At 40.5% G+C, this 144,179-nt stretch overlaps 3 protein-coding genes across 4 annotated transcripts; 2 read left to right on the plus strand and 1 right to left on the minus strand.

The window, feature by feature from the left end:
• Nucleotides 1-15,914: 15,914 nt before the first annotated feature.
• Nucleotides 15,915-75,151, minus strand: IDE (insulin degrading enzyme). 2 transcript variants are annotated; one of them, XM_088528724.1, is made up of 25 exons: nucleotides 75,063-75,151; nucleotides 66,150-66,334; nucleotides 64,656-64,863; nucleotides 63,633-63,802; nucleotides 60,649-60,771; nucleotides 59,339-59,451; nucleotides 58,744-58,906; nucleotides 58,292-58,384; nucleotides 57,685-57,776; nucleotides 56,357-56,437; nucleotides 54,378-54,481; nucleotides 44,580-44,682; nucleotides 43,467-43,589; nucleotides 42,058-42,140; nucleotides 39,416-39,560; nucleotides 37,288-37,398; nucleotides 35,145-35,265; nucleotides 33,818-33,909; nucleotides 27,900-28,011; nucleotides 26,990-27,157; nucleotides 23,818-24,090; nucleotides 21,455-21,516; nucleotides 19,830-19,902; nucleotides 17,932-17,999; nucleotides 15,915-16,937 (listed from the first exon to the last, which is right to left on the minus strand). In XM_088528724.1, the coding sequence occupies exons 1-25, from the start codon at nucleotides 75,149-75,151 to the stop codon at nucleotides 16,842-16,844; spliced, it is 3,051 nt and encodes a 1,016-aa protein (XP_088384850.1). In that variant the 3' UTR covers nucleotides 15,915-16,841. The 2 variants fall into 2 exon arrangements, with proteins under 2 accessions (XP_088384850.1, XP_088384851.1); XM_088528725.1 differs by lacking the exons at nucleotides 39,416-39,560; nucleotides 75,063-75,151 and adding an exon at nucleotides 38,725-38,869.
• A 5,747-nt stretch (nucleotides 75,152-80,898) lies between these two features.
• On the plus strand, nucleotides 80,899-95,998 carry KIF11 (kinesin family member 11). Its single transcript, XM_088528800.1, has 22 exons — nucleotides 80,899-80,984; nucleotides 83,570-83,702; nucleotides 83,835-83,932; nucleotides 84,014-84,092; nucleotides 84,432-84,617; nucleotides 84,703-84,827; nucleotides 85,532-85,622; nucleotides 85,928-86,170; nucleotides 86,297-86,392; nucleotides 87,060-87,148; nucleotides 87,651-87,738; nucleotides 88,599-88,787; nucleotides 89,779-89,986; nucleotides 90,317-90,489; nucleotides 90,788-90,910; nucleotides 91,938-92,096; nucleotides 92,467-92,606; nucleotides 93,172-93,451; nucleotides 94,069-94,291; nucleotides 94,539-94,693; nucleotides 95,011-95,121; nucleotides 95,736-95,998. The coding sequence occupies exons 1-22, from the start codon at nucleotides 80,908-80,910 to the stop codon at nucleotides 95,859-95,861; spliced, it is 3,192 nt and encodes a 1,063-aa protein (XP_088384926.1). The 5' UTR covers nucleotides 80,899-80,907; the 3' UTR covers nucleotides 95,862-95,998.
• Nucleotides 95,999-113,167: 17,169 nt separating this feature from the next.
• Nucleotides 113,168-117,149, plus strand: HHEX (hematopoietically expressed homeobox). Its single transcript, XM_088528726.1, has 4 exons — nucleotides 113,168-113,812; nucleotides 115,170-115,348; nucleotides 115,501-115,551; nucleotides 116,815-117,149. The coding sequence occupies exons 1-4, from the start codon at nucleotides 113,428-113,430 to the stop codon at nucleotides 117,049-117,051; spliced, it is 852 nt and encodes a 283-aa protein (XP_088384852.1). The 5' UTR covers nucleotides 113,168-113,427; the 3' UTR covers nucleotides 117,052-117,149.
• Nucleotides 117,150-144,179: the final 27,030 nt, after the last annotated feature.

A 144,179-nucleotide genomic window follows, 5' to 3' on the forward strand; every position in this document is an offset into this window, starting at 1 on the left:
CTCTATTCTGCATGCTGTGAAAACAAATGTAGTGGCCAATGCACCAGAAGTAGCTGATTATCAGTTTGTTCTTATACAGTTTGAGGGGAAATGTCCCTGTGTTTGAATAGCAATTGAAGGGGAAGTGATTCTGTTTTAGCACATTCTTTTGAGAAGACAGGGGAAAATGATGATGAAAGGGATGTTTACAGCTATTTACTTCACAGGGATGGCAGCTCCTAGATTGAAAGATGCCTCAAGGAGGGCGATGGCCAACTGCTCATTTTCCTGTGAAAACGAAGGATAAAAAGTGCTTTTTTGAAAACTAGGCTTTGTCCTAAATCTTCAGAAGTCTTGATTTAATTCCACGTTAGAAAAAATCTTGCTAAAAGTCTTCCTGGCTATAGATACATTTGTGAGAATAGCAGTAGGTTGGAAACGGGTTGTGGCTGGGACTGAAGCAATGCTGTAATTCATTCAGCTGCCTTAGGGCAGGATCAACTAAATTGATGTGCTGTCAACTGAATAAAATTTAACACAGGCTGTATTTAAGATGACCTAAAACCATTACGGCAGTGTAGTGTTAATTATTTGTTTACTCCTTATTCATCTAAATAGTGCTGATTTTTTTTCTCTCTCTCCATTTTAACACGTGAGGGATTCGCCTGTTGTCACCTTGCTTATGTGTAGCTCTGTTTCCCTAAACTGAGATCTTTGACTCTTCAGTTATTGTGACTTACTGGCAACCTCCACTTACTGTTTCTGCCCTGGTCTTCTGCAAAAACTGAGCAGGTTTTTCAAAGGCTGCTCTGGTTTGTCCCTTTGTGAGACCGGGACCTGTGCTCTTCCCGGGCACTCGGACACCAGCACCGGCTCTGCCAGTGCTTCAGCTCCCACTGACCCGCAGCCGCTCCCTAAGGACCAGCCTGGTTCTGCCCCGCTCACGGAAAAGATCCATCCTCTCCCACTGATGTCGCATTCAAGATGATTTTCTTTTTATATTATTTATTTTTTGAAAGTCTTCACATTTGTTTCTACACTTTCCATCATAATTTGGGGGAAATCAGAAGCCAATGCTCCTTAATGCATTGTTTTTCAATTCCTGCAGGCATCGATGCAGCATTTTGACTACTTCGAGGAACTGAGACTTTTTCTGCAGCACTCTCTTGTAGCTTGTTCTATTGGAAGGGTTGCTGATCCCCATTCTGGGCTAGTTTGTCACATTTGAATTCTTTCTGCTTTATAAAGTTGCAGAAGTCCCAAGATTGTTTTTGTTTTTTTAATTCATTCCAGGCCTTTTTTAAGAGTTCAAGTACTGTAGCCCCTTTCCCGGGAAGGGACCAGGTACAGGATGGTCCAAGGAGACTCTTATTGCAAGTAAAAACTTGTTATGTGCTAAGGAATGTCCTGTAAATAGGGATGAGCAATTTCTGCTGGATCTTGGCCCCCATACCTCAAGAAATTTTGAGATTTTTTTGTCCATTCTGGCTAGTTACCTACTTGTACACTCTGGATAGTGAATTGCTTTTGCACCTCTGAGTGTAATGAGCAGAAAGGAGTTATTTCTAGTTGTACAATACTAAGTAGTCCAGTAGAAAAATCTAGTCTAGAATCACTAAAAGCCAATAGGAGACATGACTTGAAACTGCCTCAACTAAACAGCAGCACCTGTCAAAACAGATCTTTCAGGCACCCTATTTAATGCTGGATGACTTAAGCCATGGAAAAGCAATTGCCTTGCAGTGAGCCTCCATAGAAAGTACTATGCTTATTAAAAATACATATATATTATGAGGCTGATTTCTAATTTCAAACCACAACCTGTGATACATGTACATGAGCATGTACAATCTCAGGTGGTTTTACTGTCTGATTTTTCAGTTCCCCTTCCACTCTTGAGTGGCACTTGGCTGTAGCTGCCCGGAGCTGAGTAAGGAACTGGCTCATTCCAGTGTTTGCCCCGTGCCCAGGGGCTGCTCTGCCAGGAGCTGGCAGCTCCTGCAGGCTCCACTGCCAGCAGCCCCCCTCAGAGGTGCTAAAGAAGAGGGGCTCTGGGCCCCCTCCCCGCTCATCTCCGGAATGGCCTCCTGGTGCTAACGTGGCAGTTCCTGTACCCCAGGGTAGCACAGAATCAAAAGCGTTTTCTCCCCAACAAAACTACAGCTGTTTCTGAAGCGCTTGATTAGTTTGGTAAAAGAAGATCTCTGCAGTATGTCGGATATACATCTCGCCTGTATCTTTCCCCTGAAGAGCGCGTGGGTGCTGCTGTGGCCACGTGCTGCTAGGGCCCTTTGCTGCATTATGCAGTTTCGAGCAACAAGACCAGAGGGCAGGAGGAGAGTCCCCCTTCTCCAGTATTTCTCCAGTATTTTAATCCAAGACAGATGTTGGCTGAACGTATATAACACTATGTCTCCCTGTGGACGAGGCGTGTTGGAGCAGCACAGTGAAAGCCATTAGGGTTGTGGGGAGGGGACGTGAAGGAATATATCCTCACTTCAGCATCATGTGAAAGGGAAAAAAAACTGCCTTTCTGGTGCACCAAATGTGAAACCTGGACCAAATTCCCTCGCTACCAAGCTAGGAACAGCTAGTAGTATTTCTTCTGGGTTCTGAAAGGGGCATAGAAATTTTCCCTGTGAGGATAATTCAGTCTCAACTTCATTAAACAAAGGTTTCAGGGATATTTTTTGGTTGCATGGTGTCTTAAATGCAAAGTAATGATTTTTGCATTCTCTCAGTGGTTTCTTTTGAAACAGCAACCAAGTCTTTTAACTGTGGGGCTCCCCCCACAAGAGCAGTGTTAAATTTCAAGGCAGTACAAAAACTGGATTGCTTTCCACTCACACAAATTGAACACCATGCGCTATGGCCCGCACTACCTGGCCTAGGCTTCTCTCACAGGCTCAAAACTGTACTCGGCCACATTAACACTAACCGGGTTTCCTTGCTTGCGGTACTCCCATTTCAAAGGTGAATGAAGGTGCAAGCCAACAGGTCACAGACTGCACACAATTCCAACAATATGTGTGCCTGCCTTTCCTCTTCTTCAAGAACAGAGTTGTTCTCCTTTCTAAAGGGGATCAAAATTGGCAATGTTTATTTGGCAAAACTAATTACGGGTGTATGTTTAATATATTTATTTATAGATAGCTACTTAGGTGTCAAATGACAGGAAACATGTATTCCTTCTGCCTTCAGATCTTAAGGTGTTTTGGCTGGCCAGCATAGGTGATCACAGACAGTCCCTAATGTTCTTTGCAGTAGCTCCTGCCCAAAGCTTTTAAGGGCTCGCTGAGCTACAGCACAGGCGATAGCTTTGCACCTATGTTATCTATGGAGTCCCTTCCCTTACACTTCAGGGTAGAGTCATTAGCAGCTCACAGCCAACCTTTGTCCTGATCTACACAATAGGACCAAGAATAACATAAAATAGTTTTACTAGTGGAATCTGTGGAGAAATTTCAGGGATGGCTTACAGCAACATGGCTTGTAATTTGGCCCAGATGTTCGAGATCATCTCGCCTCTTCAAGCCTCTGAGCACCACGAGGCCTTTCTTGTCCAAGTATGAATCTCGGGAGTGCATCTTACCCAAAGACCAACAGCACGTGGTCCGTAGCACTCAGCTCTCCTGCCTCAGGCTTTTAGGCGAAGCCTTGAGAGACTAAAAAAAATCCCTGCGTGGAAACTGCAACCACAGCGAGCGCAGCTGCGGGAGGAGTCGGAACAGGACACAGCACCGCTGGCCCTCCCGGCGCTGCACGAGCTCTGTCTGTGCTAACTTCAGAGCTGCTTACGTTCAAAATCAGGGCCAAAGTTCTTATTTATCATAGCTGGCATTCAGACTTTACGTAGGCAAGTCATTATTTGCACACCTGTAGCAGACAAGCAAACTGATCTTCCATAGTTAGCCTGTTTGTCCTTGTCACGATTATTAAATTGCCGAAACGTCACTTGCAGTGTTTTCATTCCTGTCTGCTCCTGGATGAATACAGGCATTTGTGGCATCCACACACAAAAGAGTTTAAAGAATTTCAAATTGTTCTGCATAATAAGCACCTTCAAAAGTCTGCAAGATGGTCAGCTTTAGGAGCAGCCTCATTGCAGGATAATTAACTACATCTGGCTATTCCTCAGGAAGAAAAAATGAGCAACATGCTCTCAAAAGCAGTGCCTGAGACTTGAATTCAGCCCTTTTGGCAGTTGCCTGATCATCTCAAAAGGGAAAGAAGCCCCGTAATCCTCCTCTTGCACCAAAACGCATTCCTGTGAGCAGCAGGCCTGCAGTGTGGCGACGTTTGCACACACAGGAGCAGCACCAAGAGGAACTGAGGGCGTTCAGTCGTCATGGGCAGCTTGGCTGGTGGCTTGTTAGGCGGGTTTTTTTTTTTAAGTTACTGTTTTTAAAAGAGGAGCCTTGTGATACTGTGTACTGCAGGCAGGGCACACAGGAATTCAATGTGACACTTCTGCTCCATTCACGAAGTAAATAAAAATGTAAATAATACATACAAATACATAAAAATGTAATCGGGACAAATCAAATATGTGCTACAATATGTGGTATTCCAAATGTGAGTTGTGTATTTTTACATCATAACGCTTCCTGAATCCAAGGAAGGTTCATTCCTAATTACTGCACTTCTGAGGTGTAATTAGATGATCTTGAATGATATTTTTAACAAAGTCACGTCTTTTGCTGTACTAATTGACTATAGAAACCCCTGAGGAGACACTACAGTGTCACCTTCAAAATACATGAACATGATTTTTTTTGTCCCAAACATAGGGAAGCAAAAAGATGGGGAGAGTGTAAAATTGAAATTAAATTCTGGTACTCCCAGCACTTGATGCTATGTTTTATATAGTGTATTTAATCTTTTAAAATACATTGGCATTAAAAAAGAAATAAACCATAGGTTTATAACACATCCTGCCTCCGCACACACACACACACACACACATGAAAGCTCTTCCTTTTTGCTCAATACAGCTATCAAAACTGAAGGGAGAAGATACGAGAGTGGCAGCCAGGTCATGACTGCAGCATGAGGGGTAGCCTAGGCAGGGACTGCAGACTCACCTTCACTGTGCAAAGGAACAGCGAATTCCCAGCAATTTCCTATTCCTGTCTACAGAACCAAAGCAACCACTTGATGGCACACACTCCAGTCTCAACGGGGGAGGAGGGTTTCTGGAGCACATTGCACAGAGTTGGGCACAGCTGAGCGTTCTGGCAGGTCAAATTCAAGGCGGCTCAGGATGCAGCTGCACAGCTCACATACAGCAAACACGCACAGAGCCGCTTGTACCAGCACCAGCCGTGGATGTGCCTCTTGGCACTCCAAATCATCCTGCATCTTGCCCCTTCCTCCAACTGCTGGCTGCCTGTGGCCTCCCCTGCCTCCCTTGCAGGTAACAATACTGCCTGGGCCTCCTTGCTGCGGATCCGCCTCAAGGGCCGCTCTCGAGGCCCTGGGAACCGGGTTGGCTTGCCGGGAGACCCACGCATCTGCACAGGCAGCGCCGCAGCGCTGAGGAGCCCCAGGACACGGGACAGAGCCCTGAGTCAACACTGCGGCCTCAAGGACGTAAAGGGCACAGGGTGCCCTCCACCACCGCGGTATGTGGTGAAAGCACCACCTCAATGCCAAGGGAGCTGTTAACTTCTTCAAAGAATGGGCTTGAACACAGTCAGCTCTGCTAGAAGACCTCTATGCACCTTTTTTTTCCCCCCTCCCAGCAGATACAGTATTTTTATAAAGAAAAGCTCTTTATCTTTACTAGGGCATTACAAGGCTCTGAGAACAAAATGCAGACAGATGATAGTGCCAGGTCAGCCTCTGAGCCTGCAAAAGAACAAAAATGCATGAATGGGAGCACTGTGGCAGGGTCCTGAAAATGGTACCAACCACCTGGAAGAAAACAAGCACAGATTTCATAGGTAAGATCATCTCTCAGCAACAGATGGATGTGGCCTTTCCATAGCGTATGCAACAGCATATTAGACTTCCTATGAATATCCTTAAGTGAAGGGCATGGTTTTAACTGAGCCAACGTAATGGCTGGTACTGCCTTTTTCGGACGCAGTTGTTTCATTTCTTCTCTCGCAGCTCCTGACACTGGTGCTGGGAGCTGATTCATGGAGCTAATTTAGCAGAAAGCCTGTTTTGTATGTCTTGGTTCACTGAAATAAGCCGAGCTCCTTGTGCCACCTCCCTGTGGGGCCAGATGAACTCCTATGCTGGCTCGGCAGCACGAGTGGGTGGCAGAGGAGGTGGATAGAGAGCCATGAGATTGATACTACCAGCTCCAAAACCTCACCTTTAGACTCAGTCCCATCTGCCTACATGAATTTACCTTTTTTTCTGTTGCTTGCTTTATGGTGCACTTTAAGCAAGTCCAGCTCTCCATGAAAGGCTGGAGCAGCCAAGGTCACAAGAACCGAGTGTAGCAAGGGAGCTCTGGCGTTCAGAGCGGTGCTCTTCAGCACACATGTTCCATCGCTTCCGACGTGCCTCGCGGTGCTGAGAGGGCACATGGAGCTCTGAGGCCACTCCAGCTGACAAATCTCTGACTCATCTCTCTGCAGTGGGTGAGACACTCTCTGCTTTAGCTGAGGCTGCCTTTGAAATACAAAACTGACATAAGCAAAGACAAAAGGGAATTTAACAAAATGTCATAATTAATTCAGCAACATTTTAAATCACCAGCTACAATGTTATTCAATTACATTGGATGGGAATTTAAATAATTCAAAATATTTCAGATCACTCAGAGCAATTTTTCAAGGGAAAGCTCAAAAGTTCAGATGAGCCCTCAGAGGGATGTTTCTGATGCACAAGGTTGCTCTCCAGCCAGGAACACGCATTACCCTGTGTGTAGCAACATTTGTGTCGAGCTTATGGGTCTGAGGAGCAGAATTTATTCATCTGTCTGATTTCACACCCTTCTTACCAGAGTATCGTTTCTATCTTATTTCTCCAAACCAGGAAATAAGTGTTTTTATTTTTAGAAAGGCAGAGCCAGCAGAATAAAGCCCTTAAACACAAATCGGCTGATTCAGGGCCCCTTCTCCATTTTCTATCTCTTTCAAGCACATTGCCTTGCATTTCCCCTCAAGTTAAAGCAGAGCTTTCGCTGGCTGTGACAGAATTAGAAAACAGGCTCAGCAGTTTATCCCTTCGGCACACAAACAGGGCACCTCTTCTGCGCAGGGACAGGGAAGGTGCCTCATGGAGCACAGCGCGGCCTGTCTCCTTCTGCGGCGGGTACCAAGGCTCAGGCTGCTCCTCCTCTCCCCTCCGCCTGACAGTTGCCCCGTGTCGCACTCTTTGAAACGTGCTCGAGGCAAAATCACCCGTTTCCCCATGGCACCCATTGCTGAGGGGGGACCCCAGCCCCTTATCCTCGCTCTGGGCCTGGGGGGTGTCTGGGCTACCTGACACGCGCCCCGACCTCACTGAGGTAAAACAGGCGCCTGAAGCGCAGGCTGCGGCCTCATCCCATGGATACACCGAGCTGCCGTTAGGTCATTTACCAAAATGGTGGCCTTAGGTGGCCTTCGCAAATTAGACATGAAAATTCATGAAAGCCTCAGTGACTGCATGTTGAATGAAACTCTTTAGGCAAGACAGATGGGACAAAACATCATTTTTATGAAAAAAGTTTTCTGCTGTAGCATAAACCGATTGCTCATACAGTTGAGCATGAAGACAGGAGAGGCCACACGAAAGGCAGGGCCTGAGGAAGGCTACTGGGCACAGGACAAGAAGGTAAAGTTTGTGAAGATAGGAATTTCATGTGGTGTCCCTACTTATAAAACAGACATCTGGACCATTTTTTGTGATTTAAAAGTGATTTATTATCTCAGGTTAAGCATTTCAAGTTCTTTTTATGTTTTACCCTTAGAATCATACAAACACAATTTTCCTCCTCACACTGAGGAAAACCCTCTTCATGCACAAAGATGAGATGCACAACTCTTCACATTGTTACAGGGAAGAACAGCAAAGTCCTACCAGATAGCACCAAGGAGAATTTTCATTACAGTGTGAAGGAAAGATACCATGAAAGGGTCTTGTTTCATGGTGAATCTTTTATGCTGACATTTTTTATTTTTGTTGTATATACATTGTTTTCCAAGTGAAGAAAATTAATCTTTACATTTAATAGAAATTTAAAATACAGCCTTAAAAAAACTTGACACTCTACAAACTAAGCTATGAAATTTGATTTCTTGCATGGGAAGCTTTCTTTGAAATAGCAAACAAAAAACCTAAAAAATTACTCTTCCTTTCCTGGTCTTCTCTTACCCAACCTGGTCAAACAGTAAGAAAATAATTGTTTAATATGCACAACTACAGCAAGAATCTGAACATTCCTCTGCAAATTAAGCACACAATCCCACTCTTTGGAATTTCTGTCAAATTGGCACAATACAGCTCAATATGTTACTGCCACATAAAATCACTTCTACTTGTCTTCCTAGGTCCAAAAATAGTTTGGAAAGTGCCTGCTCTAAAAACTCAGCATTGGACCAAAAACCAAACTTGCAGCCTTTTGCTTTCTTGCATCACCATAAATATAATTCCCAATTTCTGTTATTTGGTTCAATCTGTTAGGGACTAGACATTCAAACATCTAGGCACTTCATATAGATATACATATACATATCTGTATGCACAGGTAAGTGGTTAGAAGCAGCACTATAAATACCTGCAAAAGATATAATTAAACTTTCTTTCTGAGGGAAAAAGTAGCAACTTAATACTACATTGAACAAAAGGGAAAAACTGGTGGGTAAAGAGATTGATTTTGTAGTTGCTGATCAGAAATTTAGAAATCTGTTATTTAGTCAATGCATTGGAGATCACAAAGGGCCCGTGAAAATGAATAACGCTTCTCTCCTGATGCCTTCAGCCATTCCTTTTCCTTTGAGGGACCAGGAAGAAATACTACAAATCCAGCTCTTTTTGCATGGAAGAGCTGCTCCTGGACCGCGAACGCTGTATTGCTACCTGCTCTCGTGCTGTCTCTCCAGGTCGCACAGTGTCCCTCTTGCAATACCAGTCAGTCTGCGACTTGCCTGCCCAGGGCTGTGCACACTGCTGCTGGGACAGTTCTGGCATCACATGTAAAGGCCCCTCAACATCTCCAGTGAGCCAGAAATTGCCAGCAGAATAAGTAAAACAGTTTCATCTTACTGACTGTACTATCCCTCACTGCCTTATTTAATTGTACACATGAATCTGCACAGCTTTAATTTTACGTTGCAGTTAATTTTCTAAACAATTCTTCCTGAGTTGCTGGGCCATCACACACACTAAATCTTTCCACACGGTTTTGGGAAGGTGTATTATTCACTTTGTCTTAAGGAAAAAAAAAGTGTTAACTGTATTGTAAATTTGCACTTTCCAAATTTAGATACACATTATAGTGGACTTCTGGTATATCTTTGTGCCCTCTTGTTGCAGAGTGACAATAGGAATAGGAAGGCAGCTCCTCTGGCATCTTTGTGATTAAGTTCTCTGTGATACCAATACTAAATTAAATCTCAATCCAGCAAAGTCTGAAGCCAGTAGCATTTTGCCTGGATTTAATGCTCTTTCTGTGCATGAGAGAGGTTAATCTGGATCTCAATTTGAAAAAAAACAACAAAACCAAAGCCTGAATTTGTTACAAGAGTACCACCATTATTAAGCAGTTTCCAAAAACATTTCAAATTATTTTAAATGATTAGTCACAACTTATGCCAGGGCAACCAAGATACTACAGGGCAATGCATTTACTGCAAGCAATGAGGCTAGTTTAAATGTTTAGCTAGGATTTAATCTAATTTAATCAAATGATCCTACTGGTATTTTAACAATGCAGTGTTAATAAAACTAATGACAGATTCTGCTACCTATTATTTTGTTGCTTTCAAAGTTCAAAGCTCAAAGAAACTTAGGCTGGTCAAATAATGAAAGTGTCTTCAAAGCAGGCCTTGTGTCACACTCTCTATTTAATTCAACTTTTAGACAGCCTAATAATATTTATTAGCTATACAGTACCATTTGCGCATTGATAGTTAACAAACATAACACATGACCGCTTTTCACAGGAATTTATACGTAATGAAATGATAGATAGACATGATAGACAAAAAGTGCAAAATAGCATGCAACTAGTTGCTTTCAACTTATATGCATTATCTTCCATTTCAAAATTATTTTCATTAAGTGGCTCATGGTATGGGCAAGAACCTCAGCTCACCTTATGTTTTGTATACACTGAGGTTAATACAATCTTCCATATTTTAACATTCATAATATTTCAATGATTATTGACATTAAAGGTCAAGTGGTTAATCCAAACTACAAGGCATTCTTTATGTATGCATCCTTCAAGCTACACAGAGCTTACAAGATATTCTACTCTTCCAGACTTCCAGGAAAAGGCTACATAATGTACATATTTATTAGATTATTCCCAGCAACGTAAGTCATATTGCACATACAACGGCAGATCAGTTTGGTCTCCTGTTGTGATTGAGCAGCCCTGTTTCCAAATTCCCTCCAAAAATGTTCTACTTGCTTAAACCACCCACTCTGCTGAGCTTCAGTCACAGTCCAGTGTGGCTTAGACCATATTCTAGGTGTCATCTTTGTATAATTTTATGGATAAAACTTACCAGGCTCTATCCAAACAAATTCAAACCATGGAAAAAATATCCTAGAATACACGTAGAGCCCACACCTGGCCCATGCGCTAAAGGGACACCATCAATGTTTAGCTGATGTGACCAAAGCAGTGCCCTGGTCACCCCTCCTCGGTCCCAGAAACCCGCGTGCAGCGCCAGATGAACGGCAGCCCTCTCTGCCTTTCAAGATGACACAAGGAGTATTACAATTCAGTTGGTGGAGATGCCAAGCCAGTTATAAGTACAGATTCTTGTCTGAAATTCAATGCTGAATTCAATGGACATTCAATGCTGAAAAATTGTCACAGTTATTTTCTTTTCCCTGAAATTTTATCCAAAAATGAATATTAATGAAATCTGAAAACCGGGGAAATATTTTTGGCACAAATTTTTTTGATTCCTTAATTTTCAGCCTTAGCACTAGTGAACGATACTGCTATCTCACTGTTGAAACACAGAATTTCATTTAGATTAAGTGCTGAAAAACACTTTTTTTTTTCCAGGACTGCAGAAAGCTTGAAATGTACAATCATTACCAGACTAAAAGTTACTGTAATGACAAAAAGATAAAGTAGGGAAACGCTGAACTGTTTGACAGCTCTCTGACTCATTATACAGTCCTGCAAATATTCAATTGGGCCGACACCTCTATCAAGCTAAACTAATTTCATTCCAAAGCAAGCTGGAAAGCTTGAAAAATACCAAGTGAACCATTTCTGCACAATACTGCTGGGAAACGTTTACAAGTTCCTGATGTTTAAAACATGCTCCAGCACTTCCTTGTCAGGCACATCACTTTAATAGCTATAAAGCACTTTTTTAAGAGTTCTGTCCATCCGCTAAAAGGCATTGCTTCTAAAGTTTAGATCTTCAAAGCCCACACTCAGCTGTCACTCATGTTTGTATGCACCCACATTTGCTATATTAGATTTCCCTGACTACCATTTTTGCACATTCCCTGCAATGACTCGGTCTTAGTGAAGTTGAACATGTCAGTATTTGCTTCCCACCTACATCTCCTTGGGATCCATATACAGGTATTCTCCAACCTCTCTCACCACAGGAGCTCATCCTTTACTTGAGAATTCACAAAAGCAAGCACATTCTTTCATTCCACAGCTCAATCCTTAGTGCAAGTTACAGAAAATAATGACTCAGTTCCCGCTTCTGTTAAGTTTTCTCCAGGGCATTTTCCCCACCTCACCAGGAGGGCAGTAGCGGAGGCTGGAGGCCCCCATTTCCCCTGCTGCTGCTCTGGCCTTGCAGACTAGGTGTTCAGGAACACACGCACCTACAAGCCTGGGTGGACCGCGCTACATCGCGGTGCGCGTGCTGGGGGAGGTTCCTGAGTTCCAGCTGATGCTTCAGTGAAAAACTTTCTTATTTTTGGCAGTCACTAGAAGACTGACTTCTTAAAAGGGAAAACCAGCAGTAGGGAACAATTGCAATGGGAATTTGAAGCAGAAGGCTTCAGCATGTCTTTCTAATGCACAAAAAGGTCTTCAGAAAGAAGCAAGATTTAATCTTGCCCCCTTCTACGTAGCCTACTCAGCCCCCTGCCCAACACATCAATACTGCACAAACACTCGAGGACTTCAGTTCAGGATTTTGCATTGCATTACAAAAGAGAGATTCCTAAAATATAAGAGGAGTAAATGCCAAGTACCAGCGTGTTTATTACATAGAATCACAGAATGCTTAAGGTTGGAAGGGACCTCTAGAGATCATCTAGTCCAAGCCCCCTGCACACACAGAGTCACCTAGAGCACGTGGCACAGGACTGCGTCCAAGTGGGTTCTCAAGATCTCCAGAGAAGGAGACTCCACAACCTCTCTGGGCAGCCTGTTCCAGTGCTCGGTCACCCTCATTGGTAAGAAATTTTTCCTTAAGTTCCTGTGGAACTTTTGATGCTTCAGTTTCTGGCTGTTTCCTCAAGTTCTGTCAGTGGCCACCAGTGAAAAGAGGCCACCATCATCCTCCTCACTGCCTCCCTTGAGGTACTTTAGACACTGATTAGATGCCCTCTCAGCCTTCTCTTCTCCAGCCTGAACAGGTCCAGCTCCCTCAGTCTTTCAATTCCTTAACGTGTTTTGCTTTTAATTAACAGCCTTGGAGAGGCTTAAAATTATTAATCTAAAAAGCTCTGGCCCTGGCTCTCTCCTTTTGATTTGCAATTTAGATTTCACATACTATCAGTATTATATTCTACCAACAGCACATGCTCTAACTCATGAGGATTTCCTTGAATAGTATGTGCACTCTGAAACGCTTCAGAGAAAACACTTCCAGCAGAACCTCCAAAGGCAAGGCTCCTCATAAAATTATGTGAAAGCTAAGAAAGGTGCTCGAGTCCCTGATCTCTTCCTTCCTTCAAAATAGCATAGGAGGTGACATGCAGTAATAACCTAACTCAAAAATGAAGTTGAAAACTAAGTTTCCAAGTTGAATTTTGGATTTGTTGGATAACAAATTTACTACCAACTGGAAAAGACCCAGGCATCACTGCTGACCATATTATCAATTCTATCGTAAGCCTGATGAAAAAAAAACAGGGCAAAAACCTATGAAGAAAGATTTGGAATATTAGGATTTTGTACTTCACAATGGAGCTATAACAAAAGCATATTAAACACTTAAAGGTAGAGAGGGTGGACTAATATTCCACTGATCTTATGTTGTAACAAAAGCTAGAAAATAATGAATGAATTTAAATAGGTAGTGCATTTTCGACACAACATTTAATTACACTGTCGAACACATTATCATCAAAAACTGTTCAAGTCTAAATGCTTAAGCAATATCCTCAGCAATAAGCTCAGCTATCCCTAAGCTATCCCTATGGCTAACAGTGACAATGTGACCAAATAAATCTGGGTAGCTTGATTTTTGGTAAAAGATATTTTTGCAAAAGATAATAAAGCCAATCCGTAACAATCAGAGGGGAGAACGAGAGCCCTAATGTTAGGAACAATTCTCTTTGTGTCTGGCATACTGCACATACCTGTGCTGAGGTTCCCAACTACTCTTCCCAACACCAAGGTCAAAACCATTCTCTTTTTACCTTGCCAAAAGTAAGGAAGTACTTCAAGGAGCCCCATTACAACACAACACCAGAAGTGCAGGCTGATTTATGGCTTTAGGTTGCCAGAATTCACAATATTGACTTTCCTAATAATCATTCTTCAATTCATTGTTTCTAAGCTTTCTGAAAATAATTCTCTGGTGCACATAAAACATAGAAAACTACTGGAGAAAATAATCTCTCAAAAGCCAGCACTGTAAAGCTGCACAGAGTAAGCTTAAGTTAGGCTGCAGGGATGCTCTGAGTTTACAATTTCAGATTTGATCATTAAAAAAAAAAAATCCTGTCTGCTTTTATTTTACAAAAGTCTCACACACCCAGCAACGAAGCTGATCTGTCCACACGATGTGGGATGTCACACGGGGAAACAACTGTCCTCTGAATCCTCCCAAGAAGGGAACAGAAACACTACAGAGCCCGTCCTACCCTGCCCCACTAGTACAGGCAACTGCACCCTCGCAATTCATGATCAGTATATAAAAATAATAGTAAGAAATGCACAGACTGATAGATGTAACATTACCAGTATGCAAAAAGTTAAAATAAAACAAATTAAGAACTCCAAAGGTTAAATTCAGATTGTTTATTGTAAACAGAATAACTCTAGCACTCTGTCATACTGGCTGTGTCACATGCACCCAATTCCACATAAACTGCTCAAAATAGCACTTGCAAAAATTACAGTTATGTAATAATAATTTACGGTTTCTTACATAAACTAATTAACAAGCACTAAAACTGAATTACAGTGTATTCTAGGTAGTTTTTTATTGCTTGTAGACACTGCAGCTTTGGATCCATTAAAATGAACCCATTAGTATGCCTGAGTTTATCAAAATTTACTGCTATACCAAACTCAGAAACTGTAAAATGCTGGAGAACACTTAAAAACAATTAAAACATGGGTTTCCACATCCACTTACAGAATTTTAAAAATCTACATTTTTCTGCTGGTAAACACGATTCGGGAGTTTGTGTTAAATACACTGTTGTTCCAATTCATATAGTTTGTTAAAATTAGCGTTCATCATACTTTCATGAATATTTATATTTATTTTTACATATGACAGAAGCAATCTCATTTATTCACCATAAAAGTGGTATGTTTAAATACTAAGTCCCAAAATATATATTTTATAATATGTTGTCAAAACTTTTATATATATAATACAAACACTTTTACTAAAATAAAATTATAAACAAAAGCAAAATGCAAGAGGGTAAAAAACCCATTTACATATGAAAGATCCATGAAAAATGTGGCAAACTGAGCAGAGACCCCAATACTGTTTTTTGTTTATACTAAACCCCAATTTTTTTCCTTAGGCTACAAAAAAATTCAAGTGGCCTTCTCTGGCAACAGGTTACATCACAAACCAGCATCAATTTCTTTCAAGAGATGTTGAAACAAATGCACTGTTTACCTTTGAAATAAAAAAAACCTTTTAAATGCCCTGTATTTACTCAATTAAAACAGATTCTGGTAGAGACAAGTTAAGCCCTAATCCTGTCAAGTGCCCATTTGAATTCGGCATCAGTGTAGACAGGCATAGTGATTCCAATGGTAAGAACAGCCCTACTGAGGACTCCAGGATCCCGAGGGCCCTTAGTTTCAGGTTCTCTTAGTATAAAGTAAACTTGCAGCAGCAGCCCTGATAGTAAGGGCTCACACGAGCAGCTTGTACATCCTCAGTGCTTTGCATTCTACATCCTGTCTGAATAATTGCAGTTAATTTTGTGCATTAAAAGGTAAAAGAGGTTAGTAATTACTAAGATGCTCCATTACCTTTTTTTTTATTATTATTTGAAGACTATCGTGATTTGTTGTCTCAAGCAGCACAAACATCTGCAGGAGCAACCCAGTGAACACAATATATTGCTTTACCATGTTTACTAAGTTATGAATTGTGCACACACAACATCTCAACATAATTCTTGATTCTTCTCAGTTTTGTGCAGCATTCTTAAAAGAACGGGGCCCCACCACGTCGTGACGGAACCCGAAGCAAGTCCCGCGCCGCAGCGGTGCCGCCAGCCAGGGGCTGCGCCGGCCCCAGGGCTGACCCGAGCAGACACCCAGGAGCGCCACGGACTCACGGAAGGCCCCAGATTTAGCCTCACCTGTTCTTAATTTAAGAACTAATGCACACAAAGGTATTCGCACTAACAAGTGCTTTGCTGGACTGAGACCTAATATAACAAAAAGGCAAAATGTACTGATTGAGAACTTTCATAGTGTATGAGCGATGGAAAACAAGAATGACACCAAATAAAGTATTTTATATTCCAATTGGCAACAATCCAGAGTAACCCTGACAAACTGAACAGTATGTTTACAAAATCCAAAGATTAGGACAACACTTCTGCTAACAGAAAGAAGATGGAGTAACAAAGCGTTTCCAGCATTTTACTAGTTTGAATATAAAACGTCCCAAAGTTTGTATAGAAAGATTAAAATCATGCCATTATCTTCGGTTACTCTTGTTAAGACAACTCCCTCACTTATTACTGTGTTGTCAAATTTCCTTTTTTCCCCGTTGGTCTTCATAAAACTTAAATAGAAAATATGTTGGTTGCATTAAGAATCAATTAAAAAAAATCAACATGTCACTTTTCAAAAACATGAAAGTCTCTTTTTATGAAAAATCGTTTTCCCCAAGCCCCAAAGGACTTGCTTTTCTCCCCTTTCGGCCCCCAGTAAGATTATAATTGGGCTACTAAACAGTGTTTTTCAGGAATGATACGGATTTTACAAGCAAAATTGTTTATTCTGGAGGCTTCTTTTATCAAAATGAAAACTTAAAGGGATATACTATTTTAAAAATATACTGCATCTACAAGTTTTTTATTGTTTCAGTTGATTTTGGTTTTCAACAGGCTTTCTGCAATATAAATGACACATGACCACAACTGATTTTTCTATACTCTCTATCCCTAGCACACAGTTTATGTTGAATGAACCAAGAACATATGCGGGATTTTCATAATGGACAGAACCATTTATCCTAATAATTTTTAATAATTTTGTTCATCATGAAATCCCTTAAAATCATGTCAGCACTGATCATTTGCATTTCTTCATCCATTGGGATTCTTCACAGTTTTGCAGCCATGAAATTGATATGTGGTTTCACCAGTGGAAAGAGCGGCAGACTGCGCTTGAATTCTGTCATATTTTCAATCACACTTGGCTGCAAAGAAGCGTATGCAAGAGAAAGTCTGCTCAGTATCGTGAATCAGGAAAGTGGGAAAAAGCCTCGCTCTAAGTTTTAACTTTTGCTACAACCACACATAAACACATCTTTCTTGTTCTCGTTTCTGTAGCTTAAGGGATTCACATTCATTATCATGGGATCTTCTAAAGCGTAGTTTTATTGCTCATGAAGTACACCGTTTTCTATTTACTCTGGGTAATTTAAAACAGTATCTATACTGCAGTAATAGCATTAGTAATAATGGCAAGTAAACAGAGCTCAACTACTTTGTCTTTTCATTTATGAATTCTATTTCAGAACATACCAGCTATTCTTTAATCACCAGAGTCAAGATCATAAAAACAGTAACAATTAATGAGTTATTATATTTCCGCTATGATTATTTCAGAATAACATTTTTTTTAAAAGGAGGAAGAAAGTAATTACCTAATGGGGCAAATACTAGCATCCTTCTTCAAGTAAATTCATTTAATGTTCAGTAAGCCTCTGTGCTATTACCTCTGCTCACACAAAAAGCATCACAGTGAAATCTCTAACACTTGCATGAATAGAAGTTGGCAAATTGCTTCCTCCACAGGTAACACAATGACAGGAATTTGCATTTCTTTTTTTAGACAAAGATGATAATTTGTTGATGCATCTGCAACCTTCTCTTGGCGTGTATTACATCTTATCATCTACACTCAGTATTTTCATGCAACAATTATCTGCACTTTATTCCACAGTGTAGATACTCGGTAGAGTTACTACTTCCATTAGCTTTTATTTGAGGGGAATAATAGGAACAAAGGCAACGGGAAAAACTATTCACATTAAGAAGGAAAAAAAAAAGTCAGGAGCAAAATTGCCATTCTTGAGGATAACAACACACATGTAAAAGGGCTGAAACATCAACCTACACCAGTATGAACTTCAAAAAGTCTGTACTTTTTTCCCTACAAGCTTTTCTTTAATGCTGCTACAGTTTTACCTGTGGTAGTGGTGGTGCTGGGGCCAGGTTCACATCATTTTGGCATGGAAATTCTCCAACAACAGGGCCTATTTAACATTATCAAAATTAATTTAGGACCATAATTAATACCCTACATATATGATCTCCTGTTCTTATAAGACAGATACATACAAAAAGCATAGATTATTTTATAATATCTATAAATAATATTTCTGAAGATTTTGACTTTGATCTCCACAGAAATTCAAATAAACTAACCCAAGACCTGGGTTGAGACTATGTGTTGAGGAGTAGTGGCTTTTTATTCATTTTACTTCTACACAAAGAACGCAGAAATATAAGACTGCTAATTCACTGAATAATGAAAACTTGAACTGTTTTTTCAGCACGACTTATGTGAACAGTATTAAATGCGCACAGTATATGGAGCAATGGCGATGCAACAAAATCCGTATTTCCAACATTTCCTATAATTATACCAGAATTTTCTTGTAGGATACACTTATAAAGGGTGGGATACTCCATGTATCAAACCCTCTTTAGCAATCCTAAACCTCTCTCGCCTGTCCCCATCTATTTCCTAAATCTAGACCACTCAAAACTGTTCTTTGCTTTCCATCCACCTGTCCCAGAGAATTCCTAGTCTTAAATTCCTCAAGCCTCCCTTTTACCTCCATCCTCCCAATTTCAATGCTGACACTCACACAAGAAGTTCAAGTATTTCTTCCTCCTAAATCCCTGTTCTCTAACTCTCCTGTTTCCACTCTTTTTCCACTCTTAGGGCAAACAGTGCATCGGAAATACATGAAAGTACCATTTCCCTGTGGTGGCTGGAAAGAGGCCACACACCAGATTAAATGCTGTGGGGCTGGGGAACGTGTGGAAAGAGCAGGACAGAATATCTTGCTGTAATGTCTGTAAAGGTACCAGTTCTTAGGCGCTCTCTCGGACTCACCCTCGTCTCGGGAAGCTGTCATTTCAAGAATAGGCCATTCTGGGAATTTAGTTTTTAGATTTTAAAATGTTTCCTCTAGTTTAGCAATGTATGAGAGCTATTTCTGCTCAGCTATGATCAGTCATGAAAACTGGTTAGATATTTTAAAATAAATCTTCCTTACACAGTTGCAGAATCATGACATCCATGGTACCATAAAATCAGCCATTCTGAGACTGGAGGGAGTCTCATGACAGGCAAAAAAAAGTATCTGCTTCTTTCTGTTCCACAGACAAACCTTTACCATCCTTGATTTTACAACCAGTCACACAATGCAATTTAACTCCATTATAAACTGGTGAAAAATCTGCACAAAACAGCATAGAAGTTTTTCCTCTTAGTTTATTTACATGAAATGGTAAACATTTTTAACGTTTTCATTCTTGAACTTTAGAATGGAGTAGCATAGTTTACAATACACAGTTAATCTAGATTACTTGAAAGCAAAGCCTAAATAAAACTTTTTCTCAAATTTAAATATATTTGATATTCTTAAAAGTTTGAGGTTTCCTTTTCTTTTCCTTTTTTAACCCCACAAAGGTGCTTGATTAAAAACTTGCAGACATTCACTGTTTACCAAACCATTATATTGCTAAATGCAAATCTTAACTTTGTTTTTCCCCTCAACAGGAATGTTGTGGAGTTTTACATTTATTTTAAAATCTGCTCCTGAGAAGAGAAGCACTACATTTTCAAATATATAGTTTTGGTATCAGTGTATTTTGGGAAAGCTGAATAACTTGGCCACAAGCATCAATCAAAAATTCTGCAGCATCCATGTGGAGAAAACCTATAAAGTAAGTTTTTTCATCTAAACAATATATATGCAGTGCATTGTCTTTATACCATATAGCATGGCTGTTGTTAACTATGACTGCTTGAACAGGAAATTATTAAATATTATATTCAGTACAATACTTACAGGAATCCATTTCCCTTGCAAGGACATGTACTGATACCTTGTGTCTTCTGGGAGCATCTATTGCTAACAGCACCTACAGTAGACAACATTATCAGCTCTTTCAGGTTTGGGGTAACATTTGTAATTATGTTTTTAAAACAGTAAAAGGATGACAGCAATTGAATTTTAATCTAAGTTTTAAAACTAGAGGTAATTTTGGAATGTCCCTTAAAACATTATTAAAGGTCATCCATATACTTATTTGAGTCATTTTAGAACAAAGTTGCTTAAAAAATTCACGTAGCATTTGGTGCGCACACATACACACACACGGGAAAAAAAAAATCCAGAAATAAAGCCATTAGCTGTCACAGCACCAGGTATGCAACCAAAATCTCTGAAGCTTCCAAATCTTATTAGCCTTCTGGAAGCACATCACCTTGAACACAAATGTTAAATGCAGCTGGACCAGTTCACATACTCATGCTTTGCAACACTGGATAATCATGTATTTTGCATTAGCATATATATTTATATGAAACAAAATAGTAAGAGTAGATTCCTACAAAACCAGAATGTCGATACTTGTTCAAATTATTACTTATTAAACAACAGCTACTGAAATTCCATTTATTAATCTTTTATCTGCTGCACCTCTTCCCCCTGTCTGAAAAACATTCGTGTTCACTGTGCCATTTCAGCAGTAACCAGTTTTAACAGAAGGTTAAATTGCAAACTGAAACAGAAGATTATATGAGAATGACCCTGACTATTGAAAAGGACAAAGTACAAAGAGAAATAGTTTTGAAGACATTCACACATACATGCACACCTATCTAAATACACACCCATATATGTACACATAATTATATGTGCATACACTCACATAGATACTGTATAAGCACATCAACCCACCATGCTTCTACATGAGTAAAAGTTTTTCCAAAGTAAGTTTCAAAGGCAGCCACAGTATTTTCCCCCTACTATTTCCTTGAACTATTAGCTGCTCCCGAGGTAATTAAACAACATATAGACTTTGCAACACTCAGAATTGTCACTGCATTTGAAATTTGGTGCAAAACAGAAAGAATGAGGTCCGACTAATTTTCTTTTTAGGTAACCACTTTCCTCAGCCCACCCCAGTATTTCAACTGCCTTTATTAGACCTCTATCTAATAATTTCATGCTGAGCTGCAGTATATGTTTATTGCATCATTATGTTGTTCCTTTGTTCTGCAAAAGAGGAACAAGAGATGTATTGATTTACAGTGTGGAAAGCATTACAAATATCCTTTTTCATTCACAGTTCACACAAACAAAATACTGCTGGTTCAGAGGAAAAAAAATAAATTTGCAACCTGGGGTAAACTGGGTCAAAAAATCACACAGAAACATGCTTTCTATTCACAAAGGAAGGATAAATGACAGGAGAACAGCAGCTGGTAAGAAGAAAAACATCTATTTCTACCATTCTTGCAGTATGCTAGCTCCCTTTAAGCTAAGGAAGATTCAGTAAATAAAATTATTATTAAGGTATGTGCATCATTCATATTACCTCCCTACAACAAGTACAAGTATAAGCTCTCACAGCTCACAGAGTAATATACACCTCTCTGAATAATACTTTAACTACATGACTAACTTACCTTGTAGAACTGTATGATATCATCCTTGGTCAGAGTTTTTAGATAAGCCACTTCAATGTTATCTGCTCAAGAAGAATGAAAATTAAAACAAGTCTGAAATTCATAACAGAATGTATTAGCACACTTATTTGAAAGCATTTTCCTTCTAAATCCAGATGTTGCAGTTGACTGCAAATGTTACACTCACCATTCTTAACTTACAAGCTACTACCTGTATCACTGGAAGTGTCATTGGAAGTCTGGGAAAAACATACATAAAACAATCCATCTGATTGAATTTACTAAAAATATATATTTAAAGAATACTGATCGGACTACACTATTCAGTAGATAAAAAAATATGTCTACTTCCATATATTATCTTCAATTCCATGTTACATCTTCATCATGCAAACTGATGATAGAGAGCTTTATTTCACAGTTAGGAAAATGGTATGAAGATTTTTAATGATAAATGTAAGGAATTGTAACTGGGTACAGCATACACAATACTGAAGAAAACAAGATGGCATCTGGAACAATGTTTTAAGACATGTGAAGTAAAACAGTAATTAAAAAAATGCAGAAAAACACGAAAATATATTCTCCCTTTCACTTTTTATCTAATAGAATAAAATTACTAGTGGGTAGACAGGAATTAAAGTTACAAAAGTCAGTGGAATTAGTAAGTTGTGTGGAATTTACATAAAAAGATCTGGCTTCAACTAGCAGCTAGAAATGCTGGAGAGATAAGTCAGAGATCCAAGCATGGTAAAAAAAAGAAACACTTAAGGCAGAGAAATAAAACTGTTTCATCAGAAACACAAAAGGATTTCAGAGGTAAGAGTTTTCTCACCACCTCTCATATATGGGCATGAAATCTTTTTGTCAGTAGCTCTCATTCTCTTGAGACTAGGCTAGATGACAATTCAAAATTGTTCAGTACTAAAGCAGCTCACAGTTAGTCACTGCCTACAAAAAAAAGACTGTATTTGCTATTGTGAAAGGCCAATACAGTGCAAGGAAAGCAAAAGAGAAGTTATAGGATACAAAGTGAATTTTATGTAGGAAGCTTATTATGCATGGGAGATTGGAAATTACAGCTGTGAATAAGAGCTGAGACATGAAATGTGACGCAAAGCTGATCCATACCTAAAACAGAAATAGGATTTTTTTTTCTGTTACAAACTAAAAAAAACGTTTATAAAGTACCAGAGTGGGGTTTTTTGGTTTGTTTGGAAAAATCTTAATGGAGCAAATAGTGAACAAATTAGAAATTATATTTCAAAGCCTTAGTCATAGTTTAAGAAACATGTAGCTTTACGGTAAGAAACAGCTTTGTTTTGTTTCAAAATGTATTATTTAGTAATAATACATGCCTCAATAAGCTGCTTTTAAAATCTCCAAACATTAGTGAAAAAGAGAAAAATACAACTTAAATGGTAATGTAAGATCACAGTATTATGCTATCAATTTACAAAATTTTCCATCCATTTTCACAAAGAACTCTACCAGTTGGATCCTAATCCTATAGGCTTTACAAGCCTATAACCTTTAAAGTATCCAGGTTTAAAAAAATTAATGTTTCTTCTAGGCTTTTCTAAGTACATTTGAAAACTCCCATCCAGGTTTTAGGCATCTCTATAATGCAAGTGTCTGAAGACCATGGAAGAAATCTGAGCTTATGTGGATCTATGCTTAAGACCCTCTTACATCCAAACCACTCCCATCCTTGACCTGCTCTGCGCTTCCCTGAGCCTCCATGGAAAGGAGAGAAGGTCGAGGAAGCCTCAACTACCCCACGCTCGGGCAAGCAGCAGGGAGCAGCCGCGTCCGCTGCTGCTAACGGCCCCGTAACAAGGGAGCCCGGGCTCCCCAAGCGAGCTTCTGTCCCCAGGCAGGAGGAAGAGCTGGAGCTAAGGGGATGCCAAGCACAAGCAGCACAAAAAAGGACCCAGTAAAAGCTGAAGCTGTTTCCAGAGGCTGCACTCACATCCACCAGGGTCCCAAACACAGTCAGACTCCAGCACTCAGCGCTCCTCGCTTTGGAGTCGAGCGCAGCTGTGCAACTTTAAAATAACTGCCCAGGAGCTCCATGAAAAGGGGACATTTTCAGGCGTATCAGCCACTGCTCAGCCTTTCTTCTAACAGAGGTGTTCATTACTGCCCTACTGAGAATGGCTAAGAACTGCACACTGTGCCCTAGATATAATCTCGGAAATATTTCTGTTCAATTTTCAGCAATGAGAGATTTAGCTAAATGCACAAAATTTTAGTTATATTTTAAATAAACATTTCTGTCAAAAAGGAGTCAAGAGCATATTTTGGCATTTGATTTTGCAGTTTTGGATTTTTATCTTTAAAATAATTATGATTTTTCTTACCTCTGTCAAAGTTATACTGTTGGGAAATTATTTCTCCCCAGTATTTAGCACATTCTGCAGACAACTTCTTTGGTTTGTCTAGGCGACGAATTGCTAAAGCTTGGATGTGTTTTTGGAAGGCCTCTTCCGTCATATCTTCTATGCATTTTTCCATAGTTTTTAAGAATGCTTCAACTCTGCTTTCTAAATAGTGAGGTGGCTTTTCAGATTGGATAATAAATCGCAGTCCTTGAATGCCATTTGCCCGACGTGGACCACTGAAGACAATGTAACCTTGGCAAAACAAAATAGTCACAAATTATTCAGTAACAACAACCACAACTACCCTTATTTCAGCACTGACTTTTGCAAGGATGCCAGGATTGTTAGAAATCCAATTTTTATACTAGGTATAATTCTGCATTATGAAATAACAGTGTTTCAAAATATACCAGTTTATTTTTTAAAAACCTCTTTCCTCTATTTCTCTGAAGTACATTATCAGCTGAGGGAAAAGGTGAAGAGATGAAGTAGAATAAGAAAGAACAAAAAGAAATGTATCATCAGTATCGAACAATCAAAAATTAGGCTGAATTCTAGTGTCCCATTACCCTCAACATTAGCAACTCACTACTATTTTCCACGATGTTTAATCTGAATACACTTTGCTGAAATATAAGACCACTATTTCCCATTTTATCAACTAGATATAAAGAAAGAATTCTTCCTTTTTGTTGCAACTTGTGCATATATGAATACTTGAGCCTTTCTCCAATCTTCTTCCCCCTTTAAAATCAAAACCATTGCATTTCAATCTTCTCAGTGATGTTTTATAGAGCTCTGATCATTCCTTGCTGCTCTTGTGTTCAAAAGCCTTACCTGAATAGCATAGAAAGATCATTTTGTGCATCTTTGGAAGCTCCCTTTTATAGATCCCAGCACGCCTTTTCCACAGCGGCATGACACTCTTGATTCACGTCCAGCATCTGATTCACTGCACCCTCTAGATTGTTTTCAACACAAGTGCTATCTAGCCACTTGGTTCCTCATCTTGTGTCTTGTGCAGCTGATTATTCCTGCAAAACTGCTCCTACTGAATGGCATCTTTTCTTCATTCAAATCATGTCCCCAAATGTCAAATTAATTTCAAATTCTAGTTCTGCCTTCCCACACAGTTGCATTTGTGTTATTCTAGTTAAGTATTATCTAAAGATTTAGCAAGTATGTTCATGTCTGTCATCCATTTTTTTTATGAAAACACTAATAGGATTGGACTGCAATACAGTTCAGTAGAACACTTTTTCTAATAAACTACTGCTAACGACTCTGCAGTCGTAACTTTCCAACCAGTCTTTTATCCAAACACGTAGCAGTTCCATCTGGACTATCCTCTAGCTTCTTTGAGAACATTATGCGACTGTCATGCTATTAAAAACTAGACATATGACATCATCACTTCCACCCATACAGCTAAACTCTGTATTCAAAAAAGTTATTTTGACCTGTTTTGTTCAGAAAACATTTTTCAGTTATCTCCTATATATTTAGAATAGGTTTCGTAATTTGTTTCACGTTTTTCCAGGAATGGGAATTAAGATGACTAATCTGCAAGTTTCCTGCTCTTTCTCTCTTTTAAAACTTAGTATAAAGTCAAACCTTCTTTAGCCTTTCAGTGTCTCACCTATCTTCTGCAAATTTTCAGTTTTAACAGTACTGGTTCCAGGATTTCGTAATTTAAATGCAGAGTTCATCATGCCCAATTATTTAAAATCTTTTAATTTATCTGCATAATGTTAATCTGTTATTTTTGTCAAAGGTGAGCCCCTGGGCTTTGATCACTGGTATTTATTTTGGAAACTACCTTGTCACCACTGGCATTTCAAGTGGAAACCAACAAAACTGCCCTGAAGCATTTTGACCTTTTCACCATCATTGACAACTTTCCTATTCCTTGGTCTTTTCCTCACTGCTAAAATATTTACTGAATGAACCTTTGTTACTCTCTCTGCTGTTTAATAGACTGCTAACTCTTGAACTCCTTTTTCTTTAGCTTTCTCACATATCTTAATAACAGTTCCATTGACTTTATTGAAAGCTGCTTGTATTATTGCTGCCTTCTCTCCTGAGAGTTGTGAACTCAATAATTTGGCAGTCCTACCATGCTAGCCCATATTCATAAACTCAAACAGTTCTTCCTTGGGGGTCTTTCCCCCTCTCCCATGTTTTAGTTGTTCTATCCAACTTGACAAGAAACCTGCCACTAAAAGCCTGCTGAATAACCTGGGTCCTGCCCTATTTTCTACAGGTATCTACAGAGTTAAAACCCCTGTACTCAACATGGTGAGGCTCACTGCTTGTTGTTCAAAAAAAAAATTATCCGATATTTTCTGGTAGCTCATAACACCAGAACGGCACCTATGTTCTTTTTATCTTTTAATCATCATATTGAGAATTTAAATAGGACTTCTGGATATCTGGGTATACAAAATCTTGATTTACCAGATGAGCTCCTTTCTTATTCTACTCTCATCCTTTAAAAAAAATATTTTAATATCTCAGTAATGCAAATTGTCATAAGAAGCCTCTCTTTCTCTTGTTATTCTATTTGGAATAATCTTACTAGTTTTCAGCTTTACTCGTTCAGGTAATGATTATTTGTATTTCTGAACAACTGTATTCTTAACAAGCCTAAAATATATTTAGGATTTGGTTAACATTGCAGCTTACTATTACCCACACAGGAGTATTCCTAAATTAGGGCTTGTGAACCCTCTACTGCAGCTGTAGGGCTGTGAGTGGTAAAGACTAAAGTAGGGCTGAGTGGTAAAGACTAAACTATTGCTGATTTGTTTGGAAAATTTCTTAAAATTTAGAAAACTAACCTAATCTTCCTTTTTTTAAAACTGAAGTTTTGAAATCTTTTGCACAGTGTTCAAATTTTTTTAGGGTAGGGCTGATTTCAGATACTACACTTACAATCTTAAAAGTTAGGCTTGCTTCTCCTCAGTTCAGCATATGTGAATAGTAACTTTGAGTCATCGGCAATTAAAACTTGTGTTTACCAAGTGTCCTTTAAATGGCATTCACTAAGTGGGAAAAGAATACCTCATCGCATCTAGGCATGTAAGTGCATGAACATGTGTGTGCACTTGTGTGTATTCACACAGTCACCAACAGCTCTGGGAAAACTTACCTAATTGCTCCTTGGTGCGCAGAGTATTGAAACATGGTTCTGAGATAATTTGACAAAAGAGCTCCAAAAACATATTCTCAGAGGTGCTCTGCATGTCTGTCTGGTAATATATTTCAATTCCACAATTGTTATGAACTTCATTTCTCTGTTGATAAACAAACCAGCCTCCTAAAAAACAAAGTTAAACCAACTTAAGTTAAAAAAAAAAAAAACATACATAGTTATTAGCCAGTATTAGGAAGATAATGTCTATCACAGGTGGAATGGAATTATAATAAATGGCTTAGGACCCTTAGAGCACAATTGTCACTGATAGATCAAGCAGGGTTTTCAGGAAATAAAGAAAAGATTATTTAAGCATTTCAAAATGTCAGAGTTTGCACATATGAGCAAGCAAATTACAAACGAAAGGGTCCTCAGCAAAAGAGGACACGCCAGACACTCCCCCTCAGGTATACTGAACTCAAGCATCTGTGCTCACTGGATATGGAGTCTAAATTGGCCAATTCTCTTCAAATAAGTATTTTTGGAACTGGAGTGGAAATCTGCATTGCCTCTATCATGTAAATGGTGTTAATTTGTCAGAAATGCTTATCAGGATTAAAAACAATTCAGCATTTAATATCAATAGCTTCTCTAGCATACAGTAATTTCCACAGGTTAATGATCGTCATAGGGTAATTGATTTTGGCTGTAAACTATGTATTTCATCATTCTTATGCAACTCTCACAAATTGCCATGCCTCATTCCTTAAATATAACATTTTTTGCACAACAGAAGTAAAATTAATTTCAAGTAAATCTGATGTCCAAACAAAACCTAGCAGCAGAGTAACATTCATTTTAAAAAGCCATTAGCAGAGACTATTTAGTGTGCTTTTAAAATTAATTTATAAATGATTTAGCTTACTGTCAGGAAGTTGTACTTCTCTGTATCTCACTAGCTGACTGGGAAGAAGCGGCTTTGTATGAGCGTGCTCAATGAGAGTGTCCTCAACCATCTGCATAATTCCTAATGCAGCCTGGAGGGGAAAAAAAAAAAGAGAGGATTTTTAAATGATCATCAGTTATTCTGTACCTACCAGCAAACTGAAACTCTCCAATTAGTGCTGGTGATGTGAAAGGAGGTTAAAACACAAGAAAGAAGGGATATTGTAATTTAATGAAAATTCAGATGTTAAATGGATAATTTTAAAAAATATATATATTTTCATTAAATGTTAAACTACTTTCCATAAGTAGTACGTTGTGAGTGGTACGTTGTAATCTCCACAATACTTCTAAGTGGGCTTCCTCTTTCCTCCCTTTACCACTTTGATGCACTCTATGTGCCAAGACTGGAAATCTAAACATCTACAATGTATGTTTGCAAAACAAATGACGTCTCAGGTGGAATTTTAAGAAAACAAAGTAACAATTCAAACATGCATTCTATTGATGTGCTGAAGACACAGCATGCATGAATTTTAAAAGTAAACAAGAAACTATGGATAAACAAAGATAGAAAAACAATATCTTGCTTTGTTAAGAACCAAAGCGGAGGTCTCAGTCTGCTCAAGTTCTTTTTGTTACTCCCTATGTGTTTTGTACAAACTGACACGAAGAATAAAGACCCCAAGTATGCAAAGGACTTAAACCAGCATTAAATAAACAAGGAATCTGTCCACATTTTTAAGGCATTTGAGCAAAATTTTTATTCTTATGGAGAAAAAGAAATTGTTGTTCTTATGGAGATATGCAAATTACTAAAGATAGACTGGAAGAGGAAGAACACTTTAACTACTTTCAGACTTTCTTCTTTTTCCCATGCAAAATTTCTGCCCTGACAATAAATATAAATAAATAAATAAATGAAACACGCCCATTTGCACCTTAGCATAGCTTAAAGTGCAGACAAGCAATACCTGCAAGATTTTATTATGTGCAAACACCACAAACCGCAGTGCAGCCCCCCCAGGCCTGCCCGCCACTGCGCGGCTCTGCCACCTCATCCCAGGACACACGTAAGCACCCGGCTGCGTCGCGACCCGCGCACCCCAGGGTAACGTCAGGCACCCTCGGTCCTGCCACAGGTCTCCTGGCGTTACCACACCCAAGCCTGGCAGCTGCACAGACATTAAAACTCTAATTTCTTATTAAAAACAATTTATGCAGTAAAATGAATCTGGCCATTTTTTTTTCCACCAAACTTGTGGTTATCCACCGCACCTGAAGCCTCAGCCAAGAGTATCACAGATCACACAGCTGAACACAAGTCTGAAGCAGCGTTCCCCCTGCCCAGCACCTCCGCAGGCTCCACACGCGCAGTTACTAAGCGGGCGCGTTTGGCTCCAGCTCAGCTTTCCTTGGGCTAAGGGTCACCTTTGCTGACGGTGAGGAACACACTAGTGACATCTCTATCACTGCCAAGGTATATTTGCCTGCAGCTCTTCTCCCGCCCCAACCTCTTTCCAAAAACAGAACTGTTTTTTTTTTTTTTTGCCAACTGAGATCATGCTAGAGACACATCCTCCCTAATCAGAGCTCACTTACTACAGGGGTCACATAGGCAACTTACAGACACCAGTGAGACCTAACCCTGTTCAGACACATTTTAAATCTTAATTTCCCAGGCACACGAATCAGTGGAGGCTCAATCCCTTCCTACGGCAGAGAACTCCTGCTCCCCAAATAGGAGGCCAGGACCTGTTCTCACGAATGTAGTTCTACAGAGGGGACAGGAACTAAGAAAGGTGCTTTATTTGCACGGGGAATGAAATACACTCACTTTCCTACTGAAAGGACACTGAGTACCTGTGGGTGAAGCCAGACCGCATGGCCATATCTTACACCTCAGAGCACAGTAAACAAGCCAGAGCAGGAGCAGGGAGGCTGCTGCAACGAAAGAGTTCAGCAAACACGCAGGACTCCACAGGCACGGAGCAGAGGGAGGCATTACTGGATGCTTTGCTGCAATGCTTTACTAAATGAGGGGCCAAAGCTTCCTGGTGAGGAAGTTAGCTGGAGTTATCAATCTACATCAGCTACAGCTTCCTCGTCTCTCCACCCCTCTCTGACATGTTCAGGCCTTTCCAGCCCATTTTCCACTTTGGGCCCCCTTACTTATCAAAGAAAACTGCTTACATGCTCCAGTGTTGCTCAAGAATGCTCTCTGGCGGGCTAGCAACAGACTGCAGGAAGCAGAAGATCAAGGCAAAGCTCCTGTTTGAATTCTAGTCCTCACAGGACCTGGCTCTGGACTTTCAGCCCATACTTTCATGTACCTGCTGAGTTAAAACAAGCTGCAGTGGCAAGTCGCAGAAAGAGACCAAAATCAAGAAACACAAGTAATGATCACCTATTGTTTTCAAAGACTTTTGTACTTTCATATCTTACAGTCCACAGCTTGCAAATTAAAATTTTGTGTTCCTCACATCTGACACAGGGGCTCTCATGTGCCTTATCAAGCTGCCAAACACAAGTTTCATTGCCATTCAATTGGGCTGCAGCAAAAACCAGGAAAGTTTTCCACATCTTTGTGATGATGGAAACCACTGGTGAGACACAGGATGAGACCATCAGCAAAGTCGTGAAGGAGCAAGAGAACCACGGCAACTCTTTTGATCTTGGCAGGCTCAGGAAGTTAACACATTGGCCTGCTCATGCAACTTTGCCACGCAAAAGTTGCTGGGGAAAAAATAAAACCAAAAAAGCATTACACATTCAGCACATCCTTGACAGAGGACAATAGCACAATGAAGCCCCTTCTACAGATGAGGGATAAAAAGGGATAAAGAGATGTCTCCCATTGGTGGCCCCAACACCACTGGAGAAGGCCATGCACATGAAGCCTGATTTGACCGCTGCATCTCTTATCCTTGAGAATCCCAGGAAAAGAGACTGCTGAGCAGCAACTGGCACTTGCTCATGGTCACCTTTCCAAACTTAAGATCAGTGACAGTCGGAAGCCGCCCATCTTTCAGTGATCATGGGAGGTCACTTTTTTCACTGCTCTATTAGTGATCTTCAAGAGTGAAGCTCAGCATAGATTTGCATGAGCACTACCTTCTTTGTTTCAGAGTTTTCTCTTTATAGCTGATGCTCTCTTGCATATGCAGAACAAGCTTCTGTCATTACTATTCTTAAAGATTGATGCTGCATGGAAAAGAAACCAGCACTTTTCTCCTCCTTATCAGAATGTCTAGCAGTGCAGCCAGCTGCACATAGGATACTGCCGGTTCCACCTACAGCTCCACTGGTGGCCTAATTCTCAATTTTTGGTGGCTACGCTGAACAGAAAACAGGGCTTCAGATTGACAAACCACACATGCACCTGCAGCCCCATGTGAAGGACTCGTGTCAAACTGCAAGCCATGCTGCTGTGGCTTGGGGACACGAGCTAGATAGGCAAACTGGCATGAGAGGATCCTGCGGCGGTCAGACACAACTGGCTGCTTCACAGCCTTGAAGACTGGCTGATCTCTGCAACAGGGAGCTGGTCCACAGCCAGTCCGTCAGTAATTGTTACCAAAATGGAACAAGATCAGATGACCAAGAGGCAAAACATAATGCAAAGAAAAACACCTACATAAAAGTCATAAAGAACATTCTAACTAATCAGAAATGCACTTGTGTGTTTCTACTGTAGACAGTCTAGTGCACACAACTCAGAACTGCTGATTGATTCGTGCATTAATGAGCAGGCATTAGTCCTTAATTTGTCTCATCCATGTTTGAAATTCACACTAAGTACCTAAATATAATCACAAATACAGTGTGATGAAATTCATAAATCCACTCTGGAATCTTATTAAAGTTAAATTGCATGACTATACCCAGAGACAGAGTTCATAATTCGTATTCGGTTTAATATTCTACATCATTCCCTCATATTTTAATTAAACCTTATTCACTATCTTAAGTTTTTTCTTAATGCCTTAAATATACTTAGGGTTTCTTTTTGAACAAATGCACAATAACAGTATTGATTTACTCAGTTCTACAGTCACTAATGTTTTCAGAAAATTTCTTGCTCCAGTCGGAAGTAGTTCACAAGCAACAACTCAAAAAAAAAAAAAAAAAAAAAGGCATTTTTTGTGAGATGTAGAACTTCGAAGAACAATGCAGGTCTTTTTGTAGAGCCCATGAAAACCTTCATTTTGATCTACAAGAACACTAACCCACACCCTCTAAATACAAAATGAACTAAAAAAATGAACATCAAAAAAATCAAACAAACAAACAAACCCCCCAAAAAATATATTGAACAGCAAAATCTTTTAGTCTGTGCTGTCATATAAACTCACAATATAAAAGTGACCTCATATAAACATGTAAACATGCTGGGAAGCTTTAAAAACAACCAAAACAAAACAATTCCAAACCAAAGACTAACAAGTCCTAATAAAACAGTTTGAAAGGTTACAGGAAAACACTATGTGTTCTGCCAATCAATGCACCAAATTACAACGATCACAAGAGTTTGAACATGATTAATTTACTATACACCCACTTATGGCAAATGAACGTGACAAACAGTCAAAGAACATACATCAGAATGAGATTAATTCCAGTGGAAACAAGACAGTTCTAAGCTTTTAATCTTATTCAATACCAAAACCTGTCACGAGAGTATGTCAATTCTGATTGAATTTTAGATGGAAACATTTCTCAGATCTAGGTTACAATTTCTGGGTTGAAAAAAAAAAAAAGGTGGTCAATGCAGCAGAGCCATGATCTTGATGATCACAACTTGGGCAATGAGTCTTCCTACTCAAATCTCTTCAGGGGAGGATCACATATTATTTCTAATTATTACACAGTTACAGGTACAACAATTAATCCTTCCCAATTGTCACTGTGACCTTGACTTACGGAATAGGCACCCATTATGCTAAAGAATATATTTGTTTGTTATGACTGAATCATAATGAAAATATACACTCATCCTGATCAGTGATGTTTCAGAAAGAATAGAATTTCATAACATATAGGAAAGTGCAAGAAATTGGGGGAAAGGGAGATGATATCAAATTTCTTGACAGGACAAACACTCTATATAAAGCTAAAAAATACATATTCTGCAGATGCCCCAAAAAGAACAACATTTCTGCATCCAATGCTTCCAGCTCCATCTTTCACGCACACCCCTCCGCCTACTATGTAATTTCTTCTCCGCACATTCAGTAGACATTGCCAATACTTAAGTATTGCTAATAAAGTATCACAGAACTGGTATAATATCTTGATAGAAAAGAATGCAGACCTTGTTTTTACTATAAGAACAATATACATTTTGTATTTGTACAAATATTCAGATCTTTGTTTAAATTTCCTCTGCTAGTGCAAACCATTACTGTTTTAATGCTGGATAGAACAAATATTTTCTCATTTTTACTTCCCAAAAGACAGAACTGAGAGCTGAACTTTATTGTTTATGGATCACCATTCCTGTCTAGCTTTATATAAAGCATTTGGCAGAATTCTGGCTTCTTAAGTCTTTGTTAGTTGGCCTGAAACTCATACACGGAAAAGCAAGATCTGCAGCACGTTGTTCCTTATGCAGCTTGATCACATTACAGTAATGACACGCAAGATAGACTTTAAAATATTAAGATTCTAAGCTGCTTTCTATTAAATCTCCAAGAGCAATAGAGGGGCAGCACTTAACCTAAAAAAAATTAAAGTGGAAAAAAATGACACTATGATACTCCCATAAAGAAGTACAAGTCCTAGTATACAAGCACATTTGGTGAAACTGTTTTAAAATCTGAGACTACAAAGCTAGCCCTTCATTTCTAAGGCTGCTTTTAAATAAAAAATGTTTTATTAAAGAAGTATCATACCAACCTGTTTTGTTATATTGCCATGGAGAAGAGCTTCAATGTGTAACCGTGACAACAGTTGAGATATAAAGGCCTTGAGGCGGGGGAGAGTGACATCTAGAACAGATATTTCAACAGTTAAATCAATTACTTGTATTTTTACATTAAGAAGTATCTAACTTATCATTATAATATGTGTATTTCTTAGAGAAACAGTAACTCATCATCATAAAAAAGTGGATCTCTCGTTATAAATGCAGCACTGGAAAGCTTCCAGGTGTAAATGCATCACTTATCGTATAGTTTGCTTGGCTTAGAATTCACATATCGTCTGACCCAGATTCCAAAAGGGAATTGAAAAAAAAAAAAAAAAAAAAAAAAAAGCCTTCTCTCCAGTCATGCTGAGCAGACATTCCCTCTCTAGAGACAACAGTTGCAATCATTCAGGTGCTGCTCCAAGATAAAGCTTTAGCTATTAACTAAACGTAGTTTATAATGCTTCAGAAACACAATACATTTACCCCCTAAACTAAAAATCTTTGCACAAACTATACACAGGAAATACTTATTTTAAGACATTTACTAGGGTATACACACACTACTATGCTAGCACCTTTGTAAAGCTGTTTTTGTATGTAAAGCAAATCTAGGCTAGCACACAGAACCAGTGGAATAAGAAGGGGAGGTATGGTGACTGGATGGGTGCTCACACCGAAATTAACAGATCCCTGACTCCACAAGAATCTCTGCACTACTTTACCTAGTCCATTAGTTTCTCATCATTTTCTCAACTACTGTAAAATCTACAGGACTTTTTTATTTCACAGAAGTTATCAAAAGGTTATCAGAAGTTAAGAACTACAATCAATTTTTTATTATCTACAGAAAGGGGAGTTAGGATCCCTAGATAATGAAAAAAACAACAGAACTACAGCCACAGGAAAGCACACTGGTGGGTCTGCAACATGTCACCTGAAGTCCAAACGAATTTAGTAGTGCCTGGTAGACCCTGGATTCACCATACGTAGGCTCATGCCCATAAAACCAGCTCAGTATTCAGCAACATACTTCCCCAGTGCTGGCAGGAAGCTGTATCAGGCTGACTGCAGGCCTAGACCAGGCTACAACAACACATTTGTACAGCCCTTTGCCTCAACTAACACACTTTCTAGAAACTGGAGGACAGGTATAGATGCATCAACTCCCAAGAGCATGAACTAAAGTCTGGCACTGCAGGAGCTCACTTTAAATAACAGGTAGAGTTCAAAATAGGTACCTTCACTAGTTTTGTAGCAAGACATACTCCATTACAAAAATAAAGAGAGGAAAGTTTAAAACTGGCAGAATGTTACCATCTAGAGCTTCTTTTAACTCATCCTTGGTCCAAGCAACTTCCGTCATGAGGAGTCGGAGATAATACATTGCATGTTGATGAGGCTGTTCCGCCCTGAAGTTGTTAAGTGATCTCATATACTAAAACAAAAGTTAAATCAATTAAATTTAAATTGCAGAACTCCTTTTCTAAACATCAAATTGTAGCCCTGTACTCTCTGAACCATCAAAAACATACGTGTCTAATGTCAACAACATTTTCATGCCTGTTAGATTTGATCAACAAGTGTGTTAAATCATCTTAATGGCAATATGGGCCTAAGAGGCAATGGCTTAACCAGTAACCATCAAGACAGTTTAAATGAGAATGAAATCATACTTAAATCAAAACATAAAATTAATAAATGATGTTTGAATTATGGTAGGTAAATCCAAAGTAAATATTTAGTTCAAGCTGCCTTCATCCAGAAATAGGCATTCTACAGTGACTGAAGGGGGTACTAATAAATGTATTTTTCTCTCAGTTCCCAAGGCTGAAATGCATAGAAAAAGTACAGGAGCAATTGGGAAATTCTTTGTGTTCTTGGCCTAGTTAAATGAGGTGTGAGAGAGGAATCAGTGAGCTTCTCCACAACTCCTCTCTAGCCCATATCACACCTTCGCAGGATAAGCAAAAAAACTCTTTCCTCTAACAAATGCAAACTAATCATTTTGGCAAGCTGGGATCTCCTGGGCTTACAGAGACATAAATAAGCACATCATTTATACTAACTGAGGAAAGTAACATTTCAGAAGATGTGGGCAAGAAAGAGCAGGAAGTTGCTGAGGATGCATCCTCCTTCTACCTGTTCAAAATAGCAGAAAGAAGCTGACACTTCCCTAATCTGTAGATACAAACATGAAGTAAGAAACTGCAATCACCCCATCTGATTTAACTTTTGGATAAGCAAAATAAAAGCAAAATACCAAAAAGGTTTATACACTGAAATTCAAGAAAATGACAAAATCATATGTAATACAGAGACAAAACTCAAGTAAGCTGTAAAGACAAATAGGGAAGTATCACAAACTAGAAGAAAAATCACACAAAACCGATCGTTCACAGACCCTTGGGGTTTTGTCAAATTCAGTTAAACTTTTCAGATACATATTTGATATGCATAGAACCCTGAACAAAAGCAGTTGTAATGAATCTGCCTCATGTTTGATGTACATCTACTTAAAATTTGTTATTGCATGGTAACGAACTAAAGATGGTCCTGGTGTTCATCCAGCCCAGTGAATCATCAAAAGCAGAGGATTAAGGTTAAGACTATAAAAAGTACGAAGTAATCTTCCACACAGTCACAGCTCTCTCATCTATTGCAGACTATGTACAAACTTTCCGGGCCAAAAATAAGTCTGCCCCCCAACATCTGTCTAATCGTTTTTCTGAAATCGTTTAATTTCCATAACAACTCACAATTGTTATGAGTTACGTGAGTTCCAACATCTAATTGCTATATTCTTTTTAAAGTTACTTCCTTTATTTTAGCTTTGTCTTCCTCCTGGGAAAACAGCTGAAGACCAAGTATTTACATTTCTTGGCTGACTTAGCAAACATAACCAATGTTTTTAATGTACTTAAAATTTTAAAAGATTACTTAGCTTATTTCATAAATATGCATAGGTCATTATATTTTGGAAGTCAAACTGCCACAAGTCAGTATGTATTTTGCAAACTAGCTATTTTTGTACAAAAGAATACTAGTCGAGGAGCAGAGCTCTTTCACATCTGGGAAGAAGAAGAAATGTATTAACTCTTCTTAATATCTCCTTACTCCTTCTCTTATATTCCCTTTCTTTTATGTGTAGATCCCTTGGGGCTTTTCCAAATGGTAATCTGGGATAGTTTAGATTCTTTTCCCCGTTTCTTACATTTCTATTCTTATCAAAGCAAGTTGTAATCCCTTGGTAAATCATAAGAAAAACAGACTAAGATGACGACTGCAGAGCAAGTTATTTTTGACCGGAAAAATGTAACTGACTCTGGGGAACTTGCAGCTAAAGAAAAAACCTTCCACAGACTCAGCAAGGCAGAACTTCATTTTATATCTCTCTGAATAATTAGACCCTCAAATTTCACTTCAAGTCAATGCATTCAAACCCCTTCAGGTAGCTTACCGCTTCCTTGATAATTTCAAATCTTTTTTCATCAATCTCAAAAGTGGCCATTTTCTCAATGATCTTCTTGAGCAAGATATGTTGCTTGTCATTATAACCTTTTACAGAAAGCTACGGGAAAAAGTGCATAATGTGTTTTTAAATATGAAGGTTAAAAAAAAAAAAAGAAAACAATTACCAAGATTCTTATCATTCAAAGAACAATAAACTCTTCAACACTTACTCTAAATTCAAGACTTTTTCAAACTAACTTGTTCTTGTTTGTTTGTCAAGTTAGTGTAACTTGTAACATAAAATTATTTTACCCATCCAAAGATGACACCTAAATGATGAATAAAATATCACACATTTGCCCAGGAGTGATGAATTCAGAGAATGAATATAAATTCACTCTGATGTAACCAAACTGTAACTCTTAATACAGATTTTTATTGTGAACAAGCTTGGGCGCAGTCAATAAACCATATGTTCAGAATACTGAGAGGGTTTTACTCTGGGTTTGTCATTGTAGCAATAAAAATGAGACTCACAACCCTCTTAAATATTTCCTCCAACTTACTTTAACTGTAAATTGTGGCTAAAAATGGACAAAATGAACTTTTCTTCTGTGTTTTTTTGTTGTTGTTGTGTGTTTGTTTTAATTAATTCTGACCTTGGTAACTTCAGCCAGCTTTGAGACTGAAAATAGATAGCCATGTTTTCAGTAATTGGATGCTATGAGAAGATGCAAGATCAGATTTTTCTTGGAAAAAAAAAATGCAGGGATAAAAAGAAAGTACTCTTCTTCATATAAAGAAACAAAGAAAATATGCAGTACAGTCTCCTACTATCTTGAAAATAATACCCTCATAAGGAATTTCAAAACAAATTTTGCTATAAAATCATGATTAACAAAAGCTTTTAGCAGAATGTCAAGAGATACTACTAAAATCTTCAATCATAAATCTTGTAGAAATAACCATTTATCATAATACCAATATTTATCAGGTAAATATTGTCAGCACTTCAAGACACATATGAAAAACTACTAAGAAAAGCCATAAATATCCAGCCTTGCATTCTAGTGAACACATGCACAAGCCATTTCCACAGCTCACTACTGCAGAATTAGAGCATTAGAACAAAATGTGTTAAGTTTCATTCAACAGAAAAGTTAATCTGTTTAATACAGAAACCAGCGATATTGCTTTCAAGATCACCATGCAAGAAGATAAAAATGTGAATTACAATGCAGCAATCGCACGGCACACGTGGTCACAAGACACTGCAATCTTAAGTTATTCACTACTCATTAAAATTAATCATCTTGTTCTGCCTTCAATTCGTGAGATATATTCAGGAAAAAAAAAGATTTTTAGAAGTGCAGAAGTCAAATGTTCTGTCCAAGCTCAACAACTCCCAAGCTGTCTCATATCCTCCTGTTTTTTTCTTACTTACAAGTATTGCATTCATTCCTGATGCAATGCCATAGACCAAACCTGAGAGGCGTGCTGCATATGTATACTCTTTTAAATCATCCTTCAATAACCTGATAAACAGGTATGTCATGTTGCAATGGAGAGGATCAGCATAAATGTAGCGACTAACGAAAAGAAAAACAAAAGAAATGCTTTGATACCTCAAGCAGTGACAAAGTAATGGATGAAGAAACATGACTGAAGAGTATGTATATGCAGCCTCATGATCAGTACCTCTTGGAAAGGAAAGTTGAAATGTACCATTTAACAGCAATGAAAGGGGGTTTTATTCCCTCCAGGTCAAAAAAGCTTTTAATAGGTATCCGACAAACTGAAATAAAATCTACGCTTGGATTAGATTTTTTTTTTTTTTTTTTAAAGGAGGAACAAATCTTAGAGCTAATTAATTTCATGAATGCATAAAAAGAAAGAAGAAATTTGCTTAATATGAATGGAAAGATTGTCAAAGACTTTGAAGAAAATTCAACTTAAAATTCAAATTAAAGAAAGGATGGTTAATAATCAAGATCAAAAGGAATAACAGTCTTAGACCAACAATGGAAAAAAGGCCATTTTTTAAAATAAAAATGCTTCCATCAAATCAATACAAAAATGTTGATGAGTGGAAGTAGTTTCAAGGCTCGAAGCTTTTCCTTGGTTTGGGTACTTACATACATCCCATAGATGGTATTTTGGAGATCATAGTTCAAGCCAGCTAGTTCTGCTGCATATGCATACTCGTTGAGGGAGTCTTTGAGTAGTTCAAGGTACAAATAGGCCATGTTACAATGCAAGGGATCCACGTAAGCAAATGGGCTGGAAGAAAACGTTGAAAGTAAAATATGCAGTTTAAAAATATTTCTCAGATTCCTTTGGCCTGTTTAAGTTTTATTTACTGTAAGTATGCTGATGGATCCCATTACGAAAGATTCCTCTTTCAAAACCAAATACGAAGATAACCTGAAAATAATTATTTAGCTTGCTTATGGCTGGGTGTTGCCTAAGTGCATTGAAGACTTCAGAGATATTCTTTTATTTATGCTGGAAAATCAAACCATGTTATATTTACTTTGCTGCAAAATCAGAACACAGGAAGTATAAAATGAGTTAAATACACAATCATAAACATTATTTAATTGGCTTAAATTAAGGTCTAGATTCTAAACATTAATTTAATACTTTTATGCTGTTAGAAAACACGGGTACTTGCTGTTACAAATTAAGAAGTTAGTCATTTGTGGTATGAAAAAATATTCAGTATATCCTAAGCTCAGCTCAGAAAAAAAGCTAGGCATACTCAGTTTCATACCTTGGTAATTTTGTGGGTTTTCTAATAGCAACAACTACACTTGCTCTATTGTTATGTTAGTATTATCAGAACACAAATAGTATCACTGCACATCTCTCTAAAAGAGAAATGCAACTCAAAGACTCAAGCCATGTTTCTGGAGTACATGTGCATTTAAAACCAGTTTCACAGAAATCATTAGCAGTTTCACTGCTGTCAAGATACTGCTTACCATTCAAAAGCATGCCATTTCCTTTGTTATTTCTCCTAAGCAACCACTAACAGTCACATTCAGATACAAGCTACCATGTTAGATATATTTAGGTTGACCTACCATGATATTTCATAGTGTATACTAACATCAACTCAGTAAAACAAAGACAACTCAGTATCATCAGCATGGGGGTTATGTTCCACATTTGAGGGAGACTATTTCACAACCCTCATCTGCTTCACCTCAGTTCATCTATGCACGCTGGTGCTGCTAGAGTCTCTGGGTCTCCTTCCAAAGAATCATGACAGTTAGGGCTGCAGGCAGCAGAAATCCTCCTACTTTTTTCCTAGTATATTGAAGCAGCTTACAGTGTGAATGTGATGTGCTACAAAGCAGCACTGGCTCATTCTAGGTCAGAAGATGATGGCTAAAACTTTTCAAGGAAAGTATTTAAGACGGATTATTCACAAATATCTTCAATAGTAAAGACATCCAGAATTCTACTTAAAGGAAACAGCCACCAGAAGCCATGGATATTTCATCATTTCTCATTAGGAAATACTATACACATTTTACCCTTTCTTCTGTTGACAATCAGTAAGACCATTCTCAAAATGGAGAAAGATTAACTAAGAATCCATTCACAGCATCAAAAACTGTCAAAACTCTTGCCACTTCTTTTGGAGATTATGTAGCCAATGATATCAAAGTCTCCTACCATATACAATAAATGTAAGTTATCTGTGTGTGTGTGTAAGGTAAAAAAACACAACCCCCCAAACCAAAGCCAGCTTTCCTGTACTGTCATTCCAAGGAGTAGAGAGGCAAATCATTGCCTCGCACTTGAGCTAGGAGCTCAAGTTCTCCTAGCCCTTCAGGCGGGCTCCTGGAGAAGAAAGGACAAATCCAACTGGGAAAGACTTTCACTCATATAGGGCATATATGCATATATTTATACCAATGTGTGCTCTACATAAAATGTACTATTATATTTTAATCTTTCATAAACTAGGTTAGACATTTTATCCCTCACAGTTCATTCAGATATTCAAAATAACTACACATCATAAAATCAGGCTCAATGAATAAAATCTCTTTGGTGATTTTGGCAAACATAATAGAGTGGAATCCATGACAGGTAATTACACTTTGCTCTTCCATTTCCTGACATACAAAAGTCGAAACAGTTGAAATGTTTGTCCTCTAGTCTCAAACAGGAAATAAAATAAGGAAAAGTTCTAGCCAATCTATTTTGCCCAACAAGTGGCAAACAATAGCACAAAGTTATGCCTTTGAGTTATGGGGATACCTTAAACAGCAGCTATAAGTTCCCTCAAATACGGTGTTCAGCTCCCATATTTAAAATATTTTCAGACAGGCAAGTACATTTTCTTCTTTCTCCTGACTATACTCTCTGCCCAACCTTTAAGTCAGTTATTACAAGGGACTTAACAGTAAGCTCAGAAGAAGTCAGAATTAAAAAAAAAATCACTCATCTTTAAAAAGGTATATTGCAATAAGTAGCATTGCTATTGGCAGGTGTATTTCAGGTGTAGCAAATAAAGTATAAAAAAAGTCTTGATAAACTTTTCATGTAAATACAGATGACCACTACAATTGCTTTCTGTTCAACTACTGCATAATTCATGAGCTTTCCTACAATCTATATCTTTCTGTACATTACCAAGCAAGGACAGCCATTTCAAAGCCTCACTATATGCAATGAAGTTTCTGACGCACAAACACAGATTCCCAGCAAACAAGAAATGTTTGGAGTGCAATTTGTGTGATATACTTAACATATTACATACCTGAAAAACTCAAAGTTGAGACAAGCTTTTGGCAAAAAAAATTTGTCATCTTGCTTGAACCACAGTTTGCTCATAGCAGTGTCCTGTGTCAAGAAAAGTTATTTTTAATTAAATCACCTAACTTTTAATTGTAATTTTTTTTAAAAAAAAGATATAATTACTTCTCATGTCAGTTTATTTTAGCCCCTGAAATTTACATTCTTCCTATATACATTTGTGTATACTTTCACCAATCCTTAACGAGACTGTCTTCTCATTATTCATATTCTTCTCATATATTACTCATACAGTTATATGTCATCTTAATAAGCAGTTAAATGGCTGCAGCTGTGTGATTAAGTAGACAATCAAAATGGGAATAACTTCTCTACTGCAGGAATGGACAAAGACAACTATAAAGTTAACTTCAATAAATTTCCTGTTAGTACTGGCATTAGGGATGTGCCACAATAGGGAGAGCATAAAGGTGATTACAGTACTATCACAGCCATAAAAATTTTAGACTAAGAATTTATTATAATTGTTTTAAAATGACAAATAGATATTATTCCATTTTAAAAAAAATGATAATAAAAACCCACCTATATTGAGAAAAAAGTAATAAAACTAGTTGAAAATTAGTTAAAATATATACTCAGAGTTTTCCCCTGTTAAAAAATATTGCTTCAAACATATGCCTGAAGCGCATTATGTATAACAACAGATATATTCTTCTAAGGGTTGAGCTTGTACACACTAAAATAGACTTAAACTAGTGTGCAACAAGTATTCTGAAACTCATTTATTATTTGAGCAGAAATAGAACACAGAGTAGCAGAAGACTTATCCTAAAACAGAAATAAGCATTAGCAGACATCTACGTTTCAGTAGTGTGTAGTATGATTAGGTACTCAGAAATACTGAATACATATTGGGAATCATTGAAGGAACTTCAAGGATAGTGAAGAGCGATGTGTATCTATGTGTGTGCACATGTGTCCACACACAAATGCAAGCTTTTTCCATGCGCAGCTGCAAAAAAAACCAGTTGTGGCTACCCTGAACTGACTAAACACTGATCAAACAAATGCAGAAGTGGCATTCAGCCTTCTGCTGAACAAACGTGAAGTTCCAGTACAAGCTCTATCAATTTTTCCATACACTTTTTTTTTTAAGGGGCAAGAAGAGCATGAGTTATTCGTAAAATCATTTTCATAGGAACCCAAATAATCCAGTCCAAAGGTCAATAAAAATGGACTTTCTACTGTCTTCTTGGTGATAACTGAAGAGTTTCATTCTTTTGCTTTAACAAAGTTTAACAATTTACACTTCGGAATAAGAAATTACCTCATTTTTAAAAATGTACTAAGGAGTAACAGCTGAATTCCCAAGAGACTAGCTAGCAAACAGAGCAAATATAGGTAACTTACTTTGACAAGGGCTGGGTACTGTGTTGCATCTTTTTCCAATGGCAAAATCTCAAAGTTAGTAGGAATGAACTCATTCTTCATCGGGAGCTTGAATTTCCCATTCAGGTCAGCATTTTGCCATTTCTAGATTTGTCGGGGGAAACAATGAGGATAAGTGGAATTAATATAATTATTCTTTTATGCTGCATCAATACTTACTTCTTTTATGCTCTAAGAGATAATACAAAAATGTGTTGCAAAAGCTTACATGTAAGTGATAGCAAAATAAGAAGAAAAGAAAAAAAAAAGCAACAGTCTGTAATCGTAGTTGGAGTAGGCCATTAGTAGGATGCAGTCTACAGCAGAAGGAAGATGAAAGATAAAAAATAATTTTGGAAAGTTCACCATACAGTGGAAAGTGGTTCTGCATCTCATCAATTTTCCCTGCTGTGAATGCCAAGTGAAGTGAAGGCGTTACACAAAATATACAAGCAGAAATTCTGTTTAAGAACACAGCTGCAGACAAGTTAAATGAAGCAGTGTGTTCTAGGCAAGTCCAATACAGCCCCAGGGCATATTAGGCAGCCACCTCTTCTTGAAAGAACGCAGGTATCACTGGACTCAGCAAGAGGTTGACCACTTCCTCTTCTGGAGTATTGATTTGCAGAAACTCATTAAATTTGCAACATATCTTCATTTTATAAGCCACAAAAATCAATTTCAGAAACACAAACACAAAGCAATCACAGAAATATTCCTTTTTAAAGAACAAAGTACCTCATTAACATTTAATAGAAACTTTTATAAGCCTTAAGTGGAGCCTTATATTTCTAGGTAGTTATTGCATATTACTTACCTTTCACATAAACATTGTGTACTATTAATGTATTTAACCTTGGTTTAAAACATTAACACGGCTTAAAACCATAAAACATTTTACGTACTAAAACCATGAAAATTAAAGACTAACATAGGATCCTTATTTCTCATCAAATTAAAAAGACCCACTGTACAATTTCCATGCATTGTAGAACTGATTTAAATTCTCTTTTCTATTAAAGGGAGAATCAAGTAAGGATTTACCACTGGTTTTTACTAGAAGATACTGGAAATATATTAAGTTCTTTAACATGCCTTAATGACTTCATCAGAAATTGCTTCTTGTTTGTACTGTGTTCCATACCAGTCTTCTGTTCGATCAGTTTTTCCTTCAAAAGACTTAGAAACTATTGCAACTCTGAAACAGAGAGACAAAACACTTGGTATCAATACACTTGAGAAAAACCTATGCAAAAATATCCAGAAAGCTGTTTCTGTTCCATCACTAGAAGACGTTTATTTTTGCAAGTGGTAAATGCTCCCTGGAGGTGTTGGACAACTACAGAGTACGTTTAGATAGCAAATACATGCACATTGAACTATCCACAAAGTTATGCATGAAACTGGTCTATTACTGCATTTTAATTTTACTGGTTTTGTACAGTGTTAAGAGTTTGGGGTTATGCACAGCTGGTGCTGAAAAATCCATTTCTCAGTCTTTATCTTGTTTTATAAAACACAGAAAGCAATTACCTTCTAAGATTAAGATCTTTTAAAAACATATTGAAGTGACTAACATTTTTATACCTCCTATATCAAAATCCAGATAATACTGACTCTACAAAAAAAATTTATTTCAAAGTGATTTAAATTATATTACTGCAATTTCACTTTTCCATTCATAATCTAGTTAATAGTAAGCCAATTTCTTCATTATGGGTCATTCTCATTTTGGATATCCATGTTTTTGGGAGGTGGGGTGGAAAGTTAATAGATTCTACAGTCAGTACAACAGAATTTCACTCAATGAGACACCCACAGAACACAGCTGAAGGGGAGGGAAATCTCTCATAAAGAAAATTACAAAACTATAGATTTTTTTCCCAGTAGTTTTCATAATAGCTATTAAGAAAACTCTCTTAACTATGCTTACCAGCCTACCACACGTAAAAATATTGAACAGAAATAACGTGCTAGCTTTGTAAGTATATAAATGCTTATAAGAATGCAGAAGCAATCAGAAAAAATCATGCAGTTATCTCCCACATACATCTAACAATCCCTAGATACTAAATAACACAATATCGAGCTGTATCAAATCTTGTACAGATGACTAGAACGCATGTTAAAACATCTAAATATATGCAATATGAGTGTTCTTTTATTTCACAATATCTTCAGGCTAGTAACATTCTGCTGGGTATTTCTAATGCTCACAGCAAAATTGTATTGAATCAAAATGTGCCTCATACCACAGTATTTTACTTTACAAATATGTTATTGGAGAATATCCTCAGGATAGAGAAGTTTAAATACACAGACTACTAATAATCTAAATGTTATGTCCTCATCCCTCCTTTTCCTTCAACTATTGACACATAAATGAATAAATGACCCAAGAATGCTGAAAAAGGGGGATCTTACTGTACACAGTACCCTCTATCATCAAGATTTTCAAATCACCATAATTTAACCTGTGCTTTGCAGCTCAAGCAGCAGGAAGACACTGGGGTAAAAGATCACTCGACCATTAGATAAAAAGCTACCATTAGATACCTTAACTTAGACAAGAAACGTATCTCAAAGAATTAAACAGTATCGCACAGCCACATTCTCTAGCATTGATTAAAATACTGAAGCAGGGTTTGTTCTACAGCGTGTCTGATTTTGAGACAGTATTTTAAATTGTGCACACTGAAGAGGAGTAATCAAATCTCCTGTTGCAGAGACACAGATGACAGCCTCGCTGCCTCACAGAAAGCACGACAGCAGCACATGATGGGTGTGGGCGTGCAAGGGCACCCGTGCACACACACCTTTTGCTTTTCTGCAACTGCTATGAGTGTCCAAATCAGAATGAGAACATTCATCTTTGAGACACATGTATTTGACCTCTCATTGCAAATGCCAAGAGATGATCTAACATTTTTATCATGACTTCACATGAAGTTTTCATATCTGCACTTTTATCTATCTGTGTTTTGCGTTTTAACTTGGACAGCTGGTGAGCTGCAGCTCTGTTGTTTACAAATGAAGTTGCTAAGAGACTACAAAACCCATAAAGTCTATTAGAATTTACTAATGCCCACCCTCCTCCCCACCTTCATTTTTCCTTAACTGCTAGCCAGTCTCAGATTGGCCTTTACAATTCCAACCACCCTGTGGCCTGAGCACCAAGACTGAAGGGTTTTAGTCCACTGCACTTAGAGGTCTCCTATTCCCCAGCCCCTCCTCCCGCTGCAGGCATCGATGCCCAAAGCAGCAGTGGCAATCCAAGCATCCACACGTTTGCTATGGGAACACGCTAGAATGAAAGAGCTAAAAATAATTCTGCCTGCTCAATGTACAGAAAATGAAGTTGTGGAAATTAGCTTTCCCATTCTTTCTGTAATCCTACTTTAATGGATCCATCAAGTCATACATTTTGTACTCAGAATAACACTCGGTACCATGCACAACAAACCAAAAGGCATTTAATCAGCCTGAGACTTGCAACAACCAAGAGACAACCACCAAGAGCAACAAAGAGCAGGACAAGAAAAGGGGCGGGGGGGGGGGAGGGGGGCGGGGAGAGCACCACAAGTAGAAATATAATGTTTTGCAGCTATTTAAATGTGTCATGGTGCATCTTTAAAGTTACCAATTATGTAACATTATTTTGCTTTTCACTCCTGCATTGTGCTGTATAAAACAATGAATATCCACACAGCTTGAGTCAGAGCTGAGATGCACTGGAGGAGTTCGATAGGTGACTGCCACCGTGATCTGCACGTTTAATCTGAGGCAATTAGGCTTCTAACCATTTATGGAGAGGCAACACAGTTAGAACTAAAAATATAATTTACTTCTATGTGTACATTCTTGTATGCTAAGACTATGGTAGTCCTTAGTTGCTCAGTCAGATTCAGTTTTCAAAAATAAGCATAAATTCTGTAATGTGATGCTAGATCCTATCTCATTTTTCGTTCTCCTGAAACGCAGCAAGCAGCAGATCTGCAGATTAATGTTTCTTGGAAAAAGAATAAATGTGCTCTAAAATAAACGCACTTCCAGGTAAGAATACCAGCTATTACATTCCAGATTCCAGACCTACATAATAATAATTAAAAAATAAAAAAATAAAAAACCCACACACAAAAAAATCCCACAAGATTCTAAGGGTAAAAAATAATATATTGAGAGCATAATATTTGGGGTATTAGTAACTGCATCAAAGCTCTTTTTAAAAAAAAATATACTTAGCAAAGAACAATTGCTGTTTTATGAAATAACTTAAATTTTCCCTTCCAAATAACGATATTCTGAAATAAATCATGGAAGAGTATTTATGTAGCTTATGTATCTTGTTCAAAATATACATAAATGTCATGATGGAGACAAAACAAACTCAAAAACCTAGATTTGTTTATAACTTCAGCAACAACAACAACAAAAGCCCAGTAAGACTGATGACAGGCAATACAACCTACTGAAAGCCACTTTCACAAAATCTCATTGCAAAATACAATGAAACAAAGAGAAAAAAAAATACACAGAAATGTAGCTGGAGTGCAGCATTCCAGTGATTTTGCAGAAGCAAGAGTTACTTCTTAGGTTTCAGTATAATCACCAAGTGAATCTCTACACATACAATAGTTTGGGACAGAAAACAAATGAACAAATGGTGATTTTCAGAACATTTACTTAAATACAGGGTAATAGAAGAAAAACACATATATTGTTGCAAAGTTTCTTGTCGGGGTAGACACTGAGCAAACAGTGATATCTGTGCAGTTGCTGGTTATCTCTGAAATTCAGGCATCTAGAAGTTTGTGTATCAACATTTTTGTCCCTAATTCTATTTTCCTTCCAACTAGGATGCTAGCAAAGCTGCACTTCAGATATCAAGAAATAGGGAGAAAAAATCCATTAACTATCCAGGGAAAAATGTTCTTTAGTTGCTCAATATGATGAGTCACTAACTTCTCAAATTTTAATAGCATTTATTCTGCAGATGATAAGAAAAAAAAAAAGTGTATTAGAAATGATGGCAAAATTACTTTTTTCAGCTGAAACTACAACACATGCCAAGCCTTTTCCCTTATCTCCACAGATGGCTGGCAAAATCCAATGCAGTTTAAACAAGTGAAAAATGATGCCTGCATCTTAAGGAGGTTTCTCTCTTAGGGAAATTAAGCTACTAATGCAACAAGTAGAATGCGGGGGCAGGAAGGAAGAGGGGAGAAATATAAAAACTTCCTGTTATGGTTCAGTCAAATAGAAGAACATATGGATAGTTGCTACCATCTGTGAGTATGGATATTTTTCCATACTCGTTAAAAACGAAATTTGTTAAGAAAATAGCACAGTAGAACTAAACTTTTAAAAAGGACAATAAACTGCAGTCTTTTAATGGGCAACATAACTATACTAATGTAGGCAAGTTCAGAAAATTCCTTATTGAAGGGTGAATTTCAATAGTGTTAGAAAAAGGAAATTATAAATAAAACCATTGTTTCAAACCAAGACTACATCATTGCATGCCACAATTTATGCAAGACACAAAAGAAAAAAAAAAACAACCCACAAACAGGTAAAGTTAATACATTGTGTATACGTGTTTACACCCACACACTCTCTCTCTCTCTCTCTCCCCCGACTTCAGCTTTCTTTTTTCTTGCCTGTTGCAGGTTCTTCAACATGCACTGGGAAAATGACTTAGGTTCAGGCCTATGTCTCAGCAAGTAGCTTCCACTGAAGCAGGCAGGAATTTCAATGGGAACCAGGCCCCTAAATATAGTTCTTAATACAAAGTGCTTTCTATCCATAAAGTAGAACTTTCCTACTTGACAGTAGATGAAAGAGTAAAGAATGGTCATCTAATTTAAAAAAAAAAAAATGCACAACTAAAATCGTCTTTTTGTTGTATTACAACAGGCAGAATCTGCCCATCATAATGCAGATCTCCCAGTATGACTTCTATGATACCAGTGAACAGGGATATGGGGCATCTATTAATTCTTCCTTAAAGGAGAACGGAAAAGTAAATATTAACATAAATATCAGTGAGATGGCTGATAACCAAAAGCATATAGATTGTTTAAAAACACATGTTCCTGGCTTCGTTTTATTAGTACATACGATTTGCTCAAGTGAAGAAGGAAATAGGTTAGGAAATGGTTTATCACATCCGTGTAAATATAGATGTAATAAAAAAAAAATGAAAAGCATACAGAGATCCTTTTATCAGCATCTATAATCTCCTATTATTCTTTTACAAGAGCAATATAAACCTCCTAAAAATGCAAATTCACAGTGGCTTCCCTGAATCTTTGTAATATATTATGAAATCACTTTCAGTAATATTTAACTAAGGCTTTTTTTTTCTCCAAGAGATATTATCTTGATGGTAATTTAAAATAGAAGTTACTATAAAGTGATATTCCAGTTATATTTTACTACATATTTCAAACATCTTAGGTAAATACAAGATGAAAAAAAAAATCACTATAGTTTTTATTTCTGAAGTTTGAAACATGTCTAAGAGGAGTCTATTCGTATATAGAAGTTGATATTTTATTTCAATTACATGAAAATAGAAAAATCTCAGAACTTTAAGCAGTTGATTCCCTTAATACAAGTATTTAATTCTATTAAAAGTTAAAGGACTTATACTTCTACCTCCGATAAAAAATGAGCTTATGATATTACTAAGCTGCATTCAATAATAATTAACATATAACATATATAAAGATGTTACATAAAAGTACAATTAGTTTTTTTATTCTATACTGAAAAAGATGTATCAGATAAGTAGGACAAAGCAACATGACACTTGAGATTCTTAAAATTGATGTAGGGCTTTGAGACGAGGCGCATCCTACACCCTTCTGAGGTTCTGGTGTCAGCTCACGCAGGATTAGCCCAAGGTTGTGGTTTTCGAAAAACCAAACAGCTTAATACAAATGCCAGACTGAACACAAAAAGAGCTAAGATGGGAATGCAGTTGTCATGGTAATAGAAAATTAACGTGGGCATGTTTTGGTTTACATGTAACAAGCAATACATTTATCATTACTGAGACCATCCATCCACCTTTACAGCTCAAGGACAAAGTTTTCCTGCTGCTCCAGCGCGACCGCCTTCCTGCTGACTTCGTTAGGGCACGTTAAGAGAATCACTGCGGGGTTGCACTCTGCTATGCAAACTAGACTTATGCAGTTTTCGGGTACTCTTTAATTTGTCTGTGTTTATTTTAAAGCCTGAACAGAATAGCTGTACACATTCAAGCTTCTATTTACTATCTTTAAATCCTACTAAAATTTCTGCAACAAAAAGAATATATCCATGTATTTAACTAAAAAGAAATCAGAGAGGCCATAAATGTAGCTTAGGTTCCAATTTTTAAAGTCCCTATTTTCAAGTCTTTTAAGTCTTCCAACAATTACATCACCATTGCTATTAATTCTTAAACCAGTCAAACAAAGAGACAATGGCTTCCCCTCAGGGAAGACTAATAAAACATATTCCTTTCAGCATCCAAAGATGCCGAAGAAAGCAGAGGAAGACCTAAGCTAGGTGAACCCTAAGATCTCACAGCAACCAGATATAATGAAGCCCCTAGATGCCCACCTCTTTCTCAGCCTTCTTGATTCAGTCAGGACTGAGCTCGTTTGTACCCTAACAGATAACGTGTAGGTCTAGTGGTGTATGTCTTATCTACCCATGCTACTCAAAGTAATGACACATATGCTCTTTAGCCATAGAGATGTTTAATCCTTTCTGACTTTGCACTCTCAGTCATAAGGTCCTTTGCAGAGGCCAGTCATGACAGATCAACCATTTCCTCAAAAACTCTTACAAGTTTTTTTCAAGCAGGATCTGCAGAGCTGCTGCTTCAGTTTCTATACCGTGAGGAACCCTCTGTCACTACTTCATTTGCCTCCTTTCAGGAAAGGTAAAATACAGATTCCAGTTGGCATTCATGTATAACTGATGACAATGAACTCCACAGTCCTTTTATACCTACATACGTATATGCATATATATGTGTGTATATATGTGTATACACACACATTTTAAAATCTTCTTTTCTTAAAATGCATCTATGCTCAATTTCATTAAGTGTGGAATTCTAAGACAGAGAGAACAAGAATATCCAGATTACTTTTCTTTTCTTAGTCATCTCTACTTTTTGATACATCTCCCCAGTTTGTTCCAAACCTTTTTCAGATGTATTTTTAATCTCTCCAATAGCAAGCAGCCCTCTTCTTCACACCCCCCCCCTTTTTTTTTTATACAGAGGACAGAACTCAGCATTGCAATTGCACATGCGAACAAGGCCTTATATCAAGAAAAAAAGAGAAGAACACTGAACAACAGATATGCTTACTACACATCTGACAAAAGCCAAAGCTGGCAGAGCACACCGTGTAACATCCCAAAGTCTTATAAGAATTGTTACCACTATTACTCTTTAGACCACATGCCACAAGCCTCATTTTTCTGCCCACATTCTCTACATTTTCCTTTCTCACACTAATAACTCTTAAACATTTTGGCTATTTGATGCTGGAAAACTGTCACTTGGATGGCAGCGACAAAGGCTGGATTAGCCAGTCACAGCAGTAACAAAGAAATCTGATGAGTGGGCTGTGGTGTCCAGCAGGACCCGCATTTCATAACAAGCTCAAAACATCTATCAATTCATTTAAATCCATTAACTTCCCATGGACATTTTTAGAAGTTTCAGCAAGTAGACACTTTGGTAGTTCTCTGGCAGGCAGCATAAAGACCAAATTACATTAGAGAAGTTATCCTTCCCTAAGGAAATACTTCTGTTTTCTAAGAAATCCCAGGAGTCACATTTAAAGCCATAATTAATATCAGGCTGCATTCAGCACCTGTAGCTTGTTTACTAAATCAGTATAAAAAAAAGGCTTACCTATTGCTTTGAAACTGTCTTCCAATCAGTTTAAAGTTCATATCCATTTTAAGTTTCTGATTAAGCTTTCTTAAGGGAATTAGTAGTTACATATTTTCTCTTTTAATTACTAACAGCAGTCTTTACACTAAAGGAAAGTTCTTGTATCAAGTCTTGTATCAAAACTTGGGCAGTGGAATCAAGGTGGAAAACATATTCAAAATAGAAGTATTTCACACAATAGGAAATAGAAGCTGGAAATTGTCAGTACTGCTTGTTCAAAATATGTTCTCTCCAAATATTCAAGCTTCAGCTGCAGTATCCCACACACATCACACAGATACACACCCACACAGAGATATAGGCCCTTCTTTAAAGGGCATTAATTACTATGGCAACTACAGTCACTGACATATGCAGTCACATTTATTTTACCATTACTGGTACACCCCTATAAATCCCATGACATTTGCAAATGTACATCATAATCCAATTTTATTCTAATACAGTCTCTTTATATATTAATTTAGCTTAAACTGCATTGTTATTGAATGTGTCACAGAAAAATTTTATGAAGATTTATGCCCAAAATTTTAGATCTTCAAAAGTAATTTCACGAGGCTGGAATATATACACTTAAAAAATATATGAACACATGCCTCACTGTCCATCTGCATGGTATGTTCTATATCAAACACTAGTTAAAAATTCTAGTCTGGAATATATAAACAACCAAACATGTATTATTTTTGTACCATCCGACTTCTGAAACATTTTGATAAACAGGTGTGCCAATGTATTAAGATTAATACACAGAAACACAAACAACAATTCAATTTTGCGTTTTATATGTCATAGTAATAATTCTACAGTACTTGGATTTGATATTATAATTACTGTGTGCGTACATAAGTACATACATACACACAAGTTTTTGGTTTAAGTTTAATTTTGCACTGTTCAGGGCACAGGATAGACAATTATGAAGTAGCTTGAATTTTTTTGTTTGTTTGTTTTTATCATCACTCCCTAGAGCTACCGAAATCTCTCTTTAACACCACCCACCACTCCCACACCAGCTCTGTCTCAGGCTCCCTTTCTCTTTGTTAATCTTTTGCCCCAGCCTTCCTCCTCCTCAGTTAATACTCTCCTTGCTGGCCTGTCCCTGTTTTCTTCTAATTTCCAGACTCCTCCACTTGTGTATCTTAATCTCAGCAGACAATTTGTTTCAGTGCAGTCATTTCCCCCATTGTGGTCGGAATATGAGTCTTTATGTATTCAAATAGCTATTAGCTAGACTTGTTCTTTAGAATTCCTTTTTTCCCTTTGATGACAGCATAGGACAGGGGAGTGATGCTGCTTCTTTTCCTTTCAAAACCTGGTCTACTTTCAGGACTACTGAGCCCTGATATCTGTACTGAGGAACGCATGCACATGCTTTGGCCACGCTCATATCAAAGAGGTGCTCTCAAAGCCTGAGAGATTTGAGTAGCTAAAAATGCAGACATTTCTATCCAAATAAATTGGTATTTTTCAGGGGCTTTGCTGATCTGCACAAATTTGATAGTTCTCCATAGGGTAAATAAAATATATATAGTGGATAAAACCCATCTTCTTAACAGATTTTCAGACCTAGCACCAAATTATGAGCATTCAAGCGTTTCATTTAAAATATCCAAAGGATTTAAGCAAAGCAGGATAACTTTTGCTAAGCATTTACTCAGTTGCCATTGAACTGAGTAAACATTTTATTAAAAAGAATTTCAGCCTGAGGAAGACAGCATACATAAAAAGTTTCAGCCTGAACAGAAAGGTTACGTGCCCTTGAAAATGGAAGTGGCTAATTTTCAACTGGGAGTACAAAGAAATCTCCTTAACACACAGAATGACCATCTCTTTCTCAGCAACATTTACTTTGGAGATGTAAAAGATACACAAAATTGAAATATTAGAAATTAGGTTAAAATATAAGTTACTGCAATTCAACTTACCGAACGTTTTCTGGTCTCAGTTTGTCTAATACCATCTCTATTAAATCAGGCCTGAATTCTTCAAGCAAATATTCAGCAGCCAACACTTCTTCTATAGGATAATACTAAAACACATAATGCAGAAATACGTAGATAAATTAAACAACAAAAACTAAACAGTAAAAAATCCTACTGAAATAATCTAAACAAGATAAAGTAGTACTCTGATAATGCAGTTTATAATTTTCCAATTTTTGGTACTTTTATATATGAGCATTCTTTTGTCTTAAGTATTGCATGCTTCAATATAAAGTCATACACCTCTCAGTACTGATTCACAGAAACAAGAGTAAAAATAACATGGTAAATGCTGACCCCTGGAGGACGTTTTTAAAGATAAAAGAATGTCAATTAGTCACAACAGTGCATCTGGGAAAAAAAACAAAAGGGAATACCCTCAATATCTAATTCACTAAAAAAAAAAAAAAAAAACTTTTTACAGTATTTTAAAGCTAAGTACATATCACTTATGTAAAAGTTCAATATAGATTCAGTCATCTTTATTTAGGGTTCCAATTATTGTGAAAATCTCTAGAATTTTCTAGCAAATCTTCAATGTGTGCAACATAGTGTAGAAGCTTCAGGGCAGAAGCTACAAATAGCCAGGCTAAAACTAAGATTTAAAGTAGGAAAGAGGGTTATCTAAGGGATTTCAGCAAATCATGTCAACTGCATGCTCTCACTATCATCAGCACACTCCAGTAACAAAAAGGGCTTGTAAGAACTCTTAACGGAGAACACAACTACTGACTTCCTGCCTCTCAAATGAGGTGTCCTCAATGCCTCACTGTGGCAGGCAGCCTTGGACCATCCTTACACCTTTTCCTTGAAATTGTTAGTGCCTCTTATTTAATTTTACTTGCAAGAGACCCAAATGGTACAGTTCATCAAAGTGGAAAAAAACAGATGTTGAGTTCTGTTCCATTTCTTGAATAGTAGTCAAACTATAAAATGTCAAATCAGATTTAGCTTTAAATGCATAGAACATGCTTCTCTCTAGTGGCATTTATAATTCTATTGTATTCTCCTATCAGCAACTGTCATTTCTAGAAACACGTTCTTACATTCACTTTAAGAGGTGTTTGGATTATTTTAAATTATTTTAAAGAGCTATGTGCATACAGAGATGTCAGTGAGCTAGTTATTATACATCTGAAAAAAAATATGCATATATACAATGAAATTTTAAGACAAGGTACCTGGCAATTTGAGGGAAGTCAATTAGAATTTGTGTGAAAGTGATTAGTATTAATGACTTTGGAGGCCCTTTTATATGAAGGCAAAATACCAGGTAAGCACAGGGTAGTAGCAGTGTACCATACTGCTGCTGGTTTAAACCAGTTTTGGTTTTAAAATCAAAATTATTATAAAGGGGCGATTGGATTTCACATTATCACATTATATATAAAATTGTAATGGAACCGATTCCAGGAGACATAGTAGCTAAAATCAAGCACTTTTTTGAAAAAGAGAATGAAAAAAGGACCAAATCATTGTCATTAAACAAAAACCACATGTGAACGCTAATAACCTATCAAATAGACCAGAAAAGAAAATTTGAAAAGCCTAGTTTGAAAGACTCCCAATACACCAAAGATCTCTCACAACTACATTCAGAACATATAAGACTAAGCAATTTGAAAGGGAGATTTTAAAAAATCTCTAATTTCTATTTTGTCTTAAGCAACACTGAAATAAACAGATGAAAGAGCAACTTCAGATACTGCAAAATCAGTTCTACCAAGCATGGAATTATAAAACAGTAAAGAGGAAAGGAAATGTGACCTGTAGGCTGCCAATGTTAACAGCTCATGAAACATGACTTTAGCTTCCTAACCTCAAGAAGTGCAAAGCATCTTCACAAATGCCCGTATTTATTCACAGCAAAGAACTTAAACACACTGCTAAATGACTAACATATTGTCCAAAAAGTCACTCACATGCAACATTCCTCCAAGTTTCGACGTATAACCTCTTGGTCGTTCTTTATCTTTAAATCTGAAAGCCACAGCATTTAGATCCTATGAAAAAACACAGCAAGAGGTGAAAAATATATATATATATATATTTGATGTTTAAGGCTACTTACTACTAATAATACTTAGCAACATCTAAGGCTACTTAACTTCTTTCTACTATATAAGTAGGAAATTGTTTTTTATGCATTTTATAGAAGTATTTGTTCTAGCACACAGCACATGAGCAACTTGAGACAGTATCACAATGTGAAGCATTAAGCATGCTTAGCACTTCAGCATGCTAAAGTCCTATGGTGAAAATACAGATGGTGGTCTTTCACATCATGGTCATAGTAAGAGACCTGTAGCATAGCTTGTATTTTCAAATTTATTGGTAATCTGAAAACACCTTGATGTTACCAAAAGACAGACAATGAACATCCCACTGCAAGACTATTAAGGAATTGAAGCCTTTCTCTTTTGCCTTTCTATTCCTTTCATTTAGCCAGCCAAAAAATAAGCTTAGAGGCAGAAAAAGCATGTTTCTTTTTGCTGTCTTTAGCCACAGAAATAGAAACACATAGAACACATATTCTTAGAATACAGCTGCACGGGTGACAAATAGATATAAGCCTACAAGGGCAATGAAAGAGACAGTCCCTTCTTCCTGTAAAATTATGCAGCAAGTCTGGTCAATTCAACAATTCAGAGGAAAATTAACTCAAAAAAAAAAAAGATTAATTTTCAATCAGTTTGCCAACTTTTCTAATTCACTTCACAGTCTGAGAAGTGTTAGGGCTAACGCAAGGAAAAGACACAGCTACAAGGCAGAGGATGAAACTACCTCTTTCAGTGATAATGCAATCTTAAATTTGCTTATGGGGACACTGGAATTCTCTTAGCAGAGAGCAAAGAGATTTCTTTCATAGGTACACAACATCAAAATGTAAGGAATAAACTTGCATCTATAGAACTTCTAATTTTGGACAGAAGAGACATAATAGTGTTCACCAAGGAACACCTATGATAGAATCATAAGCATAAAAATTCTTTACCCAAGCATCTCTAGTGAATCAATGAGTGTATATATACATGTGAACATATATGTATACTGTTTTTATTGCACACTGAAATAGAGAATTTCTGTACTGTTTAACTCTGATATAGCACTTCTAATAACAGTTAAGCTAACAGTGAAGCCTACAGCTGATGTACTTTTTACCTCTCAAAAATAAGTCAGATAACTGGTTATTAACATCCTACTGCCTTTACAATCTCAACTCTAAGGCTTGGCACATGAATCACTGTACCTTGCACTCTTGGAAAACCCATTCTTGAGGTCCTTCTGTGCGTAATTTTTGAATATATTGAAACATGTGCAAAATAATATCTTCAACGTGCACTGAAAAAAAAAAAAAAAAGATGCTAGCTTTATAATTTACTCAGTCCTCCAAGCAGAAATCCTGATGAAAACAGGTATGAAAGTTGGCAATTTTTACTAGATCCTGAAACATCCTGTACATATAGTCCCACCAACAAAGTTAAAGTGATCATTCACAGGATCTAAGTAAGTTTCCAGGTTCCCAGCTTAACTCAGAAAACTGCTTGGAAGATGTCCAATAGTGATGATTAATACAACTGAATCCAAGTTTAAATAGCTTGAATAAACACTTCACGCAGGTATTAAAAAAATCTTTTAAAGAAAAATTGTTAAGTATTTATGTATTAAAATAGTTTAATACAATTCAAATAAATCAGTTTCTTCTGTCAGATAAGCATACTGAGGGGGATGCAAGCCCAGAAGCCAAAAAGTTAAAATATATTGGTTTTCGAGTATTAATACAATTTTCTTAAATACAAATGCAAATCCCATCAGATCAGGAATGACATGGAATACAGACATAGCACTTCACTTACAAAGTCCTTCCTCCGTCAAGTCCACATTAATGATGAAAAACATGAAACCTCTAGCACCTTCCTTCTGCCCTCCAACTAGAGTATTTACCCAGCCTATGAAATCAAAGAGAAAATGTGTTACATAAGCAAATTTGTAAAGTGTTTCACTGCTTATTTGTATGCTTTGGCAACTTTATATTATTTTTGTTTTGACATTTCTATTACTGTCCACATTTCCCCTTCTCTTCCTTTAACACTGATATCACCAGTGCCAGTTAAGTACTACAGAAGTGAGACCCATGAGGTTTCACTCTCAGCACTCAGTGAAGGGGTGTTAGGAAGAACCTGAGACCATTTGGTCACTAGGCAATTTATTTCTATCTGGAACACTGTAATAAAAAGAATAGCCAAGGTTGTTCTGAGTTCTCACAACATGTGCAATGTAGTAAAGTCGTTACCTTTGTAGGACTTACCTTTGGCTTTAAGCTCTGACAAAAGGCTCCCTGGGCCTTCATGCCCAATCAGATGACCAAGATAATGACCAGGGTTTGATTTGTAGTATTTCTGAAGGTCTGGTATAGGAAATGTGACATAAAGATTTCTAATGTCCTTAATAGGTACCACTTTGTAAAGTTGCTGAAAAGAAAACAAGTGAGGAAATCCATAAAACAAACATAAATTCAACCAATCTCACTATTTCATTCTATTCAGGAGCACCTTTATGCACACACATTTTATTACTCATACTAACATACAAAACCACAAATGAAAACTAAGGTATGTAAAAAATAAGGCAATACTTAAACCACTGTTTTCATTTTACAAACCTCAACATGTTGCAAATATTAATTGTTTATTAACTGTAGAAGTCATTATTACTCAGCTGCTTACAGCTTCATCCAATGTGCAATCTTTACTATAACCAAATAATATAATCAGGATGGAGAGGTATGTGGAAAAAAGGCAAAAGAAATATGGAATTTATCAGAGACACTGACACAAAATTACTGAAGTGCAGTTACTGTAATATGAAAAATATCACTTAAGCTACACATTCTCTATACCTACCCGGAGGTGTTCTTCTTGAAAAGGATGTTCAGGGAACTCCGGTATAGGGACATTTTTGTTTTCTACTTCTGAAAATAACTTCACCACTAAACTAGTCAGCTCATCCAAGGATTCTAGGGAATAAATAAATAAATAAATAAATAAAGCTGTCATTAGAAAAAGCATAGAAACTGGAAGAGAAATATCTATTTCAAATAGGAATGAGTTCACAGTAGTGAAAATATTTGCAGGTTATCTTCACTAATATTACAATATTTACTTGCAGGAATTGCCCACTACTATGAGCAGAATACATAAAGTGTTTTTTCATGTGACATTCATCTAACACTATTTGTGTTAAATACATTTCTACACATAACAGACAATGCAACTTTAAAATATACATATAATTTTACTCTTCAGCTTATAAAAAACTTGTTAAAAATATCATATATATGATATTACAGTGGATATGCTATAATAATAAATCTTACTGAGGAGAATCACGGAGCCTGGAACTGATCCAACAATGAATATACACACAAAACTTCATTTAAGCAAGAACTATTATCATCACCATGTTTACTGGTCTTAAAACGTAGATGAAATGCTACTTATCATAGAGCACTTACGTTCTATGACTGAAATTACACAGGCATGCTTCATCAGTGACCTTCATACTCAGCTTTCTTAGCAGAAAAAGCTAAAAGGACTTTCCTCTGCTAATGAATTTTGTTCTGTTCATATCCATTGAAGCATTATTGTAAAACACCATATAAATACTGCTCTGCTACAGTATTTTCTTCAACAAGCAAACAGTTTTCAGATCACTGTTATTAAGCTTTTGGCAAAGGCTCATGAAATATCATCTTGATTGTAGAAGGTGTTAGGCAACTGGAATTTCATTCAGAAAATGAAGCAAAGGTTCATGACTAAATATTAAATGAGTATAAAATATACAGCTTAATCCTTGGAGGTTCTGGCTAAAGTCATTCTAGAACAAGCTCTGTCAGGTATTCTGAGATTATGTCTGCTAACAGGCTAATCTCTGAAGTAAAACTAGTTAATAATATTAAATTTTTCCTAAATTTCAGTGTTTCCTTTATCCTTTGATAATAAAGAGAACTATTTGTAGTTGAAGCATAGGTTTAAAACATAAAAACAGAACAATAGTCCTAATATCTGAAATCAGAGAAGCATCAGTTTTTATAAGACAAGCATATACAGAATAACTGCAACAGGTGATTTGATATAAACCAATTTGTTTTTAAGAGCATAAGTAACACTCAGAAGTATTATTCAACCAACAGTGTAAAATTATGGGTTCTCACCTCTTCCTAAAACACAAATAGCCATTAAATTTGATGAATAATAAGTAGAATGGAACTTCAATAGCTCTTGTCTTACATCTATTCCTTCTTTGGTTGGTCTAGTTTCCAGAGTTAGTTTGTTCCCTGTAACATAAAATAAAATTAAATGATTTAACTTTTGGATGACATAAACTTTATGTTTATGAATTTACAGATCAAAAAGTATAAATGAGTGAATCTGCTCTGCTCCAGATGGACAGTCATTTTAAAAAGAATTAGCATGCACAATAACAAGCAAATTGGATCAATATCATCTCAGATTACTATAGCCAATAAATACTTCCGTTCTCAAACTGCATCCTCCTCAATAACCTAGGAAGTTTCGGTCTTCTAAATCAATCCTTTAACTGAGTTATTTCTAAACAATATAATTAAACTCATAAACCCATATAATTAAAATTCAGAAGACAGAAAAGCTTTTTTTTTGGCACATCTGTAGCAGGCTTTTACTCCTATACACACACATCCCTCACAGGAATCACTGTGTGCTCAACTGCCACAAATTATAGCCTGGTACATTAAGACAAACTGAAATAAATAATTGCTATTTTCAACATCTTGGTTGTAAACTGTGACTGTTCAGCTCTGGCTTTACAATCAGCTAATCTGTTGCTGCACAGAGGAACAGGACTAGAAGGCAGCAGAACCAAGACAATTGTCCCTAAATAATATATATATATATATTAACTGAAGAGATTATTTCTATTATTTCATATAACAGTAGGAACTTGAAGCAGCAAGAAAAATAGATTATACAAAGAACACGCTGTATTCTAATCAACTCCACTTCCCTTTATTACACACAAAAACATACAATCTACAGACCAAATCTGCAAACTCTATCTGCCACCTGTGAAACTAATAAAATGCTGAAGCCAAACAGACCATATGCAGAAGGAAGCAAGGGATGCAGTGAGGAGTGAGGCAACAGAATGTTTAAAGAAAAAAAATATATATATATATATACTTGTTTAAGGACAAAATGTCCAGATGTTTGGTGATTAGAGACAAATCTTTTCACAAATGCTACAGCCAATTGTGCAGAGAGGCTGTCTGAAGCAGTACATTTCTTTCATTTTAAAGTGTTACGTGTAAGTGAATAAACGATTCCTAACAAAGCTTAAAAAGGATCATTAAGGTAGCACACTTAAAATACTCCGCTCCCAACCTATGAACTACAGCAGCTTATCAGATTATACAGTTTTAAGCCTGCAGATAAGCAAAATGCAGGACTTTTAAATACCCCAGCACCTTCACTCCCACAGAATCAATATACATGTTAAACAGCGAAAGGCAAAGCACTGGCTTTAGCACAGTAAATGTGTTATTAGAGTGCTGGAGTACATCAAGAGGCAACTGACACAGGGTACCTAGAGATGTAAGAGAATGGACACCAGACACTGCAGAACTGCTTAGGGAAGTACTGGACACTCTTGAGGGTGAGATGGGTGTGAGATTCAGTGAGATGTGGGAAGGACACCTGGGGACAAAATACTAACAAGAACACTGAAGGATTAAGGTATATTTGTTTCTCTGGATAAACAAAGGGGACTGGAAAGTTTGCTGGCAAAATAGACTCCAGAGCTAAAAAAGAAATCGGATTTGTCACGAAAACCATACCACAGTTGGCACCTCTGAGTAAATAAAAGCCAAAGCTTCCTGTAAAAATCACACTCCAGGTGTTCTCTCCATGAGAACACACCACCTTTCCCAGGTGTAAAACCTTCCTAAATTGTATAAAACTGTTTCTGCAACTTTCATTAATATTTTCTGAATGCTATGGAGCAATTTAGAAATAATCTCTTCAGTTAACAGCAGAAATCATCTTCAAGAATGTAACAAGAACAAATTCTACTCCTCTGAGATTACAGAACACAGGTGAAAATAACTGCTTTGTGTATCAATATGCAATTACAAGCACTGTCTTTCTGAATTAACTTTTGAAGGGAATACAGTTGTAATTTGCCCATTTCAGAGAGCCTCTATTTAACAGAAAACAGTCAACACAGGCTCTTGCAGCTGCTGGTTACCAGCCTTTCACAACATCAAACACAAATGTATTCTTCTTGTTCTGAAGACAGAGGAAGACACCAGCCTTAAACCCATTGCCATCATCCTACAGCACTCATTATTTGCACTACTATTTTTCCAACTAATGGACCTGGCCACAAATAACACTGATGCTCAAGGACTAGATAGCACAAAACATAAATTCATGGCCCTACTACTTCTATAGTTTCACAAATAAATCTGCAATTCATGTAGAAAGTGACTGAAGTGTAGACAATTTCAATTAACCTTTGCCAGAATGTCAGAAAATGTGGATTTATTCATACCCATAATATATAATGTCTTTTACATCTACATTTACTATTCTGTGAATAATACAGCCTGAAAAACTTAGAGCAATAAAATCAGGGTTTGTTCAAGACTAATTTTTCTAGTCATCTTATGCTGTTTTATTTTATGCTTAGGAATTTGTTTTTATATTGTTTTTATATTCACATTCAGTGATATCACACTACTTTGGTTACCTTTCCAGTCACTACCTTCTCTTACAGCAATAGTTGTTAGCAAAACAGCACGTGGCTAATGGCTATTCAAACACGGGTTGTTCACTTTGGTGTGCACAAAGACATACAGTCCCAAATCACGACAACTCAAAACCAGGCACTGGAAAATAGCATCCTCTGCAGTACTTATCAGAATCATAAAGGGCCCATAATCACTGTACTGCAAATCTTCTATCCCTCTGTCTCCTATGTTTATGTCCAGCTCTGTTTGGTCTATGATGTGGAAAATGTAATAAAGCACCACAAAAAACATGCACAGAGTGGGGAGAAAAGGGAATTGTTTCAGTCCTGTCTTTATCAATTTCATATAAACAATATTACTATGTACATTAAACAAAACTCCAATGGACGGATAATTGCATTGTGACAAACCTGTTCCAAATTTGCTGAAGGGATGATTGGGGTTTCCAGTAGCCTTCTCCAACTGAAACAACCTCCAGGCATCATTCATTAGATTCTTTTCATGCTCAGAATCAACTGCATTCACTTCCCTGTCTTTGCAGCTCTCATCAAACAAAGGGCACAGGAAAAACTGGGCAAATCTAAACAAAAAATGTTCAATTTTTTTCAAGTCAAGAGCACTGAACATTAAAAAAAAGTTAACATAAAAGCATAAAGCTTAAACCACTTCCTGAAGAGAGCTGAACATATTAATTTGTCAAAGGAAAAAAAAAAGAAACACAGAATTCCTAATCCAAGAATATTTGACTTGCATTCATCATCTATCATCTTTATCGCTTAATTTCTTTATCTATAAACACAGGCAAATAACAGATTCACCAGACAAGATATTACAAGGATCTTACATCATACTTCACACATTCAACACTTCCATGGCTTTGAAGTTTAGTGGAAAGAGGCTCCTCATCTTGCAAATCAAATCAATCTTTTGTCATTCTTCCAGAAACATATATAAGAATTCTACGGTGTAGGCAAGAAAAAACACATTTCTCACCCAGGACAAAATCCTCTCACTTTGCCTCACTGACTACACACCTTTCAATTTAAGTCAGTTCCTTTTACTAAAGGAATCCTTTTTCATTTCTAAACTTCATCCTTCATATGCTATGAAGGATGTAAAGATCCTGTGGCAAGCATAATATTTGATCATACACTCAGACTATTCGTACTATGCAAACGCTTGCGAGTACATTCTGCGCCCCAAATACACAATCCTTAGACTTTGAAAATCAGCCTTGATGAATAAGCCTGATGGCTAAAAAACTCTGAAGAAACTTTTTTGTACTGAACATCTAGTGTCAATTTCAACTGAACACAGTGTTCCCAACCTTTTCTTTATTATCACAAAGATTAAAAACTATCAGCAAAAACTTCTATGCAATTTCAACAGCACAAGTATTAGCAAATTAAAAGTCTGCAGGACTGTGTGTTTACCTGTCCAGGGCACCTTCTAGATGCTCATGCGACACGTCGAAGTAGTAGTTGGTGTGCTCGCCGCTGGTGAAGGCGTTGGAGCTCCCTGCGTGCTCGCTGAGGAACTGACTGTACTCGTTCTCTTTGGGGTATTTCTTGGTCCCCAGGAACAGCATATGCTCACAAAAATGGCTAAGCCCCGCAATGTTGGGGGGATCGGACAAGGATCCTGCAGAACGAAAAAATTCGTAACACCTCCATGAAAAGAAATATTAACATACTAAGTTTTCTTTTTTTTTTTTTTTAATGTGTTTTATATTACTGTTTGTTGCCTCAGTCAATTAATACCAGTTCTATAGCTGCAAGTAGACACTTGGGCAATTATAGCCAACCAAACTCAAACTCAAAAAAAAAAAAAAAAAAAAAAAATTGAAATGAGTAACTGAACCAATTAGTGTCTCAAGTTGCCTCAGCAAATCAGCCTGCATTGGCTTATAGAGAGACAATTTCTAAATTTAAGTCCATGACTCAATCTGTAATCATCTGGCAGATCACAATGTTCTGACTTCTATACCTTGATTTCTATAACTGCATTTCATTAAAAGGTAGCAATTGCCAGATGAAATTAAGGAGGTTATTTATCCTGTGGTTTATAGGGCTAGGAATAAGCCATAATTACTTGAAAATAAGCAGCTACTGATGATCAGCTAGTAGGTTTGAAGGAACACAGATTAAAAAAAAATGACAATGGTTTGTAGGAATGGGAGCCAGAAACATGGAAGTTTGAGCCTGGTGTGTGCAATGGGAGAACGGAGGTGAAAAATATTGATACACCCGTGGGAGTCGGACACCACAGCTGCCTACTACTGCCATGGTATCCAAGAAAACTAGTTAGGAGCATCTGAACTAAATAATGACTTGTGACAGCCATCCCCACTGCAAGAGGGGCCAGAGGCTTTCAAGATTACTGTACATGTCCCCTGACACCACTGGCAGCAAATACAGACAGAAAGAAGAAGAGGAAGGATGTGCAGGTAACATGCGCGTGCATCTCATTTTGAGAGCAACTACAAAGCTATATAAGTAAAGACATATTTAGTGATTTTAGAGACAAAGCCCCTGCCTTTTCCTTCCCTTCCCAATATTTCTGTTTGCACAAATAGGCATCATAGACATGAGGGGGTGTCTCCCTGCACTCACACACTGCCCTTTTCTGCTTATAAACTTGCATACTTGCATAACTTGAAACTTAATGGTTGAAGAAATCTCTCTGCAGACTGAGCTATACTTGAGTAAACACAGAATACATCTAGTGATTTTAATTAGCTTTAATAGCTTCCTATTTGATATGTGAAAATATTAAATAAACTCTAAATTACAGTAAAAGTCCAGGCTGACAATTGGATGCTACATAAAGGTTACCAAAATTTTGCTGTATAGTTCCATCCATATATTTGCAATTAAAATAAAGCAGTTTTTATTAATGATCTAACGAACACAAAATGTATCAAATACCTATGTGTACATCAAGTGCTGCTGAAGACTTATCTGTGGTGGGGTCGCTGATGAGAAGTGCTTTAATGCCATTTGCCAATTCCAGTCCACGATATTCCCGCTTATCTTCAGGTGATTTGATAATTTCATTTGTTATTCTCTTAATAGCTAGACTGTTCATTTTGTTATTTGTCTCCTTCTGAATCCTTAAATTAAAAAAAATATATAATTTTACTTAGGCACTGCTAAAATATGAGTAAGTATATTAGAGAATAAGCTGTGAACAATACAGACAGCAAGAAACTTATTTCCATGTAAAACTCATAAAATACAAAGCTCATGAAATATAAACTTATGAAATATAAAGCTGTGGTTCAAATACTGAGAAACAGTCAGATTAAAGACAAAGTGATAAATGATCACTTATGATAAGTGATATGATAAAATTGAAGATTGCCTAATTGAATCAATTTTCTCTTTCACACTTACAGCAATTTAAAAATTAACTTAGTAAAGGAATACCCCCTTCTTATGATGAAATGAAAAGAACACAAGCAAATTAAAGTCTGTATTGCTATCTGGAGTGTACTTTCTGGGTTCAGAAAAGTATTTTATATCTCTGCGCTCGTGGTTATATTATGAATGCTGTAATTTGGCCATCATCTTAGGTAAACAAAAATTTTACTGGATAAAATAGGAAAAAAAAAAAGTGCCTCACATGTTGAGACTCCCACTATTGGTGTAACGACGATGGTATGAGACCTATTTGCTTAACAACAGTGTTTTAAACACTAATAAAGTAAGCCTGAGTCTGAAATTATTATCCCTGGCTATTTAACTTACTGCCAAGTTGAAAGGCAAGCGGCAGGGCAGCCACTTGGCTGTGAGATTGACAAAGAAATTTAAGGCAATCCCAGCAGAGCCAAATGACAGCAATGCTGGGGGCCAAGCACGGTGCGTCCACGTGCCTTATCCCTGTGCAATAAACTGTAACTCTGTTTTACAGCGCCTGGCATGAGGACACAGCGCAACTAAGCAGACCTTTTTGTGGTGAGAACATAACCTTTTAAATTGCCAAGTAAATTACTACATGAATCTGGGTTAGTAACTGGTGAATTAATTTCACTTATGAGCAAAACCAGACCCAAACCTAAGTCTCCAGGCCTAAGAAAATTTTGTACAGTTCTATCAATATCACTTATGTAACCAGGAGTTTCACTCTATTTATTTTCACATTTTCAGGTCATACGGTTCAAGGAATTTCATGGAAGTTTGCCATGTTTTAAGACCGCACAGAACGTAGTACGCAAAGAACTGCACAGTTTTCTACTTATTTACTGTCCTGTGTCTTCAGCCACAGATTTTTACCTAAGAAAGAAAAGGTATTATAAAGAAAAGCACCCAAGTAAGCATTAGATGACTGAATACTTCTGAAAGAAGTCATGAAATTACTTTGGAATTTATAAAAGTTATGGAGCATCCTCGTACAAATATAAGACTACAAGCAAACAGGAATTATAACCCCACTAAAACAGAGAAGCCCCAAGTAAAGAAATCATCAAGGAAAATTACACATCATGGGTGCAGTCAAATGAAATGTTAAGATGGAGATGCTCAGCTCCAACTCCAATAATGGAGATGCTCAACTCCAACTTAAATGCCTGCAACTCTTGTTTAGACCTGCCCTTTATCTACCGCTTTAACCCTGCGCAGAGGCTAATTCTGCTTGGAGCATGTCTTTGAATCTACAGATTTCACCCTGTTAATGAAACTTATCACTCAGTTTTTAGGTAAAACATTCCAACTCATCAATATACTAGTTCCTTGCTGCAAGATGCATACATACTATTCACTTTTCAAGTTTTTCTGATCATGTCATATGAATTTCTTTGATCCAGCATCTCCTTGTTATTCTAAGCCATATCATTAATTCACAGAACTTTTGTTCAAATGATTCATCTTTCCAACATGATTCATCAAACTATGTCGCTTCTGTGAAATCTTAGGAGATTTCATCTGATGTTTTCTGAAGCTGCACACCTCCATTTCATTTTATTATCATTTCTTATTTTCTGCCTCCTTCAAAGGTTGCCTCAAATTTGGTAGTCAAATTTCAATACAAGAAAAAAATACAATTTTCAAAAGTTCAAAGTCAGCAATTAAGCCTTCAAACCAGGACTTAGCCTCATTACCTCTTTCTTGATTGTTATTTCAATGAGAATTATGAATGTAACATTCTCTTCAAATATGTTTGCATGATTAACCCTCCGTTATTTTTCCTGCAAAATAAACTGTCCCACCAGCAAATTCATACCAAAGCAAGAACAGATCAACTATGAAATATGCTTGGAAGGCAATGTGTCAAAAGAAAAAATTAAATATGAAAGACCAAACTCTCTGGCTAAAGTACTGTTCCTGCGAGTGCTATGCTATTATAATACAATGGTTAGGCAAGACAATTTCATATGAGATTGAATATTCATACAAGGGCATTTTCTTAAGGTGTAAATTGCAAGACATAATATCAACATTCCCTTGTATGGCTGCTTTTCTGCACAACTTCAAAGTTCTCTTAGAGAAACTGCTTTATAACAACACCTCACTCCAGCCTTTCACACAAGAATTGCAAATCACTACAGCACAAACCACCTTTCAACAACAGAACTTCTTTTCAGAACACAAAAAAAAGGGGACACAAAGAATTCTGAATTTCTTGTTACAGCTTTTTAAAAAGCAGCCTAATTCCTAGAGGAATGCTCAAAAGCTGCCCTGAAATATCAGTGTTGTATGTATGTATATACGCGTTTGTGTAATATACATGTATATTGCAGGTGCATATATATAAGTGTGTATATACATATATTACGAGTATATATATTACACATGCACACATACATATGTTGCCATACTATCATTACTGCAAGCACTAGATGCAGATGTTCAGTAGCAATGAAATCAATCTACAAACTAGACTAGACTAGACTAAGAAAGAGGCCATTGAAAGAAAGACTTTCATACTACTCTTACAAAATAGAAATGACAGAGAAAGACCCAGTGAAGAAAAAGGCAATAAGAACAGATATAAAGCACTACAATGGCATTGGGGGGAATTCCTCCTCTGGCTCAAAAATTGTGGGTGGCAGGTGACTCAAATAGAAGGAAAAGGGAATGAACTTTGAACATGAGCCCTTTGAACTGCAAGCATCATCCCTAATCAATATAGGGAACACTTAATTATTTTTTTTCATTCTCAACTAAAAGTCTTAATCTGTACAAGGAAAAAAAAATGCTAAAACAGGTGTTGAATTTTAACCTATAGCACTTTAAAGTAAAATTACATCCGATTCCTTAAGGCCTCATTTCTGTAATGAGTACCAGGCAACTAGTCCCTTGGAATCAGTGAGACTCTTTGGGGATTTTAGGTTCCAGCTGAGAAAAGAATATTACAGAGCAGGAGTGGGATTAAGTGGTATATGAGTCTGTCTAACATTTTTAATCTTTCATAGTTATTTTAGTAGACTTACTTTAATTAAAAGTTAGCCCACATAGTCAAACCCTAGTTCGATGTTTGAACAATTAAAGGACCGTATTTTAAACCCAATTAGCACAAACTCCTGAGAGCTGTCTTCAGTGAAATAACACATTAGCTAATAAAAAATGTAGCTCCCAAAAGCACAAACTCAAAAGAGTTTTTCCCTGAACTGGTGGCAAAACAGGCTCTATGAATTTAAGTCAAACGTTAGCACATAGGCATGAGTCAGATCAATGTCTAGAAGCAATGACCACCCCTAAGTAACCAGATGAATGGCAGTTACCAGCTTAGCTATTTTTGATTCCAAATGATCTCAGTTATCTTAAAAATCAGGGTTTCTGGAATACGCTCACTAAGTAAGTTTACGATCATGTACGCTGGGAACTGTGTTGTTCCTGGTTTTCAGCTCGTGTCGCACACACGCACAAGCGTATGCCTTTTGCATACACTCGATACGTATCGCACCCATGCATTTGCAACACTACTCTTACCCAAGTTCTAACTGTGTCTTTGAAACTACATCTTTGAAACTATGCAGAGGCCGTGATAATGTCCAGTCTCATATTTTGCACCTGCTCCAAGTTCTGTATTTTGTTTATAACCCTTCCACCTCCAAGAGATTGAAACATTTGTCGAGTCAAAACCTCTCTCTGCTCTGACCTGTAAGAGTTCTGTTTCCTGGATTACTTATGAACCTGTCTTGGTTCATGGTTCTTAATAACCTGCACGAAGGAGCTCTTGAGCTGCCAGTGCCTGGAGCGAAGGAAGCGCCGAGGGCTTCAACAGGAGGCCCAGGGCTGCGGAACCACCAGGCTATGGAAACCAGACCAAGTTTCCTCACCTCTTTTACAGGAAAGACAGCACTGAATTGAGCACGTGGGAGGATTTCATGAACTTCTTCAGTTTCAAGTCAGGGGCTCTGCAATAACAAAATAAATCTCCATTCTTCTACATGTCTCTGCCTCTGCTCTTTTTGCGCTCACACGGAGCGCTCCTCATGATGGCAGCGCCATTTCACGCATTGTGACATCCCTCTATGGGTAACAGTGATTCTATGGGCAAGTCAACCAGCAATCTACTGCTCTCAGCTTTGATTCACTCACACGCTATAATTAAAGCTTAATTTTGGCCTATACAATTAAGGACTTCCCTAAAATATTTTTATGTTACCAAGACCATGAGGTTAAATCAACTCAAGTGATCAGTACATCCAGGCGCTGCCCATAGTTTTTTTTACCATTACAGGTTCTCAAGTAGAGAAAGACAGTAAACCCACCTTTAAATATATGGAGATTAAAACAGCTCGCATCCTTCAACATTCATAACCCACACGAACAATCTTATGTATAGTTGTCAAGAAGACAGTGAATGCATCTAAGATCCCAACGTATTCTTGGATGCTGAATTAAATAAATCTGATTGCATATATGAAATGCATATATGCAAGCAGACAAACTGTTTGAAATTTTAACACTCCTATAATGTTTTTGGACTCAGCAGGAATTCGGCACACTGTTTTACATTACACACACAAAAACCCCACAAAAGAGATCCACGACAAATTAATCAATGGTACACAGTTAGTAAGACCGACTAATCACACAAGTTTGGGGGTAATGAACACCTTTGAGCTCTCGTTACACAGTTCATTTTGAGGAAATTCTGATGTCGTGCTCCAATTAGAGATTTTCCAAACCTCACAGCTCTGCAGCTTCCTGCCAAGTCTCTGACCTGGACAATTCCCCCTGGATGCCCACGGCCAGGGCCTTGCTCTTGCCCTGGGCTTCCAGGGATTTCAGACCACAGAAAGAAAACCTGGTGTGCAACAGGCTTGTGTGCCAACCTGCCAGCAGAAGCGCTTGTGGGGCACACAGCTGCCAGCAGGATTAATCAGAGGATGCAGTGTGTGAACCTGGCAAAAACAAGGGCCACAGGAGTTTCACACACAAGATCAGAGCCCAAGTATTCAGGCCAGCTGGCCTGAATTGTAAATGACGGGTGTTTCCACAGGCCTGGGTTGGTCAAACAAGGCAGGAAAACATAAACAACAAACCAACAAGCAACTCACTGTCCTAAAAATACAGTCCTAAACCTGATCGTTTCACAGTTTCCGATGCACTGGGTAACAAAATCATTTCATGGGGTTTATATGATCTAATTTCAGGCATAACAATAAAGGATAATATGATTTTTTAAATTGCTACATCAATGCAGCCTTTTTCCATAGCTCTTTTAAAACTGCTCCAAGCAATTCATCAAAACACATCTTCAAGGGTAAACAAGCTTTGTCCAAATTCACCAAAACCGGTAAAAAAGCACAAATAACCCCAGCATTTCATAGTCTCGTGTTTTTATCAGATTAATGGAAACTAAGCAAATTCCAAAGCCTTTTCTTACAGAGAGGCTGGTTCTTTTTTGAATTTAAGTAAAATTATTGATTTTAATCTTCAAACACTATGATGATATAGGATCTTCAGAATGATTTCACAAATCTGGTAGAGTACTTGAGTTTGTATCATTATTTTCAACAGAGTCAAGTCACATGTTAATCATGAGACTGATAAGACTATTTTCTGTGTTGCATGATTAGCTCCTTGAAAGTGCACTTTACTCATTTTCCTCCAAAATGTATTTCTGTATTCAATTAATTGCTTTATATATAAAATACTAGTAAGCCAGGGTGTCTTATTCTCCCTTCCTCCTCCCAGCCTTTTTTCCCCTTGCTACCCTAGAGCTGCAAGGCTTGATCCACAAGCACAGGGCAGCAGGGGTGTCTAGCACATGGCCTTGCACATGCCAGGATATTTATAAGATCAGATGCCGAAGGAGAGACCTCTGTGCTTTATTCTACACTACCCAGTTGGATGTGTATATCACATATTTTATCAGCAAGTAGCACATCAGATTGCCCAAGACGCTTTGTAAAGCCAACTCACTTTACACTTCATGTTACCATCTGTCTCATATCCTCAAAAAGAAAAACTTGTGAGCTCTGAATAAAAAAATAAAAAAAAAACAGATCAAAACTTTAGTTGGACTGAACAACAACAAAAAATACATAGGAAGATCTGAGAACTGGTAAGAAAATCTCATCTAGCTACAAAACAGATAAAGAACTGTAAAACTCTGGGTCATGAAAAGCACTGCCCAGAACTTTCCTTTTTTGTTAGTCCAACACTAAAATACAACTGTATATTATTCAGGGTAATCCCCTATTAAAAAACAACAGCTTATTTAACACTAGAGCTTTGACAGAACCAACAGCTCTATAACATGAATAGTTTAGAAAAGTGATATGTTTTAACAAAGGTATTAGCGACTGTTTACCCATTTTGTGCTTTACTTTCAATGTTTTTGGATAATTCAAGTCATATGCTACCATTAACACTGTAAGTAAACTTTCAGTTCTACAGTATTTTCTTCTGTTTGGGTAGTTGAAAGAAGCTGTAGTTCTGACTCACCCTGAAAAAAAATCAAGTTGCAAAGGCGAGATCTTCTAAGTAAGAAAGCTACAATGAATTGACTTTTGAACAAGTTCTATCCCCAAATCACTTTTTTTTACATGTACGCAGTGCTGTCTCATAAGAATATTTATCAACTTATGCACATAAAGCTGAGAAAATAAAGGCACTCACTGACAGCAACTTGCCATATACAAATATATAACAGAACACAACATCAACTAAATTTATTTCTCTCTGGCCATTTCTTACTACAAAAATGTCCTTTTAATATCTATTTTGTTAAAAAACTACTGAATGAATGTATTAATATTGTTTATTATGAAAGCATCTAATACAATACAATTAATATATCAGAAATATCAACCCAACATGTGATTTCCCAAAGAGACTGACAGTATTTTTAGGAGATGACTTAGGCAAAACCTTGCAATGACCCCTAGCTATGAGCCTAGCATGTTCCAGCTCAGTGAAACAGGAGCTGCACTTAGGGTAGCAGAATTTTTGCCCCTTACCCCTCTCTTTTTTCTGCACTTAACAGGGTAGGGAGCTACATGCAAAATGGGTTTTACCCTTGGCCCTTTGATCAGTTTGACACATGCACAGGCTGCAGACAGGGAGAGGGAGCAGGAAAGCACGCGCACAGACACACACACACATACACACACACACACACACACACACACACGAGCATGACCCCTTCTAGGGTCTCCCCAGCACCAGCAGCACTTGATTTTTTGTTGTTGGTGAAATCAGAATATGTAATAACACTGCAGCATACAGAGGAAAAGGAGGAGATAGGAAGGTCTAAGTGAGCAGCAATCTCAGATACTTTATGTGCACATCAAGGTTAGATGACAAGCAGTTAGATGACAAGCAAAACTTAGAGCCAAAAAAGTGCAAGCAGGGACAAAAATCAGACACAAGAACAGGAAACATGAAATCAAGAAACAATTTGTCCCTTTTTATAAAATTTATATCTTTAAAAAAAAACCTTCACGTGAAAGCATTATACCTACTCTCATTTCGTTAATATTTATGTAGACACTAACTCACAATTAAAATTAAGCAGGTGATTAAATCACGGTTGCAGGCAGTGTGAAAAGGCTGCGGGCCCGCTCACGCAAATAAAGCCAGGTCCCGGTCCTGGACCCACGCGCGCAGCAAAGGAGCAGCAACAACCCCGGGGAGAAGCTGCGGCCCGGGGACGGCGCGGGGAGCGGCGCGGCGGTGGCCGAGCCCGCCCGGCACCTCCACGGCACCGCAGCCGCGAACAGCAACGGAGCGTCCAAATTTTGACGCACGACAATTTGCAGCGTGAGTCATCGTAACTCAAAAAAAAAAAAAAAGAAAACATGTTTTTGACATGTCTTACTTTTACAGTGACAAACAGAGGCGTTGCTATGCGGCCGGCACACGCAGCACGGAGGGCAGGCGGGGAGTCGCTTGGTCCCTCGGCCGCTCCCGCTCGGCAGCCCCCGAGCGAGCGGCCGCGCGGCTGAACTCGCCCCGGGCGCCCCCGGCCGCGCTTGGCTCCCGCTGCGACTCTGGCGGCACGTGCGGCGACGGGGCCCGCTCCCCCGCTCTGCCTGACGGCGAGAGCAAGGGGTTTCCTTTCACACACACACACACACAAAAAGCTGAATTTCACACTAGCGATAGCGCAGGCAGGGGGAGCGGCGAGCGAGCAGCGCAGCGAAAACGCCGCTTTCGCACCAAAAACGACCCCAGGCGCAACACCCCTCCTCCTCCCCCCCACCCCGGGCAAGGAAGCAGCGCAGCGGCCGCGCCGCCCGCGAGCAGGGAGGAGAGCTCGGGCCTTCCCGCCGCGGCCCCGGGGCAGGGCCGGGCCGAGCCGGGCCGGGCGCCGCCGCCTGCCCCGCTGGCCAGGCCCGCCCGCCGCGGCCTCCCGCGCCCTCCGGCCCTGCCGCCCCGCCGTACCCGAGGAAGCAGCGGCGCCGAGCGGGCAGGCGGCGCGGGGTCGCGCCGAGCAGCGCCCGCCGCAGCAGGGGGCCGAGCCGCTGCCGCATAGCGCGCCCGGGCCCGGCTCAGCACGCGCCGCTCCTCGGCGCCGCGGCCGCCGGCGGCGCCATCTTCTCCGCCCGCCTCCCCTCGCCGCGTGGCCAATCCCTCCCCGGCGCCCGCGGGGTCTCGGCCGCCCTCCGCGCCCGCCGGGGCCGCTGTCGCCGCGCCGGGGCCCTACCTGGCGGCGCCGGAGCTGCCTGTGCGACGGGGAGCGCTGCGGCTGCGGCTGGGGAGGGGGCCGCGGGCCGCTGGGAGGAGGCGGAGGCGGCGGCGGCGGGAGGGGGTGGGTGGCTGGGCGGGGAGCGGGGCGACACTCGCCGCGGCGGGGGGGGGCCGCGCCGGGAGCCCGCGGCAGCCGAGCGGGGCTCGGGGCGGCGCTGCCCGCCCGCCCCGCCGCCGGAGGCAGCGCTGAGGTAACGGGCAGGGCGGTGAGCGGAGCCAGCCGGAGCGGCGGCGACCGCGGATCCCGCGGCCCCCGGCCGAGAAACCGCCCGCGGGGCGGCCCGTGAGCGGCTCCCGTCCTGTTCGGGGGGAGGATTTTGTCAGGTTTCGGTAACTTCCCCGCGGGAAGGCAGCAGTTGTGCCTGGCTGCTTTACCTTCTTTTTAGCCTAAAAGCTTTTCTGTGTTTTTGCAGTTCCGTGTTTTATTCGGATGTATTTATTTCCAGTGTCTTCTCAAAAAATAAGAATATGAAAAGAAACTAAGCAGAAACGTAATGTGCTGCGTTTGATACCTGACTTTGCCTCGGGGGGTTGCCATCTCGCGCCTCCTCGCTGCTCGCCTCGGGTGGTGCTTCCCTGCTGGAAGTTGACTTCACAGAACTTTCCTCAGTTCCGTCTTCAGAAAGATTTAAGTGATCTCTGCGTTAGCCGAGGTGATGTCTGTGCCCAAATGTGGGACTGAAGACGTAGCTGGAGTCGTTTTAAGCTAGTCAGCTCAGGTCAACCTACACTACTCCATATGGTCAGCAAAATCTTGTCAGGGAGTTTGGGTAGACGTTGAGCTGCCGATTCCTGCTGAGGTCTGTGCTGCTATAGAGATGCTCCTACTAGTACCTGTGTTGCCCAATTTAAAACAGTCATGTCTACATCAAGTACACCCACGCTTCTGGCCTCAGTTTAGGCACAGAACTATTTCTCAAGTTAACTAACCCTCATTAGAGCAAAGCAGTTGGTAGTTTTTACCTAAATAAACTGGTTTGATTTAGAACTGTGTGGGAACCCAATTTTAACACGGTGTTAATTCATGTGAAGAGATTGGATGTCTTTGTCCTCATGGGATTCTAGCTTGAGTGAATCTTGGCCTCTCCTTGTGTAGGCAAGGCAAAGCTGGAGGGAAAGGGGAATAGGGTAGATAGTGAGAGGAGTAACAGTGTATTGTGTCCCACAGAAAGCGCGCTTGGCTAGATGGGTGCCTCTCATGTACTCCCTTTCAGAAGCAACAGTGAATTTAGAGATTGTTTGTGATTTGGAGTCACTCTCCTAAATTTTATGTATAGTAAAAATGCTTTGGCCTTTATTCTTAACACAAATTGTAGCAGTGTTGTACTGGTTGTCATCTGGCAGTGTGAGTTATACAGGTGTACAAGGCTTCAAGCAGATTATTCCTTCTTAAGATCCTGGCAGCTTGCAAGCCCGATGTGTTTTGTGGTGGTGGTGTTTTTTTTTGTTTTTTTTTTTTTCGTTTGCCTTTGCCTACAGATCTTATGTTGGGGCTGTGTGGACAATTTGGGGAAAGCAATAGACCAGCAGCAAAAACTGTGGTGTTCTAGGAGCAGTTGCATTTAGAGCAAGGGCTTCTGCTCACATAGGTGTGACTGTAGAGGATCACACCTCTTCCTGCATGTCATTCTAACACAATTATTGCAAGAAGCGCACAACAGGAGTCACACCTGCTGAACTTTACACTTCTTTGCCTACTTTGCTTCCTCCAAGCTCCTTTAGCAGCCAAGCAGTGGCACTTAGGTTTATTCAGAGCAGATCATGTTCTTATAATCTAACCCCTCTCTGTTTCAGTTTCTGCTAGTCACATTTATCCTTATCAAATATTTGAGGTAACTTTTTCAGGTTGTGAATGAATTTAAGGGCCTATATTATCCTGCTTTGCTTATGAATAGATAAGAGGAAGATGCTGAAAGCAATAACTTTCTGGAAAAGCTTCATGAAAGAAAAAAATGTCCCCAAACAAGGTATGTATACAAAAGGCAAAAAAAAAAAATCTTTCTGTTTGAGTAATACGAAGAGAAATAAAGCCACTGAGAGATAGCAAGTTCAGTAAATGGGCTGCTGTTACAGAATTCCACTCTAACTTGCTTGTCTGATGACTTCTCTTAGTTTAAAAATAATGAATTAATCAAAAGATAATGGAAAGCGAACTTCCTCATGACTTCAGTGAGTTGTATCTAATCTGTGTTTGCATTTTTTTTCCTCCTGTCTTGTCTTTTATGCACAGGCTATCACCCAAGGTGCATGCCCTAAATGAAAATCTGCAAGAGGAAAGCATAGAGAATAGCTTTCCTCTGAGGTAATTACACACATGTATACACACCCTTAATTATGGTGTTAATTTTTTATTATGGTGAGTAAAACCATAACAAGTTGTAAAAGACCTTCTGCATCTGTGAGGCACAATGACCCTGCACACGCATGCACTCCCCTCTTTGTTCTGTGTTATTTTTGTTGTGTACTTGTAACCAGCTCTACTTTTATTCGTGTAATATATACATTGAATCCTTAATTTTTAACAATTAGGTAGTTATTTTATTTCATTATATCTTTATTTTTCAACGGTGACATAAATATGCAGTTACTGCAATTGAGGGAAAACCTTGTCTTCCAACTAGCAGAAAATATACCAGGACTGCAGTAAGTCCTTACTGGTTTAACTTGCTGTTTGTTTTCTACATATTTTTAATGTAAATAGAATGCTCTAAGGTAACACATAAATACATTAATCAGTATTTCTTTTCCTATGCCACTGAGAATATTAAGTAGGTTCAGAATTAACTCTCACAACACTTACCATGATGACATTTACTTGCTGATAATTCTTCAATGGCAATGGCATGTGGATACCATTTTCTAGCCCATTTCAGCTTATCTAATGTGCACTATGTTGTTAACCAAAACAGGTAAATACCTGTTTAATTATTAAGCCTTGAAAAAAATCTCAACCACACTTATAATTTGTATTAATTATATATCTCCATTATTATAACTCTCCTTAATTCTTTGCTAATCATGTTCAGGGTCAACAATTCTACTATTTGTCAGGCCTCCACACCTATTGTTATCCAGGTCATCCTACTTAAATCCTAGAAAAATGGTCGGTTTTTGAAACATTCATTGTCTACTAATGTCATTATAATACCTTTTTTTTTTAAGCTTTGGTAAAGGTTATTTTCTCAGTCACAGTGGAGGCTCTCTCAAGTGTTCGGGTTTCTTTTTTTTTCTCATTTTTTCTCTCATTTAATTGATTTTTGTTGGTTGTGAAATGCCAGTTCCCTGTTACTCAATTTATGCTTACAACATATTAGTATCTTTAGGCTCAGCTTAGAATGGATTTTACAGCAGTTAAACTCTATGTGCATTTTTTTAAACTAGCTTGATTACCAGAAATAGCAGTTTTCGTCTTACCACAGCAATAGCAAAGGTAGCTATGGGTCAAATTAATCTTCCAATAATTAAATAGATTTGTTCTGTTTTTGATCATCTCTATCTTTCTTCTATAATGTATTTTTGAGAGATATATTCTAAGCCAAATTCTGGCATAATTTTGAGGCAGACTTGTTGGGAAATACTTTCATACTCGGAAAGAACAAACAAGCAGAAATGGGATAAAAGATTACAAATTGAAGTTAAATAATCTGGCAGTTCTTAACTTTCAAGCTGTCTGCAAATATATATACTTTTTTTTTTAACTTACTGCTTGCATTGCTTTTAGTAGCATGCAGGCAGTGAGGTCTTTATGAAGCCAACAGCAAATATTGGTTCAGACAGGCTTGAAATGAAAATTGTTATTAATCATTGTAAAGATTTCCCATTTCTTGTTCTGTCTCAGCATCAGCCTATTTTTAGAATGTCAGGCAAGTGTCTTGAATGTTAATGTTATGTGAATCGATTTCCCCTCAGAGGAAGAACTCAAGACTTCATGTCCTTTTCTATTAAAATGTATATATTGCTCAGATACTGTTTCTTGTGCCTTGTATAAGACTGATTGGCTCTGACATTGTTTTAACTTTTGAGATAAATGGTAGAGGAACATAATGTGATGCTGCCTCATGTCACTGTCAGAAAAATTACTGCAATCTTTCTGGGTCAGGAATCATTAAATATTATCTTAAAGAACTCATGGAGGAGAATCGTTTCAAAGTCATGGGTAAAGGGCACAGCCAACCCCAAAAAAAGAAAAGAAAGGGTTAGGATGGCCTGGTAAGTGCAGACAACGAATCCTAATTTCAGCAACTGGAAAGGCCCTAGAATGGCAACAGCAAAACTGAAACAAACATTGCAATACTGTAGACCTTAACAAGCTGGTGATGATGACAGGATATGAAGTTGATGAACTGGTCTGGAGAACAGTCTGAATTAAAGCGTATCTAATTCAAAGATGGGGCAGTGCAAAGCTCTGGGTGGGGACAATGAAGTGAAGTTGCACGATAGAAACACCTGGGATGGCAGTTCTGCTGCAGGTGTGCGGGGCTTTGCAGTGGATCATTGCTGAGTATCAATCAACAGCAAAATGCTGTGGTGAAAAAGGTGAATGCCATGCTCGGCTGTGTAAATAGAGATACGATCTTTAAAATGGGGAAAGCAATTCTGCCATTCTACCTGACATTTGCTAAGTATTTTCCTCTAATTTTGAGCATATTTAAAGAAATATATGGACTAACTACAGAGTCTGTGGGGAGAGGAAAAGAGCAATTTGAGGTCCTGATCCGTGCTGGAAGATGAAATGAGTCGATTCATGTAACCCAGAAGAGAGGAAGGTTAAAAAAAAATGTAATTGAGGTGAGAAGTTTTGATGTCTTCAAATATTGCCGTAATTGCAAAGCAGGCGGCAGCGAGTTTCTCTACTGCCCCCTTGTGAGCAATGGGGCAGAACCGCCGCATAAAAGCCTGAGTTGCACGTTTGGGAAAACTTTCCAGCGGCAAGCACAGCGCGAGCCCCTCAGCGTTGCTGCCGCTGCCAGTAACGAAGCAAAAGCGGCCCTGAGTGGCTGGGATCCAGATTATCTTGGACCTAGCTCTACGCTCGCCTCATTTTCTTGTTTGTCCTCTTTTCTGTTGGGATTCGTACAGCGCAGGGACTCGCATAGTGCGGGGTTAGCCCCGCGTGACTACCTGGGTGCGTTTGAGCTCCTTTGCGGGGCGGGAGGCAGCGCAAAGCCGTTAACGGCCGCCGCCCAACCGTCACTCGGCGGCTGCGGCCCGGCTGCTGGTCACGTGAGCCCCGGCCTCGGCGGGGCACTACAGCCCCCAGCATGCACTACGTGCGCTGCTGGGGCGGCTGCCGTCGTGCGTCATGACGCTCACACGTCATCAGCACCTGCGCCCCGCCCTGAAATTTCAAACTGGCTCCCATGGTGCCCCGCGGGCTCGCGCTGATTGGCCGCGCCGCGGGGCGGTGCGTGGTTCGAAGGCGGCGGCGCGCGCGCACCCCCGGCCCCAGCCCGAGCGCGGCGGTTGTGGCTGGTCCGGCTCGGCCGTGAGGCGGCCCCCGCTGCGCTTCTTCGCCCAGACTTCCGCGCTGAGCCCCGCCATGGCCTCCCTGAGCCTGCAGAGCGGCGGCAAGAAGGACGAGAAGGGCAAGAACATCCAGGTGGTGGTGCGCTGCAGGTACGTGGCGCGCTGCAGGCACGCGCGGCCGTTAGGGGGCCCAGGCCGCCGCCGGCTTGGCCGGGCTGCGGCGGAGGGCTGGCCGGGCGCTCCGCAGCGGTGCTACCGGCGGCCCCGGTGGAAACGGACCGGGGCGAGTTACTCACCCCAGTTACTCGCGTGTCTCTGCGCCTGAGCTTCGCCTCGTACTGCGCCTTGAAACGCATATCCAGGGCGTTAATTGCGTGTGTTGTGATGTGCCACCTTTTTCCAGAGTAAAGTTGCTCTATAGAAGGGTTTTGTTTGTTTGTTTGTTTAAATGGTAAGGAGGCAAAACGTTTTGAATTCCTAGGCTGATTTAAAGGCGCAGCCAGTTTAAAGTTGCTTGGGAAAAATAAAGAGGAGCTACGAAAGAGAGAAGTCTGACGGTGCTGAGAACAGGAAAACTGAAATACCATCTCCTAAGTTCCTGTGAGAAAACAACTACAGTCTAACAGCTATTTTTTTTTTTTCGGGCTTTTGTGTAACTTCAGCAATACTTGCTGCCTGAATTTAGACAAAAAGCTGAGGAGTCAGCTTTTACTCTTACTAATTACTGTTTATCTTGGCTGATAAGATGAATTAATAATGCATTAATAATAACATTCTCTTGCTTGGATGCTCTATTCTTCCAAATGCAAAAGTAGAAATTATAAGCTATTTTTATTCTTGCAAAATAGCTTAGGTAGTTCCTGAAATAGTTGTGGGATTGGTGAAAAAGTTGAATTAAGCACTTGTGAAAGAAGAATGTATTTATTGAAAAAAAAGGTTTTGAAACCCTGTTAAGAGCAATGATTTTTTTTTTCAGCTGATTAGTGCTCAGTTCTGGAGAATCCTCACGAAATATCGGCATATATTGTAAATGTATTGCTCAACATGTCATCACTTCAGGCTTCCTAGGGGTGTAGTGCTTATGTTGAGATTAATACTTTGGACTGAGTTTTACCTCAAACCCTTTATTTACCCTCAATCCCTAAAAATCCTCCTGTTTCTCCTTGCTCTTGCCTATGCTTTTCTGATACTGCTTTAAATGTGTGTTTGCTTGCAAAAGCTGATCCATCTGAGCTTAACAAAAACCTTCTCAAGCAGGGACTCTATGCCTCACCAAGACCCTGACTTTGGAAACTCAATGTGTGTGTGCTGACACATGTTAATACGCTTTGGTCGGCTCCCTGGTGGGATGAGGGCAGCGCCTTGTGCCAGTGGGGCTAACCAGGTTGCTGCTCACCTGGTGGCAGGTGGTACCTGCGTTGTTGCTGTGACCCTGCTGTTAGGCACCACATGTTTAGGTGTCTCGGATTTGGCTGGTTCAGTGCTGTATCATTACAGAGCAGACTATAGTTGTCATTCAGCCTCCTTTGAGTCACAAAACTGATGCTGTAACTTGTGACCATCGGCTGTCACTGTAGCGACCCAACTGCCTTTGCTGTCAGTCTTGCATAAAAGTGTCTAGTGGTTTACATGGAATCTGACACTTCAGCCTCTGTGCTGCGTTGAGGAGGAAATGTTAGCCACAAAGGTCAGGAAACTCCAAATGCTGCAAACTTGTGGCATCATTTAACTACTTAAAAGATACTGCATTTGAAATATCTCTGATGTTAAAATATTTTGAAGAAGGCTGTAAAGATTCTGTTCTCAAGCTGGCTACTCTTTTACATTCAGTGCAGTTACACTGTTGAATGAATAATAAACTAACACTTCAATCTGCTAGTATTATCCTGTGATCATTTTCTTGACTTTGGAAAAGAAAACCGTATGCACAAGTTTTGACTTGCACACAACACTACATAACATCTCTGTAGACCAGTGCTTTAAATGATGAAACAGCACACTGACCTTTACCTTTCTAAATGTTCCTTTGTTCTTCTATCAAGCTTAAATCACAACCCAGTCTGCCTAAAGAAGTTGGGTAGGCTTTTCCCCCTTCCCTCCAACCCCAAGTTAAGTGTTTGTCTATCTTATGAAATTCTAGTTAAAATATATTGAGTCAGTGTTGTAGGGGTTCACTGCTGTTCTGCTATAAGTTTTATTATCATGTCTGGTATTTTAGAAGGAGTGGAACATGTGTTACTGGTGCAAAATGTATGTTTCATTATTTGTGCAAGTGAAAAAGGGAATTTTTAAAGCAAGTTAGTATGGTTCACCACTGCCTTTTCTTCCCTGTGCAAGTTTTTATTTTTTGAAACATAATGTAGTATAAGCAAGCACCTTCATCTTTGTTTTCTTCTCAAACAGGCAAAACAAATCCAGTCAAACTTTTTTTTAAATGCAAATTAAGTGGTGTGCATCTAACCCATAGTAATTGTGTTTACAGGATTGCTTAAATACTTGTCTACACAAACTAAAAGCTATACATGCCTGAGTCCTCCCAGGGAGAGGAAAGAAGAGCAATGTCTCAAAAGCAAATTGTGATAGTTTCTTCTTGAACAATTTTAAAAATAAAGTCTTAATGTTTTTATCCAGTTATTCTGCTGTGGATTCTTAAACTGAGCAATATTGCTCTGTTGATGCCTGTGTTCTTGTCAGAAATACTGTTAATACAGCAGCCTTAACTTCTGTCTTTTTAGGCCTTTTAATGCCTCAGAACGCAAAGCAAGCTCCTATGCTGTTATAGACTGTGATCCAGCAAGAAAAGAAGTTAGTGTCCGTGCTGGAGGAGTCACAGACAAGACATCAAAGAAGACTTACACGTTTGATATGGTAACTCCCTGTCACATTGAGGCCTTCCAGGCGCAAGCTAGTGAATTTCTCTAATACAGTCAGCTGGTTGTGCTGGGTGATGCTATATGGTGCTATGCTGGTAAATTGGACCTGTTGTCTTTGCCCCAACAGGTTTTTGGAGCTCAGGCAAAGCAGATTGATGTGTACCGGAGTGTGGTGTGTCCTATTTTGGATGAAGTTATTATGGGCTACAACTGTACAGTGTTTGCGTAAGTAATCCAGTAATGATTAATAAGAAACTTCATTTTAATTTTAGTTTTTGTCTACATTTTAATTTTTCATTCTCACAGCTATGGCCAAACTGGTACTGGAAAGACCTTCACGATGGAGGGGGAGCGGTCACCAAATGAAGAATATACTTGGGAAGAGGTGAGTGAACTTTTGCTCCTGAGGTCTCTTTTGTAGGTAATTTTATGGTAGTTCATGGTTAGATACTGCAGAAGGCTAATGATAACCTTAATGTTTATCTCTTGAGAATTTTGCAACTGACTCTCTTTAACCAGGTTGGAAATAACAAATACTCGTTATTTTACATAATCTAAGTTTACAACCTTTAAAGCATACATAAACATCTTAACAGTAATTATATAGCTTATGATCTTTGTTCAAAGTGTTCTTATCAGATCAGACTATTTTCTTTCCTGTCCTTTCCCTTTCTACTCAATCCCTTTCAGGATGCTTATGTATTAAATGCTTCTTAATTTATAGGATCCACTAGCAGGTATAATACCCCGCACACTGCATCAAATATTTGAAAAACTCACAGAAAATGGTACTGAATTTTCTGTGAAAGTGTCTCTTCTGGAAATCTATAATGAAGAGCTTTTTGATCTTCTGAATCCTTCTCCTGATGTTGGAGAAAGACTGCAGATGTTTGATGATCCTCGAAACAAGGTAAGTGCTCTCTCCACAGATTTGCTATTTAAAGGTTTTCAGGACTATTGAGAGAGGCTAAAAAGTAAACATTCTATTTTGACAGAGAGGCGTAATTATTAAAGGCTTGGAAGAAATAACTGTACACAACAAAAATGAAGTGTATCAAATCTTGGAAAGGGGTGCAGCCAAAAGAACTACTGCAGCTACTTATATGAATGCATATTCCAGGTACAGATTTTTCTCATTTCAGAAACTTTAACAAGAACTTACTGAAGAGTTAGAAGAGCAGAATGTTCTTTATGGAGAGTATAGAAATTTAGCTATAACCCAGAACTTATACATTACCTTTTTCAAAACTTTACCTGTGGAAACAAAAGAACTTAAGTCTGATGGACAGATATTTGTGGCTGAAACTTGTATACTTTGGCATGAGAAAATTATCCTGTCATAGATATTGCACACCTTCAAAAAAAAAATAGTTTAGAAGATTGTGTTTAGCTGATAAACATATTAGAGCTGTGAGTAGCTAGTATGGGTTTTGGATGTTTTTCAGCTAGATGAGAGTTCTGTGCGGGAGTTTCCAATGCCTATCCTGTCCTCTCTAGCAGAAAGTCCTATTCTAGGATTTTTTAGTGAAGCTGGGATTTCAAAGTACTATTATAACATTTGTCCTTATTATAAGCTGGCACAAGACCCTCTTTTCAAACTTCATTCAGATGCTTCATTGTTATTTTTAAATACCTTATTATATGTATGCAAAAAATCTACTTGGTAGAATTACTTGGAGTTTGAAAATGTGTAAACCACAATTAATGGGTCAGATTATTTCCCCGAAAGACCAGTGGTATTGATGGCTAATTTGTAGACTCTTGTAGTGAGTGGATAAATTGGCTTCATTTGGTTATTATATCTGAAATTGAATTCTTTTGTAGTCGTTCCCACTCGGTGTTTTCAATTACTATCCATATGAAAGAAACTACAATAGATGGAGAAGAGCTTGTTAAAATTGGGAAGCTAAACTTGGTAAGTATTGGAATTAAATTTCATTGATGCTCTTCCTGAAGTTAGTGAACCAGAATAATCTCACTTCAATCTGCTGTGAGTCTCATGGGCTCTGCCCCCACCTCTGGTGGGGAGTGCTTAATTGTGACTTTTCTTTGAGAGGTGAACTATGTTTATGTCACTCTGAAAAATCTCTCCCACTTATTACCCATTTCTTCTGAATAAGTACTGGTAAGCTAGTTCATGTAGGGGTGTTCTGCAGCACTACAGGTCAAATGTATCTCATGGTGATTTGAGACAAGAACATCCTTCCTCTGGTGTTTTAGGTTGATCTTGCAGGAAGTGAAAACATTGGTCGGTCTGGGGCAGTTGACAAAAGAGCTCGTGAAGCTGGAAATATCAACCAGTCCCTCCTGACTCTAGGAAGAGTTATTACTGCTCTTGTAGAAAGAGCCCCACACATCCCATACAGGGAATCTAAACTCACAAGAATTCTTCAAGATTCTCTCGGAGGACGAACAAAAACATCAATAATTGCCACAGTTTCTCCTGCATCTATAAATCTCGAGGTAAACTTTATTCTGAATATCTGTAGATTGTATCTACTAAAAATAGATACTATATTTTACAGAAGGTATGAAAGAATAAATTAGATATTCTTCAGCTTGACCAGATACTGTACCTATTTATCACAGGAAACGCTAAGTACACTGGAATATGCCCACAGAGCAAAGAACATATTGAACAAGCCTGAAGTTAATCAGAAGCTGACAAAAAAAGCTCTTATTAAGGTAAGCTAGATGTGTGTTTTTCAAAAATTCAGCAGTAAATTTGGCTGATTCTGTTAATATAGTTTCCACTATGTGGTTATGCAGAAACTAACTAGTAACGGTACTTTTCTGAGCTGATTTTATTCATTTAACTGATGCTTCCAGACAAAGCTGCCCTACTGATACAGTATTAATCACTTTGCAGAACCTGAAACTGCTGCCAAGACTAAAGATGGGAGAGGTGGCTATTAACAACTAGCTAGAACTCTGTGTATGGGTTACTTGTTTGCAAGTCAGTGTAGAATTGCCAGACAGCTCTGGATGACATTTTTTTCTGTGCTTGCTGTATTGGCTGCTTCATTCTCTAGATAGTACCTACATTTAAATGACTAAGTCAGTAAATATGAGATGAGTTGAAATGGCTATTAAAGAACTGGAGATACCTCTCTAATCTTTTAAATGCAACCAAGTAGAATTCAAATGTTTGTACATACACCAAATGGTATGAATTTAAATGTTGCTATAATGAAATTGTTTGGACATAAGTGAACTATTAGATTGTGGAACATTTTCATGCACTTATGCAAAACTCCTATGGAGTCTGTCTTTGAATCATCTGCTAAGCTAAATTTTTAAAGTTAATTTTGGGATTACATGTGTTTGTCCTATCCCCCCATCTCCCTTGCAGGAGTATACTGAAGAGATTGAGCGTCTGAAACGAGACCTTGCTGCTGCACGAGAGAAAAATGGTGTCTATATTTCCCTTGAAAATTATGAGTAAGTCTTCAAGGCTTCAAATTAAAATATTTTTTTTTGAGTGCTGGTAGCTGTCCTCATAGACAAACACTCTGTAGGTCTATTTTCACACCGGAAAACTGAAGATGTCAAAAAAAAAAAAAAAAAAAAAAAAAGACCAGTCAAGTTATTCTTTAGAAATTAGTTATTGCATATAAGTCTAAAGAATGGATCTGTCCTGAAGTTGCTTACATACAGACCCTCCTATAAGCCAGGAAGCAGCTTTATAGTGCACAAATGTTCATCAGGTGGAAATTTCTAATAGAAGAGCAAACCTAAGTTTTTTTTTTTTTTTAAATTTTCTAAGAGGGCTTGTTTATACAGGAAGCTTCAAATTAAACATTGTCCTGTGTACTGCATTAAGTTAATATTGCCTGCTTTTCATGTAGAAGTTAACAATACTAATTTGAAAGGACTGAACAGGAAAAGTAATAGGTAATGATAAAATCATGTCTTGCCTGATTTCTTGTTATTCTTGTTTTAGAGCCCTTAATGGAAAGCTGACGGCTCAGGAAGAACAAATTGCAGAGTATATTGACAAAATCAGTGCCATGGAGGAAGAAGTAAAGAGAGTAGGTCAAATGTTTTAAATGTGACCTAAACTTTCCCCTTATTTCTCAAAGTCTTTGGAGAAGGAAAATAGCTTAAGGAAGGAACAATATAACCCTTCAAGAATAGTCTTTAAGTTCCAAACTTATAGTTTAAATTTTCATTTTATAATTCTTTATGCCTTTCAAGCTTTCACTAATTTTTCCTGATAACATTTCTTGGAGAGTTTTGTTTAGGGTATCTTCCACCCTCTTGGAGATTAGTTGAGAGTAAAAGATTCCTAGTCCTTGAAGCTAGGAAGATGGAATACTAAATATGAAGCTGCAGTATGCAGTATTATATTTCTTAATTGAGCCATTTTAATGTCTGAAACTTTACCTTTGATTTGCTCAAGTGGGTTTTCAGCAAAAATCAGTCTGAAGTAGTACCATCTCAGCTTATTGGCCTCTGCTTAGAGGTGAAGGATGAGGGCAACAGGATTCCTATTAACAGATGGGAAATATGCAGGAAGTTGGAACTTTTTCTGTGAAAGAGGAAGTTATTGCTATAAGCAAATACTCTGCATAACCAGACTTTCATTTGATCAACTTTACTGCCTCCCTCATTCTATATGCTTAATTTTCCTTAATGGGTATTTTTTATTCTGTTGATTTGGTCTTACGGCTGGAATGGGGAAGCAAGGAATTATCACAGTAAAACTAGAATTGATTTGTGATCGTTTTGGTCCATATAGAGAATACTCTGGTCTACATTTAAGGTGTTCTAATCTTAAAGCTAAAGCTCCACTTATAGATGGCACTTGCTTTCTGGTGACGAGGTATAGTTTGGAAGATGTGAGAGTGACTGTGGAGTCTCTACCATGTTGATTTGTCTTCTGCTTCAGATCACAGAGCTATTCACAGTTAATAAAAATGAGCTTGAACAATGCAAAACAGATCTGCAAATCAAGGAGAAAGAATTAGAAGAAACACAGAAAGATCTGCAAGAAACCAAGGTTCACCTTGCTGAGGAAGAATATGTGGTCTCAGTTTTGGAAAATACTGAAGAAAAGCTTCATGGCACAGCTAGCAAGGTTGTCATATTCTGGCATCTAACTGCTGTTTTAACTTCCCATGGTTAGAATTCTTTTAAGCTGTTCAAGGAAATTGCTGCTAAAATAATAATGAGTGATTAAAAAACTAAATTTAGGATAGAAATAGGAAAAAACTTCTCTAAACTATAACATGGTGAAATGTTATAGTTCCACTTAGGAATGCAATATTTACTATGGTAACAATTGACTGTTAAGCATACTGGTTCATCTGGAGCAGCCTTCAGACCAGCTGATATGAGAGTTCCAGTGCTTCCCAGTCTCTTGTCATGAGTGGTTTTACAGAATAAGTAATTTTCCTTACTAAAATCTCATGCCTGGCTCTTAAAAAATACTTAATATTAAGTGCAAAATGCAAAACTGCCAACAAACTTTAGAGAGTCTTCTACTTCAAGTGCAAAATGATGAAGCCAGTATCTTTAAATTAATATGGACGGTTCTTTTTTTACTCAAATTCCTGTTGGAGTTGGGAATGGGGTGTTTTGTTTTGCATGTGGGTGGTGGCATATGCGAGAAATGGATAAAGTCATTTGCACTGACTACAAGAACCAGCTATGTTTTCAAATTCTAAATTAGTTATCATAGAAATGGTGCTGGAAAACACTTTTTAGATTATTAACAACAACTTTTACAATCAAATCTCTTACTAAAAGTTGAGAGGGTAGTTTCCAGTTACTATTTTGGGTGGGGAGTGGATTAATTATTTCCTTAGATAATGGAGGATGTTGTTCATAGGTGATAATTGGTCATAATTGTTTCTAGTAGCTAACTTTTTTCTGTGTTCTAAGATTCTAATGACTTAACATCATGATTAAGAATAGTTGTAAATTGATGCAAAAGGAAATATCACTTTTCTAAGGAAAAACTCTTAATTAAATGTCCTTTCATGCAGGACTACAGTTGCTTTTCCTTATGTAATTTATGCTTGACTCCTAATTTAAAGGCTAACTAAAATAACTTTAAATACTTCCAGTTGCTTAGTACTGTTGAAGAAACTACAAGGGATGTATCTGGTCTTCATGCAAAGTTGGATCGGAAGAAGGCTGTTGATCAGCATAATGCTTTTGTCCAAAATGCCTTTGCAAGCCAAATGAATGTTTTATTCAACAAAATACAAGATTTGGTTAGTGAGAACAGTTTGAAGCAGCAACACATATTGACATCTTACACAAGTTTTATAGGTAAGTGATATATTTATAGCTAATCTGTTATCTTGAACTCTGCAGCAGTAATACCAAAGACTGTTTCTTAGAACTCATACTTTTTAGTAAATGGATGTGTCTCTATTTTGGATGATAGTGGTTACAGTTGTACCAATAATAATGCAACTAAAATGATCAATTAAAAATAGTGGTTATAATCAACTGTGCCACTTGGATACCTTTTAAATGTCTTAGAAACTAACAAAAAATGCTCCTTTCCTGTGCAACTTGGTAAGATTTAGTAAGGTTGTATGCAATAGAGTTCCGATTTTAAAGAAAAACTTTGTAATGCTTTTTATTTTTTTTTAGGTGACCTCCTCTCTACTAGTTCTTCAGCAGCTAATATCCTTGCATCCGTTGTATCTGCATCTTTTGCCTCTGTTAAAGAACTGGTGTCTGCTGAAGTTTCTTCTGTATCTGAAAAAATACTGCAACATGAGACTCTCTCCCTTGAGAGCAAAGCCGAGCTGTTGAAATTGATTGTTAGTATATTTACTTACTGCTCTGTCATTTAATGTACACAAAACTGCTCTCAGAGGGACTGCCCTAAATAATACCTAGTCTTCTCTGGCACTTGTATCTGTCTGTTCCCAATTTGCCACTTGGCATAATGGTGTCCCACCTCACTTCCCTCTTATGCTGCTGTAAGTTTTAATATATTGTATAGTAAGCGTTACAACTGAAGAGCACACAGATCTGTGTGTATTCAGATACAGATAGTTTCTTTAAAATGTAGATGATTTATTCTTTTCCTATTTTTTCCAATTCTGCTCTTTCTAGACGGCACATAAATCTGGTTTAAGTGGTGCATTAAATAGTTTGACTCCAATGGTTGAATTTGTGCTGAGGCTAAACTCTCAGTTTCAGAATAACATGAAGAAATATTCTGCTATGGCTGTTGAGGTAATGTATATTCTATCTTGTTACTCTCCTATTATAACTTGCAGATACATTCCTATTATAACTTGCAGATACATTTTCAGTGTTTTCTGCTGCATGTCAATGCTTCTACTTCTGGTCTGGCCTCTTTTCCTTTATCACATCCCCTGAGTTGTACCTTTGAGTTTTCAGACCTTTTTTTTTGCTTCTGAATGTAATGAATTCATTTGCTGCTTACATAGGCGCAGCTACTTGCTTGAATGCCACAGAAGAATGCTGAAGTATAGATGCTTAAAGCTACACGTAACAAATACTTAATATCCCTAATATTATTTTCTTTCCTATCTTAGAGAAACTAAAATAACCAACCTATATGTTAAAGTATTCCTGCTGCCATACCAAAATCTTTCACAAGTTATCTTTATTCTTAATGAATGTAATCCTGTGTGACATTAATAGCTGTAAGTGCAGTAACTAATGAAGAAAAACTTTGCTTAAACTTTTAATTTTAGTCTCTGTTGTGATGTATAACTCTTTAAAACTATGGCCTCACTCTTTTATTTCTTTTTCTGCCTTTCATCAAAAACAATCTTTGTTCCTGATGGCTTGCTGCTGTGACTGCTAAACTTCCCTCCTTTTGTCACTTGCAACTCACCCAAGGTGATATTTGAATGTGCTTTCTTGATGGCTGTCTTTGCTCATCTAGAAGCTTTTCCTTGGTTTTCAAGCTTAGACTATGGAAGAGTCTATGGTTTATCAACATGTGCTTCTTACACTTGTCTTAAGCATCTTGCTTGTGTCATTTTAATTTGTCTTCCTCGCATGCCAAAGCCTGGTTTTGAAAAAGCCTTTACTGAATTTCACTCTGTAATTTTGAACTGCTGTTATTTGCCATCTCTTAACCATATTACTTCACTAGTGGTTTTAATTCACAAGTGCCTTTAATTCAATGGGGCAGAACCTGTATTTGTATAAGTTATATTTGGGAAAAGTATCTAGTTCCTGTCTAACCAAAAATATCAAATTTCAAATAAAACTTCTTTCTCTAAAGATGGAGGGCCATAAAAAGGAAATTAATACCTTCTTTGGAGAGCTTGGTCTTGCTCTGAAAGAATTACAGGAAGAAACAGCCAGTGGTTTTGTTCAGCTTCAGAATGATTGTGAGAACTTAAAGGAAGAAGTAGAAATGACAAGGATTGCTCATACAAAGGTATCCTTAGTTACACTTTTTGAGAATATCTTACTTCGTTTGAAATATAATAGCCCTAAATGGATGTACTTCCTTGAGAAACGGCGTTAGCAGAGTAGCTTCATGATGCTAAATCCTTTTATCAGCCTTTACGGTGCTTTAGGAAATTTGGGTGATAGCTAAACAAACAAACAAACATTTCTAGCATGTATTAAAGTCTTTACCTATACCTCTAAAAGCAACATGTCAATATCTTCTCTACACCCAAATCTTATCTTTAAAATAATAAAGCTATAGTATTGGTTATACCTTTCTTACAGTATGTTTTGAATACCTTTATTAATGTCGAAGTGCAGAATACCAATGAGATGTCTATTTTTTTTCTTAATAGAACACAGCTGAATTAATATCCTCACTGCAAAGCCAGCTTGACTTGTTTGCTCAGGAAACTCAGAAGAATTTAACTGGTGTACTAGCAAAAAATGGGAATTTGAAGACCACCATCACTGCTGTACAGGAAAATGTTCACCTGTAAGGAATAGATATATTGATGCAAGATAAAAGCCTATATGAAAGGGGGCACAAAAATGTTCCTCATATTTCTATGTATTGACAAATTCTTCTGGACAAGAACTGTATATTAGAACTGAATTCTCTCATGGAACATAAATGCCAGTTCAGCTTTCTCCAGAGTAAGAGTATTGCTGATAAGAGGCTTTGTTTTGGGGAGCAATATGCTGATGAACAGCCTTCAGCATGTCTGGACTTCAAAACTTCCTACAGTGAAGGCTTAGCTTGAGGTATAAGCCCCCTAACTATTGTAATATGTTGATTCAGCTGCAGTTCCTGCTGAATACTTGTGATCCTAATGTTGGGAAAACAAAATGAATTAAACATTTGAAGTCAAGATTTTTTTCAAAGGATTAGCTGAAGTCCTATTTGAGACACTTTTAATAGATTTTTTTTTTAATTATGAGTTTTTTGTCCTTTAAGGTCTTGCAAAAATTTTTAGGAGGCTGTTTCTAAATATAGAGCACGTTAAAACCTACCTTTTGAAATCTTTGGACTTTGAAATCTTATAAATCTGTTCTTGCAGGAAAACGGTAGACCTAGTCAGCAGTACTACTTCTAATCACAGCAAATTTATTGCATCTCTGGACAACTACTCTCAAGAGCTCCAGGACGTGAATTGTGAGAACGGAAAGATGCTGAAAGAATCTGCTGACCACTGTCAGCAACTTCTCTGCAATCTCACAAACATGTCTCAAGATGCTGATAAATGGTGCGAAGTTGCAACTGCGCAAGTAGTCACCTTTACTGACCAGCAGCTGTCGTCATTCAGCAAAGAAAAACACCGCATTCACAGTTTACAAAAGGTATCTATAGTGATTTGTAGTTTAATGCAATAGTCTAATGCAAATTTTTTAGAGGAGAACTTGTTGGGAAACAACTTTATTCCAATAAAACTGTGTTCTCTTTAATCGCAAAAAGTGTTGGCAAAGCCAACACTTTTTACTAACTTCAAGAGAAACTTACCAGTTTTCCAAGCATTTGTAGTCTTGTGATGCCCCTGTATGTTATGTATGCTGAGTGCTTAGAGGTTCTTCAGGATGGAAAGAACAAAAAATACAGACTTTCTTGCTCATTCCCAAGAAATTCATAAAACTACTAGTCCTAGTGGTGGTGTTTTTGCTTTCACTTTAGAATTCTCATTCCATGCAAGTTTATACGTAGAAGCTGGGGCATCTGATTTGAACCAGATGACATCATCTTTATTCCTATGAGTAGCTTTCTAAAATGATCATACTTTCTAAGAACCTGGCTGTCCTCTGAAGAGAGTTCTCAAAATGAGAATGTAATGCTGGCACTGAAACTTCTGTTTGAGGTCTCGGTTGTTTCATTTCAGGTCATGTCACTAATCATGTACCACATCTTAGAAAAGGGGATGCAACCTTGACTTTTCCTGTTAGCTCAGTGTTTTTATTTTTTTCAGAAAACCAAAGAAAGCTGTGATGGAGCAGTTGCTGAAATTGCTGACAATATTGATAGACAAAAGGCTGCTGAAGAGAAGGCACTAAACGGCCTTCTCGATCAGATAAAAGTTGATTGGGAGATCCTTCTGGAGCAGAAGGTGGCACTTGATCAGGAAGCACACCAGGGACTGGCTCAGGTTAATGGCTTCCTGCAAGAGGATCTTAAAGAGGATGTTTCAACAGGTATTTAAAGCAGGGCTGACATAAAATGATTTTTACAGAAACAATTTATAAGCCGAAGAGCTCGTAAGTGAGGTTTAATGGGACCAAAATTCAACTATCAGTTGTGATCCTTTTTTAAAATGCACACTAATAATGATTGAATAAATTATAATTTCTGCTTTTAGTTAATGTAAAATTGAGCATTTAATTAAAGAAATTACTTGAGTGTTATATAGCTCCTTTCCTTAGTGTTCCATTTTTGTTAAAGGCACAACTCCACAGAGAAGAAACTATGTCTATCCAGTCACACTTGTGAGAACAGAACCCCGGGAACTGTTGTTGGAGCAATTAAGGCAAAATCAAACAAAGCTTGATATTATGTTAAACAGTTTGACAAAGGAAGTGGAAGAGAATGCAGATCAGGTATGTATATGAATGGTTAAATAAAACTAGTAAACATCAATTTCCTATCTTTGAGATTCTCATTTTGCATGTCTAAGTTGACTAGAACTCGAAGCTGAAAATTCTGAGGCTCTATGCAGTACGTGGAATTGCGTGTGCCTCAGTTGTGAGGAAAATAGTACCTTAAATAGAGAAGTCACTGATAGTTGTTTAGAGACTTTCATTTCTTCCTGTTTCATGAAAGTGGGTGTGCCATGTTTTTCACAGATTCGATCACAAGTTGTATGTTCATCTTGGAATTAGATATAAATACACTTTCCTGGAAACTTCTGTTTTAGGACTTACTGGAAGAGGAGGTGCAGGAATCCAATGAAAGTCTTCTCAGTGACAAGTCCTTGCTGGATGCAAACATATGCTGCAACACGAATGGTGGCATTCCCTTTTTCCAGGTAACTTCCACAGGTATTCCAAACAGCTATATATTTAGGAGTGAAGGAAAACTATCTTTCCATAAAAGTGCAGTATTTCTTAAAATCACTTGCTAATGGTATTCAGTGTTATCTAATGACTAATAATCCTGGAGAATTAAGCTTTAGTAACCTTGAGCTAAAGTAACGGTGTTCTAATTCAGATATTCTGCTGTTTGAACTGAGAGCAAATAATCCTCTATGATCTGCTAGACAAAAAAGTGTCATTTAAAAATGAAATTTCTATGAGGCCTTGTAAATGCTTTAGTATTCTCAATTCTTCTCTAGCAATTAATAACTATGCAAGACTGAGTTGTGTTTTCTTACAACTCTCCTAACGTAGATCTCTGGTATACTTGGCTTGTGCATTTTTTATACTTATTTTTCATCATTCAGTTAGAAGTAGATGGAGACTTGTCAGATGACCGCAATAAATATCTTCAGTAAATATTAGAAACCTTTTCTGGCATTCTAACAATTTTCCTTTTAAACACTCTGTACTACACTGCACAGGAGCAAGAAACTCTTACATGTTAAGAGAATACAAAGGAAATAATCAGACATTTTATTTTTCATTTCTTTAATTGGGCTTACAGCACAAAAGGAGTCACAAAAAAGATAAAGAGAACAAATCTACAGCTGCATGGGAGAAGACCAAAACAGACGATATGATGGAGCAGCTTCTTCCAAAATCTAAGCTTCCTTTAAGATCACTGAACTAAGAAAAATCCATGGCAGATCACTGTTTTGAAATACTTATTTCCAAGTGTTTACTGAGCCATAAGTTTTCATGGTTATTCTTGGTTTCTGTATATAATGATATATTGATGCAAAGTTTAGATCAAAGGTAGGCCTGCCCTGTGTCCTGCCTTTGTCCTATTTTTATATGCTGTAGCTTGCGAAGTATTATCAGGCAGCTTTTTTTTAAAGAAAAGATTATGGTTCTCTATCTTAAATAAAGAGATGTAGATGGTCAAGTAAGCTAACCTTTTCTGCTTTTCAGTACATATACAACATCAGAAATGGATACAAAAAAAATGCTATCGGCATTACCAGCTACCATTTTGTATTTTAATTAACTGTAAATAAGTATTCTGTTTCCCTACCTGCTGTAATTTGTCTCCTCTTCCTATGAAATAGATAAATAGTTCAAGTGCTGTCTTTCTGTAACTGGGATACTTTGAATAAATCAATTCCTACCTGTAACACAAATGTATAAGCACCGCCTCCCTCAGAGTAGAACAAGCTTACATGACCTCCATCTTAATAAACCTGGTAACTTTAGACCTGTGCTTTTAAGTCTTGTGCTGACAGAAAAGGTTGGCTGACTTAAGCCTTCAACCTGTATAGGTGTTTTGTATATGTGTGTATTCAGGGTGATGGTCCATGTCTCTTTAAACAAGTGTCGCAGTGCTCAGGTACACTGTATAAATGATGTTCAGAGTACAGTACATTCCTGTCCTGCTGATTCAGAAGGACATAGTCTGAATGATTCCTGTGCACTCCCATTCTCATCTCATCAGGAACTAGACTGCTGCTCGTACATTTCTCTTGCTTTCCTGGGCAAAGCTAATTGTGTGGGTGTTTTTTGGTTTTGCCAGGTAAGAAGAAGAGTAAAGGAATTAATATTCCCTTGTTACTCACAAATGAGGCAGGGACTTTGTGGGTGCTGGTTGGGGGTGGTTTACTAGTATGTTTTTTTTTGTTGTTGTTTTTTTGTCTTCCATATGTATTTTGGTACCTGACTTCTATACAGCAATATTTGGTATATGCTTTGAAACACTGGAAAGTTGTATGTATTTTTTTAAACTCTCCTCCAGGAATGTTTCTTTCAGAGAATACTTAGAATATTTTGGCCCTAGAAACTTCATGGATCTAAGTATTCTTAGGGTTTAGTGTCCCTTTCCTTGGACCAGATGTCTTTTACCATTGACTAGAGTTTAGCAGAATTGTCCAAAACAGAGGAATCGCTTGCCAAGTAAAGCTTCTCAGAAGATCAGAGCTAGTTTGAACAACCACTTTCTAGATTTGACACATGCCAAATCAGTGAGGCTTGTGCATGTCTCGAGCTCTACAGCTTGCTCTTCCCTATGGAGGTCCCAAGCTCAGCAGTGTGAGCAGCCTAGAACAGCCTGTGCCCGAGAAGGGCCCCATCATTAGATCCTGCCAGAAGGTGCGCTCTCTAGTTTTATCTGCTTGGAAACTGTCCCCCTCTTGATGGTATCTATTCTCATTTGCTGGCCCCCTGGTATAGGCAGGGCCTGCTTTCCTGATACTTGAAAGCTTTAGCAGATGGATGGGCTTCAAAGACTGTGCCTTCTGTCCTTGGCTATTATGCTTTGGTTGACACTGGTATCACAGCTCACCGTTTCATTGGGCACAGGGCCTAGAGGTCATGTTACAAAGCTGAACTGAATGAAAAATTTGGAGGCAGCCCTGGTCCCGCCCTCATTAGCTGGGCCTCTTCTCCCACTAGGTGGCTCCAATGCTGCTTCTCATTCCTGCGATGCCAGAGCACTGGCTCTTGAGACCCAGAAGCAGGGAGCCAGCTTAGCTTTTCTGTCAAGCATCTGTTAACAGCTTTCAAAAACTGCTACTAAACTTATGCTTCAGGGAGGACTGGCCTCTGTTTAAGCTTGGGCAAGGGATACTTTTCTGAAGATCTGCCTTTCAGAAAAGGTGGTCGGGCCTCTGCCTCAAGCTGTGTTCCAGGGCTGTCAGAAGCTACTTCAGGCTCATTGGGAAATGTCACTTATGAACATGGACCTATTTTGGCAGAATAACAGGCAAGGCCTTTCCCTGACTGAACAAGTCCAGGTGAGCCTGAGGAAGCTATGGGGTGGTAGGTGAGGTTTTCCTAAATCTACAGTAGCAGCTAAGCTGGACAGCACTTTTTTTTTTTTTTTAAAAAAAAAAAAAAGGTAAAATAGGACATGAGGAAATGAGGTAAAATAAGAGCTTGTAAAGGGGGGATGTAGATAGGGATAAAGAAGGCTGCAGGAAGCGTGGTAATTGGAGACACCAGATTTCAAGTGAAAAAGGAGCAGTTAGGAAATGAAGGAAAGGAAACCTCCTGTTTCCCCTTGGAAATATAGGAGCCGAGGCAGTGGCTGTGCTGGAGTCACTGGGGACGCAGTGTTTACCTGCGGAGGGGAACAGAGGTGAAGCTGCCTGGCTGCTAGCGCTGGCCACTGCTCTTCAGACATGAGAAGGAATTGTGTAAGGAGAGGAGAGAAGGTGGGTGGCTGCTAGACTCAACCTCTGCTCTTCTGTGAGGTATTGGACACCCCTGCAAGCATCTGTTAGTTAAAGGGACAGAAGAAACAAGAGGAAATGTGCAGCCCTTTGGGGCAGGTTATTTTTTTTTTTAAAAAAAAAAAGATTATAAAGATAGAGGGAGTTGGAAAAATGAAATGAAAGATGAAAATTCCTTTTCCATCTAAAAGAGGTGGGAGGAAAAAAGAATCTAAAGTTCCAGCGCACTAAAAATTATATTTTTCAAATATATCTTATACATATTTCAATCAAGTGTTTACAACTATTTCACTATTTTTTCTTTCCTGTTAAAAAATACTTTTTATGATAGAGGGCTATGTTCTATAAAGTGCCTGCCCACCCATGCAGTTACTTTATAAAGTTAAATAACCATGAAGGATGCCAGGCTTTGTATTAGGAGGCTTTATGTGATGTGGTGTAGGTGAGATGCAGACCACCTTGCAAAGCAGGCTGTTCTTGTAGGTTAATGCAAACTCGATCTAGAGCAGCTTTACCATCTGAAAAAGGGCTTTGCCATTTGAAAATGCTGGAAGTCCCCAAGCAAGTATGAACATGGTACAGCTGAGAGTGTTTAAATCTGGTGGGAATACTGCTTCTAAATCATCTTAGCTGCTACTAAAGGGGCTAACCACCCAAAGAAGTGCATGTTATAAATACACAAGTACTCTCTAGACTCAAAATGGAGCAAGCACTTGGTCCCACATTCTGTCTTCAGAGCTGCCATTTTATCCATGCTCTAAAAAGGGTATTTTGTGTTCTTGTTCTGTTGCAGGCACTGTCAAAGAGAGGTTTTACAAGCCTCTTTATAAAAGAGACAGGAGCTTTCAGATTGCACAGATTAGATTTGTAAAATGAGGAGGATTGTTTTTCTCCAAAATGTTAAACTGGTTTAAGTATTTTCTTGATTTCCTTAGTTACACCTAAAGTCACACTTTTGTGACTCTATTCATAAATTGCAATTCAAACAATGAGGTACAAAGACTAATTTTTGAACTTGGTTATTGTCATTCTTGATTTTTGCCATTTTTCAATAAATAGAAATAAGATATAAGACTATATTGATTTTTAAAAGCTTTTTTGGATGTATTTGCAATTGTTAACATAATTTTAACTATAATTTTATTCTGAGAATGTCCAAAGCACTAATACAGATACCTGAAGGTTTTTTCCTTGTATGGTGAGTATTTTCATGGGAGAAGATATTTAAAAGAAAAGACTCTTTTCTGCCCTAGCTATCAGTGCAATTTTGCAAAGCAAAACATAAAATGGGCATTCTAACCATAGTAATGACCACTGTTTTTCAGAGGACTGGTTTTCTCACTGAATAAGTATAATTGTTTGACAGTAATTTATCTGCTGCAATCATTTAGATTTTTATATTAAAATAATAAGGCGGAAGATCAGATAATCTGCTTGCCAAAGTAGAATATAATTTGGTAATTTAAGAAATAAAAATCTAGGTCTGTTCTCTATGGCTATTAAAGATTTCAGGGCAGCCCTGAGAGCTATTTTCATTCCTAATCATAAATGCCAGTTCACAGATACTTCAAGCATATCTCTTTGCCCCACTTTATAAAGTGCTTTGGGGATCTTTCAGGATAAGGGATGGTTTTGTTCTGCTGTTTGAAATACTTGATCCAGTGTCTGTTGAAACTATACTGAGTGCAGTGGCCACTGGATGATTCCATAGAGGCCTTTGGCATAGTGTCAGAGCAATAGTGACCCGTTGAATGTACAGAAGATGGCACAGTAATTCATGTACTAGATTTTGCTTATTTTAGGAGTCTGACCATGCTGATTTAAGTACTGCCATTGTAGAAGTGGAAGCTTCTAGCATCTTTCTTGGGTATCAACTCATTCTGCTGGTGCGGAAGAGTTTAGGTGGCAACCGCTTTGTTACATGCAAAGATTTTGCATGTAACAATTTGGGAAATGTAAATTTGGGAAATTGTTTTTCATCTTTCAGTTCATTTCTACTAATCCTCAAAGTAATGCTGTATTATTACTATGTTCAGAAACCACAAAAGCAAGGTGAATCATTTATTACTTGTTATAGTCAGCATCTTCTATTGCTTAATTAAAACAAGACACACTAATTTCAAAACCAATCATTTGGCCATAAGCACATATTTGAATGGCTATAGCTATAATAACGATAGGCGCCAAATTTTTGCTCATATGCTCTGACAGTTTATTTTAGGAAGCCTAGTCCAACATGATGGACCTTGAATACATGAATAATTGCAAGGAAGGAAATTTTATGATGTCTGTTGGTTAATACAGAAGCCAATCTTATTAATCGTGGATTTACAGAGGGCTGTTTTATTAGATGTTAACCATAGCTTATGTTGACAATTGATTTTCATTGTAGGACAACTAAATTTGTTATTTGTAATGAGATAAAGATAATTAAATTGACTTTATAAAGGTTACTATCATAAATGTTAGGTAGTATCTGTGAATAGGGGGTTTATATCTACTGCTGTTAAAAAAAAAAAAAGTGTGTTGAAGCCTTGCTTTGAATTTATTTTCTTTTCCATAAAACAGAATGAAAACATTTTTAAAGTCTCAGATATAAAACAAAACAGGCAAGAGCTCTGTCCTTTGATTTTTCTTTTTTGTCACTATTTTTTCTTAAAGAAGTATGTTGAAAAAGTTGTTGTGTCTACAGCCAAATCTGACCTTGAGATCTTAAGTATGTAAAAAAGCTTGATTTAGGCCTTGTAAAAATCAGAGCGCACAGAGATTTAGTATCTTGTAATTGTACTGTTTTATGATGCATAAATCTTTACCTCTCAATGCTGTCTGTCTGTACACAAATGTTAGGAATACAATGAATGCTAGAAAAAAATGAAAAGCACCCTGAAATAATTATTTCTAAGCTTAGTGACTGTACAATCCTAAGCTTTCATAATGTGGGGACCATCCAATATGCATGCAAATTCTGTCAGAACACTAGCAGTATATTTTTACTGTAACGTTAATCTTTGGTTTCTAGCACTACTTTGCCACAGTATTACAGATCGGAAACCTGTCACAGTCTCTGCCATTCTGGAGCAGCCCTCAAAGGAAAGGGTTAGGACATTTTAGGAAGAATGCTTTTGACTGTGGAGTAAGAACGAACATTTGAGCAGTTACTTTTTGATAAAGAACTGCATTTGGCTGCAGGTGACCTGTACTAATGATCTGCATCTGAGCAAGTGTGAGTAGTTCTTGCGCGGTTTGCAGTTTGTGTAGCTCGAAGGTTTAGCTGGAAGACAAGCGACCAACAGGTCTCAGGAGATGCAGCTGATCAGGGCGGTTGTGCTGCCAGGGATGAGTGCGAGTGGGCAGTGCTGGCACCCCGGTGCTGCTGACTTGTACCGAGGGCCAACGGGCACCGTGGCCTCCTGCCCTTGGCCGCGTTGGAGCCTGGTCCGTGGGGTGTCCTCCTGAGCCACTGCTGTTGGGATGCCAGGAGCCCTGCTTGTTTCTGGCTGTCAGCTACGTGGGGAACCTGCAAACATCGTGCTCTGAACTTGGATGCTACAGGTGGGTGGATGAATCTGGGCTGTGCTGTGTCCTTCTCTGCAACTAGTTTAACTCGCAGGGAATTCTGGTGACGGATAGACATCCTTTGAGTATTCCCATTATATTTTTTTTCATGTAAAAGGTATTTATTGAAATGTAAAATACAGGCGCCTTGGCTGAGTTTTGGCTCTTCACAGCTACCTCACACTGTATTGTTATCCACCTTCAGATAATTAAAAATAGCACCTTTTGATTCTCCCAGTGTGTATTTGAAGCCATTGCAAGAATCTGATATGTCTGGTTTTAATATATAACTTAATCTGCACAGAACTAAGCCAAAGCAGACTCGTTCGTCGGACAGTTTCCATTTCAATTAAGTATTTACTTTAAAGGAAAGGCCATGATCCTGTTCAAAGACATGATTTCCCCCTCTCTCCCCTGCTGTCATTAGTCAGATAAGAGGAAGAGACAGTCAGATAACTGACACTTATTTAGATTTCACTGAAGCTTTCAGGCAGAAGTGGGAATGCCAGCTGGAGCCAAATCAATTCATTTGAATGATTTGCTGATTATCTCTGTTAGTTATTCCTGATTATCTTGCCCACTGTCCATGACTAATTCTTTTGCCTTTGGGCTTAGGTTAGCTGTTTATTTTAGCCTGTCATTTCTAGGAAATATTCTGAATTATGAGCAGTGCACCTCAGCCTATAGAGACACAAGAATACTCAGCACTGGGAAGAGTGAGGACCAGGAGGCTAATAACTGCTCAGTAGAAAGAAGAATGGTCTGTGTTTTTCACAGTGGCATCTTAGCTTAAAACAGAACTGATAAAATGGTCTTTGAGAGCTCCTTGCAGGACTGGCTTGAACATTTGGATCACTGCTTTTGTATCATTATTAATAGCCCTAAAGATGCTGGTATTGAAGGTACTATATGATGGAGCTGGAGTAGCAGATGGCTAAGGCTTTGGAAAATTCTCGAAAATCTAAGGAAGTAGCTAGTACTTCAGGGCTTCTGGCTGCAAAGGAAAAAATAAGCATTTCCTTCTCTTGCATTTCCATCAACTCTAGCGTGGTGAGCCCCTAGCCAGCAAAGGGCTTCATTTCTGGCTTTTAGCTCTGTGCTTTGTAACAAACAGTGTAGATAAATGTGTACAGTGTTCTCTAAAAATAAAACACTTGGTACTTATTCCCTGCGGTTCCTGAGTGAATGAATGTGTGTAAGCAGGGCAGTTAGCACGTGGTCTGAGCGAATGCAGGAAAAGGAGGAAAATGATGCTGTTCCCAAAATGAAATTTTCACATTCTCAGCGATGCACAAAAACCTCCATGGCAAAGTAAGAGCAGTAAAATCAGCCTCTATTTTGCAGCTAGGAATGAAGAAATAATATCAGCATGAGCTGTTCGTAAGGGCCAAGTTTCTCTTCTGGGCTGGAGGGGCAGCGGAGTGAGAGCAGTGGCTTTGGGACCTTGCCAGCCATCCATCATCTTCCTGTGTGCGTTTTGCTCTTCAGTTAGGACAAATTGAGGAGTTTGAGGAGAGACTGATAAACCAGTGATCACAGAGCAAAGTCAACAAGGAGAGATGGCACCGTGGTGGCCATGGGACGTTTGTTCAGCAGCGCTTCAGGGAGGGGAGGCAGCCCCAAGTGCGGAGGCAACTTTCACAGTACAGATAAGTTTTCTTTTTGCCATCAGTCTCCCATGGAGTCAATACAACCTGCATTATCTGCAAAATCAAGCCGTTGGCTGGACGAAGAAGCCTTGCGCTCCTAAAGCCTTATGCCTCCTTTAACTAGCTCGCTGCTATGAGCTGCCTGTATTAGCCACAGCTGGATCAGATCTGACAAAAGGAAAGAGGAATTTGGAGAAACCAGAGTCAATCAATGTCCAGGCAAAAAAGTTATTATTTAAGCCTGCAGGCATCTGTTGATATCTGTGGGTATCAATACCAAAAGGGGGACATCAAAGCTGGCCCTGCTCTAGAGGCTAAGTCGGATCCCTCAGCTCTGTTTCATGTTCCTACCAGCAACTGGTAGAGGCTCCTGAGATGAATGGTTGAGAAAGAGGCACCAACAGACAAATCCTCCTCTGCTTCCAGAAGGGTAAGGGCTTCCTGAGCCAAACGCTGCAAGCTGGCCCTGTTTAATAGCCCCCTGCATATACCTGTCCTCCATTAATTTGTCTTCTCTCTTCTTGAACCCATTTGTACTTTTGGCATCTGCAGCTTCCCATGGCAACAAGTTCCCCCATTTAATTACGCGCTGTGTGAAAAACTACTTCCTCTTGTTTGCTTTAAACCTGCTAAAGCTGAATCACAGGATGCAAGACGGAATTGCAGGGGGAGGCTGCGAGGGGAGGGAATGCACAAGGGCCATGGAAAATCAGCCTCAGCCCGGGGAGCTGGAACATGGCTGTTTTTGTTTTACTGTGACTGCTGGCATGGAGTTAGTTAGGATTTCCTAGTGTTCTTCTCCTGGCCATAAATAAGCCAATTTACCTGATTAGCACAAGGAGTTAGAAAGCAGACTGGGCTTGCTGCAGCAGTGCCTGTATTTGTATAAAAAGTGGGTTCTGTGGTGTTGCTGCCCTGGTAGGGTGAGAGACATCCCAGCTGCAGCAGGAGATCCGCGGTGGCACTGGGGTTTGCCAGGGGGCGATGGTGACAAGTACCCGTTACAAGTACCTGGGGAAGAGCGCACGGCTGTTCTGGGAAGCGGCGGGCGCCTGGAAGACGAGTGTGCACAGGCACTGCGCTACCGAGAAGGCGGCTTCGGGGAAGCGCTGCCGCCCGTGACGCTGCTTGGAAGAGCCGCTTGTGAGAAAAGGTGTGACGGGCTGGCGGGGTCCTCACTAACGGACGCGTGCAGAGCGTGGTGACACAACCACTGCCTTGGTGCTTACGGTGTAAACCTGCAGGAACAAGGGGAAGGGGGTTAATGTGGCATGGGAAGGTGTCATAAGCAGTGAGGAGCTTCACAGGAAGAGTGATAATATTTTGTTATCTGCCAAACATCTGCCTTGGGCATGTGTGTCCCGCGTCCCCACCCATTTGCCAGGAGTCCCAGCTGCAAACGCTGCCCATGGCAAGAGGGCAGGCAAAGGGACAGGGCGCCAGGGCCTCTGCCCTGCTGCGAGGGGCCCTTCGGCCTGGTGGAAAGGCCGGGCTGAAGCCATCGCGCCGCCGCTCCCGGAGCGCACGCAGGGGCCTGCGCCGCGCGGCAGGGCTGCTGCACAGCATCGCGGCCTGCCGCTGCGCCTGCCGCTGCCGCTGCGCCTGCCGCTTTGCGCCACTCTGCAGTTTATCTAGAGCATCCTGGCTCTGTAGGAATTCACTTTGTTGCTGATACACACAGAGCTTGGAGGAAGCTGTGGTGCTCTCTGTCAAGCCAGCCACTTTATCTAGAGCACACACTTATCCTGGCTAACTGATTTTAATGTGCGTTCTTACCGTTTAATATTTTACAGGTGTCAGGTGAGTACTATGATGGTTTTGTAAAGAGCAAGGCCATGTCTCCCAGTAACTTCTGTCCTGATGTGAAAGGTGACATCATTTAGGAGAGAGGAGGGGTGGGGGCGAGAAAAAGGCAGTTTGGCAGCAGAACTGAAGAGATGCAGTGCATTGATTTAGGCAGCCGGGTCTTCCCAGGCTGTCAGATGGTCCCTCAACTAAGGAAAAATACAAATCTTCTCAGCCTTTACTTGTAATGGGTTAGATATTGTTAAATAATCCTCAAGTTTTAATTTTCATTAAATTTTAAAGATTGCTGAAACTATCAACTTGCTTGTCGGATTGTGTGCATTGAAAGCACAGAGCTATACAGAGGGCAGTGGCGGGTAAGCTGTGGATAGAAACTGATCTTCTTGAAGCAATATGTATTTATTCCAGTTCATTTCTAGCACATGTTGGTAATATTATACAAGGGATCTTTTTTGTTCTCCATTAAGCCCTTTATGATCTGGTAGTAAGTGGGTCTTTTCCACAACCTATAGTGTCTGTGAAGACTCTGCACCAGGGAGCAACCTGCCCTCTGCATCTTCTCACCAGGTGCTCTGTGTATCCAGTGAGCCTGCACAGGTTTGAAAAGCTCTGTGGTTGCTCAGACTCAGGCTGTTCCTTGGCATGCAAAGAGCCACATGAGTTGGCACTCAACCCACACGTGCAAGATCTCTCCTTGCTCATTGTGTAAAGGACCCTGCCACCCTTGCTGGCTCATGGCACTGGGAGGGACGTGCTGCCCTGGAAAGAGTTCTGTGTGTGGGTGCCCACCCAGCACTGTGATCCCTTTCCAAGCATTTCCTCCAGCCTCTGAATTATTCTGCTGATGCAGCAGCTGAACCAAGCTGTGTACAAGCAGCTAGGAGGGGTGTAACACTAACAACACTAGATCACTTGGTGTGACTTCAGCCCCTACGTTAAGTCCTGCTGCCTCTGCAGTGGCTGTGTTATCTCCTAGCTGGTTGCTGGGGACACTATTCAGCCACCTATTTGCACCTACTTTTTATACTGTTTTTGCTGTAGTGCTTTAAAGCAAGCACTTTAGCATAAATGTATACTGTGGCTAGAGATCTAAATTTGGGTTAGCATCTGCATCAGGTTTGGTTCTGAGGTCATGGTTTGCGTTCAAGGAAACATCTGGGCTACGGTTTGGATGCTGCAGCAGCACAACGCCTGTGTTGGCACCTATGACTTAAGGCCCCAACACTGGAATGAGGTAAGATTATGATGAGATAAGCTAGGAAAGGAAAGAAAAAGACCAACTGTTCTGAAAAGTTAGTCCAACCCAACCCTCAAAATATTAAGAAAGTATGTTTTTTTATATGCAAGGTCTGACATACAAATTTTTATCATCATGTTTGTTTTCATGCCAAGTATGGCTTGTGTTTACCAAGAGAATGTCAGTCCCATTTCTGGTGTGGACTGTGTTGTCCTGGTGTGAAGATACTCCTTTCCATTCAGGAGTACAAGGCGCCTTGGTGCCAGCCTCGTTTCTGCCCTGCGAGGAGGGCTGCTCGCTCGGGTTACACGAGCGCTGCCGGAGGTGCCGTGACCTGCGTCGCTGATGCACGGGGGCAGAGTGAGGCAGCACTGCAACTCAACTGGGACACATTTCCCAGGCATTCTCTCCAGAAGAAAAATAATAAAAGCGCAAAAGGTAATGAAACAAACTGAGCGCGAAGGTGAAACCCTGCAGCTTTGCAAAGGCATCTCCCTTGCTTCAAAGGCAGCTGAGAGCTGGACAGCGACTCACCTCGCCCAGGGTTGTTGCTGGAGAGGGTGAATGAAACCAGACACAGCAAAGATGCAGCCAGCGTGCTCACCTGCACCTTCTGCTTGCCCTGATGTCATTTTAGGTGTCCAGTAGCGAGTACAGAGCTGATGCAGGCCTCTGTATACTTTCCAAAGTATTAAAATAACTTTCCAGGTTACATGTCCATTGCTCCTATCTCCTCCTCCTCGACTTGGAGCTGTGAGCCTTTGCCTGGACTGGGGAATGTCTCCTTTCTTTACTCTTCTCCAAAGCAGGTGTGTTTCTCCCCTGTCCCCTGATAACAAGTCCAGGGCCCAAACACAGTGTCTGGTAGTGCTGGAGAAGTAACCAGCTGCTGCTTCCTGATGTCGGAGTGTGTGAGGAGCAAGGGCTGGATTTGCTGCTCCGGGAGCCACGGTGCCCTCCTGAGATCCCCTTGCTCAGCAGCAGGCCTAGTCGGAGAGGTCTTCCTCCTAGTACTAGCGTTGCTGGCAGTCGGTGCCACCAAGCTGCTGCAGCCAGCAGGATCCTCTGCACTGTCATTCCACAGGGCAGTAACTCTTAGCCGAAGCGGCAGGATCTATGTGCACTGGTGTAACAAACTCCCCTGTGCTAGGTGACCTGGGGCTGTCCATGGCCCTGTGCAGCACAGGGAGACCCCAGCTCCACCTGGGAGCTGGAAGGGAGACTTCTGCCTTAAGGAAAAATGCAGCTTGCTTTTATTGCTGCTATTTAATATTGCACTTTATAAGATGTTTCCATCTCAAGGCATGCTCTGTCCTTCTGCTTATGAAAATCATCAGCTTTAGTGGACTCCAAGACCATTACACAAGATCTGAATTGGTCTCGGAGGCAATTCCTCTCCCAGTCTTCCTGTGCCAAATCTACCCAAGTGTTTTGGCTCCTGCTCATGGAAACAAAGCCTTTGAAGAGCTTCTGGACCTTTGCATCTAGCAATCTATTTTTCAAATGAGGACAAATTTCAGATCCATCCCTCTAACCCCTCTGTTAAACAGCCATTAATAGTTAGCTAGATTGTTATTGTAAGCTTCTGTATTTGCCTATTAGCAACAACTGCATGTGCGTATCGGCTCCAGATAAAATAAACCTACCTAGGGATTGATTTTATGATGCCAAAAATGATAAAGTTTGTTTAAAAAAAAAAGAAAAAAGTAGAGAGAATGTGTAAGCTCTGGAAAACATTAACAAAAACAACCAAGTAACACTCCCTATTCATACCAAATTCTTATTGACATCAAATTTAGCTCTGTGTACTTTGGACCTACTGAAACTGCTACAGGGAAAAATCTTGCTGCACAAGTCCTGTTCGGAGAGTACAATATTTGGTATTCTGATTATTCTGTAAGGGGAAAAAAAAAATGTTTTGTCATCACCGTAGTTTGAGCAGATTCTCCATTGTCTGGTATCTTGTTATAGTCATTTATATCAACACAGAGTGGGTGTACAGTAGCCAACTGTCTGTGTTAGCAGCATTTTATATTCAGTTTGCACTTACGTAAAGGATTGTGCAAGATGTGAGAGAGAATGTAGCCTCTGGGACTTATATGTATTTTTGGGTGCAATCTTTATTTGCGTAGCCAACACACAAGAATATAGAGAAGTTTTAACATGTTACAGTTGCTATCACCCCAAATAAATATAATTAGCCAAGCCCTTGTAGTTGCACATATAGGCAAGATTCAAAATAGTGCTTGTTTTGTGGTAGCAGATATATAGAAAATACAAGCCCATAAGGAGCAATATATTGCTTTTTTCTTAAGCAGTTAGTGACAATTCCTCTTACTTGTTCACCATATTTTCATAATGGCCAGATAAGAAACTGTTTAGGACAAGGAAGGATTAGGAAGGGAAGGTTTTAAAATATTAAAACCTCAGTAATACCGTGAGATGATCACCAAGAGAGATAAAAAAAAAAAAAAAAGAAAAGCTACAGCTGAATTTTGACACTTTTCAGCTAAAATAGAGCAGTTGGCATCATGGCGGTGCCTGGGGCAGCACACCTACTTTAGCACTGTAGAAAGCTGTTTTGGGCTGCGTTTGCAATACAGGGCCATGTGTTCCTTCCTTTCACCGCAGAGCCATAAATGCTGCATATCCCTCTCCGCAGCCAGGACGTCCCAGAAGAGAGATTAACCCCGCGAGTACAGGGGGGCTAGAGGAAGCGGAGGCGCCTCACGGGGACCTTCCCTGAGCATCTGGCATGTGTTGGCTTGGAAATCTTTGGCAGAAGTTAAACACACAGTTAATAGTTTTTCTTTTCCTCTCCTTTTCTCAGAGGTGGTGACAACGTATAGGAAACGGGCACTCAGGGTGATGCTTGTGGCTCTTGTCCCCAGAAATGCATTGCCAAGGAAGGAGAGCCCTTCAGCTCACCCAGGAGCCACATCAGGCCACATGTGGCCTAAACACTGCAAGACGGTGGGATCTGGGAGCCAGCCCCCGGCAGAGGAGCAAAGGCAACCCCACAAGGCAGCCCCTGGCTGACTTTCTGCTGGACTCTTCCCCCGCTGAACGGCACCCTAGCAATGGGGCACCACAGGTTTTCAATGCAGCACGGGGATGTCTGAGTGTTGGCAAGAGGCTGCTCTCCGCTAGCCTCATACTTGGAAACAGCTGGAGCTGCTCTGCTGAAGCCTGAAAAAATTCACAGCACGAGGCGGATCCCCTGGAACAGGATTTTTTCCACCTGAATGGTTTAGATTTGGCAAAATCGTAATCAGATGACTATAAGGATGTAGGGTGGAAAACACTAAGCCATAGTCAGCACTGCCTATGGTAGTTCATGCATTGCCCACCTCTTTTTAGGCTGAGGTTTGCCCCATTCTGCTACATCTAGTGAGTATTTTGAGAACTGACCTTAATGGCTGTTATGTTTGTGACTCATTTAGCAAAGCGGACCTTTGTGGTGAGGAGAAGGAGGTAGTGCGAGGCGAATATCTGTCAGATGAGCTATGTGGCAGGGGCAGCGGCGGCTGGCATCACGCGCAGCGTGCGGTGCCGCCGGCTGGCGCGGCCCGGCCTCTAAGGCGCTAGGAAAATCAGCGAGGTGAGCTGCCTCCTATTTCCTTCTTGGAAAGTGTTCAAGGCTGCAGCCTCACCTCTCTTGGAAGAGCCTTGAAATATTTTCAATACCGGGAAGGGATGGGACGGCTGCGGCTGGATCCTCCTGTGCTGCGCTGGAAGGCGACGCTCGCTTGTGTCCTGTTCCCACTGCTAGAAGATGGGCAATGTTGCATCACTTGCTCCTGCTGTAAGGCCAAGTGCAGCTGTTTCTGCTAGAAATGACCTGCCTTTGCCGTAACCCTCCTGAAGCCTGTGGTGCCAATGAGGGAGCTGCTGAGGATCCCTCGGTCCCAGAAATTGGAGTTTCTGGGAGCAGCAGCCAGGCAGGTGCCTGTCAAAAATACATGTGGTGATGGCTGCAAAGCCTGCGGGAGATGAGAGCGCTCTACCTGGAGACCCACTGAGCTCTGAATCGCAGAGTATTCGCTTTTTGCCCCAAATGACCCCTGCGGTAGAACCCCCTCTCATCACCCCTGTCCGGGGTGCTTAGTGCAGGTGCCCGGGGCCGAGGAGGCAGATCCCACCCGCGGAAGCGCGCGCGAAATCCCAATTCTCGGCTTTTTTGTTATGGTTTTTGTTTGTTTGTTCTTTTGTTTTCAGCGTTGCTCTTAGCCGACCCCGCTGCTTCCCGCTGCTCGCCCGCGGCAGAGCCCGCCACCGCCTGCAGCAAGTGCGGCCCCTCTCTCTCTATATAGACATTATATATATATATATGTAAGGCCGGGGCTCGCCCGGGCAGCGGAGGGAGGACAGGGGCCCGGGGCTATTAAAGCCGGTAATGAGATCTGCAGCCCGTCCCTCCGGGCCCAGCCCGGGCGGGGTGCGCGGGCCACCCCTCCAGAAACCCCGCTCAGCGAGAAACCTCGGTGGCCTTGAAGTGCATTCCGGGAAAATTAATGCGTAGCGGGGTTTGGTCAGGAATCGAGTGTATATGTATGTACGTATATATGTATATATCTCTTTCGAGCTTTTTTTTTTTTTTTTCTTTCTTTCCCCCAAGGTAAAGCAGAGCGTTTCGCAGAGCGAACCTACAGGAGAAATAAGAGAGATATAAAAGCGCTGCCCCGATCTTGCAGTATCTGTAACACGTTGCTTTAAATGCGCACTGTTCCCTAAAACCTGCCCCAAAGTGCGCTCTTCGCTGTAATATCGGTAATAGAGTGTTTTATCTGAAGCTGCGCTATCTCCCTCACGACAGAAACTACAAACAGAATGCGTGTTCCAAGAAAGAAAAAGGAGAGAGAGAAAAGGGTCTTATTTAATCCAGAAAATAATTAAAATCTCGTGTATTTTTATTGGTTTTAGTATCCAGCAGAGTGAAAATATTGAAACTCCGAGACCCCTTGCATTAAAAAGTCACAACTGTTCTATTTTATTAGTTCTGACTGTGTGAAAAAAATTATAAGGACAACATTGAAAAAATCCGGGTTTTAGAGCCCCGAATGGCCATAAAAACAATAAAATCAACTATAAAACCTGCACTAGTGATATTAAAAAATTATGTAGTTCAATAAATGTGACATTTCATGAATGCGGATTTAATAGTCTCTAACCCGGGGAAGGCGGAGGGCTGAGGGCGAACAATTGAATTTGGAAGGGGCGGTGCTGGAGAGCTGCAAAATTAAGTGCTTCATTTTTCTTGTTAGGGATTATGCAGTGGTAGTGGAATGTAATAACTGTGCCATTAAAACTTCCTTTTAACAAGGCCTATCGCTTGTATAAAAGTCAGAAAAGAATAATCTCTTCCTCTATTTATTTGTTTTCCAATAATACAGCAAAACATTTTTTTCCTTTTTTTCCTTTTGCTGAAACTTGTTCTCAGGATTTTGAATCGACAGCTTGTTAAATATGGTGGGGGCCCTCCGTGCTGCTGCCTCATATCATGCACGTCGTTATTCCAGAGGGCAATGGGTCATCGGTTTACTGTACATTTATTAAGTAAATCAAGCTGCAAATCCAACACTTCCAGATGAAAACATTAGCTAACCCCCTTGGAAGGAGCAATGCCTGGGAGACCGAGCACAGAGAGCAAAAATAATCAAAACTGTCAGCTCGCTTTACGTGTACCTGATATTTACAAGACACAAGACCGCGCTTTAAAGGTGAGTTTTGGCATTTCTTAACAATGTGGTTGTTTTTTTTTTTTTTTTTTTTTGTAAAAACAGCTTCCCCATATTATTAAAAATATATGTGTATTTCGATTTCACCAACACCCTTTCGTCTTGCTCTGAGCCTCTTAGTTATTAAGATCATCGCAGAGTTGAACCGGAGACCTTTTCCTCTCTCTTTTTTTTTTTCCTTATTTTTATTTTTTTCACACAGCACCTGCTGTTCCTTAACAGCTTCCCGGCTGTCCCCCGCTCCGCGGCGGGACGCGCGGCCCCGCCGCCTCCGCTCGCCCGGGGGGCGGGAGGTGCCACCCGCTGCCGTCGGGGCGAGCGGGTCCCGCGGGCCGGGGGTTCCCTGCCTGACAGCGCGGGGCGGCGGGGCCGCAGCAAAGACACGGCGGGGTTTTAAAAACTGAATCGACGGTGCCCAGGTGGCGCTGCGCGAGGGAGCGCGGAGCGGCCGCGGCGCCTCTGCGCTCCCCCCGCCTCGCTCCCCTTCGGAACCGCGGCTCCCTCTGCGCCGCGCTTGCCCTATCTGCGGGCTCGAACGGCGGCAGCCACGCGGAGCGGGAGGCCTCTCCAGAGACACGCGGAGCTCCGCGGCGGCGTCCGTGCCCTCCTCTCCGCCCCGTCGCGCAGCCCCGCGCCAGCCGCGGCGAAGCTGCTCCGCGCGGGGGCCGCGCCGGGGCGCCGAGGGGCTTCCGTGGGGCCGCGCTCCGCTCTTCTGAGGCCCCGGCCGGTGCCGTCGGGGCCGCGCGGGATGCGGCGGCGGGCGCGGGCCCCTCCGCGCCTGTTGATTGGCGCCGCGGGGAGCGCGGCGGGGGAGGCGCGGGGAGCGCTCCGCGCCGGGGGGTGGTTTCCCCCTCGCCTGGCCGGGCTCATTGGCCAGACGGCGCGGCGGCAGGAAGGGGCCAGAGACCACGCGGGCTCCGCCCCGCGCCGATAGAAACTTGCCGAAGGGCAACGGGGCGCGGAGAGAGCCGCGGCGGCGGTGCCAGCACGAGCGGCGGCGCTCGGGGCCGCTGTCGGGGGGCGGGCGCGGGGGCCCGCGGGCCGCGCCATGCAGTACCAGGCGGCGGGCGCGGCGCCCGCGGCGGCCCTGGGCGTCCCGCTGTACGCGCCCACGCCGCTGCTGCAGCCCGCGCACCCCACGCCCTTCTACATCGAGGACATCCTGGGCCGCGGCGCCGCCGCCGCCGCCCCGCCGCCCCACGCCCTGCCCGCCCCGCCGCCGCCGCCGCCGACGCTGCCGTCGCCCAACTCCTCCTTCACGAGCCTCGTGGCCCCGTACCGGACCCCCGTCTACGAGCCGACCCCTGTGCACGCGGCCTTCCCCCACCACCTCGCTGCCCCTTACGGCGCGGGCGCCTACGCCGGGCCCCTCTACTCCTTCCCGCGGACCGTCGGTGACTACGCGCACGCCCTGCTGCGGCAGGACCCGCTGGGTAAGACGAGAGCCGCCTGCCCGGCCCTGCTCCGGCCGTCGGGGGGCTGTGACCCCCTCCCTGCTGGGCCCTCCCGCTGCCGCCCCGGCTGATTTACAGTAAATTCAAGTGGCGCCCGGCGCTGGCAGCGCGACCACAGTGCGCGGCCGCGGTGACTCAGATTTGTTTTTTCCCTCAACTGAGCGACTCTGCGCGTGTCCCCAGCCCCGTCGCGTGTGGTTTTGGTGGGGAGTTTGAATCGCGCTGGCAGATCGCGCTGCAGATCGCAGCCGCTTTCCTGCCGCTGCCGTGAGCGCCCCGGCGCGCTGCCCTGCGCGTCGCTCCGCGGCTCCCGCTCCGCGGGATTGCAAAACTGGACCTGACTCACCACACTGGTGCAGTGAAAGAGACTGACCCTTTCCGTTCATACAGGAAACCTTGAGCTCTCGATAGGAGTAAATCTGGTTTCAGAAGCTGTTAAGTGTTTTCCTGGCCGCCTGAAGCAGGCTCTTCCCCGGGAGTCGTGCACATTGCTGATTACTTTATCGACATCCTCAATACAGACAAATTCAGGAAACACTCGACTTCTGATAGCCAGGATCCGTTTTTCTGATATTGTTCATTTCCTCTGTGTGGGATGTGACTTTATGACAGCTAAAATAACCAGTTGCTTCCTATTTTTTTGAGTCTGTTTTGCACCAGAATTACTAAAGCCTGACGCAAGCAAAATCTTGAAAAACAATGCAGCGAATTTCAAAGGGTGCAGGCAGCAAGACAGCAAGACAAACAGTGTGACTCAGTGGCCCTGGCCAGGGAGAAGGAGAAACGCGGGTCGGGGCGGAACCCGAGGTCGTCGGGTCGGTGACACCCCCGACCGGGGAGCTCGTGGGGGCTTCTTGCCTAGAGCCGGGGGCTTCGTCCCCTCCTGCTGGCTCCCCCGAAATATCCGCCTTGAGCCCCGCAGGGGTCCCGCTCTCCCGGGGTACGGAGAAGGGGAGACGCTTCTTTGGGGCACAGCAGTGACAAAGCAGAAGGAAAGGACTTCTTTCTTTCTTTCTTTTTTCTTCTTGTTCTCTCTCTCTCTCTCTTTTCTTCGTGCGATAGACCAACAGGAAACACATTGACGGAAACGTTGCCAAAGCCCGTCGGGTGGCTTTAACAGGTCTCTCCTTTTAGCGGAGAGGAAAAATCAGGAGAGGCGAAAGATCGGGCTCGCAACTGGGAGAAATAAAATCAGGCCAAAGAAAATCGCGGGCCCTGAACCCGCGGCACCTCCTGGCCCGTCATCGGGTCAGACCCGTCGTGCAGCGACCGCAGCCCCGCACCCCGGGCGGCCCGGCCCGTCCCGTGGGGTGACCCGTCGTGTCTCTCTCTGAAGGGAAGCCGCTGCTCTGGAGCCCCTTCATCCAGCGGCCGCTGCACAAGAGGAAAGGAGGCCAGGTCCGCTTCTCCAACGACCAGACCATCGAGCTGGAGAAGAAGTTCGAGACGCAGAAATACCTCTCACCGCCCGAGAGGAAGCGCCTGGCCAAGATGCTGCAGCTCAGCGAGAGGCAGGTGAGGCCTAACCCGCCCCGACGGCCCGAGCGCCGCGCAGCGAGGCCGGGGCCGCCGCCGCCGCCGTCGGGGCTGCCCGAGCCCCAGCCGCTGCTCCGTGGCTCCGAGCCCACTTTCTTTTTTATTTTATTTTTCTCGTTCTCGTTGCTCAGGTCAAAACGTGGTTTCAGAATCGCAGGGCCAAATGGAGGCGTCTAAAGCAGGTACGGGGATGTTTCCGTTTCTATGGAAATAAGTGTTTTAATTGTCTTATCTTACACCGTGATCGCCTATTCCCTGTTGTATGCAGAAGTCATCTGAAAGGCTGTTTAACCTCTTCACCTTGATTAAAAAGGCAAATAGTCCTGCTGGAATCCATGAGGGTTCGCTCAGGCAGCACTAATGTTAAAAGCTCCTAATGTAGCTCCTATATCAGTTATGGTCGGGCTTCACACACCGCCTATTAAAACTCCGCGCTAATTGTTTTGTAAACCCATATGTTGTTTATCCAATTAACGTGGAGAAGATAAGTAATTGTCAGTCGGTTACTTAAGCAGTTGTCTTGGAGGAGAATATTTATTGCTCTTTTTAGTCGCCCCCTGAGTAAACGCAAAGTCGATTTATTCCACAAAGGTTGAGAGAAGCAGGTGCAAACGCCCTGTTTGCTTTGAGGAGCCCTATGGAAAAAATAGGAGCTTTTACTTTTCGTTGACGAACCGTTAAAGTGTACGAGGCTGAGCGCTGGCATCACGTTCGTCCCTTGCTTTAATCGGAAAACGTGCTCAAGTGGATACATCTCTCCCCCTCTCTCTCTATTTTTAATGGCCAAAAGGACCCGATCTTGCCTCTAAAAAAAAAAGAGAAAAAAAAAGAAAAAAAAAAAAGAGAGAGAGAGAAGAAAAGAAAAGAGAAAGAAGCGCGGTGCCCTTTGCTGGCGCTTTTGCCCGCGGTCTCCCCGCGCTGCCCCGGCCGTGGAGCCGCTGGGATCTCGGCCATTTTAAGTCATTTCCTCCTTTGCAGGCGGTCGCAGCCCCTCGGCCCGGCGCGCCTGGCCCTGTCCCCCTTGGGAAGCAGGAGCAGCAGCTCGGGACCCCTGGGGGACGAGGCTCCAGGAGCGCTCCGAGCGCAGGGCTGCCCCTGCCCTAGGAAGCCAGGGCTGCTCTGTTTTGTTTTTCGATCATATGCGTTTTAATGGCGAATTTTACCTTTCCGCCTTAATTAGGCATTTCCCCCATTTATTCTGGGCTACCGATGGACTCGACCTCCTTCCTTCTGCCGCCAAGTGCAGCTAAAGGAAGATCGGGGCGGGAGGAAGCGGCCCGTCGGTGTGGGCAGCGGCGCCACAAACCTTTTCCTTGCTTAAAGCCCCAGTGCAGAGGTTTCCGGGCTGCTCCGGAGTCACTTTTGGCGAGCCCAGCGCGCTGCCCCCCGACCTCTCGAGGCGGTCGGTGCTCCAGAGGGTTTCTCTCCCCTTTAATTAACTGCAGGAAAACCCGCAGGCCGCCAAAAAGGAGGAGGCCGAAGGCACAGACGGCGCTGCTGCCCAGAGGCCGGAAAGCTGCCCCAGCCCCGAGCGCAAGGGCCAGGAGGTGCCCCTGGACGGCTCGCAGTTCCCCCCCTCGCCCGCCTCTCACGAGGACCTGGAGTCCGAGCTCTCCGACGACTCCGACCAAGAAGTGGACATCGAAGGCGACAAGGGCTACTACAACAACGCTGCCCACTGACGGCCCCGCGCCGGAGAGCGGACCCTGACTCGGCTTGCACTTTACCAGGGGCTGGCTTTGGAGAACAGGTTATTGCAGGAGAAAACTTTCACCGTTCCCCTGAAAAAAAAGACCAAATCAGACTCGTTTTATAATAAGCAGAGAGAGAGAGAGACTTATTTTTCACGGTCTTTTTTTTTCTTTTTTTTTTTGGCAGATTTCTAATTTGGTTAAAGGAACAGATCCGTGGTTTGTATTTAATTTGTAAGATATATTTGTACATTAATTAATGTTCAGACTGGAATCTAATACTCCCTCTTGCCCATATGCACGGGGGTCTGAATCAGCTGCTGTTGGTGATCAGGCAAAACCCCTTTCTGTCCCGTGTGGGAGTGAGTATGGATTGCAGGACTAAGCCCTTTGTATGTGTATACAAATGTAGTCTAAATAAATTAATTTAAACACCCTTCCCAGGCAGAGGAATGTGTTCCATGAAATACACAGGGATTTCACCGTCGTGATAAGTGCCTTATACCCGTGTTTTACTTCCCGTGGTGCTCTCTAACGGGACTTCCCTCTGTTTTATCGGGAAATGTCTTTGGACAGACTCGTTTTTGCTCTTGCCTGGGATGAAGCGCCCGCACCCCCTGGTGTTTCCGCAGATAGTGCCAGGCTCTGCTCCACAATCTGCACGGTCCCATTTGCAGGGGGAAAAAAAAGAGTTTTTTTTTTTTCCTCGTTGGAAATCTCTAGCTCTGGTTTTGCCAGATTTCGTGTTTGAGGGAAAAAAAAATGTGAGGAGCGAAGTGATAGGGCCCCGCTGTGAGAGGGAAAGGGCCGTGGCTGCGGGACGGAGGCAGCGCCTCTTGCAGACACCTCGGTACCTGCGGGCTCACTCCAAAAGCCCTGCGGCTTCATCGCCTTCATATCTACAAACTCATTCAGTCCTAAGAGTCCCTCCCAACAAACCCGCTATTTAATTTTCGTTGAATGGCCCGTGAAATGACATGGATCCTGGAAATAAGTAACATTTTTTGTCTAGTACCAGGCACAGACCTCAGCATCTTCAGCTCCCCCCTTTCTGCGCCCGGGCACTGCAGAAAGTGCTCAGGTACCCTCGGCGTCGCCCCGGGCAGAGACTCTCCAGCCTCCCCCGTCCCCAGCAGATCTCAACGTCAAGGAAGGATTTTACGGAGTGAGAAATTATTATTTTGACTGGCGATGGAGTACGGATCCGGTACTGTCTTTAGAGGAGCCCGGTGTTAGGTCCAAGCAGGTTAAAGCTTCTAGAAATAGCAAGTCTGTTTTCTGGATAACTGTCTGATCGTTTTGCGAATACATTTTATTTTATTTTATTTTATTTTATTTTATTTTATTTTATTTTATTTTATTTTATTTTATTTTATTTTATTTTATTTTATTTTATTTTATTTTATTTTATTTTATTTTATTTTATTTTCAAACTACATTCGTGATAGGGAACTTAAATCATTCAAATCACCTGGGCGGTTTCGCTTCCCTCTGCTAGTGCGCGCTGGAAAGAGGAAGAGGTGGGAAAGTCGGGAGGTCTCAGCCTTCCCTCCGCTCGCTCCTCTGGACTCCGACCCCCGCTTTGAAGCCCGGAGGGAGCAGAGGAGCTCCCAGACCCCCTCGGGCTGCTGTGCCCAGCTCCTCTGCGCCTCGGGAGGAGCGCGGAGCGTGGGGGGTTGTCACGGCGGAGCTCGGAGCGGCCTCCTCCCTGCTCGGTGTTTCTGTCGCGCGTTGCAGCCCGTCGGGGATGGAAACGGCCTCGGTGAGTCCCCACCGCCCTCCTCTCCCGTCCCTTCTTCCCTACACGGGAGCCTGTCCCGGCCGCGGACACACGTCGGGCAGAGTCGCAGCCCGAGGGTACGGGACGCCCGGAGCACCGGTGAAGGGGTGTCACCTCCAAGGGGGTGACACTGTCACCCCCGCCTACAGCCATCTCGAGACCCTCTACACCGCCCATGTGGCCCGGGAGGAGGGAGAAGGCTCGGCAGAAACCACGCGGATTTGCTCACGTCGTGTCACAAAACCGGCATTTTAGGCTCATTAAATAACTTTTTTTTTAATCTTAACCTTTTTTAATTATATATATTTTTATTTTTTTTAACTTAAAGCCGCTGCGGACTTTGTAGCGACTTCCCTGGTCAGGGGGCTCCCGGAGCAGCCGTCGGGGCCTCTCCTTCTCCGGGAGAGGAGAAAACGCAGCCGAAATCCTGGGTAAAAGCTCCGAGCCCCTTCCGTGCCGCCCTGCCTTCTCGTATTTGTTTGCCTGTTGGCTATTTCGTGCCGATCTAGCACGTATGACCTTTACAGCACAACTCCCGTCCTGTTTTCGACTCTCTTTTATCAGGAGATTCAACATGAAAATGGTTATCATTTAGCAGGAAAACAAACAGAAAAGCACATTTTTGTAAGCAAAACGTTAATGATTGGAAGAATTGCACCAATTGCAGCCTGACAGTGTGTGATTAATCCTCCGGGTCAGGTACTTATATTTTTAGTCATTAGGTTCGTCGCCCTTTGATATTCAGAACTGTTTCTAGCCTAATAGGGTATCGACCCGGCTGCCTATGTACTTTGACTCCTTAAACAGCGTGGCTCCCCGGCCTGCAGGTGCCCGCTGCGGGGGGCAGTGTTTGTGCACCCGGACACGTTGATGCTCCGTGCGGGGATGTCCAGAGCTCCTTTATTGCACAATAATAGGAAATAATAACTTCGGGGCTTAAATGTCCCCTTTCCCAGAGCAGGAGCTGCCCCTGTGTGTAGCGGGGCAAGGTGAGCTTTGCTCCTGGCTGGAGTGGACATGTGTAACTTATCTTAGGCCTCTCCCAAAAGTCTGCTTGTAGATGGCTCCTCCTGCAAGGAGGAAAAAAATCCATGCATTGACATTACTGCCATTCAGATTAAGCAGCCCCAAAAAGAAAAGAAAAAGGAAAAAAAAAAGGTTTGGGGGGGAAAAGTTAAAAAAGGTTTAAAACTGTCTGTTGTTTTAGCACCTGAGTAGTTTCAGGATAGGCAGTGCTAAAAATCTGCATTAAGAGCCTGCAGCAGATCAGAGCTTGCTGGTCTTATTTGGATCAGCGTCCCATTAATGTTTAACATCAGTTTGGGCTTAATAAGGACAGAGATTTTGTCCAGGACTGTAGGTGACAGCAAGTGCTTATAGAAGACCTGCTACTGAGAGCTGGGGGTGCCTCCATCCTAATCTGAGTCGCATGCTCTTTGGTTCAGGCCTCAAAAGCATAGGAAACATTCATTTTCTTCAAGAAATAAGGGCGTATTTCTAAAATTTTGAGGTGATGCAGTACATCCCACCAAAACTTGCAAGACCTGTGAGAGAGACTAATTGTGATAATTTTGTTGGCTGCTTTTTGCAGCTCCAGCATTTGTCAGCTGTTGACAAATGGCTACTCAAACCATGGAGTCTCAAGAAAGTCAAGTTCAGATAACGCAACTGTTGTCACCAGAAGGTATGGCCAATGAATCACTCATCCATTTCAACTGAGCTAGTGACTTGTCATTTTTTGTCCTGAAGGTCACATACCCAACCATATCAGAAAGGCATTTTCTGATAGGACTAATTGAAATCTAGATTTTTGTTCAACCAGACAGATACCCACCCATGTCATAAAGATATCACCATAAATAGGAGCACTGGTGTTCAAAGTCAAGCAGAAATACCAATGGTAAAGGCACCACTGAGCTTTGCATTCATGGATGTATTAAAATGGGCAAATGCGTCTGTGCAAAAGATTGAGGGGCATGAAAATGAACCAGCAACTGCCAAGGGAAAGCACTCAGAGAACTAATTCAAGCAAGTTTAAGGACTGAAAACTCTTGACACATCTGAAGACTTTTCAATATCTGTAACAGCACGACTTTAGCAGGTTGAGTTACAGTCAGCCAGGCCTGATCATCTGGTAAAACGGAGCAGAAGGTGGTAACCTTAATAGACTTTAAGTCGGTTTTGCTTTTTAAGAAAGAGAACCCGACCAAAGTGAATCTAGGGAAAAACACCTTTTTTTTTTTTTTTTTTTTTTAATCCTCTCCTGTAGTCTAGACAAGACTTTGGAGGGTTTCCCCACCTGTTAATTTGTCATTGCTTTGAAGACCTACATAGAGATACTTGTATTGATCATTTCCTATGTTATAATTCTCCTTGGCTGCTACAGTGGGACTTCCCATAAGAACTGTGTGTCATTTTTAAAACTATTTTGGCATTGTCTAGACTGGTATAAGAGCTGTATTTTTAGAATGACCTAGCAAACACTTTTTAACACTTTTTAACATTGACTTGCCCTACCTATGCAAGGTTTCAGAATGTGTTAGTTAAGCCATATTATCTAATATCTTTAAAAATACATTTTTTTATCTCCAGTCTAGATGCACTTGCAGATAATATTTGTCCTGGGAGACACCCACGTAAAAGTAGAACAGTTTAAGAATGAGTCAGGTTTGCCCGCTACCATGTAATTGTATCTCATCATTGGATTTATTGCAGATATCAGGATAAAGATCACAGGTTAAAAGGGGAAGAGGTAACTTTGCTTTATATACATCAGTTCTTCCACTTCCTTCTCTTTGTAAGGAGGAAGGCTCTCACCCAGCCATTTAGCACAAAGAGTCAATGGGAGAGCAGCTGAGACCCATAGTAGACATCGTGTGTAGAAAGATCCAGTTCTGCGAAAGGTTGGACCAGGAAGGAAGTCCCTCTAGGGACTTGTCCCTCCAGCCCTGTCATCAAACCTCTTCAGTTTTGCCAAGGGAGTGGTTGCCTAAGATATCCCAAATGAGAAATGGTACGATTTGGGATAAACAGTTCAAAGAAAAGGTCTGCATTAATTTGGTTCACCCTGACTGCTGGGGGTCAGCAGATGTAGAACCAGACCACCCTGCTGGCACTTCTCAGTAACTTTTGCTGTTTTGAGGAGTTCATTTAGCAGGTTCTGGGCTCTTTGGCTGGTAAGGCACTGAATTAAATTGATTCGAAGGATGCCACTGCTGTTTAGACATGGGAGGTACTGTGAAATGAGTTGATCTCTTGGCTGAATGCAATTCCACGTGGGAAAAGCTGAGGTGGAGCTGTGCTGCAAGCAGTAGAGGCTCCAGAAGCTCATGGGAGCCGAAGGAAAGTGTGAATGGCACCAATGTCCAGTAGCCTGCGGCTCTCATGCAAAAAGTAGAGGAAACCTCATCCTTCTGCCAGCCATTTATTCTGGATTTTGTCAAATTAGTGGTGGCCACTGACAGAACTTGAGGTAATGGCCATAAATGGAAACACCAAAAGTTCCACAGGAACTTAAGGAAAAACTTCTTACCAGTGAGGGTGACAGAGCACTGGAACAGGCTGCCCAGAGAGGTTCTGGAGTCTCCTTCTCTGGAGATCTTCAAAACCCGCTCAGATGCAGTCCTGTGCCATGTGCTCTAGGTGACCCTGCGTGTGCAGGGAGGTTGGACTAGATGATCTGTAGAGGTCCCTTCCAACCTTAACGATGCTATGAAATTAGAAAATTACATTTGCCAAGTGACTGGTCCCAGTCCTCCTTACAGCAATGCTGTTTGGGAAGCTGAGGACTGAACCCAAGCAAATCATTAGACACTGAAAGTGCTGTGCAAAACCTCAAGCAGGTAGTCTTCAAGTTGTTCACAGTTTCCCATACCACAGCAAGAAAAGACAACACCAATGTTGCAGTAGCTGAATAGAAGACATGGAGCTTCTGCTGAGGCTGCTCTCGTAAGGAACATTGTTAATGCTGAAAGCTGACTTGTGTCCCCAGCCACCCACCAGGACGTCTGGAAGTGTCTGGGATGGTCACTCACAGGAGACATGAGTGGTGGCAACTACCCCTTGGAATATATTTGTGGCTTAGTTAAAAAATGATACATTCATTTACTCTGGAAGATCTCCACTTTGCACTGCAGTCGATTTTCTCCCTTTTAAACCATTGACTGATACTTTTGCCCTAACAAAACATATGTTAGATGGAAACAAATGCTTGACGATGAGACTTATGCTACAGTTATGCTACAATAACTCCAGGTAATGCGATGCTAGGACTCCTTCGGATCCAATGCACAGTGAGGGCAGATCAGTTAGTTTCACAGCTTAGTTGAAAAATAGCAGTTCTCTACGCTTTGGGAAATAAATGTTACCCTATCACAGTCGCTGCTGAGGAGGGTAGCTTATACTGATTCATAACTGACCACTCCAAAATGAGATTACTGCATTGTAATATAATGTTTAGACATGGTTTCTTAACAAAATCGTAATTACTTTCTAATGCGGACTACTTTTTAATGTTAATGATTCATTAACAAAGCCTGTATAATCTTATTTTCCATAAGCATAATCAATATTTTTGGCACTGCCAACTCAAGCACAGGTCATGATATTTTAAAATGTGGAGTATTAAGATATTTGTTGGTTGCACTAGAGCAAATGTAGGATAAATAATGCCTCTCAACAACAAATGAATTAAGGCCTTATTTTTCCTTAGTTGCTTATGGAATCTGCATTACTACATACTTTCCATTATTTGCAAATTACACCAAACTAATTGAATAAATGCTTTAAAATGGGTCCTGAGCGCTGGTTTAGAAGCACAGAGGAAGTGGTTTCTTAGACAACTGCTACCTACATATTGATTCAATAACAGAGAGGTGGAGGGGCTAAGGTGATTATGTTGATGTACGGAGCTGTTGATTGCTTAATTGAAGGTAAATTTTTTAGCTTCACTAGTCAATTACCTGATCTCATTAAGTTCTTAAAAATCACTAAAATACCGTCCTGGCTGAAGCAGCTGCACTTTGCTGCTATATTGTCCAAAGCATTAGGAAAATCATTTGCTAATGGTGATTTACAAGTGTAAACAGATGATATTTTTAGCATCCAAATTAGCTTTCTCCATGTGGGAGATCTTGAGGACTGATATTTACCAAGTATTTAAAGATGGAAAAAAGGATATGAAATATGTTTTTATACCTGCTTAAGTGAACTGTGGACCTTAAACTTTTTTAATGCTTTGCCTAAATATTAAAAATCAATGGAGGGTTTAATAAAGGTGGCAGAGTTCACAATTTGTTTACTTTCCCCCTGCCATATAATGTACATAAAATTCAAAAGCTATTTCAATTGTAAGTATAAGTAATGTCTGGCACAAAACAGTGCTTGCTATAAGGACAAATGTAAATGCAGGTAGCACTTAGTGTCTTGTGCTGAGAAGAAGCCCAGTCTTGCTGTAGAGACATGGCAGTAGGAGGTAGCCATGCCCTGAGCCTCATGGCATTTTCTGTATTTCCAAACATCACATGATTGGGTTCTTCTAAGTCAAGGCATTCTCATTTTGCAGGATGACTGAGTCACAGAGAAGGTGAGTGATTAGTCAGTGGCTCTTCCATAATATGATCTCCAGACTGAGAAGGTGAGTTGTCCTGGGTCATGCTGCTTTTTCTAAACCCGTTTGACAAGAGAGTTTTGCTTCTCTATGTATATTCTATTTTGCTTTTGTTTTGAATCAGTTATTAGAGAGACAGAAGACTTCCTTGAAAATTGAGGAGTCTAGGTCCAATTTCTTCTTTCTTGAAAAGAAGAAAACAATGAAAATGTAACTTAAGTCACAAAAACTCAGTGAACTCTCAAAATGATTGAGGAATGTTTTCTCCTCGGTGCAAAGACATAACAAGAGGTTATGAACCAACTAACAGAATGAGAGATGCAATAAGGTTCCCCCCCCCACCCCAGGGAGTAATGGTGGATTTTAGAAATTGAGAAAAAAACTTAGAAGCAATTCACAACACATGGGTTTCTCAGTATTTTGAGATATCCCTGCTGATGGCTCTTTCTGGCTTTCTGGTCCAGTGGTTATTCACCTACTGCTTAGAGACTCTTTGGAGCCAAAAATGACTGACACAATATGAAGAAGAAAGGGTAGTGATGAGGGGAGAGATGTACAAATGCCCCAACCTCATAGCACATGCCTCCAAACCCTTTAGTAGATAATTTATTATTTCCTCATAGTCATCTAAGATGAAGTTTCTGTGCACCACTAGTTCCAAGCTGCCTGTGTCTCTGTCACTTAGGTTTTTAGGTACCTGAGGTGATGTACAAAATGCAAGGCCAATGCAGTCACTAGCGTTGCACTTTAATGTTATGTAAACTGGTGACTGGATTTTGTCTCATGCACTAATATAAACTACAGGGTCGGCACCAATTGCTGGGGCATTCACATCAAGTCTTCCTTAATGCTGCACTAGATGCTGGAATGACCTGCAAAAGTATTTGATGGCACTGTGCAGAGCAACTCCCTGACTCGTTTGTACATCAGGCCAGACAAGGCAGCTATGACAGTGTTATTGTGGCCAACTTGTCTGTCCAAACTGACCATGAAAATTCTCAGGCTTAAATGACACTTAACTATTTCGGGGAGGGGAACAACCAGTGTGACCTGGTCTTCCAGTGCTGCTTCTGGCAGGAAAGAGACCTTGGCTATGATTTATTCACAGAAATCATCAAGCCATATTCGATGGTCTGGAAGGCATTTCTTGGGGCAGCCGTTATTAACAGAGGGTTGGTTTCCCACTGCGTGAGGGGCTGGGACATCCTCTGCAGTGAGAATCGGCGCCTGGGCAGTCTCCTATGGGCAGAGCACAGTGCCAGGGTAGCCTTGCATGGAGGCTCCGTGAATCGCCCCCTCAGGAAGGAGCCTGACCTGAGCGTGTGCTGAACTTTTCTGAAGTCTGGTTCTGCCTAAGGTCTTTGTGGTTTTGAGATAAGGTACGGAGGAAATGGAATAAAAGCAGCTACCCACCAAAGGGATGACATGTGCAGGAAGGTATCTGCGAGAGCTACCTCCTCTCCACGCAGACCTGTATACTGGGGTACATGTCTCAGCTGTTGGTAAACAACTTTTAAGGTGTTTGACCAACCTTGAAGTTCACACAACTTCTTAAATGTCAAATATCTGTTACTCAATACCCTGCAGGATGCACTCTAGCACACAAGAGCCCCTTGTGAAACAGAGCGGGGGGAAAAAGGTAGAATCTGTGTAATTTTCCTGAGCATAAAAAGTCCTTGCCTTTCAAAGAAGTCCACCTTCTCAAATTCTCCTATGTTTTCCCTTTTATTTTTTAGTTCTGTGTTTCTTTTCAGTGATATAGTATGAAAAACTGTTTCTTTGGTACCATGAAATATATTAAAGCTCTCAGGATATACTTAATATAGATTTTTATGGTAGGCTTAACTAGCAATGTCAACCTTCTCCGAACCGATAAGCCAATTTCCTGTCCAGCATGAAGGTGGTAGGTGGGTGCTTATTTTGTGTGTTTCATTTCTCTCTCATTTCAGCAGAATTCATACTGTCTTGCACAACACTGGATTGCACTTAAGCTTTCTGGGATGTGTTCCGTGGAAGGGAGTAATTACAGGGAAGTAGATTTCAGACTACTGCAGGAGTAGGGCAGCCGTGGTATTTTAAAAGAATAGCATTTAGATTTCTACTTTACAAGAATCAGCTAATGCATGATGCAGAGAGTATGATGTGTAGTAAATGAGGACAATATTTCAGTGATGTTCTAGAGGAATTGTTTCCTCCTACTTCCACATATGAGTAAGCAATTAATTAGCCTATAATTATTCATAAATCTAAAATCACAATCTCTTATGGTAATTAAAATCAGCAACATATGATACAAATATATTCTAAAAGTGTGTTATTATGTCTCAGCATTAATATTTTCTCTAGTTACATACGTCTTATATCCAAGTTAATAAACTTTGTTGCAAAACTTTTTATATGATCACTTACAAAGTTTTTAATGATCATATCTTATGAAGCTTATGTTGCCTAGCCAATACCTACCGGAATTGATTAATTGTTTTTAATTCCTAATGACACTAAAATTAAATTATCTGAGTGCTCTCTTACAACATCTATCTCCACATCTAGAAAACTGTTTATCTAAGCAATCAGGGAAGTTAGCTGTTCACTGGCAGGGCAAGTGTCTGCAAATAATCTCTGCAATAACATGTTAGCAGCCACTGCAAATGGCAAAATATGAATTATACATATAGATTTTGCACTTGTTTCCCTTGTGCCTCCCCCCCTTTCCTTGACATGTTTGCTAATACATTTGTAATGTCAAAAATGGCTCCAAACGTTGAACATTAATTAGGCGTGGGAACTGGAGCATAAAGCAACATCTACATTTTATCCGTTTTAATCAAGAGGAAATGCTCTAATGTTGGATTTAGATTTAATGCAAAACTAAATATTTGACTCGGTATATATGGTGTCAGTAGATTGGCTGGTATTTATCACAGTTTTCAAAACTGCGATCTTTAATGCCTCATTTGACATGATTTTGTCAGTCCCTGGCAGAAAGCTGATAAACCGTCCATTTATGCCATTATAGCCGCTTTTTGTAGCACCGTGCTGCTACGGAGAGGGGTCAGTTGTCATTTCTTTAAAACCTTTGTTTTATAGTCATTTTAAAACAGGTTGATTTTAAAAGTTCATTTGACACTACCACAATAGATAAGTCCAGACTATAAATCAGGTTTTGATTGTACAAAAATAACTTAAAGTAACTGAGTGGTCAAAAGTTATCTAAATACTGTGCTATTACTGTCAAAGTAGCTGAATCTGGAGTTAAAGCTATGGCTGGACTTCCACTTCCTTCCTTATTTTCAGTTCCACCTCCTTTGGATCTTCTTTTGCTTGGGCAAAAGAATGCAAAGTATTCAGCTTGGGAAATGGAGAAAATGCCAGGGCCTGTGCTGCACAGGGAGGTGGCTCTGAGACCTGCTGCAGGCAATGAAAGTTACCGATGCTTTTTGAGCTCGTGGATGAGGAGTGTGGTGAGCCCATAATTTGATCTACTTGGAATAGCGACCACCTAAGTGTTTGAGTTAACCAAAGGAGAACCCCCTCCGTGAAGCCGTCAGCATGTGCTGTGGGTGGGTACACAGCACTGCAGCAAATGCAGGATCACAGGATCACTTTGGGTTGGTTCACTGTCAGTACATTTTAATGAGACAAATTTCTATGGCAGGCCCCTAAATTTCATAACAAAAGCAAAGCATGCCACAACAGATTTTCTTAAGGCTCTTTTGGCAAAATATATAATTCTAAATGTATCATTTTATACATTATTTCTTTTGTTTAATGATGGCAAGGAGAATATGAAAAATTGTGGCTGTTTCCTCATCAAAAAGCCTGAGCCAGGTTCCCAGTTACGGAGAGCAGCGTACATCACACACTGTTAAAACTCATTTAAAACGTGTGCTAGCGCACACATCTGGCAGTTTCAATTGCTGAGCCCTGCTATGCCAAGTAGTTTCTGACTTTCTTCTACCTCTTAATGATGCTTAAAAAGCTAACAGCAGGTTTTCCAAATGCAAACCCCATTGCTTTAACTCTTTTTTTTTCTTCTTTTTTTTTTCTGTTTCTCAACTTTTTTTCTTTTTTTCTCCAAGTCTTTGGCAGGAGGAATACCTGACTCTTTTCCCTGACTGCCACCTGTGTTCAGGCTCCAAATCTCTCCAGTTTTCAGGATCTGACTGTGACGGATATCCCTTCTTTCTTCTTCATTTTAAAAGGGGTTATTATATCACCAGCAGGGGCTGCAGCGCTGCCTGGATAGTCATCGAAGCCTGGGGAGGTAAGAAAACAGCTGGGTATTTCCATTTCTTCTGTGATATTTCTTCACTCCATCAGGCTCTGCTTACAGAATATGAGCATTGCACCCTTCATCAAAATGAGTAAAATAGCACTGAAAAGCCAAACACAATGCCAGCATGCAGGCCTGCTGTGGCACTCACTCAGTCACTAACCTCCACTGGCACAGGAGGGATTTTCTGCCGACCTTGTTGAGACGGGATGATCTGTCGTGTATTGGAGTTTGCTGCGTGACAGATGCAGTGTTCAGTGCAGTGCAGTGCACTGGAGGCGCTGGTGCATGTGCGTTTAGGAAGCCCAGCACATGGTGGCAGTTACCTGGGTGAGATGAGCTGCAGACCTGGAAGCTGAGGGCGAGCTCTGAGCTGCCTTGAGGGGCACGAGGGCAGCCAGCCCCTGGCTAGGATGTTGCACAGCCCATGCTGCTCCTCTGCCTCCCCTTTTGCTGCTCTGATCCTGTTGAAGCTAGTAGCAATGTTCGCATGGATGCAAAGAGTGCTTGCCTCTGCTGCCTGCCTTTTGGTAGAGAAAGTATGTGGAAAATCAGTTGCTCAGGAGACTGAAAACAACACTTCTTGTTTTACAGCTACAAATGCTTTTCCCCAAGCCCCCAAAAACACAGTTTTCCCCGCGCTTTGGGGAGAGTGAAGAAGGGGAAAAAGAAAACCCTTTCCCAAGCAAGCCCTGCCAGATGGTGGGAGGAGAACAGCGCACGCTCGTGCCCTCCCACCCCTTCCTGCCTGGGGCCCACCCATCCGCCCCGTGTCCCCGGGGACGCCGCTGCTCCCTCTCCACCGCGCCTGGACAGGCCGCAGCCCCGAGCGCCCAGCGCCCTCCTCAGAGAGGGGTGGCAGCGATCGGCGCCCTGTCTGTGCTGCACCTCCCCTCGGGGAAGGGGGAACCTGTGCTCAGGGCTGCAGAGGAGCCACCAGCACCACCTCATGTGGTACGAGGTTGGCGCGTTAGGGGTGCTGAGTTGCTCTTGTGCCCCAGGTCTCTACTAAATCTCTAACATCGCTTATTTTGTTGGACTGTCCTCAAGGCAATGTTACCTGCATGGTGTAGCTCATGCCCTTATAGGGGTTAACATTTTCATATGGGTCTTCTGGGTTGCATCAGCCTCTGCGCCCACTCGTGCATTACCTTCCACTCCCTGAAGTGGCAGGAAATCAGCTCCTGAGCTCATGGAATTGACACTTCATTTATGTGAAAGACCTGTCTCCTTTGATTCAATGCTGTTTTCCTTCCAGAATGGAGGTAGATGCCAAAGCAAAGGCGTTTGTGACTGCCCTGTCTCTGCAGTTTTGACCTGAGGGGCTGATGCAGAGAGCGTTTTTCCTCTCGCATCTATTTACTCCATGGAGAGGGGATCAGAGGAGCACAGGTTTGACCCAAATTGCACAACAAGGTGTCATCAACTCTTCTGATTGTGTTGGCAATTGCACCAGGTTTTGTGTTTTATTTTCAGCCTAAGTTCTTGCTAGCAAGTTTTCATTTTAAAAAATGAAGAGTATGAGGTTGGAGACCCTTTAAAAGTCAAATAACATGAAACTGTCAAAGAAAAATTAGAAAAGGTGATATTGATATATCTAAAGATTTTTTAAAATTGGAATGCAAATAAAAACCTTTGTGTTATGAAGGACACCTGCTTTCCTCTGATTTCCTGACTTTGCAGGATGGGGGCTTTAATGTTTTTGGTGGCACAAGCTGCTCTTCATAGTCCTCTAACCTGGTTGACAAACTGCTCTTCACATGCGTGGTTCTCAGGGCTGCTCTGGACACAACTTTAAGGGGCAAATGGGTGGGTGGCTGCACCCAAGAAAATAAAAAACAAGAACAGGAAGAACTCTCCTAACTCATCAAATTTAGTCTTCTACTCTCCTTATATAGATTGTTGGTTGCGACTGGAACTACATTAAAATCACAGTTTCTTTTTCCCTTCCAGTCTCCTCCCATTCCCCACATGGCACTGGGAGGCCGTCTCAGAAACACTCCTCTGCTAGTTAAGAGTCTTCTCCTAGTGCCACCCAAAGTATTGATGTCTGGTTAATCACCATTTTCTCAGGCACCAGCACTGTCTTCCAGCTTAAAAATCTCATTGTGCCTCCTCATATTTAACTATTTGTTGGGGAGCTCTGCAAAGACCTGCGTGCTAAGATCCTGTGTGCCTGAGCAGGCAGTGAGCATGAACCCCACGACGTCTCACTGCGAGAGGCCTCGCTGCCACAACACTGCTCCGCACGATCAGAAAACTGAAGGAAGAGACATTCCTTGAGAGCCACTCTTCAAGGTTTAAGCTGAGTTTATAGCCTCAAGCATACTCACAAAGAGTAAATGAGTGGTAATCAGACCATTTCATGTAGTTTCATTGAAGAAACTCTGAGATTTGATCATACTTTAAAGTCAGTCTACTTAATGCAGAAGACATTTGTGAGAAGAGATTTTTAAGACCTTCTAACCTGTATTTTTACTTTGCTTTTTTTAAAAATTAAAGATTAAGACACACTGCACTGCCTAGGCCTTGATCTTGTACATGCTTGTTGTTCACCGAAATGGATAGCGAGAGGGACTGAGAAACAGGTATGATCCTTGGCATCCTAGAATGAAATAAATGAAACAAAATACAGTGAGTTTGTGCATGACAATGTACAGTATCATCCTTCATTACAGTATAAAATATTTCATGGACTGTAGCTTATAATCTGCAGGTCTAATTTCTACTGAATTTCATTTTGCAAATATCAGATACTAATATGAAGGCTGAGAGTAGGGTGAAAAACTGCGCTAGGTGTGCAGACCGGTGGAAAAGGTGATCTTTGTATTTGAAATCTGCCTTCTCTCACACAGGATGCCGAACACTTCACTTTTCCAGCCAGAGTTAAAACAACTGTTCTGCTAAAACAAATAAAAGAAGTTCATAATGGCTACATTTGAAGCAGCAAACCCATCTGCTGCAGCTCTGAGGGAGAAGCAAGCCCACCCTGGTGCCATGAGCTGCCAGGCCCCATGGGTCTCCTACCTCACGTGAGCTGTATAACCAGGGAAAGCACCAGCTCGGGCAGGAAAGATGTCAATCCTTCCAATTATTGACCCAGATGAGAAAGATGTCATGATAGTATTTTACAATAACACGTGTGAGATGACAGCCACATACACTAGAACAAAGATGCTTAGTACACAGTAACTGCAAGTATCTAATAGATCTCTTCACCTTCCAGCATAGAGTGTGGAGGAAAATCTAAGCTTAATAAAGTTACAAACCCCATGATTTCTAAGAAATCATGGTGTGAATTCTGCCTCAGGAAATGACAAACCAACTCACCTACCATGAACAAAAATAAGAAGCACCTGTTCCCTTTCTCTTCTGACTTAATTTACTTCTTCCAGCACAGATCCCTCTTTTCACTTGGCTCTGGAGAGCTGAGGTGAAGACTGGTTAGGTCCTTATTGCCTTTTAGCATTTATGGTTAAAGATATAGGTAAGTGTCTGCATGGATAAGATGCTGTTTTAATTTGCTCTGTTTTTTTTTTTTTTTTTTTAATTGCCCAGCTCTTTTCCTTGTACTTCATTATCTACCATTAATTATCCCCAATGCTAGATGATACTCAGTAAAATGGACTCTTGGTCTGATGTGATGTGGCTGGTTTTATGTTTACAAGTTATTATTTGTTTTATAAGAATTTAAAGCCCAAACACTTGGGAAAACACTGTTCGTTTTGCATTTTTATTGCCTTGTTTATAAGTCTGATGTTCAGTCTCCTGTGACAGATATACTCCTCAGAAATTTCTCTTCTTTTTACACTTGAGTATAAGATAAAATCATGCAGGATTCTCTCTAAGTTTAAGAGCAGGAGAATTGTGTTTTCACTCCTACAGCTGAACATGTTTCCGCTAACTGACATATCATCTTCTTGTCCTGAAAAATAAGTCCAGGTTTATGGAATAAAAATTGGGGGAGTTCTGTCCACCGCTCATCATAACTTTAGTGAAATAATTCAACATCAAATTTAGAATGAGTAACACTTCCTGTTATGATACAAATGGTTTAAGAAAAATGGAGTTAGCGCATATGTGCTTGTCCTTTCTGTCTGGGAGTTGAAAGAAAACACCTAGTTTGGCTTTTTTCCTTTTTCTCAAAGAGAGCACTTGCATCTCTTAGTGCTCCTTATGGTCATTTAAAATTCACTATTTTTATGCAAAAAGTATATATCCTCTGGGCATCAAGAACAAAAGCTGCTATACGTGCTAAATATTGTTTCATTCAGGAAGTTATTCTTGTGTGTATGTTTCCACAACTATTATCAGTCGAGTTGAAGGGCAACAGCAATATCCACAAGTTGTCTGATTTCCTTCCCGCACTATCAAAGATTGAAACAACAAAGATGAAAATGTTGAGGGAAATGCCTGTGATGATGACACAAATGGCCCTCCAGTGAGGTTTAAGGAAACTGTCTTTAATATATTGTTTACGGTATGTAGGAGGCTCTCTTGAGTGAAGGAGTTTGGTGGGGACCTTGTAAGCGCTCCCCAAGCTGCTTCCTATGTACCCTTCATCAAGCTGTCACCTGCCTGCCCTCCGCTATGCTGAGGGCAGAGCAGAGCCCCCTCCTTGTTTCTGGAGGAGGATTGCTGCTCAGGTGATGCTGATGGGACTGCAGTGGGTCCATAGTAAAGATCTGCACAAATCTCAATTCACTGAACTCGGGAAAGTTCAAAGGATGAAATCACATTTGCAATATTTACTCTAAAAAAATGTGTTTATTTCAAACGTGTGTAAGGGTTAAGGCAGGCAGAAGCCTAAAGGAGCTCTGCAACATAGGTGTACTGCTGGATCCCCCATTTCCAGCTCCCATTCCTCTGTGGGAAAAGCCCTCTTAACACAGGACGCTTCCGATGGAAACCAATGCCTAGGGAACAGTTTTAATCTCCTTCAGCTCCTCTTTATGGAGCTGTTTTGTCTGAATATTACGGGTCAGTCTCATCCATGTCCTGGTGTAGGGACTGGGAGGAAGCAGTTGGCATGGCAGCTGGCTGTGGAGCATTGAAATCGGACATCCAGGTGCTTCCTTGATTTGAATCTCTAAATGAACCTTCCCTGAGAGTCTGTGAAGGAGCAGAGAAAGGCACAGCATGAGTCTGCCCAGGCCATGTCTGCACTTTCATAATCTTCTGTCCCATTTTTAATGCTGCTTTCACTCAATCTCTTCTAGAAGGGCTCCTAGTAAAGCAAATTAAGAGGTACCGTGCAGCAAGTTATACCTAAGGGGGTTGCAGCCACTTGGGACACACAAAGCAAGTGTGGCACAAGTTCATTAGAGCCTCTGACTCCGTCACAGTGTAGTGTGGCTGCCCTCCCCACCTTCCCTTGCTATATGGCTCTGCTATATTGCCTCCTATCAGAAATGTGTGGCTCTGTGCAAGGCTGTCAACTTCCTGGCTCAATAAAACAGCTCCTCTATTAGTGGTTAGAAATGCTGCTGAAGAAGCCAGTATTTGCATATCCTCAGGCTAGATAATACAGTTATCTGGTGTATGCAGTTTTAAAGCACTAGTTTTAGCTAACAGCTTTACCATCAAAATGCAGCCTTCTTGGTTGAAATAAGAGTGTAAGAAAATGTGACTGGCATTATCACAGCAGTCTGATGTTGTTTCTTAAAACTCAGAGAAAATAGTATCAGTATTTTCTATTCCTTTTTAGGCCCCAAGAGCTAATGATCTTAAAGTAGCTCCCTGTAGGCTGTATTGACAATATCTGCTCTAGATTTGCTAGGCAGGATATTAAACAAAGTGCTGGGGCTGTCAGTGCAGGTTACAGCTGCAGGCAGGAGTGCACATCCAAGCCCTGTACCTGACAAGGCCATTAAGTTGCTTGAGTTTCTCCCCACCCTCTTCCGTGTTAGGGGAGGGAGTTGACTTACACAGATTAGTTCTGCCCAAGTCTTTCTCCTGTGTGATATTTTTCTGAAATGAACAGCAGACATTGCCCAAAGTCTGGAGTAATGAACCCTGACTTATTTGGGTTACTGACTTACTGAAGGAAGGATTTGGAGTTGTTTAAAATAAAGTACACTATAAACCACTGGATCACAAATGAGGAACTTTGGAAAATTGGAAGTTTAATATAGTGTAGGTAAAAGTGACCTCTCTTAATAGAAGAGAGCACTAAACACCCTTGTAAATACTTAGAGTCAGTGAAACCAGTCAGAACACACAAAATCTGACCTGGCCATAGAGCAGCTTTGTGCTCGTCAGCTCTTGCAACCTCTCTGGTGCCACCACGAAGGCCCATGTTAACTTTCCAACCTTTGAGGTTTCGAGGACAGAGACTGTCCATCTGTTGCAGTGGAGGCTATAAAACCACAAGATAAAAATAGTTAACAGCAGGCTAGCATGTGCCTTGCGAACAGGTGAAGTCTGAATATCCTTTGTCCTGCAGCTTGTGCCATCATTCATATTGATACATTGTGCTCACTGAAAGTGAATGTAAAATGGTGCTGGTAGTTGATATTTTGTAATCGTATTAAAGCCAATGATAGTTTTAATGTGTAGGTTTAAACAGCTGAAATCCTAGTTGACCTTGAAATAAGTATGCTTAAGAAAATAATGAAAATCAGAAGTGCAGGGTCAGAAAATATGCTTAGTTGATGATTTTTTTTTTAAATATACATTCAATATAGCAAAATAAAGCACTGATTTCTCCAAAATGTTCAAAGGAACACTGGAGAATGCAATGCATATTTTTACATGGCTTTGCACAAGCTCTGAAGTAATGACTCAACATCTATCAATCAGAATACTGAAATTATTCTGTCAATCAAGATAGTTTCAAAAATAATTTCAAAGCAAAGAATTGCATGAAGATGAAGGCCGGTAATAACTGTGGTGCTTGTGTTCAGGATAATGCCCCTGCAAGACTGTCAGGATGTCAAAGACACAAGCTGCTTTTAGATGCCTTGATTTAGATACATTTCTATGATGCTCTTAAATGCTTTGCATGACAACGTCTCAACACATTATTACCACACAAGGGTAAGTTTGAGACGTTTTCTCTTGTAACATTGTTATTATGCAGTTCTTTATCCTTCTGAAGATGCCTTTTTCTGATAGTGTGTAATTAAAATGGAGTAAAACATATACATGCTTTTCCCCAGCAGGGTGTGGGGTAACTCAACATGGGCTGCATTATCTTCCTCTTCATTTGCTCAGGACTGTGCTACAGGCAGTGGCTCTTGTGACGTGCAGGATCCTGCCCAGTGTGCAGAGCACTGCTGGAGGCAGGGTAGGCTCAGCACCCTCCCTGCACCCTCATGCACCTGCTGCTAAAACCTGCTGCCTTTGTGCCTGTGTCCAGTTCCTATCCTGTCCTTCCCAAGTTGCCTCATCTGTTCTCACCTTCTTTCTCTCCAGACCTGTGGGCCAACCGCTCCAGCGCCCTAGTTGGGCGCCAAGTGCTGGGCTTGCCTCCGTGTGCGCAGCTGGGCCGGGGCTGCGGTGGCTCCCCAGCTGCTCATTTGCCTAGCTCGCCAGCGAACGTGCAGGGGCCGCTTCTGCTTGTTCTGCATTACAATTGATTTCTTAATTAATATAGTGGTAGGAATCAAGGATTCAGGGGAGTTTCTTCCTCCTCCTTTCTTCCTTTTTTTTTTTTTTTTTTTTTTCCCCTTCTCCTCTTCCATTCCACTTCCACTGCTTTGGGTGAACAATCCAAGCTCTGTCTGCATTCTCCAATCTGTAAAATGGGAATGGTGATACCTACCCTGGAGCTGTGAGCTTTGCTGAACTCTTTAGCATCCTCAGTAGGAGGCAGCACAGAAGCCCTTGGCCCAAATACTATTTCAAGACAGCCTGGTTTTAAGGTCTTGCAAATCTATTAGCCTGTGGCAGCACGTAGTCCCCCTTATGGTCCTTTTTTGGTTTAAGAAGGGTTGCAGCCCAAAGGGTTTTTCTGGCTCTCTTTTCCCTGGTTGCTGTTCCTGTGTGCCTTGTGAAAACTTGCACTAGTGAAAACTAACCACTTCATTTGTGTTTTTTTTTTTCAGGTTAATTTTCAGCTGAAGTTCCCTGATCTAATGTAGTTTCGTGACTGCTAACTATGAGAAGAGGCACAGTAAGTAAGTGGCAGCAGGACTGCCCCCTTTGGTAGCAGCTTGCATTTAGATTGGCTTCAGTTTGTTGAGAAACCCAAATTTCAGCAATGTTAAGTGACCTCAGCGTGTCCCTTGAGCTCTATAACTGTGTCAGTTAAAAGTCTGATGTTAAGATGCATGGTTATCTGCGATAAACGCTGTGAGTTAGCTGTATTTCAGTGATCTGCTGTCCACAGGAAACTATGATTCATGAAATCATATATTCAGTCTTTTCTGGCTAACTGGCTTGAGCTTGCAGGGGGAAGGCAGTGTGCTCCCCGGGCAGCTTGCGCCCTGATGCCGTCATCTTCATATCCGTGCTGGAGCCGCGGCCTTCCCAGGGAGGAGCGAGTGCCGGCTCTCAGACCCGTCTTCTGCGTAAGCTCATTAAACCTCTGACTCAGATGAGGTCCTCTGTAATCCTCAGGCGAGCTGAAAGATAAACGGGATATATGAGTTTGTGAAAGCCGTGGAACCAAGGGACTTTTCTGGGATAGTGATAGACTTCACTTAACACCTTGGAGACATAGCAGAGTAAATTAAACAGTCAGGAGTGTCTCATGTAGCAGTGCTCTCTGCTGCCCCAGATAACAGGGGTACTATCCACTGCCTGCTTGAGCCAGCGTGCGTGGCTGCTGAGGGGAAAACTGCAATAGTGCCTGTAGCATGGAGTACCATTTCTGTCATAAAAGATGTGAGAAGCGCTATTTTTAATTATTACTATTATTACTGAAGTAACTTATGCTCTCAGATTTAGGTGGGTTTTTTTTGTTGTTGTTTTGTTTAAAGCAATGGACCAAGGGGCAACCTGCGTGATAAAATAACACACTCTTAAGCGTAGGCAAATATGGACAAAAATTTTAAACATATGCTAGGAGTTTCCAAAAATGAAATTCAATTGATGGGTTTAATAAGTGACCAGTCAAAATGAACATTCCCTAAGAAAGCAAGAACAAATGCCAAGGCTTTTTTTAATTCCAAATGAGCCAAGTAGTTTCCTTACGACAATTTGTCAGACAACTTGTAACCTGCTCTTTACTGTAACGCCTCTTGATTTTGTTTTTTGTATGTCTCTGAGTACATTTTTTACAGTAATGGGAGCTGGAGAGAGAGCCTGATCCATGGCTGACTGAGGACTGCCATGCCCACTGCTCCTGTTAGAACAGTTTTGGGGTAATAAGGCCTTTTTTGGCATAGCTAAGTGAGTCCATTAGTGCACATAGAAACAGTTAAAGGCATTCAATTATGCTGTTGAGGGATTAACTTTCTGTGACAGGACTAACGCGGTGCTTGACCAAAGGAGTTGATTCACTTTAAGTTCTCTTCAGGTTTCAAAAAAAAAAAATATATAGTAGTAAAATGTCTCCTATAGCAACAATTTGTAGCTCTTCACTGGACTTTAAAGAAATGGCCCTTGGTTGGTCAATGACCAGAGAATCCCAGGACCTCTCAAACAGGCATTTAAAGTAAATACTGGCATAAGCCTACAGGCATTTTTATGAAACACAGACCTATTAATGCACTGGTTGTGGTGTACCCTTTTCCACTGTACTAAATATCTCTTTAAGACTACTGGAATTATATGATGTTTAGTCAACTTCAAGGAAAAAGTTGTCTCAGAACTGTGTCTTTGTGGATATGAAGAAATCTGACATGTCTCCCAGAGTTGAAAAGTTATGTGGATCTTGCTCAAACTTACTTTTGTAATATTATGTTCCCTTTTCTGTATATATGAGCCAGGAAGAGCACCCACTTGACACGAAAGTTGTTTCAAAGTGACCTTTGGAAAAGAGTAAGATTCTCCTGCTCCTTTGGTATTATGTAACCAGGTTACAGTCTTAAATGAAGAGGCTAAAGAGCCTAGTCGTATCACAGTTGTTTGCATTGCTCTTTTACTTTCTTGATGGTTTGCATTAGGAAATGGAGTATCTCTCCTGGGAGCTTCAGACAGAGAGTGCTCTGATAGAAAAATACACTCAATTCTGTTCATGGTGCTTATTTCCGTGGGTAAAAGGTGTGGAGGGCTGAATCGCTAGACTAGCTGATCATCTTTTTTTGAAGAAGTTGTATACAAAGTGTCAGGGTTTCTGGACTTTTTTTTTTTTTAACAGCTTATTCATCTGTAAAAATTTGGGGTGGCTGTTTGTTTAGCTGTTTAGAATTGTACACTTTGCATAATCACTATTTGACTATGCTATGAAAAAAGGAAGTTCGGTGTATTTGTTACTCAACTAAAACGATCTAAAACACGAATCACACTTTCCAATTTCTTTTCATTGCACTGAAAGTCTGAGCTACCTAATTCTTTCAGGGGAATACACTATGATTTCTGCCTGATTAGTTTTTGTTTCACAATCTGGTGTACACTTTTATTTTTGAAGGAGAAATTTCCACAAATGGAAGGCAACATGCTCCAAGATAGTGTGACACAAATAGTTTATTTCACTCAGGAGTAGTAAAAATAGTAATCTCTTCTGTGGAGTTAAATATAAAAGGTCAAAACCAAAACTAACGGATCTTTAGATGTGAGAAACTGATATGTTCATATATATATTTCCTATATATATATACCCACACATATACATACATAAATATCTATTTAAAATGCTTTCTATTGGTTATTTTTCACACTGCAGTGTGGATTTGATCTCATCAGTCAAAGTCCCTATCCAGTCATATTAGGAGAAAAAATGAACAGAATTTGTCTAAAAAACTTAAATGCATAAATACTGCCCATCACCAATAGCCTAGCTTGCATTATATTATCAGTGTTTCCCTGTGTTCCCAGAGGCTATGGAAGTTGTGGCGATAACTTGCAGGACAGATCTATTAGTCCATTTCGAAATCCATGTTTGACTGCAGGGCCTCCACAACTAGCAAGGGAGGCTGCAGGTGCTCTCGTACCCCTGAGTTGCTGCAGACTCGGGCAGGGGTCCACAGGGGGGTCCCAAGGCGCCGGCGTGTCCAGGTGGCTCCTTGTAAAGTTTGCAGTAATATTTCTGGATTCCTGTTTTTGACTGCTGTCTGTAGATATTGATGAAAGGCTCCTTTCATGACAAAGGCAGGAAACTTTTAACATGAAAATGGCCAAACTGTTGTCACAATTCAAAGCAAATATGAGGCCTGGGCAGAAGCACAATATAAACATTCCCAGGAGAGCTTCTTGAGACATGTTGTGCAGAGCAAAGTTGGCAGTGTGTCCCATTTGCAACACTAAAACCCAACTGTTTTTTCTCTCTCTCTCTCTTTTTTTTTCCCCATATTTAAGTGACTTTTTAGTTGTTTTAAGAATCGGTTGCTGACGCACAAGACACTTCTCTACCTACTGATTCACATCAGCTGGATGCTCTTGACTTTGCAAGCTTGTTTTTGCAATTGAAAAATTGATATTTCATTCATAGCCAAGATAAAGGGCTCAAGCCCATTATGAGATTACCACTACCGTGAAGCCTCTCAATAGTATTTATACTAAGAGAGGGAGAAGGAAACTGAGAGCATTTGTTACTTATAACTCAGTGTACTACCTATTTTAGCTTTTCCAAGGTGCCTATCACCAGGCTATCTAAGTAACAATAAACTAGTCACTTAAGTGTTATACTAAATACTGCTTTCAAGATAACTTAGTATAATGAAAACAAAACTTGTTTTGATGGTGATAAAAATGTTTGTTTAATAATTTTCTGCCATCGTTCCCACATGAACAAGCAGCCCAGGGGTTCACTGAGGAAAACTGTCTCCTTAATTGCTATTTAGTAGCATATCACACCTGAAAATTACTAATCACTCATAGCCTGATTACATTAGTTATCTGCACAAGGAATCACACTGGCAGGGAATGTACAAAGGCTCAGGACAAAGTTGTATAAGATTAAAGCGGAAACAATCGATTTAGATTATAAATGATCAGGTCTCCCTGATCATGCAAGATGTAGAAGTGATGGAAGTACCAACACTTGCCAGTTTTGTGCTTTCTCATTTATTTAAATAATTTTACTTGTTGCTGTCACCACGGTAGATAGCTCATATGAAGCCTATCATCTTCTATGGCGTATGGCTCTTTGGGTGAGTGTGTTCTTGGTAGGATTAACAATAACCTGGTAGGCTATCCAGGGAGAAATTGTTGGTAAATCCTGTTAGAGTGGATCTAGTAAGTGTGTGAAAAGCACAGCTTTTTGCCAGCTGTTTTCTGCAACATATTGGTGTGACTGCAGAGCTGTCAGCAATCACTGGGCTGTGTTTCCATTTGCAATTTCTTTAGCAACAAATCTGGTTCCCCTCTGCTCCTTCCTGCCTGCCGCAAAGATTACTGTTGTGGCTGTTCCCTTGCTGCTGCGGCTGTGCCCCAGCCCAGACCTGGGGAGCGATACAGTTAAAAAAAGAAAACTGCTAAAAAGGATTTGGGGTTATTTTTTTCTTTTTCAAGAAACTGGTGTTTCCCAGACTGATTCAGCACTGTGCAGACCCTGCGTTGGTTGGCCTGCGGCTCGGCAAAGCCGTGTTTGTTAGATGGCATCTGCCTGCCATGGTCTTTGTCACAGCTCACCGCGTGGCTCGCGGGCCGCCTCAGCCCTGCCCAGCCATGTGCAGAGTCCAAATGGATCGGAGCAAGTGCTGACGCTAGGGCTTTTCATTTAGCACAGGACAAAACTCTGGGAATATCATGTTAATTTAACCTGCCATTATGTTACTTCATAAAATTGCAACAGAAACAGAAGTTTTAACTTTTCAACATTTGGTAGCATTTGATTACATTTTAAAGTAGAGTAGTTGTTCCTTTGCTGGTTCTTTACACTGTGATCTTTTTAACAAAATAATACAAGCTGCAATCACAGAAGGAAATGCATAGACTAGAATAAGAGAGAAAGAGCAATGATTCTAAGGTGAAAGTTAAGAAAGATCTTTCTTTATATCAGAATAGGTGGTTACGTAATGAGCTGGGATCCCTTCGGTCTCCCTGGACAAGGCCTGTGTGCGGATGTTGCTCCATGGCAGGCCTGGCTCTAGGATGCTGCCACATCAGGTTGCAGCAAAAGTTTGTGCAGTAGAATAGCTGTTGCAGGACCACCTGTGGAAACCCTCTCTGCTTTCAATTATTTGCCTTTGCTTTCTGACAATGTGCAAGTCTATTTTTCAAATCTATTTTGTGCTAAATAAGTGAATATAAGGCATTCATCTTACTTACATGCATTTTGGATTCTGCTTCTATCTACAGAACTTTGTCTCTTTTTACATTGATAAACGACTTAGAAATTTTAAGGATTATTCGCTTGGAGTTGACTGTAAATTTTACACTTTTCCTCTCAACTGGTGAACAGTTTATTTTGAATTCTTGGTACCTGCACTGCCAATTGCATGTACTTCGAATGTTTAATATCCATGGGTTTTTATTTTGTCTTCTGATTAGTTTACATATGGAAGAACACCATAACATTTAAAACTCTTGTTTAAATTCTAATTCAAGTATCTCCTGGTACAAATTACATGCATACTTTTGAAGTTCACTTTCCCCTCCTCAGGCTCCAGTGTGAGGAAAACTTGGCTGCCCAAATATTCACAAAATGAAGGCCAAGTAATGTTTTATATATATGTACAGGAACACACACACACAAGAAATTAAAATTTTCCGTAAATGTCACCTCAGGCTCCAAGAAATTGAGAGGAAATTCCAGTGACAGGGAACAAGTGATGTTTCCTGTAGGTTTTTTTTCCCACATTTGAGACAATGTGATCGTATTCTTTAAGTAATTACCCCTTATTCTTCCATTTGACTAAACCGAGCTTTCTTAAAAATAGAAATAAAAGTATTCCTAACTGGTAGGTTTCCGAGCAGCAGGGCTCCAGCTGCAGAACGGGAGCCATCAGGAAGATACACGTTTGGGCAGACAAGCACGGAGCGCAGTTCCTCAAAGAACCGTTTCAGAAATGCGTGAGTAGGGCTGCGCCGGAGCTTACTGAATCTTAGTCACTTGTGCTTAGGCTTTTGCAATAGCCACGTGAAAAAGAAAGGGTTATTTATTAAGAGCAGAACAGTTCCCTTTTAGTTCTGTAGCAATCATGTCTCTTTTTTTCCAGTCCATGGAAAGTGTTATCTCAGGCAGCTTTGTGCAGGAAGTTCTGTTTATCACTTCCTCACAGTTGCAGTTTGTCTAGGACTTAAATATATGATATCAGATTGCATCAAAATGTGGGCCTTTGTGTACTTAACTCATCAAAGGAGGGGACCCTCAGGACTTGATATCACTTCTCTGCATATGCAGTCATGTAACAAAACAAAGTCTATCTAAACAGGACAGGACTATTTCTGTTGGTAGTGCAGCAAACCCAGCAGAATTGCTCTAGTTTCAGGTATCTGCACTGTTTCACTTCTTGTTTTTATTTTTATCGCCTTTTTTTTTTAAAAAAAAAAAGTGACATGTTTTGCCTGCTTTTACTATGTAAACTAAGATGAAAACCAAAATATTACTTGCACAATCAAACAAAAGAACAACAAACCCAAGCGGATTCACTCGGTGCTGACCGCTGTCCTGTCTGCTTGCCTTCCTTACCTCACAGAAACGTGCGCCGCGATTTTGGCTTCGTGCACCTCGCGTTGTGCGTTTTCGGGGCAGTTCTAAAATGGGGGATGGTTATCAGGGCACTTGTGTGTCAAGGGAGGCTTGTGCGCTGTGCTCAGGGCTCTGCCCACTACATCTACGGCAGGAGGCCGGCAGCGGCCGGTGGGCCTGCTCTGCCACCTTTGTGCTTGCGCTTCTCTTTCCTGTGGCGCTCCGGAGCGGGCTGCGTTGCCAGAGCTCGGGCTCCACACGCAGCCCCAGGAAGCTTCTCCGCACCCTGTCATGACGCTGCTGCTTTGAGCACCAGCCCTTCCACTCTGGCTTTTATTCTCTCCTCGCCCCTTGTAGCACTCCCTCACTTAACTGCGTTACCCCTTTAGCTCTGCGCAAGTTTCGTGTTAGTGAATTAAGTGTCCGTCTGTCCATCTCAGAGCTCTGCAGCTGCCTGCTGGCCCGGCTGCTGCTTCTCACCCATCTCGAGCCTCGCCATGCGCCACAGGCAAGACACACTGCTGGCAGCCACCGCACATTCCCTGATGTGACACACTCTGCTCTTTGTTTGCTCCAATCCCCTAGCACTACTGAAAGGAAAAACAAATGAAATTAGTCAGCAGGAAAAGGCGAAGCAAAAGGAGTCTACTTGCCTCATCTTACTTGTGAAAAATGTCTTATTAACACAACGTGGACAGGAACTGCTTTGTGCATTGGCATTTTGCCTGTGTGTAGTTTTCTTTCCTTTTCATTATTTTAACTGCTGTAGGGGTTGCAG

Source organism: Tinamus guttatus, unplaced genomic scaffold (assembly GCF_059628265.1).
Source record: "Tinamus guttatus ecotype Peru unplaced genomic scaffold, ASM5962826v1 Tinamus_guttatus_pri_ptg000314l, whole genome shotgun sequence".
In the NCBI taxonomy this organism is placed as follows: Eukaryota; Metazoa; Chordata; class Aves; order Tinamiformes; family Tinamidae; genus Tinamus; species Tinamus guttatus.

Coding starts and splice junctions, on each gene's coding strand:
- IDE (XM_088528724.1), bottom strand. CDS start 75,151: ATGCGGCAGCGGCTCGGCCCCCTGCTGCGGCGGGCGCTGCTCGGCGCG. Junction 33,910..35,144: donor GTTAAAAGAAGCTCTAGATG/GTAACATTCTGC, acceptor TATCTGTTCTAG/ATGTCACTCTCCCCCGCCTC. Junction 27,158..27,899: donor AGAAGTACAACTTCCTGACA/GTAAGCTAAATC, acceptor TTTGTTTTTTAG/GAGGCTGGTTTGTTTATCAA.
- KIF11 (XM_088528800.1), top strand. CDS start 80,908: ATGGCCTCCCTGAGCCTGCAGAGCGGCGGCAAGAAGGACGAGAAGGGC. Junction 83,703..83,834: donor AGACTTACACGTTTGATATG/GTAACTCCCTGT, acceptor TTGCCCCAACAG/GTTTTTGGAGCTCAGGCAAA. Junction 94,292..94,538: donor TAAAGAGGATGTTTCAACAG/GTATTTAAAGCA, acceptor TTTTTGTTAAAG/GCACAACTCCACAGAGAAGA.
- HHEX (XM_088528726.1), top strand. CDS start 113,428: ATGCAGTACCAGGCGGCGGGCGCGGCGCCCGCGGCGGCCCTGGGCGTC. Junction 113,813..115,169: donor GCTGCGGCAGGACCCGCTGG/GTAAGACGAGAG, acceptor CTCTCTCTGAAG/GGAAGCCGCTGCTCTGGAGC. Junction 115,349..115,500: donor TGCAGCTCAGCGAGAGGCAG/GTGAGGCCTAAC, acceptor CTCGTTGCTCAG/GTCAAAACGTGGTTTCAGAA.